This window comes from Xiphophorus hellerii, chromosome 24, assembly GCF_003331165.1.
Source record: "Xiphophorus hellerii strain 12219 chromosome 24, Xiphophorus_hellerii-4.1, whole genome shotgun sequence".
In the NCBI taxonomy this organism is placed as follows: Eukaryota; Metazoa; Chordata; class Actinopteri; order Cyprinodontiformes; family Poeciliidae; genus Xiphophorus; species Xiphophorus hellerii.
The window spans coordinates 2,016,718-2,158,711 of NC_045695.1; the positions used below are offsets into that span (position 1 = coordinate 2,016,718).

At 41.3% G+C, this 141,994-nt stretch overlaps 8 protein-coding genes, 1 long non-coding RNA gene and 1 pseudogene across 12 annotated transcripts in view; 5 read left to right on the plus strand and 5 right to left on the minus strand.

The window, feature by feature from the left end:
- Positions 1-13,748: 13,748 nt before the first annotated feature.
- LOC116716175 (thymosin beta-12) lies at positions 13,749-16,042 on the minus strand. Its single transcript, XM_032557060.1, has 3 exons — positions 15,911-16,042; positions 14,697-14,809; positions 13,749-14,613 (listed from the first exon to the last, which is right to left on the minus strand). The coding sequence occupies exons 2-3, from the start codon at positions 14,794-14,796 to the stop codon at positions 14,585-14,587; spliced, it is 129 nt and encodes a 42-aa protein (XP_032412951.1). The 5' UTR covers positions 14,797-14,809; positions 15,911-16,042; the 3' UTR covers positions 13,749-14,584.
- Positions 16,043-17,021: 979 nt separating this feature from the next.
- LOC116716174 (ribose-phosphate pyrophosphokinase 2) lies at positions 17,022-24,294 on the minus strand. Its single transcript, XM_032557058.1, has 7 exons — positions 23,976-24,294; positions 21,718-21,901; positions 21,431-21,529; positions 20,654-20,778; positions 20,366-20,539; positions 20,093-20,252; positions 17,022-17,978 (listed from the first exon to the last, which is right to left on the minus strand). The coding sequence occupies exons 1-7, from the start codon at positions 24,095-24,097 to the stop codon at positions 17,886-17,888; spliced, it is 957 nt and encodes a 318-aa protein (XP_032412949.1). The 5' UTR covers positions 24,098-24,294; the 3' UTR covers positions 17,022-17,885.
- On the minus strand, positions 17,022-89,523 carry LOC116716173 (histone deacetylase 4-like). Of its 3 annotated transcripts, none has more exons than XM_032557057.1 (27): positions 89,364-89,523; positions 84,682-85,045; positions 67,948-68,016; positions 59,325-59,653; positions 55,051-55,201; positions 52,926-53,049; positions 51,296-51,414; positions 43,938-44,066; positions 43,713-43,822; positions 41,985-42,119; positions 41,703-41,886; positions 39,056-39,276; positions 36,726-36,941; positions 35,731-35,926; positions 35,482-35,615; positions 35,304-35,406; positions 35,179-35,225; positions 34,994-35,101; positions 34,079-34,134; positions 33,779-33,866; positions 33,572-33,691; positions 33,129-33,226; positions 32,804-32,922; positions 32,209-32,298; positions 30,173-30,181; positions 18,059-18,063; positions 17,022-17,420 (listed from the first exon to the last, which is right to left on the minus strand). In XM_032557057.1, the coding sequence occupies exons 2-27, from the start codon at positions 84,701-84,703 to the stop codon at positions 17,367-17,369; spliced, it is 3,036 nt and encodes a 1,011-aa protein (XP_032412948.1). In that variant the 5' UTR covers positions 84,704-85,045; positions 89,364-89,523; the 3' UTR covers positions 17,022-17,366. The 3 variants fall into 3 exon arrangements, with proteins under 3 accessions (XP_032412948.1, XP_032412947.1, XP_032412946.1); XM_032557056.1 differs by lacking the exons at positions 17,022-17,420; positions 18,059-18,063 and adding exons at positions 30,833-30,977; positions 31,351-31,435 and having other exon boundaries at positions 28,019-30,486; positions 32,165-32,298; XM_032557055.1 differs by lacking the exons at positions 17,022-17,420; positions 18,059-18,063; positions 84,682-85,045; positions 89,364-89,523 and adding exons at positions 30,833-30,977; positions 31,351-31,435 and having other exon boundaries at positions 28,019-30,489; positions 32,165-32,298; positions 67,948-68,377.
- Positions 89,524-97,787: 8,264 nt separating this feature from the next.
- Positions 97,788-101,239, plus strand: aamp (angio-associated, migratory cell protein). The gene is made up of 11 exons (XM_032557187.1): positions 97,788-98,113; positions 98,276-98,419; positions 98,518-98,637; positions 98,798-98,937; positions 99,072-99,216; positions 99,498-99,581; positions 99,709-99,824; positions 99,910-100,004; positions 100,078-100,168; positions 100,245-100,399; positions 100,747-101,239. The coding sequence occupies exons 1-11, from the start codon at positions 98,023-98,025 to the stop codon at positions 100,820-100,822; spliced, it is 1,257 nt and encodes a 418-aa protein (XP_032413078.1). The 5' UTR covers positions 97,788-98,022; the 3' UTR covers positions 100,823-101,239.
- Positions 101,240-106,822: 5,583 nt separating this feature from the next.
- LOC116715763 (G-protein coupled bile acid receptor 1) lies at positions 106,823-111,663 on the plus strand. The gene is made up of 2 exons (XM_032556386.1): positions 106,823-106,974; positions 109,461-111,663. Exon 2 carries the CDS (start codon positions 109,488-109,490, stop codon positions 110,523-110,525), a length of 1,038 nt encoding a protein of 345 aa, XP_032412277.1. The 5' UTR covers positions 106,823-106,974; positions 109,461-109,487; the 3' UTR covers positions 110,526-111,663.
- Positions 111,664-114,775: 3,112 nt separating this feature from the next.
- On the minus strand, positions 114,776-119,334 carry LOC116716061 (keratin, type II cytoskeletal 8-like). The gene is made up of 9 exons (XM_032556818.1): positions 118,933-119,334; positions 117,557-117,765; positions 117,394-117,454; positions 117,174-117,269; positions 116,902-117,066; positions 116,701-116,826; positions 116,399-116,619; positions 116,276-116,298; positions 114,776-115,773 (listed from the first exon to the last, which is right to left on the minus strand). Exons 1-9 carry the CDS (start codon positions 119,089-119,091, stop codon positions 115,766-115,768), a joined length of 1,068 nt encoding a protein of 355 aa, XP_032412709.1. The 5' UTR covers positions 119,092-119,334; the 3' UTR covers positions 114,776-115,765.
- Positions 119,243-123,103, plus strand: LOC116716060 (keratin, type I cytoskeletal 18-like; annotated as a pseudogene).
- A 3,141-nt stretch (positions 123,104-126,244) lies between these two features.
- arpc2 (actin related protein 2/3 complex, subunit 2) lies at positions 126,245-133,785 on the minus strand. Its single transcript, XM_032556819.1, has 10 exons — positions 133,573-133,785; positions 132,036-132,070; positions 131,722-131,834; positions 129,970-130,015; positions 129,626-129,812; positions 129,344-129,437; positions 128,735-128,861; positions 128,160-128,260; positions 127,503-127,603; positions 126,245-126,740 (listed from the first exon to the last, which is right to left on the minus strand). Exons 1-10 carry the CDS (start codon positions 133,644-133,646, stop codon positions 126,719-126,721), a joined length of 900 nt encoding a protein of 299 aa, XP_032412710.1. The 5' UTR covers positions 133,647-133,785; the 3' UTR covers positions 126,245-126,718.
- A 195-nt stretch (positions 133,786-133,980) lies between these two features.
- Positions 133,981-138,514, plus strand: LOC116716063 (uncharacterized). Its single transcript, XR_004338378.1, has 2 exons — positions 133,981-135,895; positions 137,549-138,514. It is a non-coding gene; the product is annotated as an uncharacterized LOC116716063 (long non-coding RNA).
- An 803-nt stretch (positions 138,515-139,317) lies between these two features.
- LOC116715595 (C-X-C chemokine receptor type 1-like) overlaps positions 139,318-141,994 on the plus strand; it is a 3,295-nt gene continuing 618 nt past the window's right edge. The window contains exons 1-2 of one of the 2 annotated variants that reach the window (XM_032556063.1): positions 139,318-139,461; positions 140,970-141,994. The exon at positions 140,970-141,994 is cut by the window's right edge and continues 618 nt beyond it. In XM_032556063.1, coding sequence (XP_032411954.1) covers positions 140,972-141,994 — 1,023 coding nt within the window. In that variant the 5' untranslated portion in view covers positions 139,318-139,461; positions 140,970-140,971. Of the gene's footprint in view, positions 139,462-139,482; positions 139,817-140,969 lie in introns of those variants that run through there. The other variant, XM_032556062.1, reaches the window with a different exon arrangement.

Below are 141,994 nucleotides of genomic sequence, written 5' to 3' on the forward strand. Positions count from 1 at the left end.
ACTGGCAGAATTTCAACCATTTCTTATTTTGAGTCTGAACCGCATTTCTCCAGAACCGACCGCACAAAAGTCACAAACAAAAGTTTGTTGAACAAATGTAATTTCTCGATGGCTTCCTGTTCTTTCTGCTGTGACGTAGAAACCCGTTTCACCGGTAACAGTAACGCTCCGGCTCATTAAGTCTGATCTCTGTCCACTTGTTTTTGTCACTTTCCGAGGATTTAGTTGCAGCCCCATTAGCGTGCCGCATAATGACGGCGAAACAGCAAAGTGAGTCACTCCCAGAAAGCAACAAAAGACGGCGCAACGGTGAAAACACACGCTTTAGACTTTCTGCAGCATCAGGAATCCCATCTATCAGCTCAGGGTTTGTTTGTTTTTTAGCTCCTGGGACTGTGGATACTTTTGTGTTTCTTTCTTTTTTGTGAGGACTTGTTTTGGATAGGGAGGGCCTGTTTCTGGGAAATAACCTCACTCTGACCTCTGAGGGGATGGGGGAGGGGTCAACGAAGGCGGAGAAAGAAGAGGAGTCTTTCACATCCACTCGTCCCACTGAAATGTCTCCTCCTGTGTTTCTTATGTCGATCCATGCCTGCTTTGTTTGAAACTTCCCATCGACTCTTGGGATTGGAGGAAAAGCCCCGCTTACTAAAACGAAAACAAGGTCAAGATTGAGTGGGACTCACTCGGTTTGGCAGGAGCTTCGTGTCAAACACACACTCCTCCATGCTAAATCTTACTCGTTTGCTTCACTCCAACACAATTCTGAAGGAAATCGGCCGAATCCTGAAGGATCTTGCCTCCTTCTTAAAGAGAACCCACTGGAGAAGCAATCGTTTATAATTATGTTTCCAGCCTAGCTCTGTCCAGGCCTGGTCGCTACGCTAACAGTTGGACTCTGACGCCGGCTTTTCTGGGCCAATCCAAACATTTACATTCCGATGAGGGCTCTTTCAGAAGATCAGCCTTGTATCTGCTTCTTTATTGGAGTGTTTGACCCTCTTTGTTTTTATTACACACAGACCCACATATTAATAAACGCTAAATCTTTTCAGTATCTCACTGGTCTTTTTGCTCTCCTGCTGACATGTATTGCTTCATTAAATGTTGCTTGTAGCTAAGCACAGACTACGTTTGTCTTTTGCGTGGTTTTGGTTTCATAATTCGTACATTTAAAAAGTTAAATGCTCGGGTGTGAAACTCTCTTTTAAACATTGCAGGGGGGGGGGGGTGAGATATGGCAGTTCATGTTCAAACTTTGGTGAAGTTTAGTGGTGTTCAAGTTATTATCTAGCAGAATTATCTTCCAGATAGAAGCAAATATAATTAATCGACAGCTTTTACAATCTAAAAAGATCTGTCAAACTTTAAAACTCACTCCAGTCGAACAACAAGTTCCAAAATCAGAAAACCACCCGGGTTTGTCTGTCAGTTTGCCCAGTAACCAAGCTAGCTACTTAACTGTAAAAGCTAACAGCTAATAACATTTTGTACTTTAAACAATGCAGCATTATGTTCACTCCTGGAGGTTGTGTTTTGATGTGTGGGAAATTAATTAGATAACATCGTCAAAAGTTTTTAAAAAAGTAAAATAAAATAATAAAAAAACAAAAGTTAGGCCGCCATATTGGATTTTTAGTTTGGAGTTGGTAAGAAAACTTCAAGTCCAAGTCCTACTGTTTTGTTATGTAGTATTATGGTACTTATGGTACGTAAGAACAGTCATTCTGACCACCGCTCCTCTGACAGTTTGAGAAAACTGGATACATTTTAAGACAAATATTCAAAACACATATTAATCTTGGGTTTTGCAAAGAAACTCCTTGAAGTTTTCTAAAAGAAGAGACCGTGCCTTCCTGGATGACATTTATTCAAATATTACTGTGCGTCCAAAGCCTAAATTTAAATGGATAATTTTTAAAAATCCTCAAGGAATCAAAGCTTGTGTTGCTGCCCATAGATTCGTTTCTTAATTCAGCCGCCATTCGACACAAACGGCAACGCACAGCTGGGCTGAACGAGGCAGTTACAGCGCAGAACAAACGCTGTGATTGCGGTTGGTCGTGCCCGACTTGGCGGCGTGCCAACTCGTAAACGTGGGGAGATTTCTTTTAGAGGGCATTGGAGGGCAAGAGGGAACAATGGGGGCGTGGGTGCCGCCTGGAGCTGGGCCCACCGGCCAAAGCTGCCAGAGCCACTCGTGTGCCAGATCGGCAGACAAAGAGGGCAAGTCGGTACTCATCTGGGCAAGGGTCCAGTCCAACTTGAGACGGCAGAGGATTGTTGAGAGGGGTGGGAGAGAATGTAGGCACACGTCTGACCAGAGCTTTTATGCGAGAAGGGGGGGCCTCTGGGACCAAAAGACACAGCGGCCAGCTGGCTCTCTGGAGGGGCATCTGGCATTCTTTTCACAAATGCTCAGTGTTGCAAAGTGGGGAAGTAATGGTATTGCAGGACGTACAACTCAAGCCGCATCATAAAATCATGGATCCTCTTTACACTCTGTGATTGCTATCATGTGTAACTTCAGTCCCCCCTCACCTCCCCCTCGCACTTTGCTTATTTTCACAGGAAGTCGCAGCTACAACAAGCAGGCCTGCCGCCCTCAAACTTCCATAATTCATTAACCCGGAGCTCAGAACAAAGCGCTTTCACCTTTGATACTCACTTGGCAAAAGGGAGTGCAGCTGAGGCAAAGACTCGCACCCGAAAACAGGAAGAGCAATCACCTCCTTCGCTTCCTGGTGTGCTCACAGCAGCAGAAAACCTGCAAGCACAAACTCAGCTTCACTGCAACTTCATGATCCGTCTCAGACTGCACATTTGAGACTTTTCGGTATTTATACCCTTTAAACTTGGCCACAGTCGCTTCATTTAAATGTATTGAGATTGTATGAAAAAGGCCAACCCAAGACAAAACCAAGGGCAACCAATTGCCTTCAAAAGTCACACAGCTAGAGTGTGGAAGAAGATGAAAACTTTTAGGCCTCCATGTAAAATGCTGGATATGGCAGAAAAATCACACAATATTTCCACTATGAAACATGATGATGCAGTAAGAATCTAGTTCTATTGGAGAGACAACGGACAGAGCCAGCAGTTCTCCCTCTAGACGGACAAAAACAAGCAAAAGTAGCAAAGGAATGGTTAGTTCAAGGGTGTCCAATCTTAGTCTGAGTCTTTCTTCTTTGATTTTACTGGCGATTGGCAAACAGCTTTTGGTGCGCGTTACCGCCACCTTCTGAATTGGTCTGTGAACCAGAGTTGAAACCTTCTATTCTACTGTAAAGGTCTACTTATAATGTGATTTGACTTTAAACAACGTGGAGGACGATGATACTGCATGTGCTGACGTCACGGAAAAAAATTTATTCACGTGTGATTCTTACCTAATGGAAACACCGCAATTGCAAAGTTGTGTTTTTCCGACATTAGCGGAATATCGACAAGGTCTTGCGCACATTCGTAATGGAAACCAAGATCTTGTCCTGCACCTTTTAGATGCACCACAATTCAGAAACACCTGAATCTAACAAATTGCTGATCATCAATTGACCTCATCAGAACTTGATGACATGTAGGAGGTGAAAATTCAGCCATTTGGTTGAGGTGTGTGTTGGTAAAGGTATCTCTTGACAACTGGAGTTGGAAACCATTCGCTTAAATCAAACCTAGTCAATATCCAAACCTAAATCCAACCGAGGATCAGTGGCTAGTTCTCCATCCAAGATCATTGAGTATGAGCTAAAAAACCCAATAAAATACAATGAGGTTGAGGTGAAAACATAAAAAAGCATAAAATAGGTCTTGGGGTATGAATACTCGACCTGTTTGTTCGCTTGAAGAAAATCAGGTCTTCTTATCTTTATTGATTGGGTGTTGACCTCTGTTGCTCACACACTATCAGAGAGTCAGTCTGGGGTTATGTATGATTCAGTAGAAAGGACGACGTGTCTGCGGCAGTTATTTTTACAATGATCAAGGAGTAAACAGTTGGCCTGAGATGTGCAACACGCTCCGACAAACAGAAACTGAAGCTCAACCCATCACATCAGCTTCCCCTCTGACATTTATTTTCACCACAGGCCCCTAACGAGGGAGCATTAACGCTCTCTAGGCCGTAGCTCATAAAACCGAGACGTGTTTGTTGTTCAGTCTGAGCATCGTCCCTGCCATGTTTCATCGCTATTCAGACAGCTGGTTAGCACTTGTCAAATCACGTCGCAACTTCCCTCCGTTTGTTGCCATCTCCAAAAACCATTTTTAGTGCGACTTCTTATCGACGTCTAAAATAACTGGTGTTGTTTGTGGTTTGAAGCAGCCCGACTCGGATCGCTTGCCTCCAAAAACAGCGGCTACAGTATTAAGTGAGGGGAAGTGAAGTCCTTCTCCTTTTGAGGCGACCGAGAACACAAAAGGCCTTTTCATGAGCCACATGCGCGGCGCTGAAAGGCCTGCTGGGGCATTCAGGAGGCCGGAGAAGGCAGGCTCCAAACTTAGCCGCGGTCGGGGCTGATGGGAGTCAACTTTTAAACTCTAGATCAATTTTCTGAACCCATATATGGGTAATGAATCTCATGGTTATGTTGATTTCTGTTGGGAAGCGAAGCAAGGTCAAAGGTTGGCCGAAGAAAGTTTGAATAATTCAAAAGCTTTTAACTCAAGACCGCAATCTCTTTAGAGGTTCCTCAGGGCATGGAAATCACGTTTTCAACTTTTTCTCCAAAACAAAACAAAAAAGAAGACATATTTAATAGTTGTATAATCTGTGCTGAGCTCATTGAGACACAACAAAACTCCAAAAATGCCAGAGGAACTGGTGAGGGGAGGGTCCTGTTGTCTGGGTTGTCCTTGATGCTTAACCCAGAGTGAATCTGCTTTTACTTCACAAAACTTAAACTGTCTCATTCGCCGTCTGTAACTGTCAATGCAAAACTTTGCACCCCCTCAATCAGGCAACACACTGTCTAGGTCTAGGCAAAGGCTGTATTTAATTGCACACATTTTAGCATCGTGTTGTAATTAAAAAAAGCTTCACATACAGTACAGACCAAACGTTTGGACACACTTTCTCATTGAATTCAATGAGAAAGTGTGTCCAAACTTTTGGTCTGTACTGTATATAACATATGATGAGGTAAAACATTCCACCTACAAGTAAGAAAAAAAAGTCACATTATTAAAATCTTTTGGCTCCTGTAATAATGTGCATACGAGTCTTCAGGGGGAAAAGATCAGGTTTATATATGTGTGTGTGTGTGTGTGTTTTCCATATTTATGTAGTCACTGGCTGAAATTAGCTGTCATAAGAGAGTAGCATACACTAGCTAGCTACTTAGCAATAGATTCGGATTTATTAGTTTGTCAGATCTGTTCGTTTTTCCTTGTCTTTGTCTTTATCATTTATCTGAAAAAAAATTTTTTTTTAAGTTTGCTAGTAAATGTTAAGCTAATGCTAATGCTAAAGAACTAGAAAAAATGCTAACGATTACAAAAATTTATCCATCAAGTTTTTCGCCAACATATTTAGGCCCAAATAAATGCTTTGTTGACAATTTCTTACATTTTTGTATACGTTTTTGTTTTCATTACACATTACTTCATTATGATGAACGGATATGATTTGTTGGAGTCACAAATCCAGATTTTATTCTTTCAATTAAAGTCTATTTGTTGTTTTAAAATGGTTGGGAACAGTGTGGTCAAACAAATATGAGCTGCAGACTGATGAACAAGAGGATAACCTTTGTAAACAACTTCTTCATATTTTCATTGAACTTCGTAGAGAAACGGTCGCTAAAAGCGACATGAGGCGATGACAGAAGGAGAATTGCTGGTCGTTGCCCTGCTTTATGCCACATAGTTGCTGTTGACCCTGTCCAGCTACCTTTGGCTCCTGGGTGACTCATCGCCATAAAAACGACCAACCTTGCCAACAAACACAATGCCAAACAAATATGAGTCTGGAGGTTAGGTGGAGAGTGGCGGCTGTCGATCTTTGCACACAAACACATTTCAAAGATCTGTTCACATTTCCTTTAGCATTTAGCATGAATTACTAAAGCGTGCGGCGACAACAGCCTAAGAAGGTGTTGTGAAACGGCACTTTGAGAAACAATGTTTGAGTCATTTTCATATGATGTAACAAAAGGAGGAAGTTGAACCCAGAGTAACGCTAATCTCACAGTGTCAGACAGACAATAATTTGTGCTTTTTTTTGTTTGCAGTAATAAACGTTCCTTTAGGCCGTGAACAGAGAGGCGCTGTTAGAAACTAGCAGCAGGCGCTGGCAGTAAATTATCAGCGCAACTCCACCCTGATAACACAGACAGAAACTGGCAACTCTACTGAGAAACAGTTTTCATTCCTGGTTTAATGTGTAAGCAGCAGCAGCAGCAGCTTGAGTCAAGAGTCCTGCAGTTTCCTGTAATTACACCACAAGAATGTGCAGCTGAAATTACAAATAAATAAAGAAAAGATACAGGCTCCTTTCCGAATCCAAATCATCAATCAGCGTCTGTGAAACAGCAACACTGTGAGATGAAAATGTGTCCCGAGGTGTTTCACCTGCAAATTTCAAAAACCACCCGGAAGATCGGAGTTAATAATCACTGATTCTGCAATAATCCATCCATCCATTCATTCCTTTTAGTTCAGCAAACCGCAAAATCCACTAAACATGATCCATTTAAATCTAATTTTACCTCAGCCCAATATTTTTATAATCAGATTCTAATTCCTTAATAGTCCAACAACACATAAAATTATGTTCATTAATCAGACGTAGTTAATTCTAAAATCCCCACATTATCCATCACATTATGGCACACTATTCCAGTGTGAACATTCAAATGCTTCCTCAGACTTGCCAAGAAAATAAAAGTACTATTATATTATAACAAGACATTTCTTCCATGTTGTAAGTAAAATCATTTCCCATCATGTAGCTACTACGTTTTCATCAATATAAAGGAATTGTTGACCATCTTGCTACAAATTCATGGGTAAGTCAGTTTTGTCTTTTTTCAAGCGTACTGAGATATTAGCACAAGAAACGAGACCAAAAGTTCTCGGTGATATTTTGTGTTCTTGAAGTGACGTTGATACATATTCCAGACTGTAATTTCCATAACTGTAATTTACAGTTAATGGAAAGCCATAACTCTGTTTCTCAGAAGAAAAAAACCCCAAATAATGTTGCATAAGATCATTAAAACAAGGATTCTGCAACTTTGTTTTACACCAGTTTTTCCTTCCACTCAACTTTTCATAACAATGCTTCCATGCAGCACTATGAAAAGACAGTTTCTTTACATTTCTGTGGCTATCCCTTCTAACTTTAAGATGTAAAAGGTAATCCATAAAAAAAATGAGGGCTAAAAATATTGCCTTACATCAGACAACATCTGGGGACTTTGGAGGAAATCCTCTCTTCCTCTCCTCGCCTCCCTCTGGAAATCTCTCCATCTAAACGCCGCGTGGGTACCTGAATGTGTCTCCTGCTCCACGTCGCTGAGTAGGAAAGCCTGAATAAGGAGGTCACGGCATGGCAAAGCTTGTTATTACCGACAGGCAGTAATTAAGCAGCTCTCTCCCGGGATTACTCAGGTAATTAACGCTCATGATCAACATTCCTGCAGCCGGGGAGTCCAACTGCTTTGCCCGCCTGGACTTTCACAAAGCTCATGCGCGTTTCGTGCTGTTTGTGTTCATTTTTTGCTGGTAAGTGGCTTACAAACACAGGAAGAGAGCCAGGAAGATTCACGCTTGGCCTGTAATGCGCGTTAGCCTGCTAATGTGCAGATTTCTCCCAGTTTTGATCTGGACCCTGAACTTGTGAAAAGGAGACATTTGGCTGCAGAGTTGAAACACGTCTTGGGTTCTTAAAATGAGCAAAGCGCATTTAAAAAAAATGAATATAAATATGAATGTGATTATATAATCCCTGGTGGTCACAAGTTAACTGTAGCTCCATTTCCATTAGATGTATCTGTCGATATTTCACTAAGGTAAAATAAAAAATAAAAAAAATCACTATTGCGATGTTTCCATGAATAAGAAACGCGACTAAAATCACACGTGAATAAGTTTGTTCAGACGATAAGTCATTAAAAACATGCAGCGTCATCACTATTGGTTTGTGCTAGTGGCAACATCCGGTTGTTGATCACGTGACTCTTAATGCGGAAAAAAAAAAGTTTCCTTACAGTTTTGCAAAGGCCAACAAAACCACGTTTTTATAATCAGAAAACGCGATTTTATTATTATTTTTTTTCGAAATTGGCCTGTTTCCATCCAGCAAATTTATTTTCTAAATGTCAATTATATGGTCAACGGAAACACAGTTTGTGATTAAAAACAGCTTACAGACAGGTGGACCTGCCTGACGACATGAAGTAGGCGAAACGACCTCAAAGAGCAGCCTTTTGACATTTATCATTCTGGAAAGATTTACAATGTCATTCCTGAGGCTTTGGGGCTCCAGTGAAGCACGATGACGACCATTTCCCACACACAGAGTCAGAGTTAATGATTCAACCACTGCAAAAAGACGGGGCAAAAATGGCCTCCCAGGAGAGAGAGAGAGAGAGAGAGAGAAAGAGAGAGAGAGAGATGGCTGACCAAAAACGACACCAAAACACAGTTGAGTTAAAGCAATTCTGCAAAAAACAATGGGTCAAATTTTTCTAAAAGGATGTAAAAGACTAATTTAAATGAGACAAAAAAAACATCACAGCATTGAAAGTGCTGAAAGAAATTGTTCATCCAGACTATATATATATATATATATATATATATATATATAATTATTACTATTATTATTATTTTTTTTTTGCAGAAATGTCCTGTGTGCAGTGCGGTGAAGACAGAAAGCAAAAGTGTGAAGCATCTCCAGCAGAGGAGCAGCAGCGAGGCCCCGATCGGCGGCTGCTGTGGGGGAGGAGGAGGCGTGGAGACGCTCAGCTCCGGTCGCCAGCAGCTCCTGCCCGTCTGAACTCGGCGGGTCCAACCAGGTGACGCGCACTCGTGTGACTCCTCCCCCCTCGCCTTCACATCCCATGGCTCAGTCCAGCCGCAAAATAAATAAATAAATAAAACGTCTCCTTCTGCTCGTCGTCACTCCTGAGAGTTGATATTTTCCTCTCAACAAGTCAGAGTGAGTCAGGCTGACACATGATGAGCTCTGCTGTCTCTGCAGCTGCATCGATTCCTGCGTTGGGTAATGCATTTAGAAGCAAATGGGGCAGGGGGTGTTGTTCAGACATCATCGATCAGAGCTCCACCTGGGGCCAGACTGGCAGAGCATGGGGGGGGGGGGGGGGGGGGGCACACCTGCTTTGTTCTCACCCTGATAGCCAGGCTGCAGTTTAGCTACTTGGTGTTGAAGTTGGTCTGCTGAACTGTGCAGCAGGCTTTCAACTAAACCCACAAAGATCTGATGTAATTGCTATTTATGCAACTGCATGCATAGCATGCAGTTTAAATTGACAGAGAGAGAGAGGGGATTTCTCGCTGCTTCTCTGCTTCCTGTCTGCTTTCTCACAGACATGAAAAAAAAAAATAACAAAACGGCTTCTTTGAGTCTTTGAGTCGTTTTGTTTTTTCTCACCTTTATTTTATGTCAGAGCAATTTGTCTCTTTGCTCAGGAATGCGCTGGTTTAAAAAAAATATTGAAATAAATAAAAGAGCAGTTCCTGCTTTCCTGCAAAGTCCGGATGGGGAACGACAGGTTGCTGTAAACACCTTGCACAAAAAAAAGAAGAAAAAAGTGTGACGAAACGTCGAGCAGGCCTGTTTTTTTTTGTTGTTTTTTTTGTTGCAGGAAACATTTTGTAAACGGCTGATTTCAGAAATCCATAAATTCTCTCGGTGAAACCATTCTCTCATGCGGCAACCAGAAACTTTGGTGATTTTGGTCACAAAGTAGTTCCATAAAGTTAGAGTGGAAAGAAAAATGCATTCTACCCCTTGTACTCTGATACACCTGAATAAAATCCAATACAAACAAGTTTGAGTTCACCAAATTGATTAATCAGGTCAGGACAATTATCTGCAACTTGGCGTCGGCAGTATCATGCTGTGTTGTTGCATGAAACTACAACAACACAGGAAGAAAACCTAAAACCAGGGTGAAAATTCACCTTTCACCTAAACACACCACTAGAGCTACACCAGAATAGTACAAAACAACACATATTCAAGTGCCAGAATGGCCTAGTCAAAGTACAAACCTAGGTGAACTCAATAATGTGTGGTAAAAATTTCAAAATTGATGTTTACAGTCACTTTTCATCCAATATGATTGAGTTTGCTCATGGAGACATTCGCTAAAAAGCCGTAGCTAACTCGTTGACTGGGGTGGCTACAGCAAATGCATGCCACACTAATCAGATTGTATTGGTCTATCGTATGAAAATGGCAACAAACAAATTGAGGTTTTTGATTGACGTCGAAAAAAATATGCGTAACTCCAGGAATAGTGTTGCAAAGCACTGCTGGTCTAAATAAAACATTATTTTTGATCATAAAAACTGTGAATGGTTCGTTTTTCTAACGTTTTTTTTTTTTCCCCCCTCGAGCTCAATTAAAAGATTACATCCAACTCCGGTTTCAGTTTCAGTGGGAGTCCCCATCCGCTTCAAAAATCATATCGCATGACAGTCCGAAGTCTCGGGCTGAACCCGACATCACCATGTCTCTGAAAAAGAAGAGGAGGCAGCAGTGGGGGAGCAGCTGGTGACCTCTAACACAGCAGCCGGGCGAAGAACGGACAATCAGTCGCCTCTCTCTTTGTCACGCTAGATGTCCAAAGACAGCAGCAGACACAGAAAACCAAAAAAATAATACATAGACAACAGACAGAACAAGGAGATATGCTTCAGACAGGAAGCCGAAATATGGCACAAACATCCATTTCCTGTTTGGGTCTGTTTGCATGTCTCTGCGCCACACTGGCGGACAAAGACAGGCGAGGATATTATTAATGCCAATGGCCAGGTGTTAGCATGCAGTCAGACGCAGCTCCAGAATGGGCGGTTGCCATGGAAATCCACAGCAGACGCAGCGTTTTGTCTTTGTCAGAGAGGGATGGATAATGAAACTGAGTCCTGGAGGAAATGAGAGGAAGAGTCGGGGGGTTGTTTTTAGGGATGAAGGCCACTCCATGGAGCTATTTTTCACCATCTCAAGTTGGCCAAACTATTTTTTATATCATTAGCTTGGGAAAGCAAATGTCAATATGTCAAAATGACGAGGATTTTTGTGGTTTATTCCAGCTTCAATATCTTTTTTAATCCTGTCTTGTCATCTCGAAAAACAATTTATTTTTCAAGATTTACCTCTTTTAACCCCCTACAACTTAATAGCAGTATATAAAAGCACAGAAGATGCTTTTACACAAAGTTATCTCAAGATACAAAATTTGATGATTTCTCCAATTTTCAAGTGAAAGAACCTTTATTGAACGTAACTACTTAATCTCAAGATAAAGCACCTTATCTTAGAGAATTATTGGGTATTTTCACAAGATAGTATTTCGCTAATTTGGCCTAGCAACACTTGTTAGCACCGGTCACGTTTGGAAATTTATTTTTATTATATTATGTCGAGGAAAATCATTATTAAGCCTTTATTATGGTTTAAATATCTTAATTTCTCAATAGAACATTTATTTTTGTCTGTGGTAAACTTGCTGCTAGCTTAGCGGCAATTTAAAGTTGACTTTACAGGTCAAAGATCAACATATCAAGAAATCTCAAGAAAACGATTTGTTAATAAGATTAACAAATCATTAAAATATAGAGATATTTTAGACAGAAAAAGGCAGTCTTGCTTTAAAATGTATTTTCATGAAGTTATCTTGGAATAAAGCATAATTTATGCCAATATCATAAGAGAGATTATTTTAAAAAAATAACTATTCAGATTTCTAATCATCTTTTAATAATTGCCTGTTTTGGAGTTAACTGTCTCATCTCTGAGCTCTTATTTTGAAATATTTACTAGATTTAAGTGAAGAAGCATAACAACATAAATAGCTCCATCACCTCAGGATAAGGAGATAAATAATGTATTTTGAGATATTGACATGAAAATATATTTCTAAGCTTGTCCTTTCTAAGTGATTCAATCCAGCAGATGTTGGAATATTTTAGCATAACCAGCAACAACAACAACAACAACAAAAATGTCCCTTTTTTAGGATAAAATGTGGTCAAAGGAAAGTATTTTCAGTGTCCACTTCCTTCTTATAAGAGCTGAAAGACAAAGACGCTACATCCATTAGCTGCCTGGTAATGGAGCTGCATTAGTGGAAGACTTCCTGTCAGTGACCATTGATAAATCATGCTAGTAATAAAGAAATGCCTTCACTGGAGAAACAATGCTGGAGGGGCCAGATGGACAAAAGCATCTAAATATAGACAAAACATTCATAATCTCCTGGGTGTTAGAACCGCGCCAGAGGAACAGGTTTGATGCTCGCCGGGGAGACCGAGCATCCGACCGCCCAACCCCAGCAAGGCGGTGACTCAGCAGCAGCTGTTGCTATGGGTTACCAGGCAGGACAGGCGTGGGGATCGGCTCAGTGCTGACACATCCGACCCCCACCAAACACCACCTCCCTGCGCCGGCTCCACCCTATCAGCTGCTCCCCTTGAAATCCACTTTCTCTGGAAGGCTGAGGAGAGAGGACGTAATCCCATCTGGGAGCGTGGAGCGGTCTGCCTCGTCCCTTCGCCACTTCCCCACTGACCTGCACGGCTACGCCGCTCTTCCCTCCCCCAGTGAGATTAATGCCTCATTAGGAGCATCTGATTTAACAGTAATCCACTTACACCAAGATTCGTTGACTAGCTAGTTTTCCAAGTTCAAATGTAGTTGAAGGGATTGAAACTATTGTGTACATTTGCGAGATTTTGACTTCAATACCGACATATCATTGACAGTATTGGCAGTGTCATTACAAAAACAATTTGCTCCGCTGGAGCTCAGTCCTGTTAAAACACCCAGATGTACTAGTACCTCTTAAAGCAGTGATCTCAACCTGCAGTCCTCGGAGGCCAGAGTCCATAGTCTTACAAACTTGAATCAAATGGCTAAACTGCTTCACTGACATGCAGTCGAGCTCTACTAATGAGCTAATATTGGAGCCAGGTGTGCTGAAGCAGAGAAACATCTAACAGTTGCAGGACGTTGAGCTATGAGACCACCGTCTTAAAGAAATACCATGCTAATGTCATTAGACCTCATAGCAAGTGGCTAATTCAGGACGAAGGCAGAGTTAAGCCCCTGCAGGAGACACCCTGCATTCTGGGTCAGGCCAGGATATAACGACCAGGTCAACAGGTGTTCAATGCAGAGTTGTCTTAAGGCCGGGTTCCTGAGACCTACTCTACCTCCACGACACCAAAAGCAAATGAATTCTTGTTGCAAAGCCTCTACAAAACCAAGGCATTGCAGACATTTGGTACAAGTGTTGAAGGGATAACTCTGCAATTGCAAAAATGCTAGCCCTTGAGGATTGGACTTTGGCACCTTACGTTTAGCTTCATTAGCACTGGTATAGCATTTAGCCAACAAGATTGTTTGGGGCAGTGCATTTCCTTGATCCCAGGAAACAAGGCAGGCTTGGCAGATGTTTACTCAACCTAATCATTTAGAAGTAAATTTGAAAGTCATGCAAGCATTTTGACAATGCAGGGAGCAACCGAGAGTGTGTGATGTAGCCAGAATAAGCAGTCAAGAGTTCATTTTAGTAACAAATTCTTTTTATTACAACATTTCACGGTTTTCCATTTTCTGGCAATGGTTTGTGGCAGAGTAACATGACTGCTGGGAAATTTACAAAACTCCAAAAGAAGTTTGATTAACAGTTCAAAGCAAACACAGAACCAGTTACCCAAACAATTTCCTCAACAGAGACAACTCGGGGAGATTGCAACACAAGCGCTTCCCTGAATCGCTCAGAAAACAAAGAGGGCCCAAGTATGTTACAATCGGACCGCGAGATAGGTCCATTTGAGCTTCTCCTAGATCAAGATGAAATCCGTTATTTTAATCTGTGTATGTATACATACAAAAAAAAAAAAAAAAGTTGTGACAGTATCAATTTTTGGGCATTTACATTTTGGCCAGCGTACGAACAAAGTTGTGCATTTCCGAAAATTAGAAGACGAAAAAGAAAAAGAGCCCGACGCCTCGGCTTTGGCGCAAAAGCAGCCACACGGGATGCTGGGTGGTGGTGAAGGTGCGACGATGATGAGCTTCCTGGAGCGCAGACCACGCCCCACGGCCCCCCAACCTGCAGGTCAGCATTGGCAGTCTCGGTGGCGTTTGGACCAGATCAGAGCCCCCTCCTCCTCCTCCTCTGTTACAGGCCAACAGAACGGAGCACGAAGGTGGGAACTGGGTAGGGGGATGAGGCTGACAAAGGCATCATCCATCCACATGGCTGTGCAGCTTGGTTATAGTCGTCGATTCATAATTTCGGTTACAGAGTTATACAGCTAAAAGAAGTGACTGAAAACAAGGCAATGCAGGAGGAGAAGGGGGTGTACAGTGCATGACGGGAAGGGAGGGGCTTCATGATGCTTGCTTCTCCTGTTCAATGGCTGTCAAAGACAAAATAAAGAGATTTAGACAACTTTTCCTGGCAGTAAATCCTAGAAATCAAGGGTCCAAAGCTAGAGCTTACTCTCTTTCGTAGGCAGGGGGTTCTTCTCCTGCGTCTCTGTCTTCTTCAGCTTGGACTTGTCAAAGCTGGTCACCTCTGAGATGTCGGGCTTGTCACTCATTGTTGCAGTTAGTCTAAGAGAAGAGGAGCAAAAAAGAAAAAAAAATATGGAGAGTTAATTTACAGCATATGCAAGAAACCTGAAGGGGGCGTGGGGGGAAAGGAGCTTGTTGGATATTAATGACGTATTTTCAAAATCCGCCCAAGCATGCGGTCTTGTTTTTTTATCAGGAAGAGGGGGAGGGAAGAAAGGGCGTTGCCTGAAAAAAAAAAAATCTCAGCCAGCGAATATCACTTTCTCAGCTGCTCCTTGTAATGTCCACGGAAATTGACCGCCTCCTTTTGTTCGCCTGCGGCTCAGCAAAGCCCGATTTCATCGGCATGCATCCCCGCTGCCCTGCGCACACAGCTCGGGGATGTTGCACCCAAAGGGGGCTGGGGGGGCTGGGGATGGGGGGGTGCACAATGACACCGAAGCCAGTCTTAGTCTGGCATTTACATAACAATGGGAGTTCCTATGCTGCGTAGACTGGGAGGACTGACGGGGAGTAGAATGAAAAGCAGGGAATGCGTGCCTTTTATTTAGAGTCCAATTTAAATTCAGAAGCGGTTTAATTTGAGCGCGGATGGCAGCTGTGCAACATCCGCAAATTCACCAATCACGTACTTCTGGCGTCGGGGTCGCAGTCTGAGGGAACCACCGCCCAGATTTTCATTCAGCTTCCACTTAAATGAAACAAAAAAACCCCCAAATTTCGACTTCACTTTCTGTCTTGGTTTTAACAGAGAAAGCTGGAGGGATTTCTAAACAGGAAATAGTCCGCTGCACAAGATAAAAGCAGCGGGTTGATAACGGGACTGAGCGCGTGCAGCTCACGCGCACACAGAGCAACAACAAAGAAAAGCAGACAGTGCGCAAGACAAAGGACGAATTAAGCTTTGACGTTATATCATGCCAAATGATTTTTACCGAATTAAAATGTAAAAGTGAAGCCAATTAAATACGTTTCCTTCCTAATCCAGTTGTATACTGCCTAAAATTTTTTTTAAAAATCCTTCCTCTGCGTCTTCATCAAATTCCAACATTAATCCCACCGCTTGGTTCCCCATAAACGCTGCTGGAACCACATAGCGGGGACAAAGATGGGCGAAACAAGCCGAGAAGAGGCGCTTACCGATGTGCTGGCTCACTGATGAGACTTCTGTGCTCGGTGGGTTGCAGTAGTGCTGGCGTCTTTGCGCAAGCCTCTCATATACTCAGAAATATGCTAATGACGTCTGACATCACCAGCTTTCCTCCCCGCTATTCGCTCGCCGTCGCCCTCCGCTGGACGAAAGGGGTAGTACGCTCTCCAAAAAGGGAAGCAAAAGGGTAAAAGAATGAAAGTACGTGAATTTAATATTCAAAATGAGACAAGAGACACGCTCACTTTATGTCATCCGTTATACTGAGGTGACTTATTAGTGTCAAAATATAAGTGCTTAAAAATGTGACCTTCCTGATGTTTGGCTCACTTTCTGCTAAATTGTGAACACTAAGCGCCACCTGGTGGCGATGAGGCGTACATCTCCGCTACACACCCTAACAGTTGGGGTCGCAGAAGAATTAAGAAATCTTAAGCAAAACGTTTATCCCCAAAACAATTTATTTATATATTCACACAATTATATATGTATAAATGAAAACTTGGCATTGTTAGTAGCCCATACTCCTTTTTAAAGCAGTTTTAGTGCTTGATACCTCTAAACATCCCTCAGAGAAATACAGGCAGAACATGCATGTTCCTCATATATATATATATATATATATATATATATATATATATATATAAATAATTATTTTATGTGAGAATTATCAGATCAGTGTTAATAAGAAGTAGGTTTCAGATGTTCAAGAGGGATTTCAGTAAACTAGAAGGAACTTCAAGTGAAAATTAAGATAAATTCCAGGTGTGTATTTAATTGGTTTGTTAATCAAATATGGAAAAATATTTGCAGTTCCACTAATTTCTAATGTGAGCCGATATAAAGGTTAGGCAGCTTTTTTCAGTTTGATCATTTCCTGCAGCTTTTGACATTCTTGCAGACGCCAATCCATAATTGCAATCAGTTTTGCACCTTTATTACCTGCGTGCAACGCCACTTTAATGCAAATATGTATTTAAACTCCACTTCCACACAGGTGCAAACGAATTAGCCCAATTCATTTCATGTTTCGTAGACTTAAGGGAGGATTTACTTCTGCTGACTGCTCGTGTAAAAGAGGAAAATCAGACTCAGTCGGGATCAGTTTGCAATTTTCAGAACTTTATTATTAAAAGAAACAGCTTTTCCTGTGGTACATAAAAAATAAAATAAAATAAAAAAAATCAGCACATTTCTTTCTTTTAAAAATCACCTTTCAAGCCGCTTTCAGGCACACTGTGAAACCTGCCTTTACTCACCAGAAGTGACCCGTTACTGTGGCAGCGACGGCGATTTACAGCAAATAAGTCCCGGATTCTTAAACACTATTTAAAAGAAAAAACAAACAACAAAACAAAACAAAACAAAAAAAACAAAGCTTTGGGCTTCATCGCTTCTCATGACCTTTATTTGAGAGAGCAGGCGAAGCGCCTGCCGCACCTCGCGTTAGTTAGGAGAGCATTTTAATACAATCAGAAGGATTAGATCAGAGACGTCATGCTAACGTCATGACAGCAGCTTGCATTTGTTGTGGCTCGTAAAAAAGGATTAAAAAAAAAAACTGATGGCAGAATATGAATCCCTAATCAAGTCAGACTGTTAGCGAGTTAAAAAGGTTAGAAGGAGACGCTTTTAAATGTTTGCGTCGCATGCCAGTGAGGAATGCACGACTGAAACTGGATTCAACAAGAAATTTAAAAAAAGAAAGAAAAAAAAAGAAATAAGATGGACCACTTGGTTGAAGTGAAACTTAGAACTAACAGGGAAATCATAAATACAAACTTGGTCTTGTCTGCTGGGTGGAAATGTCACTGACGATGTGTGTGTGTGTGGGCGTGTGTGTGACCGTTTTGGGAGTCACACGAGCGAGGCCGTTCGGCCAGAAAGTGCCGGCCAGAGAGGCCTCGTGGGAGGAGAAACGCAGGAGGATGAGGAGGATGAGGAGGAGGGCGGGGTGGTTCTTCCTCACAGAGGCACGTGGCTGAAGAGATACGAAACCGATTCGCCGTTGTGGGTCCTCCTGATCGCCTCGGCCAGGATCATGGAGATGTCGATGACCTGGTGGGAAGCGCAGGAGAGCCAGCTCAGTTCTGCGTAACACTTTCTAAAAGCTTCACTTCCTCCTCTGATGCGTTCACTGGGGCTCCGAAAACTACAACGCTCTCAGTGACATTCAAGCACCGTTCAAGAATCCTCAAAGTAAGTATTCAAACGTTTCCAGCTCAACTTTGGAGATACAAACAACACAAATTAACTCGAGAAGACAGTTTGGATTCACCGTTACATGATGTAGTTTGTTACTGCTGTCTTCTACATCCCACAGTAGGGATGAAGTAAACTAAAATGTAACTAAATATGTTGTCTCTCTCAAAAAAGCAAACAGTAATTTGATTTTAAAGAAAATACAAAAAGTAAAAAAAAAAAAAACATTAAAATCACTAAAAAAATATTCTCACTATGTTTTCTGGCTTTTATCAAACAGACACAATTCTAACAAACCTAAAATGAGAAAGATTTAGTCTGATTTAACAGACAAAACTACGTGTCTTTATTAGGTGTATAAAAATATCTGGTTTCAGCAGGAAATTACTCTTTCCAAACTTCCACATGAACCCTGGTTTCAGATATTTGCAAAAAATTTTTAAAAAGACACTGGTTGGTACGGGTCAGACAACGACCGTTATTCACGGTGAAGCAAGTTCTGTAACGACATGGACTGAAACGCCGCTCAGAAAGGAAGAAGTCACGACTCCAAAAACTAAATTTGAACATTGCAGCCTGATTCCAGCTGGAAAATGGACGCAGAGACAATGGTCCGGTTGTCTGATGACAATAAAACTAAACTGTCTGGCCTCAATGAACATCGTTACATTTGGAGGAAAAAACCTGGGAAGTACAGATGTTAAGATTGGTCTTCTAAAGCAGGGGTGTCAAACTCAAATACACAGTGGGCCAAAATTTTAAATTGAACAAAGCCGCGGGCCAAGGTTGAACATTTTACAAATAAATATTGAACAAGCAAGGCTTATATAACTTAAAAGTGCAGGCGTGCATAATTGAGTTGCTAAAAATAATAATAAAACATATAAATGGCATATTAAATAAAATTTAAATAAAAATTGAATGCCTCCTTTCTGAGGTAAATGTCAAAATTTGCTTCGTACACAGGCTAATAAATTTGAAAATAAAATAACATAACAACTATGAATAAATCATTAAATAAACTATGAATAAACCATTCAGGCCTTGGAGTAACAAGAAAAGGTGCACTGATCTACTCTGATGCGGCCAAGCCAGATACCTGGCATCTTTTCTTGGATGCCGGTTCATCAATGTCGGGGCTCAGAGTTTGAGCTGAGGAAACCTTCATTATTGAACAAAGATGTTCGTCAGTCAGACGTCTCCTATGAGACGTTTTCGTCATTTTCACTGAGGAGAAAAGTTGCTCACATACATATGTAAACAGACATTCTGTCTCCCACCTGTCCAGAAAAGTTCTATTTTCTGTCTTTCTTTTCGCCATTTTTTGGTAGGGTAACACAGTGACAGCTGTAGTTTGAGGTCGCAGTGCGGTTTGGGGGAGAGGCACGGGGATGCGGGGTGCGCCGGGGCTTTCACCGAAGGAGTGCGCAAGAAGTCGGATCACCACCTTCCTAATACATCCATGTCCGCTGCCATAAGTGCTACTGACACAGAGGAGGAGGCGTGTCTGCCTCTGTCCTGATTGACGCGCCAAAAAAACAGCAGAGCATTATGGGATTTGTAGTATAAGCGGTGAATGGGGCGTCACAGTGTTGCCACCGTATAGTACCGGCGGGCCGGCTCTAATATTAATTTGAAATTGCTTCGCGGGCCAAATATAATTACACTGCGGGCCAAATTTGGCCCGTGGGCCAGAGTTTGACACCTATGTTCTAAAGGGAAAGAAGTCTCATCATACCTCCAATTTAGTTACAAAGTTGTTTAAGGACAAAAAGCAGCCAACTTTTGAGAGGTCATCATGAAGCAAGAAGGGAGACTACAAACGAGTCTATGAGGAAGATTGGTGGCAAAAGTTCATCAAACGCAGAAAACTTGTGAAATGAAATCCAAATCGTTTGACTCAAGTCGAGGGAATCAGTAGGTGACGTTCGGAAAAAGCAGAAGAAAAAAAAGAAAAGTAAAACGCCTACCTGTATCTTTGGGCACGCCTTCATCTTCTCCTCCTGTGGGATGGTGTTGGTCACCACCACGGCCTCGAACGGCGCGCTGTTGATGCGGGAGATGGCCGGGCCAGAGAAGATGCCGTGCGTGAGGATGGCGTAGACCTTGGTGGCGCCGGCGTCGATCAACCTGACGGACGACAAACCAACACGGCGCCTTTAAGAGAGACGTTCGGGGCAAGCGGCGAACGTCTCGAGGACCTGAACGGGAAGGGGGAGGGGGAGGGGGAAGGGGGGACCAACTTGTCGGCGGCGTGGCAAATGGTGCCACACGTGTCGGCCATGTCGTCCACCAGGATGGCCACGCGGTCCTTGACGTCCCCAACCAGAACCATGCGGTCCACTTCGTTGGCCTTCTTCCTCTCTTTGTGGATGAGGGCGAAGTCCACGTTGAGGCGGTCGGCGATGGACGTCACGCTGCGCGAAACGCAACCAGAACCGAACAGAGAGACCCCGAGGGTTTGTTAATCAGCTGTGCCGACACGGCGACGCCGCCCTTTGACCCTGACGTGTCTTATCAAATCTGCTCACCGCTTTGCTCCGCCGGCATCTGGAGACACGATGATGCAATTCTTCCACTCAGGAATGTTTTCTTTGATCCACTGCAGGACGGCGGGCTCTGCATACAGGTTGTCCACGGCGATGTCAAAGAATCCCTTCAGAACGCAAAAAACCCCCGAAGATTATTGTAGAATTTAAAAATCTAAACTCATTTTCTAAGATGAGTAAAAAAAATAAAATAAAAAGGTTTTTCAGTTTGGAGGGTCTAAACTAGTGTTCAGCTGAACAGAAGGCAAAATGACTCGCAGGGCTGAAAAGGTTGCTGACCTTTGACCCTAACCACTCTCTTTGCCACCCATTTATTTCAACAGGCACTATTACATCGTCACCTTTCTACAGATTCATTTTGTCACTCACTTATTTAGTATTTCTTCTATGTGTAATCTGAAATATTTTCTTTTAAGTAGAATATAAATGCAATGTATTTAACAAGTTATTGATTAAATTAAGGCCAGAATTGAGAACAAAGTCAACTTTTCTTTGTTTCTAGACCTTAAATTTTGAAGAAACCTGTGGAAAGAGTGAACACTTATAGAAAGTTAAAGAAGAAGAGGAAGAAGAGCTTTTTTCTTGTAAAAAAGAGGCTGAGCAAACTACTCCATGTGTGTTAATACGGATTTGAGTTCTGGAAGTCTTTTTAAACTGAGCTAAAATTTAAAAAGTCAAAATTTTGTTCACATTTGCTCGTGTATTTTTTAGCTCTTTACACATGTTCACATGTTCATCTGGCAGGTTGAGCTCACACACCTGGATCTGTGAGGCGTGGAGGTCCATGGTGATGATGTGGTCAGCGCCGGCCACCGACAGCATGTTGGCGACCAGCTTGGCCGATATGGGCGCTCGACTCTGAATCGAGACGGGAAAAAAAAAAAGAAAAGAAAAACCGACGATCAGGCTGTGCAGACGCTCTGGGTTTTTGAAGCGTGCCAGCACCTGCACAACGTGCTGCACAACTTTTTTTTCCCCTTTCTTTTGGGAGTCGCCACTTCGGCGCTGCGGGGGAATAACTCTCTCGGCTCTGCGGCTCGCCTGACCTTGTCCTTCTTGTCCTGCCGGGCGTACGGGAAGCAGGGGATGACGGCGGTGACGCGGGACGACGAGGCGATCTTGCAGGCGTTGATCATGATGAGAAGCTCCATCAGGTTGTCGTTGATTTCGCCGCAGCCGCTTTGGATGATGTACACGTCCTCGCCGCGCACGCTTTCCCCGATTTCCACGCTGTCAGGAAATAAAAAAATAAAAATAAAAAAAAAAGTAAAAAATTACACATTAGCAGCATTGCTGTTTTCCAGGCTGTTTGGGTTGCCGGCGGCGCACAACCGGTGATTAATGTTGAACAACATTAAACATCGGCTGCAACAAAAAGCAAACAGAAAAATAATGTGCAAAATCATTTCCAGGAACTCCCTCCGTTCCGCCGCTTCGCTCCTTGACCTTTGGGGTCATCTGGTCGGACCGGCGCTGCAGCAGAGCGGAGCTGTGAGAAGGTAACAGCGCAATCTTTGTGTTTTAAGAGCAGCAACAAATTTAAAGTTTTGCAACTGTTTCCTAAATGGATTTAAGCTCAGACTTTGACTAGGCCATTCTAACACGCTCAGACTCAAATCTCGTGCAGGTTTTCTTTCAGAATTCAGCTCCGCCTTGCCACGACAAAATCTCCCCATCTCCGCTTTAGAAAGGCATCGCCAACTTATTTTACTGTTTACCATGAGACAAAATGATCAACAAGTGACCCTGCGAACAAAAGAAAGCTACTCTAACTGCTTTGTTTGCCACAAGTCCATGCTGAAATGAACGCTGCCGTGGGGAAAAACACCGCCACGGTGGAGCGGCACGAGGCCCAAACAGGTCATCCTTCCCAGCAGCGCACACGACCCGAAAGAACCGGGTTAAAGCCCGAGCAGGAATCAGAAAGGTTGGAAATTAATGAGCACGGATTGTGTGCATGTGAATCTGACCACAGTGGAGTTAAGAGTAATTAACCTCCCTGACGCAGAGTGGCAATGCAGCAGGGAGCTGCTGGGAGTTCTGTGATCTGCTGCTAACCGTAACCCAATCACACCTGAGCGCCTGGAAAAATGACTGTAAATGAATGATTACTGCACGTTACTGGACAGATCCTGCCCCAGGTTTACGTGACAATTTCAGCGTCGGCTCCCGACGACTGAGGGGCAAATACAACTTAACAACTGTTAAAGATTTATTTGCTCCTAAATATATCACCTCTAAAAATGTAAAGTAGACAAATTTTTATAAATTATTTTTGCATATTATTTCATTATGAAATGATGAAACATAGAAAAGCTAAATAGCTTAACTTACTGAATGTATTTTAAATGTCTTTTTTTATTAAACTAAAATTATATAAATTTCCCTTTGGGATCAATAAAGCATTTGCATATTGTCTAGTGAATAAATTATTTACTAATTTAAATAATTTCAGATATTTATTCATCTGTTGTGTTAATTTTTTAATGTTTGCTTTGTGACAATTTTAATTGTTTTCATTTTGATTCATGACATTGAAGTAAATGATATTTAATTTTAAGGAATTACTTGGACATTTAAGGAATATTTAGTTGTGCATTTAACAAACTACTGAATAAATTGTTGAACTACTTTAAATAATAACATAAACCTGTTTTCATATGATAAATAAGGGCGTTTTCTATATTATTTCCGTATATTTTCTATGCTAACGACGTAAACGTGTATTGGGTTGTGTTATTTTTGTCTCCGAAATCTAAGGATAAAAAAGAACATTACAAAAACCCCGATATAAAGCAACAATTACATACATATGTATAACAGTACATGAAAAATACAGCAACAGAAATCAGTCAGGCTAAACAGAAGAACGCCACACGGTGTTGTGTCCAAATTAGTACACCCCAAAAATCGAGTACAGTGTCCCAAGTTGCAATGTTAGCTTCTTAGCTAACTGTGAGAACTTTAGCAAGACCGTGAAAAATGAGAGACAAAGTCTTGTCGCAGGCAGCAGTGAATACGCCCAACTATTATTCAGATTCTAAAGTCAGACTTTCTGCTTCGTTTGAACTGCAGGCAGGTCAAAAACATAACAAAACACTTAAATATGGGCTTTTGTCCGAGTATAGGGACACTAGCATTAGCTTGCTCTGTTTACATGAGGCTACATGTTAGCCTTGAAGCTAAGCTACACACACGTGATAACGGTGATGGAGCACCGTACGAGACCAACAGCTTGATTTTAACATGCAAAATGACTAAAACAAAGAGGGAAACACAGTGTTTGAATAAACCGCGGACCCACCACGTCTCCTGGTTACTAAACTTCTTGGTGATCACCTTCCCGAGCTCCAGTCCGAGCCGATCAGCCACTTTCTGGGACAGGTCATGATGGGAGCTCCCGCTGAAAAGCACGATGTTAGGCATGTCCTCAAAACTGAGGGATTCCGCTGCAGACGCGTTGAAAACAAAAAGGCGACGGAGATCGCGGAAGCAATGAGGGGTCTCTCCCCACAGGGTGATGAAGACGGGGGGAAGTAAAGAGTGCTAATGTTGCAGCTTGAGCATGGCACAGTCGCAGCGCTGAGGACAGACGGCAGAGAGGAAATATGAGGTCAGTATTTGCATGTAGAAATGAAGAGCCCGCTCCTCATTGGACAGTCACTGATACACGCAGTCATTATTTACTATACATGATATGGCAAGCTTTGTAACATATAATTAACCCACACCGCTGTCTGTAATTAATTTGACAGATAACATTAGCACGCTTAATCATTAACATTAGGTATTAACGAGATATATCGGGCTAAAAACATTACATTGCTGGCATGTGAACTGAAATAAATGTTGACCATATTGTATGGTAAGAAGTCTTATAATAATATAATTATAGGTAAACTCCCACTTTGTACTTACATGTTGCCATTTCGTCCTTTCAACTTCCATTTTGTACGAACCATTTCATCCCCGATTACTGTGAAATATTGTCCATCAGTTCAGTTTTCTTTTCACCAATTAAGTTTGTAATCATAAAAATGCAAAAATCTAATTCATAATTTAATTCAATATTACATCATTTTATAAATTCTTTGCATTACACCATTTCTTTTTTATAAGAAGGGAAGTAATTAACAGATTTGCCAACTTGCACCATGACGACAGGCATTTTAAAACAGTTGTACAATAAGACATAGATTTGTGCAGTTTGCCGTATCATAACAGTGAAGCAAAGAAAAGGTGAATTTGTTTAATTGTAAATTGCGGTTTGGCTTGGAAGATGAAATTTCACATTGAAAGAAATATCTATTAGAAAATACTTTGAAGCTAAAAATCCAAGTAGAAAAGTTGGAGATTTCTCTTTAGTACAGACCTCAAAATTTAACATGGCTGCCTAGTGTGTGCAATCAAGTGACAGCTGCAGTAATAGTAATAATTTGACCGATATTTTTCTGCACAGCAAAGTGAAGTCCTATCCCATTTATGGAATAGTACCCAAAAATATCTGAAATATTGATTTTTGATAACAATGTTATCTGTTAAATGATAAAGGAGCTTACTTAGTGATTGAAATTGATCTAAATGTTTTTACTGACAGGTTAGCACTCGTTTTGTTTGTTATATTTTGATGCTATAGCATTTTTATTAATCAGTTAATTCTATATCACTAAAATGCCTTTTTGTATGTATTTTTTATGATCACTTAAAAAAAATAATGACTGCTTCTTTTATCAGCTGAAACAACTTTTCAGAGCAGAGGCAACTTTTCCTGCAGAATTAGAGGAAAGTCACCAGACTGTGTTTTGTAATTAGATTTTCCACTCAAAGAGAAGTCATCTGAGAGTCTTTTTTTTAAGTTGTCATGTGCTGGGAAGCTTCTTTTCTTTGTCACATTATCAGATCAACAGAAAAATCAGAAGTAGAAGATATACTGGAGTTATCCCACGGCAGGGATCGATTGCCCGACAGCATTTTGTGCTGTTGTGAACTTTGAGCAAAACTGGGAACAAGATAATTCAAAGTGTATCTCTTTAAATCAATTCTGCTCAGACTTCTTGTTGTCAATGCGCTGCATTCATGAAATAGCAAAAAGAAAGTTACTCAATCAAAACATTTATCTGGTTTCATAAAGAAAGAAAACGAACACACAAAAAAAAAAAACACAGGAAACATTTGTAATTTTCAGAAATATATTCTATAGATGATGTCAGAGATGAAATGTCTAAAGCGTAGGTCCCAAAGAAAGAGAACATTTTTCATCAATAGAGACAAACAAACAAAAAATAACTTTTTTTTTCTCATCAATTTACATGTAAACCAAGATTTGCTCTTGAGCCACAGTGGTTTATATATATATATATATATGTCTCTATATATATAAATATATATAGAACTGGCCGAGGTGGGTGTGACAATCAAATGGTGATGCCCTTGGTTTTCCCAAACTGCCTTCCAGACAACATCCGTCATTTGCAAAAATAAAAACGAAAAATAAAAAACCCTTTGAAACGAGAGCGTTCTTTGGGAGTCTCTTCTTGGAGTTGTGAATGTTGCGGAGGTTTGGCAGAGCACGTCTCTCTAAAACGCAGTCCGTAAGTGCTGAATCGTGTGAAAAATATCAAATGCTTCTCAGCGTCAAAGTCTTTGTAAATCGTTCAGCCGGCGGAGGCTGGAGATAGGCCTCCCTCGCCCGGGAGGTTTCATCTTAAAAGTCCCTCCAGTGTTCTTCTGTTGTGCAAATACAATTTTCTTTCTTTTTTTTCTTTTCTTTTCATTACATAGACAAGCAGGCATGCTGACTCACAAACCATGCAAAGAGTTAAAGTTGGTGCGAGCAGACAGCAAAAAACGACGACGAAAAAATTGGGTTACTTAGGTTTCTACAAAAAAATAAAATAAAATAAAATAAAAATACTTAAGAGAAGTCAAATTAAACAGGTAACAAGTGGAATGTATTGTCAGGCTCGAAAAACATCAAATCAACTTCGAATCTTACAAGTTTATAAAATTATATCAGCTTAAACATGATGGGCGTCTTTAAATTACAGCTGAAACCGGATTTGTTTAAACTGTCTGAAAACCCATTTTTCCCTCATCGTTTGACATTAAATCAACCTAAACCTTTCTTGTTTTACGTCACATGGGAGTAGCATTTTTAAATAACAAGCTAAATGCCAGACATAATCAAATATTTTGTTTTATTTTCTCAAAATTGAGATGCTTGCACACGAGTCGGGTTCAAGCTTTGGATGCAATTGGAGGAAACACTTCAAAAATCCTTGAGTGACCTCAACAAGTCGACCAAATATCAGGATATGGACCTTACCAAGCTCCGCCCACAACTGACCCACGTGACCGCAAGTCTCACAAACAAAGCCTCGCGCCCGTCGTTTCTATGTAAACATGACTGGATTAGTGCATCATTTCTACCGGATTTTCACAATATATCAGCTACTACATGGACAGAGGAACTAACAAGTTCATGTCATCATCTGGGAGCAGGTTACTGGTTTCTCAGTCACAAGCTGGTTGCAAACCTGAGGCCAGCAGGGGTCAGTCAGTTATGGTTAATCTGAAATTTGGTTTGATGACGTCAATATGAGAAGCTACAGACTGATAGGAGGAACCAAAGAGCTCTGTAAAGGTAAAGGCAAATCTTCTGAAGTTGGGATATAATTAATTTAATTTCACATAATTACCACGGTAGAAGCCATTTATTTGTTAAAATTTTATGAAATGTATTTGTTCTATTTGATGTTTGTTGTGAATGACGTAAACTCACAAAGGAACGAGGTAATTAGTCCAACAAACTACAGCGGCTGTAATGAGCCACAGCAAAGGGAAACAAAGGTAAAATAACCTGAACAGGTGATCAACTCAACTCCGTGACCACGTAGAATGGGCATCAGCCAATGAAAAGTGGCCCCTTTGGTAAGGTCCATTTTTGTTCATTTCAGAATTCAGACTAATAAAGTCAGTGTTATTATTCAGGCATTTAGCAAATGTAAGTAATTTAAAACATAATAATTAGTCGGATTTAATGCCCAAAGGTGAGAAAAAAACGGCAACGTTTCCTTTTTTTTTATCCAGCGTACGTAAACGTCTGGTTAAAGCTGCAGCAAGTCGGTTTCTCCTTCTTTGCCGTTTTGTGCCGCGGGGAGCTACGTAAAAACGGCCTCGAAACGTCTGCGCAGACGGCGCGGTCACAGTCAAAAGGTGAACGTCGTCCGTGCGCGGGAGGAGGATGAACTGATGAGGCAACGAAGTGATGAAACGAGTCAAAAGTCAACTGCAATGCCGTGCCGTGATTCGCCGGAGGGCCGCTTGAAAAACAGTGCAGTCGATGACGAGTTAAATACGCTGTTTATACACCGTACTAAGATTTTTTTGCTCACAATATCATAGCTGTCATTAGGTAAGAGTACATTTATAAAGTTTCCATATACAAATCTCCTATAAACAGTACATGTTATAAATACATAGTTGATGAAAATGCTGAAAAAGGCTTCGGGAGCCGTAGAAAGAAAGAAAGAAAGAAAGGAAGTGTTGCTCCTCATTTTCCATAAATACAAGAAAGAATAAACAACAATAGCACTAAAAGTACATGAACGCAGAACTATATCAATCCAGAAAAAAAATGGATGAAAACAAAACACGACGAAACCTATGCATGAAAAAAAAACAAGACGTTAGAAAAATAATCTTGCAGGTTAAAAAAAAAAACGGACTCGCTGAACCGAACACGTTTCTGATATCATAAGATCGACCACATCGATGCGGAAACTCAAACACGTAGATACAAACCGACAATACTTGGATTACGATCAAAATATATTCAGTTAAATTTACACGACTGGTGTGAAGCTCACATTAAGGTAGTTGCCACCCTTTCGATCAGCACGCGTAAAGAAATGCTCACCTGATCCGAGGCGGATTAAATCAGTAAACGTTGGACCGGGTATTGGGAGCTTTGCCGCCCCCCTCTATGGTACCATGTTGGCCTGCCAGAGCTCCGAAAGGCACCGCTTTACATGATGCAATACTTTAAAAACAGACAAAAGACCATAAGGAACCAACAAGAGTGCTTTGATTTGCCAAATAACTTCTGGAAAAGCTTATTTCAGACTTATTTTGGGAGAATTTTTCATGTTAACTATTTTTTTGCTGTGTGGGCAGGTGCCCAGGGCGGCAAAAGAAGGGGAGTGGAGCACCAAATGTAAAAAAAAATAAAGCAAGAAATTAAAAAGTTTTGTATTGCTTTTGTTCATTGTTTCATGGTTACAAACATCAAAATTATCTTTAATTGTTGTAAGAATGCAACCAGATTTATGATGACATTCACTTAATCGGCAACTGATATCATTTGCCTGTGTGATTTAAGACTAATAAAATTTTTTTTTAAAACTCCAGATATTTTTTTTTTTCCCTAACTGGAATCATAATGCATACCATAGAGGGTTAAAGGGCCAATACGTGAAATGTTGTGTGTCGACTCGCCCTTTCCATGTAAGAGAACGGTAAAAATGCAAACTCATGCTTTGGCTTCTTTTTTTTTTTTCCTTGCTCGCCTTTCTCTTTTGGGCAACATTCGTTAAAATCTGCTTAAAATGCATGCTCTGCAAATTGTTCTGCAAAAAGCGTTGACTCTTAAAGGGAGGCTACATCAAAGGCTAAACTGCTGTGAGAGTTCGCGACCCGATTCCTTTTCTCAGTGTTTGCACCGTTGTCTAAAGAAGCTGGCAACTACCTTTTACAAAGCGGTTTCTTTCTCTCTCTCTCTCTCTTTAAACTTTTTTACAGAAAAATAGATCCATCAAAAAAGTAAAGTAACTCTTCAAGAGAGGCCGTCGGAGACATAAATGTCGTCTCCGTCACTTTCTAAGTAAACATGCTGAAAGATTGTTAGCTTTTTTTTTTTTTTCGTCATTCCTCCCTCCTTCCCCCGTCTGCTTTCTCGCACCAATTCCTCGGTGGGAGAAACGGTTAAACTTAAGGCAATCTTTTTCCTGAACAATCCTGAAAACAGGCGGACCCCCCACCCCCCTCTCCAAGGCACTCCTCTGACTCATCAACCTTCGACGGTGGGCTGCTCCAGCGAGGCGACCGTCTCAGCCGTCGAAATCTTTTGCGAAAGCCTTTCTCGAACGACGGCGAAACGGGAATCCACAGTGAGTGCGGCACTTTAAAAAAAAAAAAAAGTCCTCCCAGATGCCGCGGCGTTCCCCTTGTTTAGTGGGGAATGAAGTTAAGAGAAAAAACAAACACCCTCACTACCCCCACAACCCTCCCCACACCCCTCCCGAGCTGCTCCAGGACGTCCGCGAACGTCCGCTGTCCTTGCTTTCTCGACTGAATGCGGTCAGAGAGGGCAGCTGCGCAAAGCACCGGGTGTGACAGCACACCTTTCCTTTCTGCGACAAGATCCGATCTCGATCGGCTGCCGTGATCGCACAGTCGGCCGCTGTGGGCTGACGCCAAGGTGCGAAGACTGACAGAAAAAACAATGAGTGTCTCTAAACGAGTGCCGCTAAGCAACGCCGTTAAGTTTTGTTATTTTTTTTCCCCCATTTCAGTTCAGTCCTCTGTCTTCTGATTGGCTCCCTACGCTGAGGCTGAGCACGCCCCTCTCCCCCTCCCTCGTTTTAGACCGAGGGATCGCCAATCAAGGTGACTGACGTAGTGAGTGGGGTCGAGGGCGACTAAATGAAGGCGTCAGCCGAGGCTCTTCTCCGGAGAGGTCAATGGCAAAACTGCAACGCCCTGACGCCTGCCTCAGTTACAGCGGAGCCTCTTCCTCCATGGGCTCCTCCTCAGCCCTGCTGGGAGAGAAAAAAGTCAGAAACTACGCTCATATGCAGATGATCTCACGTTCTTCATCAAATTCATCCACTGACCAAGATACAGAGTTTAAATGTGTGTGAAGTCAGAAAATGTGCTTCTATGCAGATGATCTCATGCTCTTCATGAAATTCATACACTGGATAAGATGTAGAATTTAAACAAAGATGAGAAGGACAGTAACTTCAGAAGGCGCTGTATGTTTAGATAATAAGACACAAATTCCACAAATGTCCAACTAAAAGCTATAAAAATAGCATTTTGTGATTTTCAAAGCTTATATTAAAAGGAATTTGTCTCCTAAGCTCTCTCAGGAAGCTGCACCTTTGATCCATTGTGTTGGTGTTGGCTACAGACAGAGACGCCATGGCGCTAACGGCCTCGGCCTCCTCCGAGTCGCCGCGCTTGGCCTCCAGCAGAGAGAGTCCCAGCCGCGATGAGTAACGATGCACCGAGCGCCAGTACTTACCTGAGATGGAAGGGAAGGACAGGACAAAATAAGAAAAAGTGGGGAACGTGTCCCGCGCATGTCCACTCTGGTGTACAGCTTGGTGAAAGTCAATGTGAAAACCAAAGAATAGTGCAGTTCTAGCAAATATACAGTCATAACACAGTTAAAAATATGAAAACCTTTCCCACTCTATAACCTGAATCTTCAAAGTCTTACAAACCACTTCCATATCTGCACTTTCTAATTCTCCACTCAGAGTGAGAACTCTGTCCATCAGCAGCAGAGAATCTTGTGTGTAATCCTCCGTGTTTTGCAGCTAGAGAACATCTGTGTGTTTCCCGTGGCGGCGCTGTGTGTGTGTATGTGTTTACGTGACCGAGGCCGAACTCACTGTGAGTCTCTATGACTTTCTCCAGAGAGCGCACTGCGTTGGGGTTGGGCCTCTGCTCCAGGACGGCCTTTGGAAGCGGATCTAGCTGCACGTGACAAAAACACACGCAACATGAAAACAGAGCATGGAAACATGAGGATGGAGCGGGTTTCCACCAGGGGTCAGTCTGGACAGGAAAAGCACAAGGGAAAACCAGGCTTCGTCCATTCCCAGCAAATTCCCGCTGTTCTGTTTACTCCTGAAATGCTGCTCCAGAAATAAATCAACACTGCACGTTCAGTAAAATATGAGTATTAGCTTTCCAGCTAGGAAGAAATATTTTTTAACGCATTCAGAATAGCGCAAAGTGGTCGAATTTTTCTATACAGGATTTGATTTTAGTTGATAGTTTTTCTCACTTTCTTTTCTAAAAAGAGAAATTAGAAATGACAGAAAGTGTTTTTTGAGACAGAGTGTTAGTGCCAGGCTGTGTTTAGTTATGTCATAGTTTTATTAGAATAAAGACTCAATTTTACTAGTGCCTCTTAAAATTATAAGAAAGTTGCTTTGATTTGAAAAAACCTAGAATTGTTCATTTTTTGTAGTAGTTTGACCCTTATGTTTCATCATAGAGTCGACCTGAATTCAAAGTCCAAATAAATAGAAGAAATAAAATAAGACGGCGTCTCTGGAAAGCATTGGAGAAAAAAACAGATCCAGATTTTCCATAAATCAACTATTCAAAAACCAAGAATGTAGTTAATCAATAAAACTGATCTAATGTCCAGCCCCAGTTCAGAATCAAAACTAGATGCTAAATTTTGGAACTTCTTACCTCTTGTCCAAGCAGGGCGGCCACGCAGGCCTCAGAGGCGTCACAGATCGCGGTGAGGTCGTGACCTCCCTCCAACGCCAGGACCACCCGGCCTCCAGCGAGGGTCATCAGCTGTCTGGTCAGATACCCAAAACCTGAGCGGCAGAACCTTTAGTCAAATATGCGCATATTGAGGGTTTCTGCAGGGTTCATTAACTTAAGTTAAGACTTTTTAAGAACATAATGAATGGAATTTAAGACCTGCATCTCCATCGAAATGTAGAGACTTTGTCCATCCAACTGGCAATAAAATTATGCTTACCATGACAGACAAAAAAAGCCAGCTAGCTGTGTATGTTAGCAGTGAGTTAGCGTTAGCTTCAACTGTCTCGAGTCAGAAAAATACTACATAGAATAGTTCTGTCAAGACATTCTGACATTTAAGGCCAACTTACCTTTTTTAAAATATATTTTAGACATTTTTAAACTTTATATTTACATACATTATTTTAAGACTCATTGAGGGTTTCCACACACCCTGATATTTATCAGTCACATGCCAAAAAAAAGAAATATTGGATGCGGCTGCACATTATCCTACTGGTGGGTGCAGCTGGTGTTTGAGATTAAAAAAAAGGACTCAAACAATCTTTTGCTCACATTTGGAGGTCAGGGTGTAGCCGCCCAGTGGTGGGGGGTGTCCCTCCACGGCGTCGAAGCCAGAGGAGACCAGCACGATGTCTGGAGCGAACTCGTCGGCTATCGGCATCACCACAGACCTGGGAGAAGGGCGGGGTTGAGGGCGGATTATCAAGCTGCACAGCTCACTCTTCAAGGTCAATAATCGAAACAGAAGCAGTGAAGAGGTATTGATTGAGTATGTTTCAGTTTGAGAAAATTTTGCTTCAAACATCCTGGAACACAGTTTAATGATAACAAAAAGAACCCAAAGCATAAAAATGAGTCAGATCTTCCTAAATGTTACCTGAAGGCAGTCAGGTACTCTGAGTCTCCCATGGGGGGGTCCAGGCCTCCGGTGAAGGCCACGTTGACGTTAAACCCCACCCCTGGACCGCTCCCCACCTGAACAGAGGAACCAAACAAAAAACGGTGACAACCTCCATTATTTTAACGTCTGATAACCACCAAAAGTATGTATTTTTTCTTACGTATTAAAATAATAAATTAATCTTAAGTAATAAAATGGACAAGTTTTGTCTGCACTGCACTGCACTGACTAATTAAGAAATGGTTCAGAATAAAACATTTAAGACTTAGTGGGATAATGATTCAAAACATTTGCCCAAATGTTCTGCAATTATGTAAAATATCAAACTGAGAAAACAGGAGAAGTTTCTAGTGATAAAAGTTAAAATTATTAATAGTTTAAAAAAATTTTCAGTCACTAGAAGAGGTTGAAAAACTCACCTCATCGGGTGCTCCACTTCCTGGAAAAAAGTTGCCGTCGTCGTAGCGATGGATAGACATGTAGAGGACATTAGGGTCGTCGTAGAAGGCCTGCTGGGTGCCGTTGCCATGGTGAACATCCTGACGTTAGAGAGATAAAGTGAGCTTGTTCAGTACCAAACTAGGACCAGGCTAAAACAAAAAGATGCGGTAGCTAAGGAGACGGACCCAGTCCACGATGAGGATCTTACTGACGCTGAGTCTCTGCTGCAGCAGTTTGGCCGCGATGGCCACCGAGTTGAAGTAGCAGAAGCCCCTGAAACGGCAGCAGAGGCAGCAACCGTCACAAATCCACACGCAAACGCACTTCAATGCTCCATTTTCAGGTTTACATGGCAACGTTTCGCCTTTTACACTTTACGTGCATATAAACCCAGCGGTTAGTGTCACTGTTCTCCCTGCTGCTGTTTGTGTCTGCGATAAATGAGCGCCTCTGGGAGGGGCGTGCGGTGACGGATGTGGCCTTACATGGGGGTGCTTTCCTCGGCGTGGTGTCCAGGAGGGCGAACCACCGCAAAACCGTTCTGGGAAGAAAGACGAAGGTTTGTTAACCACAGCAGAACTGATTGACACAAATAGATAAAAACCTGCTGCTGATGAATTCACATCCCTCATTCAGTCAAGCTCCAGCCACAACATTCTGGATATTTTATAGAATAGAATAGAATTAGAATTCAACTTTATTGTCATTGCACAAGTACACAAGTACAAGCAATTATAGGCTTTTATGTGCTGGATCAAAGTTTTTGGAAAGTTTTTCATGATATATATATATATATTAAAATGACACTTTTTGAGGAACATGGAGAACGCTCAGTGTGTCGGAAGAAGTAACTGGATCCCTGTAGTGAAACATGGTGGTGGCAGTCTCATGCTGAGGGGGATGCCTTTTGTTTTTCTGTTGATGGAAAGTAACATGGATGTAAAGTAATTTAATCCATCTTTTCCCAAATTCCCCTCTCTTTTTTTTAGGGGGAATTCCATTTTTTTTCTTTTCTATCCTATTCATTATCCCCCCATTCCCCAAAAATCAGGTAATTATGGCATGAATGAAAAAATTTAATTCAACAAATCAATAACTAGAGGTAAGCATTTGTTGTTATTCTGAGTCACAAATGAAACAACAGAACATTGGTGCTAAAAGGAGTTAAAAAGGTTTCCCTCTCATTATTTTTTAAAGAATTTAAACATTATTTGCAAAACTTTCCTCACTTCTACTGATTTATTTAAAAGTTCAAGAGTTAACATTTTATCTTGTTTTATCTCACTATCAAGATTGTTCCATGAACCGACACCTTCAATTGAAATGCGTCTTTCCATCTTCGCTGTTCTGAATCTGAATTTATTGAAAATCATGCTGTGGGCCGGGTAAGAACCATTTACCTTTAGCTCTCCGGTTGCCACCTTGAAGACCAGCTCCACGACGGAGCCGACGGCGAGCCGAGCCGCGCTGGACGAGTGGACCTCGTTCCAGATGGTGTCGCTGTCCACCTGAAACACCAGCAAGCACGTCAGACACGCCTGTGGGGAGGGGGAACTTACGGGAGATGAATTCGGCTGTGACTGACCCCCACTCCTCCGCACGGCAGCCGAACGAACATGGGCGTTATGGAACCTGTTGATCGGGGAGGGAATGTGGGATTAGCAGAAAACGGCAGCATTTTCTGGTTTTAATGGACAGAGTGAAACTCACAGTCGAGTTTCTGCCGGAGTGGGTTGGTTCCGTACAGCAGGACGTGGGCTTCAGAGTGGACCGTCTGCAGCTCCTCCAGAGCGGCCTTCCTCCCACGGATACACTAAGCAAACACACGCGGTCAGACGGAGAGGCGATCGCGATCCGACCATCTACTGGAGTCGGGTTCCAGGCTCACCTCACACTGAGCTCGGAGTCCGGTCTCCTGCAGCCGGGACCAGATGCTCTGGATGCGCCCGGCATGCTCCGGGTGGCTGTTGGTGTTTCCACACATGCACTGGTGCTTCTGCATCAGGGAGTCGTACACCAGGCCTGAGGAGACGCAAAGCTCTGCAGTCTGAATGTTGAGCACTTTCAAAGACTTTCCAAATCAACTTGAAATTCAGGCATTTTCCAGGAATTCAAGGATTTGGTCAGATGTGCTGACCTGTGGTGAAGCGAGGCTTGACGGGAGGATCCTGCGTGGGGACGCTGATGGGGAAGGACGACGCCGAGGCCGGAGACGACTGCGCCCTGGACAGGGGTCTGTGTCCAGGGAAGGACATGGACATGCCGGCAGCCTCCATGGACGCCTGGTAGTTCCTCAGCTGGTGGATCCGCTGCTGCTCCAACAGCAGAGCCTGCTGCTCACCCGGCAACGCAGAAGACAAGCAGACGTTAACAAGTTTTAATGTACTTACGCACCCAATTCATCTAAACAAGTTTAACTTCTTAATGTTAATCACACCAACTATTTTGACCTAAACGCCTCTCTCCCACGGACTGTTACCTAGTTCACAGCAGAGTTACGCTGTCTTGTACTGCGGACGGCAATGAACAGTCACAAATTTGAGTGAAAAGATGAGTGAGGTTTTCAGACTGGGTTGCTTAGCGGCAAATTTCACTTTAAAAACACACCAAATTCAAATCCCGTCCTCAGTTCCTTTGCTGCATGTCTTTCCTCCCTTCTCTCTGCCCACTTCCTGTTAGATTACTGCTAAATAAAGTCCACTAGAACCAGAAACGTCTTAAAAAATACCTCAATGGACGCTTGGATAAAATCGAGGTCATATGCAGCCTACTTATTGCAATGATAAATTATCATTCTTTTGAAGCACAACCTGCTTATACTTAAAATGTCTACAATATGTTTGAAACAAACTTTTATTTTTAATCGTTCTGAATATGAAAACTTACAAGACAGAAATGCTTAGTTTGAGACAATAAAAGATTTTCTTAAACATTTCACATTTCAAGCTTACAAAGTTCACCGTAGTGATGAGAAGTGTGAATAATCTGATCAATTTTTAAAAATAATTTTACCGTACTACTGTAATTACAACAAACCGCCAACAGATGGCGGCCAAAACAAATGATTTATCTCTGATGTTTTGTCACGTGGAGGATCCAAAGCGATATTTTGGATGTAAATTCATGCTGTACCTGTCTGAAGAGCAGCTCCTGCTCCCGCTCGCGGTGCTGCTGCAGTGCCTCCTCCTGCAGCTCTTGCAGCTCCTGCGGGTCCGGCGGCTCCTGCTTGATGGTGACCCCCGGTGGCAAGGCCCCGGTGTCCTGGTGCTCCCTCAGCTCCTCCTCCGTCTCCTCCGGGTGGCTCTGGTGCTGCCGCCCCACGGGCGACTCGCCAGGCTTCCCCATCATCTACGGAAAACGCAAAACAACAATAAAAAAAAAAATCGGTTTCATAATCCAACAAATCCCATCCAGCGTGAATCGAATTGATGAATCGTTTCCTTTCTCTGAAGCATTCTGCGTTTAACGAGCTTAATTTGGATTACGCAGTCAGCTCCTCTGAAGCCTCTCTGTTTCTAATTGGATGTGAGTGGCCTTGCTGACAGGACACCGGGGCGACATGTCTCGCTGATGAGAGGCATTCCACACTTGGAGTCGCGCCGCTCGTCATCGACTCATCCCGCTCCCCACTCCACCCGCCCGCTGATTCATTTTCCACCGACACGGACCACTCAAAGCCCCGATGGCTCTCGCCCAGCCAGGATGTGGGGTGTTAATGATATGGACCCTTGCAAGGAAGACAAAGTGGGAAGTTTCAAGCGTGGCCTGCAGGTGTGTGTGTGTGTTCCCAGAGCTACAAAGCCCTCGGGTTCCTGGGTTTTATGCCAAGGGGACAGCATTGACGTCAGAGCATTCATTCGTCCTCTGGGCTTCTGCCTGAGTCTCCTTTGCGTCCAAACAGACATCGACGTGTCCCCGACGAGAACCCTTTGTTCCACTTACTCAGAACCGGTTCAAACCCAGGTCCAGTCCCCGTTCGGAACAACCGCTGCCAGCTGTAGACGTTTTCTTTAGTTTCCTGTCTTTTAAATCTGTGTAAATCTATCTTTTTTGACCATAGAGTTAGTACAGAATTCCTTAACGTTGTTTCAACACTCCTTGACGACGGGCTTTTCTGCTTTTATCTTTACAAATAAAAATGTGAAAAATGCAAACAATTACCCGCTGATGCTGTTTATGAAGGGACGTCTATAGCAGGGCTGTCGAACGCGCTTTCATTTCAGGCCAAATTAAGATCCTAAATGTTCTTAAAGGGCCGGTTGTCCCTTTAAGGAACTTTCCGACTTGTTGACATGTGAACATTTTCGCTCAGACGTTACGGGTGTTCCCAGTTTTCTCTTTCCATAAGCATCCGCTTCACTCTGTTTCTACATGGGTAATGCAAGCCTGCTGTTCTTCACAGACCCCGTTATGAACTGTGATCACAGATCAGAAGAAATATTGCTCCAGACGGAAACGGTGCTCTGTGATGTTCAACGAGGAATGGCTTCAGTCTGGGCGCGCGACCAAAGCAGAGTTATGGAAGGATGATTTTTTATTATTATTATTATTATTTAAGTTTCTTGTAAATCTACTATGCAACAAAGGTATGTTTGGCAACAAAAGTTGATACTTGATATCCTGGATTTGTTTGCCTGTTATAGGTCAAAACAACAATAAAAACAGCAACAAAAAAAAAAGAATTAAAAGTACATCTGGTTTCAACTAAATAGAGAGATCTTAAAATAACTAGATCGATGCATATTTCATCTGGACTAAATGAAGGCAAATCCATATTTCCTTAACAACAGAGAAATGTTGAGGTACAAATAATCGGTGTGCTGGCGGCTTTTCCAGAGGTGCTTGTGTGGAAAGCCGCCGCTGGAGAGCCGGGAAGCATCTGCGAGGGAGGGAGAAGGAGCGGGGGAGGCGGAGGAGAGGAAATCCCTCGTTTCATCCGCACACCTCTCCTGGTCTCCACCGGCGAATCCTCAGCTCCGATAGGTAAGAGCCGTCAGGAGCGACCGACTGCTCACTTCCTCCCTGCCCATATGAGGCGCGGGCTTCCGCTCCGTTGCCATGGCAGCCAACAGTTAGCTCGAACCAACCACAGTCACAGAAACGTGAATGTGAGCGTTTGCAGATATAAACTGACACACACACACACACGGGTTTTGCTATACGTGTCGGCCCATACCTGCTTCCACCTACTCACAAACAGAAATACTACAGAGAAGGAGAAGAGGAGGACGCCGCATTGGTTGAGCTGCTGGCTGCTGCCTACGCAAAACTACAACACCCGGGCCCTCCGGAGCTGATAATTATCTGTTTATTTCGCTGCAGTGTCACGTCCAGGGGCTGCCACCGGACTCGCTTCCACCCATTCACTGAATATTTAAAACCCCGCTTTGAGGTCTTTTTTTAAAATACGTTCAAGATCGGCAGACGAAGCGGAGGGCCGATGAGGGGGGGAGGAGTGGTACCTTGTTGAGGTGGAGCTGCTGCTGCTGGAACTGCTGCTTGTGCTTCTCCAGGAACTGCTGGTGCTGCTGCTGCACCACTAGCTGCTGCAGGGCCAGGGCCTGAGCGTGGGCCTGGGCGGCGCTCCCCTGGGGCAGCGGCGCCGACTGTGTCCGCCCCAGGGGCCGGTGCTGCCGCTGCAGCTTGGCCATGGAGGCCGATGACATGGACATGCCGCTTACGCCTGGGGATGGATACATACACACACACAAACACGGTGGGATTTAGGGATTAGATGAACAGCACAATCTGATCTGAACTTCCTGGTGAGAAATGTTAAACTAGTAACACTGAAAGACTTTTATTGACGAAAAACGGATCGGATCTGTTCAGGAAAACAGTCTGGACGACAAAATCTGGGATTATGTCAGGATTCGTGAAGGGAAAAGTTAAATGTTTATACAGACTCGACTTCTGTTTGTAGTTTAAATATATAAAATACTTAAGGTAGGATGGAAGGAGGGAAAGAAAGATGGGAGCAACAACAATGAAGAGGAGTAGGAAGGAGGGAAGAAGGAAAGAGAATATAGAAATAATGATGGAAGGAAAGAAGAAAAGGAAGGAAGAAAGAAAGGAAGGACAACATTTTGGCTCTGGAAAATGGGTTAAAGTCTGTTTTTAGTTTTTCTAGATGAGGAAAATGCTTACATTACATTTTACTGTAACAGATGTGGAAAACGGTTTCCGGCTTTCCTGAGAGATAAATATTCAAATCAACCTGAACGCATCATTCTGTGGAGAAACACAATCATGGCAGCATCATGCTGTGGGGATCAGAGTTGACACATAAAACCAGAGACTGATTAATCATTTCATTTCGAGGCATCAGAGTAAACGTGTCTGAACCCCCGTACTCTTTGGTTCTCCTTGCACTGATTCCATCAACATAGATGATCTGCCGCCGCCGAACCGGAGGCGAGTGAGCAGATGCACGCGTGAACCCGAACCAGCAGAGCCATCTGTGCCGCCATACTGCAGCGGCTCCTCCAACGCGATCATCCGAGCCCAACGCCATCTCTAGGCGCGGGGGGGGAAGCTCTAAACCTTAATGGGGGCCGCTAAATGATGCGAGAAGTTTGACTACTGTGCAGATTTGTCCACCGCTGCATCACCAGGACGCAGAAACCCCGCCAACGCGCAGCTGCCGGAGAAGGGAGGAAAACAAGAAACGACAACGGTTTTCTGTCCTCCGATCTGTAATTTCTCACATCAGTGGTCTTCAACGTTTTTTGTTTTTTCTTTTTGCTTTTTTGTTAAAGAGCAGAAAACAGTCCTGCGTGCGTCTGCGTGTGCGTCACAGCTCTTTCAACACTAATGCCTGCCTGAAAATAGAAGCCATGTTTTTTTGTCTGTGAATGAGCTGATGGGAAAGGGTACACAATGCTCCCATGTCACACTCTCATAGCATACGCTGACATATGAAAGGAGCTCATTAGTTTGAGCAAATGAATGGACGTCTGTCAGCGAGAGGGGGTTACATCCCCTCTGAGTGCAAGAACGCCTCACTTTTTATTTTTAAATTTATTTTTTAATGGCTCGCTGCTTTCCTTCATGTTTTATTCAGTTAATGGCAATTTTTCCAGACTTAAATTGAGACATTTCCTCTAAATTCAAACATCCGGGATATTTGAATGCACACATTTACCAACAAGCCATGAAACAAGATGATGTTGCAGCTGACTTCCTGTTCTGCAGTGTGCTCGTTTCATGAAGAAATCAAATTGTGACTTTGAACACGAAAAACACAGAATGTAGTTTAGATAGAAACACATGTAAAAAGCACCTAAATTTTGATTTAAACCAGGTTTCCTGCATATTTCCAGACATTTCCGTTCATCTTACATAATACATAATAAGGAAGTTCACAATGGACTTGTGACAAATATTATTAGGGTGATTTGAAGGATGACAGACTTGAAGGATGCAAGGAAGGAAGAGGACGGATGGAACAAGATAAGGATGAACAGGGAAGAAAATTGGGAAAAAAAGGGGCGAGGACACAAGGAAGTCAGAACAGAGGTAAGGAAAGACTGAGCAAGGAAGTACAGAAGGAAGGCAGGAATAAAGACAGGACAAAAAGCAAAGGTAGTGAAACAGAAAGATGGACAGACACAACAAAGGAAGAAACGAAGGACTAAGGACAAATGTTCTTCCTCACAAGGACAAAGTGAGGAAGAACAAAATGAAGTAGGAAAGAAAGAACACTAAAAAACAAGAAGAGAGATAGGGTAAGATGGAATAAATGACAGAAGGAAGAAAGGAAACACAAATGAAAGGGTGGAAGGAGAAGTAAGAAACTAAGTAAGGAAGGACAAAATTAAAAAATGGAAGAAAAGGAAAAAGGATACAAGGAAAGTAAGAGAGCAAGGGTAGAGATAGAGAAAGATGATTGGATACAATTAAGGAAGAAAAACAGAAAGGAACGGAAGGAACGAACCAACTTTTAAACAACAGGAGAGATAATAAAGTCTGGAAATCCAAATATTTTTCCAAGTCCAGAGCTGGAAAGTTGTAAAATCAGATTCCTGAAAGCCTGCTTTAATGTGTTTCCCAAGTCTGGAAGACCTGCAAAACGTTCCATGTTTTCCAGGCTTTTTGACTCGGCCTCACCTGTCACCAGGGGGCTCTGAGCGGGACTCTGCTCCATCAGAACCATGTGTTGCAGCAGGGGGCTGTGAGCGCCATGGCCGCCGGACCCGCTATCTGCAAGGTAGGGGCTCAAATGGCCGCCGGACAGAAAGGGGGGGCTGAGGGAGAGGGCTGGTTGCAGGCCTGCATCCTGAGCGGAAGTCACCTGGAGGAGAGGGGGAGAAAAAAAAAAACAGATGCTAAACTGCAAAATAAACACGTTCATGGATGCAGAGTCAGATGGCTGTCTGATTTCCTCCTTACGTTGGAGGCGGCGGTGGCGGTGGCAGTGGCCGGCAGCCCCAGGGTGATGTTGGGGAGGGACGGTGAGGTGTAGAGAGACAGCTGGTTGATGGAGCCCTGATCGCCGCCGCCGCACAGCCGCTGGGCCAGAGACGCCTGGAAAACACATTTACCCAATCTGCATCACGGATATGGAGAAACATCCGGCGCACAACAGAAAACAGACACCATGATTCTGAATTACTACAAGGTCATTTTATTGATTAGCTGAAGCTTCCTTGGTGGCAGCCATCTTCTTTGACAAGCGTGTTTTACACCATCAGTTTATTTGCACCTGGAATTCAGGTCGACTCTACGACAGAATGTTAGAGCCAGGCTAAAAATATTTTTCTACTCCAAAATTAAAGTCATACAATAGAGTTCAAATATCACCAGAATATTCTTACAGTGCTGAAAAACTCAGTCAAACAAGAATAAAGTCATAATATTGGGAGAATAAATCAGTAATTTAAAAAAAAAAAAAAACTTTGAAAATCTTGTAAAGTTATACTTTGGCATCAGTTTTACAAATAAGGAAATTATATTTTAATACTCTTAAAGGTTTATCATGTAATTTTACAAAATACATATATTTTTTTACATATTTTACAAAGCTGTCACAATGTCGTGACAGTTTGATATGAAACAGATAATCTGTGAAAAGATCGATCTCCTCCACCTGCTCTCTACTATCGCCATCTGACGAACTGCACCGCTTCCAACCAAAAACAACCAATCAGAGCCAGGAGGAGGGTCATAGAGCTGTCAATTATCCTTGTGTACTTGCTGCTAAATGTGCTAATGGCGGAGAAACAACTTACCGTTGCAGGAAAACTGTTTATCTGCTGTCAGCGATGGCCATGCTAACAAACCTGAGTATTTATAAGCAAGACAGAAATGGGCATGAACATAAAGAGGAGTGATTGACAGCGCTAAGACCCGCCTCTTGGCTCTGATTGGATGTTTCTAGTAAGTACTGGGAGAAGGCAGAGAAGCTTGATTTTTTACAGATTATTTGTCTCAAATCAGACAGACAAATTATCTCGAATTGAAACATATCATAGTTTCAACAAATATGTTAAAATATATTTATTATTAAAGTTACATACTGGAACTTTAACTCTTAATTTTAAGATGTTCTTCTTATTGTGCTAATTTTACAGCTTTATTCTCGTACTTGAACAAAAATTCTCCTAGCCTGGTCCTGATACTCCGTCGTACAACTCACAGAAGAGGGATGATTGAAATAAAAGCCACTTTTAACAATATCTTCAGTCATTTCTCATTTCTATTTTTTTCTCCTTTTTTGTAGAAGAAGAAGAAGAAATAAAAATCAACTATTGTCGGATCCAGTATGGAAAAAAAAAATAAAAATCATAGTTTTTATTTGTAAGCCGTGTCGCTCAGGCCTAGCGGACGTCCGCACATGGAGGAACGACATTTGCTCCCTCCTGGCGTTCTAACGTTGTCACAGCCACCAGCCTCCTCCACACTGCCTGAGTGGCCCTAATGGCTTCCACAAATAGCATCCTGCCAGCTCCTCGACGCTGTCTCCCCGTCTGGAGCCCTGTCACCTCGCTCACAGCCTTTATGCAACAGCCTGAAATGTTTGATGAGCTAGAAACCAGAGACACAGATCTAATCCTACAGCTACAATTTTTTTTCTTCTTGTTTTATACGCTACAAATAAAGACGATGGGTGTGATGTACCTCCATGTTGTTGGAGATGGACACAGTGATGCCGTTCTCGTTGGGGATGTTGTTGGAGCTGTTGTTCGGGGAGCTGGGGCCGGAGCCGGGGGCGCTGCTGCATGCCGAGTCTGACACAGGAGGAGGAAAAAAAGAAGAAGAATCAGCAGGAGTTTGGAAAAAAAAAAAAAAACGGTTTGAGACAGCGGGATCCTCGCCACCACCTCCTCCTCCTCCGCCTCTCACCCGCCATGTCGAGGGAGCGCTTCTTGGCCGTAGTGATGGGACTGTCTCTGCGGCGGAGCAGCGGGCTGCTGCGGCGCTCGCTCACTTTCTGCTTCAGCCGGGAGCGCAGCTTCAGGTTGGGCTCCGAGGCTGCAGGGACAAGGAGGGACCAACATCTGTCACGTAGCGTTTTTAACACAAAATAATCTGCTGGTTTCATTTAGAAAAACCCGAAATGATGTATTTTCCCCCTTTATGTGCATGACTGGAGTCAGAGTAGAAAGAAAGTACACCCTCTTTCAATTCCGGAATATAATAAAATTGATTAATTAATTATTTTTTAATCAGATTATGATCATTTTAAGAGAGAAAAACTAAACTACACCATAAAAACACCTGTCTTGTAATTTCTACACTTGAGGTTACATTAAAATAATCCCAGAACTCAGTGAAGACCGGTTAACTGCATTTGTCTCAACTGCAACTGAAAACGAGAATGGAAAATGGAATTAATTAGAAATGAATCCAAACTTTTCATGCCTCAACAGAGCTTCGAACAAAGCACTAAGCTTGAGAAAAGGTCGCATTTTTACACAACAATCTCACAATCTTCCAGTTTGGGCTCCACACACGTTTCTGTTATGGAGCACCTTCCACAAAGCTGCCCTGTTATTAAAACCTCTTTGCAAGACAAACTGTTACACGCCGCGTTCATTTAGCCTACAACTCATCCCTCCCAATTAGATGCTTCTGAACAAGCCAAATTCATATTTTCCCAAAGATGAGCTAAAAAGCAATTAGCTCCAATTTGGAAGCCGTGTCTGACTTGCCTACATGGCATTTTAGTCTTTTGTCTAGCCTGTCACAGACTTGTGAATGGAGACAGGGAGAAGGGAACGGCATGTCACCTTGGCCAGGCCTCCGGCCACTAATGCTCTGTTTACTTTATCCAGACGCTCATCAGCTTGGAATCTTTTCATTATTCATTATCTAATTTTTGGGTATCAAACCCAAAACTCACAGGATGGCAAGACTGGATCCATCTGCCACTGAGACCTCGCAGGAGCAGAAAACTCCAGGAAGCTTGGTGTTCTGTGCAGGGGAGATCTCCTTTGAAGCAAACACTTGCAGATTTGGTCCCGTTTCCAGTGTCAGGTAAAAATAAGTGTGATGAAAGGAGAGAAGTGTGAAATATGAAGTGCGAAGGGAGAGAAGGATGGAAAACTCCTTCCAGTTGGAGTCAAACCAATTAATGTAGACAGAAGTCTGCTTTGGAAGCCAATTTACTACGACTCTAGTAAAGGGTTGCAGATCACATCAATCAGACTTTTGAACATTTCAAGACTCAACATCTAAATTTCATCCAGAAAGACCCAATGAAGGGAACTTCATGCTGCCAGGCAACAGCGAAACCAACTGCGACGCCTTGCGGTTCACACCGATCTTTGAAATCAAGTGCAGGATAGGGAATGTTTCTTTGTTTGTGACGTGGCATATGCTCTTCAATATGAAAAAGACAATAAACATACCATGATGGTGTTTATTGTCTGGGAATGTCTGCAGAAGGTCAGCTACTCAAACAACCTCTCCAACCAGAAGGATTAGCAAGGAAGAAATTAACTCTCTAAGAGCGCATTCACACCAGGCCTGTTTAGTTCGCTTTAATCCAACCGTACTTCGTTTGTCTAGAAGGTTTGGTTTGTTTGGAGAGATGTGAATCCGCAATTCAAAAAAGCAAACTCTGGTCTGCCTAACCACCTAGGTTTCTGTTTGAATTCATATATGAATGCCAAGCAGTCCGAGGACCGTTTCAAAAGCAGGAAGTGAACTATAGCCCAGAGCATTCTGCAATAAAAACAAATGGCGTGTTTTCTTTAGCCAAAGACAGAAGCGAAATCTTACAATCACTAAAATCCCACATTATTCCCTTTTTATTTACATTTTCGTGAATAAGGAAGTGTGGCTCATGTCTTCTTCAGAGGTTTTTGTGTCGTTTCCTTCAGTGGTTCTTGGTGCAGCGCCGCCACAGGAGAGGAGGTGAACAGGTTGTTTGATCCGGTGCAGTGAAAATGTAACAAATGTTATAATAGTATAATAGTATGGTCTCCAATCGAACCACCCCAAGGCTCACTTTTGGGAAGTAGAAGTCAACAAGTCTTCCCAATTAGTTGCTAGTTGTAGTTTTTTCTGTAATATTATCACAAATATAAACATGTGGAGTTTGCTGAACTCTGCCAGGACTCTAAACTGGAATCTTGCAGTTTGGTCAGAGGAAGCTGAGATTGAGTTTTTCCCAGGCAGTTCAATGAATATACAGAGAAGCACTACAACCCAACTGTTACATAGGGGGGGAGGATGTGTGATGCTGTGGGCTGGCTTCTTCTCCAAGGACTGAACTCTTACATACCAAACTAGGTTCATCTATAAGTATGGATTGAAATTGTTCGTGGATAGTCAATGATGCCTTTCTGTTCAGTGATAATTAGGTCTAGAACTGCTTCATGTTAAAGCTTTGCTGATTTGAACATACAAAGATAGGTTAAAGGCTTTCAGGGGAAAGATGTGCAACTAGATCCAAACCCTAGCACACACTTTAGCAGACGTAATTTCTCCCTGAATTTGATCCCAAGACAGCGTCCATTAGCATGCGAAAGGAAAAACAAAGCCCCGGGACTGACAGGAATAATAATTAGCACCCGGTGAAACAGAAGCGTTTGGTTTCTGTTTTCCGGCGGAGTGAAAACACATTTGAGAAAGAGAATGATCCGGTGTGACAGGAGCCCAAATGATCACAGCAAAGATGTACTCAAAGCCAAGTGGAATTGATCCAGAAAATGTCAATACTCGTGAAAAGAGGTTTTCTCCGTTATCTGAGAAGACTGGAGAGAAGACGACACAATGGGATGTTTATGAAAATGCAACTCCTGCCAAACAATGTGCTGCTTTTTGGAGACAGTAGCAATGTCAGTTTAATTAAAGCTTATAGTTAGAGAGCCCTTGGTTAGTCTGAGCTATCTGCTTTGGACTAATAGACCATTTTCTCCCCTCATATCATCCTGCTATTCGCCATTTTTGCACTACTTGGAATTACAGCTTATCACTTTGTTTTTTGCTTTAGATAGAAAGTATGGCAAGAACAGCAAATTTGGATGAAGCTACTGCTGCTATTAACAATGCATACTTTAAGTTTTTCTTTGAAAAGAAAGCACTGCTAACGTAAGTGATTCTGTTGATGGACTTACTGCTGACTAAACTGTGTATCCTCGTTGTATTAGAAAGTACACCACGCTCTGTGCTTCTGTCTTTATCCGTCTGCATTTGAACTTATGGTGTTTTATTTCACTCTTGATTTTAACTTAGCATAAAAAGTATGGTTGTTCTAGTGGCTGTTCTCATACTGTTGGGAGGAGTTCTTCCTCTCTACTGTCGCCACGTGTTTGCTCAAAATCGGGGACTGCTTCAAAGTTAACAACTGAGTTGATTATTTTGTGAGTTACTTTACATTACTTTGAACTATTTGTTGTGAATGGCCCTTTGTAACTAAACTGAACTGAACTGTGTTTAGCTGAGGGATTATTTTAAAAAAATAATTATTTGAAATGTATAGTACCTTTAGGCGCAGCTAAAATTTGCAAATACTTGAAACACCTCCTAAAAAAGGCTTATAACTGACTAATTTAATCATTCAAACACCAAATATACCTTCATATGCATTAATACAGACGGTGGAAAGCGTCTTAGCTAACATCTCCAGTGTTCCTTATCTCCACCACTCTTAAGGGAACAAACACCAGCCTATCCAGTAGCATTGCATCTAGTTTCCGATGATGCATTTTATTTTGAATTTTTGACATGTGCGATTTGAAAGAATATCAGCTAAAAAACCAAATTTGCAAATACTGAACCGGAAATAGGTCCGCTATATGTTCACGATAATTCTCATTAGAAGCGTGTAGCTACATCATATCACTCCACAGACGGCCTATTGTTGCCGTCCTGTCAAAATGGGCCGTAGAGCGTAGTCAGTAAGCTCCACGTTGTGCACAATCGGAGCGCAGCATTTTGCTTTGCATTTTTGCATTGTGCAGCCCCAGGCTCCCTATGTGCCATTGTATCCATGTGGAAGACGGGCTGCCCCAGTTCGGGGTAAAATCCACGCTTGCTCTGCCAGGAGCAGTACGCTTAGCTGTGCCTCTATCAAAGGGCGCTGTGAGTCTGAGGGCCTCACGCTTTTCCACCTCGTCTACGTCTCTCTGAGGCATCACTGTGTGTGAGGGCGCGGGCCACACAGGGCATTATTCATGTGATGCTCTCTCTCGTTCCTCGCTGTGTGATATGTAGGGGAGGTTAATGGGTTTGGGCCTCTATCTGGACGACGGAGGTTTTTAAGGAGCCCCCCTCTTGTCACGCGAACACTTTTCCCGTCTGAAGAAACTTTAGAAGCCGCGATATCGGCCATAAAGCATCCACAACCTCTCCTGTCCTGCAGACATGTTCTAGCGACGCGCCACTGGACGACGTTCCTTTTCTGTTTTTATTTTCGACCACCGCTGGAAGTCCTGGCTTCCAGGCTTTGACTTTTACAACCTGGCGCTGATATAAAAGGGCCTCTAAACTATCCCGAGCTGGGATTACCATAAGCAAACTCCACAAAACACGTCATCGCTGCGGGCAAACATCAGGGTGGCACAGGTTCTCCTTGCTCCCGGCAGCCGAGCACAATCTCTGGCATTATAAAAGCGGAGCGATGACGCTCCGGGACCGTCTTCTCGCTTCTTTTCCCCCTGTAAAGCAGGTTCATTTTATGAGATCATTGTGCCACATGATTTATTTTAAATCCAGCTTGCCATCTCTTGTTTTCGGTGCTATAATCTTCCATTTCAAAGTCGCTGGAAGGAGATCTCCATCCTACCTGCCCCAGAAAATTCTCAGTGTTCTTCACCCTACTTTCCCTCCTTTTTTTTTTTTTAACTCTCACATTATTCCCCTCACCCTCCCTGTCTTCTTGCTCTCCCAGGTTGGAATGTGGCTGTGTGGGCCAGTGTCAACTGCGGTCTGTCCGCAGTCGCAGCCAGCGGCTCAAAGCCTCGGAGTAAACAGGGCCCGGCTGCAGCCGCCTGCCGCTGTGCTAAGTGAATAATTGCACTGTAAGATGACCGCCGCTTCGCAGCTACACCGCCACAGCGCGCCGTTCACACGTCGAGTACCCGCACACAAAGCTACGCTTATAAACACAGGGAGGGAGGGATGGGGTGAACAAAAACAGACGGAAAACAGCTGGTTTTACTCTGCGCCTCAAAAAGATGTAAGGCTGTGAGCCACAAGCAAATCTTTTTTTCCAGTGGGGCATTAAGGAGTATTTTAGCCGCTTTACAGAGATCTGACAAGATCTGGGCAGGATCGAAAAGAAAACATGCGGCTCAGTGCGACGCTACTGCTACACCATGAGTGGGCAAAGCTCAGCAGTGGTTTTATTCTTAAAATTGTATGTACAAGAAAAGATGAATTACGGTGCATTTTCACCTGTTTTTCCTCGCAGCGTCCCACTTCCACCTGTTTCTGGTTCTTTAACGACCTACAGTAGCTAATGGAAGATTAGGAAAAAGACGCCACAGCTTAGCTAACGTATCATGCATGTGGTGCAGATTTCTTTTTTTTTTTACCCCTCCAGGGGGTCTTTTGTGGGCTCTAGAGTCCCTTATATGAAAGTAGGCTGACGGGGAAGGGGGAAGGAGAGGGGGGAAGACATGCGGCAAATATCGCCGGGTCCGGGAATCGAACCTGCGAAGGCTGCGTCGAACTCAAGGCCTCCAAACATGGGTCGCGCCACCCCCCACGCCACCACGGCACGCCCAGTGGTGCAGAAATTTGCAGCTAGTTTTAAGGAAGGTTTCTGTATTCAAAAGTCAACTTCAGCTGCGGTGAGGAAGTTCATTGGAAGTTTTTGTTGAGTTTGGAAAAAACAAAATTTGATTTCAGTTGCAGAGATCAGAGTCTTACCGACTGAGAGCGATTTTTGTTTATTCCCGAGATTTTAATTGGCCTATTTCATCTTTTCACCGAAAGCCTATGACACGTACAAAACTCATCTCAGCAAACATATTAAAGCGTAAAGCATTCACTTTCACAGAATAAAAAACAAAGCACATCACAACTGTTTGATGCATTCTTTACAGAGAGTAAAAAGGTGGGAATTTTGAGTTTTGGTGCATTTAATGAACCTAACACATCAGCTGTTTATAGTCATTTTTTTGAGTCAAGTAAAAACTGGAAAATGTGATTATTGGTGGATTGGTTGTTATTAGAGATTCACATTATATCGATATTTACATTGGTATCAGTCGATGTTTGTCATTTTTAAAGATATTAGTATTGGTCCTAACCCTACACAACATGTAGATGTTGTGTCAATATCGGTCAAGATTGATATCAGCCTAAATTTTCGTATCGGTGAATCAATAATTGTAATATTTTATGTTTCTATACTTGGTTATCTTAAAAAGAAAGCATAATGATGCAGCAATCAGCCAGTAATCAAAATAACATGATTTTCAATTGATTGGCTCAACCATCAGTAGGTCAAATATGGAAAAAAAGCATAAATGCAGGAAGAGTAAACACCTACATTTTTATTAAAACAAAATTAACTAAGATTATTTTATAAACCTAATATTGAAAAGAAAAACCAGAATCGACCAAAATCTGAAATAGCACGAATGATAAGAAATCAGTATCAGCCACAAGAAGCCCGATTGGCGTATGCTTAATGAAGATCGGTCAAAGAGAAATAAAAGTAAGAAGCTCTAAAGAGAATTTGAGTTTATTCTCAGATGTCTGTTATTAGTAAAAAGTTGAAAGTATTTCATAAACCAAAGACCCAAACACAGAGCCCTGTGGAACCTCAGATCATAACCATTACACTGTAAGAGATCAGTGTCCCACAAAAACTTTTCATCATGTTCATTAAGTTCGTTTTGCTAAAATATTAGAACTGTTATCCGTTTATGCATCAAACTCCAGACTGACAAACATTTTCCAAAAACTCTGAAAGAATTCTGGAAGGACATCTTTAAAATAAATCAGGTAAGAAAATCATGATTCTCTTCCCACTTAACTTTCTCTCTCTGTTGTGCTCCACTACCACCTACACTAACTCTTTAACACTCTCATGTGGGGGATGCTGGGAGACCCTGACAGCCTAATGTGGATCTGATTAATGGAGCAGACCTGTGATGCTGTCTAAAATACGCCAGACATGAGTCTGCACTGCAGCTAGCGGCCATAGCGCTTCTGTGTGAGCATGCATGCAGCAGATATGCCGGTCTGCTCCAGTGAAACTAGGGAGTTGGCAAAACAAACAAACAAACAAAAAAACGCACCGGTCTTTCGCAGTGGGAAGTCGTCCCGAGGGTTGTAGACGCCCAGCACCGGGTGATTGTAGGTGGACACTGCGGTTTGTGGAGGCGAGCTCTGGTCCAGAGAGCTATGTTGGGTTTTTCTGCAATAAAAAAACCCAAACAGAAATCATCAACAGTGTGCGTGTTGAAAAGAAACCATCTCGTCCTCGTGGACCTAAACGATTAAGGCGTCATGCAAATCGCTTGGCAAGGATGCAGACATGTGTCGCCATCTGCTTGCTTCCTACAGTACAAAGTGTCATTTGCAGGAAAAACTTAAGCCGCGTTTGGATCTGGCCCAAATGCATGTTCCTGACAAGAGGGTACGCAGTTGTCTCTTCCAGAACTCAGTGGGAGGCTGAGTCCAGAGTGAAGGAGTTTATATTTAAGTTAGGAGCAGAGGCAGAAACACATAGACACTGTATTACGTAACAGTATTACGTGACATTACTTATTCTCTCTACTGTATTTGTAATTTATGAATTTAGTTGTGCCATTTCACAAAAAAAAACTATATAGATGTAGAGGTAAATAATTTTGGAAAATGTAAAATTCAAACCTTACAGCTGGCAGAAGTTGAAGGAAGACAAGTCATAAACCAGAGGGCCCAAAACAGAGCCATGTGGATCCTCAGATCACAACAACATCCCAAAAAACATTACATTAACTGTTAAACCTTTAAAAACATTTATTGAATTTGTATTTCACACTCACATTAATATGTTTCCAGCATGAGATTACGATGCTGAAAAAAAAAGTTAATTCAAGGCTTTTTGCCCTCATTTTATTTCCTTCAAAACTGCTATTTACTAAGCCGGTAAAAGCAATATTCCAAATTTTATTTGCCGAGTTTTTTATTGAGTAACAAGTATAGGGTATTTTTTTGTCCTTTTGCTTCTCAACTGTGGATAAAAATCAGAATTTTTTTTTGCATGTCGTGTCAAAAATCTCATTTTTCTCATGACATTTCTCGGCTATATTTATTCCTCTGAGACGTCAGAGAAGTGGGAAGATGTCGCGAGGACCACGCAGGCGGTTCTGAATCGTCTTCGTTTAATTTCAAATGTGATATTTTCTCACTTCAACCACGAATGCGTTCTCAACTGACACAAGCACAAAAAGGTTCAAGACTGCAGACCAAAAAAAAAAAAAAAAACGGTAACAAGAGGGAGATGAATAATCTCACCTTTCACCTGTGGTTTTACTTTGTGAAACAAGCAGAAAAGCTAAGCCTGCACTGATATTATTCACAGCCATATCTTTCGATCTACTGATGTATGCTTCTACATAATGAACACTTCAGTCGACGCGACGTTGCTGTGTTTATGCTCACTCCGACTTGCGGCAAAAAAATCGGAAATAGCAAGTGTGCACACCTGCAAAACGGATCGAGGAATGCTACAATTAACTTCAAGGACTTTCAGCCGTCGTCAGGATCCAATATTCTCCCCTCACTTTAACGTCTGCGCATGTTTGTTTTCTGTCTCTAATCACTCAGTGAGACCCAAACAGAGCAGGTAGGAGGACAGGAAGCATGTGTCATTACTTAGCTGTCAGTCCACTGTTTTCTGCTGTTTCCAATCAGGTGATGGTTAAGGAAAAGCCGTCTTACCGGTACCAGTAGGGGGCGTCGTTGGGGAGGCCACCCTGGTTGAGGCTCCGCTGGGCCAGCGCCTTCTTCTTGTTCAGGACGAACTCCTGCAGACGCATCTTCACCTCGGTGCTGGCCACAGCACCTGATGTACACGGGTAAACACAAGATGCAATGAATTTCTTGTATTTAAAATTCATCAATACTTGAGATCCCTCCTAAAAACATTAGTAACTCTTTATTATAATATTTCAAACACCAAATACATCTTAGCAAGAGTCTTATCAGTAACTGTCATCTAGTCTTCCTTATCCACTCTATGGCGTTCAGCCAATCAACGCCAAGTATTATAAATGGAACTCTTGGATTGGCTGCATCTCAAACGTTAGCAAATAGCGTGAAAGTAGCATTCCGGCTAGGTATTTCGGCTTTTTATCAATTGTGTTTTGTTCCCCTAAATTTAATGAAGAAAACACAATCTTATTTATTTGGTAAAATATTATTTTATTGATTTAAAATCAGTTGATTTATCTATTTGTGAAATGCTGCAGACATGATGTGGATTTAGGATTAAAAACAGATAATCATCAGCGTAGAAAGCAATAACTCAGAGGCCTTCAAAACGGGAAATTTAATAATTGTCACATAAGAAATTAAACAAAAATGATGGAAAACTCATTGGAGAGATTTGAAGACACCATCGCCACACATCACACTCATACAGACACACACGGGAGAAAACACTGCAACCCTCTGACTCCCTGCTTGCCCGATCCCTGAACATTTTCCATAGAGTGTGAGAAGGCGCTCTCTCAAGGACGCCTGTCCATTTGCTTTCAATGAACTTGTTGAGAGAGACGTCCAGAGGTAATAGCTCGGCCCGGCCCGCGCCAAGGCCACCGGGCTATTACCGCTCGTTCACCGCTACAGAACGCGCCGCCTCTCCGAGTGAAATGGAAACGCATGTGAGGCAAACACAACAGTTATTTCAACCTTGGAGCAGCTTGAATGAGGAGCTCTTACTGAGACTGGCTGCCTGAAGCCTGTCTGACATGGAGAACTATTTGCGGAGCTATTTAGGTGTGGAAGTGTCTAGTTTTGCTTATTTTAGTGCTAAAAGACAGAATCTGTAACGAGAGGTGTCAAATCTTTTAATGAAGTTTCTCCTGCTGCTTCTAATCTCACCTCACTTATGGTGCTTTTGCGATAATTTCGCTAATTGAAGAACCACAACCTGAAGTTGTACTCATCACCTCTGAGACAGAAGCACCATTTAGTTACAGCTGCAAGTCTGTGGAGTAAATCTGAACCAGATTAGCAGATCTAGAAACTAAAACCTTTGCCTGTTTTTCTTTGCAAAATAGCACGAGGTCAGTCAGATCGGACGGAGAGCATCCGTGAACATCAGTTTCCAAGTCTGGACACAGATTCTCAATTGCATGCAGATTTGGGCTTTGACTAGGCCACTCTAACACCTGAAATTGCTTTGTGTGTTGAAACATTTTGCCATGCGAGCCAAAAACATGCACACACAATTTTTGAAATATTAATACACACAAAATACATTTTTATTGTAATTCAAGCTCACTTTTTGAAGAATAAACCTAACATGAAATATTTCAACAAGACAAAATTAATTGCACACAATCTTAAAAGCGTGGCACGAATTTATATTTTTCTCTCCTGAGTCGATGCTGTGTTGCTGTGCTGAGTATTGCCACAAATTTGCAGTAAGATGTAGATTTCGACTTTAACTACGCCATTAAACGCATAATACATTTACTCTTGGGTCACAAAAATGTAATTTGAATAATTTTAAGAACATAAAACTAATTTCAATGTGGCTATTTGTACATTTTTATTTTATATAGTATCCAGATTTTTTCACGTGAATTGATCTGCAATCATCATAGATCTGAAACATTTAAAACAAAATGGTTTTTTTGCAGGTGTTTATTGTTTTCTAAAACTTCAATTGCAGTCCTTCTGCGTCCACAATGAAATACAGAAAATATCGAGATCTAATGCGACAAAAAGTGAAAAAGCTCAAGGGTTGTGCATATTTTTTGGCACGAAAATTTGCGTAAACGTCAGGCGTCGTGGTTTCACACGCAGATGGGAAACACCCGGTGTCGGAACAACTTACTCTCCTGGCCCCGCTCCTTGTTCTTCAGCAGCTGCAGCTTCTGCTCCCTCTGCTGCTTCTCCAGCTCCTGCTCCAGCCGGTGGTTCTCCATCTTCCTCTGGTGCTCCAGCAGCTCCTGCTGGTGCTTCAGGGCCAGCAGCTCCTGTTGCTGCTGCACAAAGAAACATCAGAAATATTGTGAGTTAAAAAGAAAACAAAAATGGAGAAGTGTTTCTCGGCTTCGTAAGACCTTTTCGTAACAGCCTCGCATGAGCTCTCTTCAGAACAGATTCAATTCGCTCTGCCTTTCTCACTTTAAAAAAAGTATTTTCATTCAACTTCTGCTCTCTCTGAAGTAAATAACTCTGACAGCTGTTCAAAGCCATAAAATTAAACCTCTGCAATTCCTCTAAAAACCTCAGGCCAAAAGCTTTAGCCTTTAAACAAATATAAGCAATTTAACTGGGAACCAGGCTTTAGCAAAACACATAATCCAATCTGCTTACTTCCTCATCGCGCTGTTTTTTCTTTTTTATTTAAAAGGCTCCAAGAGTAAATTTCTTTATTTTTCCGCTAAGAACCAATCTGTGGCCTGACAGCTTGTCCTGCAACCAAAAGGTCAGGAATAAAATCAGCTCCAAAGCTACAATGTGCCCACAATCGCCTCCTCTTCATCACGCTGAAGGGTCCTTAAAAAAATTAGACCCTCGCTGTGAGTCACTGTGCATAAAAGCAGCCAATTAAAAAGCATTGAAATTAGCTTCTGCAATAAACAATATGCAGCTATTAGAGACTCGAATGTTCCCTGATAGCAGAACAAGACAACCTGAGGAAGCACAAAAAGTCTTTTTCAAATAATGCTTTAGATTATTGAAGATAAAAAAGGTATTTTGTTCCTGGTTCCTGTTTTTGTTCTGCTCTGGCTCCCTGCGTTCCCTGTGATTTTTGCAAGTTTTCAGTTTTGTCATAAACATTCAACATGATCCATGCTCCCCTGTCCAGGGTGTGTCCCGCCTCTAGACCATTGACAGCTGGAGATAGGCACCAGCACCCCTCAGAACCCCAATGGGATAAGGGTGTAAGAAAATGGATGGATGGATGATCCATGCTCCCAGCTCCTGCCTGCTGCACCTCTGAGTGTGCAGATGATTCTCTGTGAAGAGCTGAGGAACAGGCAGTCCCTCCAAGCTTGTTTAGTGACCGATATTTAATCGGTTCACAAAAATGGAACGTAATCAGCTGGGTTCCAAACACTGTAACTGGGCATTCTGCGGCAGGGACGTGAAACTGTGTTTACGGTGAGGCCAAATCAAAGCCCTGAAACAAGGCTGTGAATAAATTAGTGGCTTGGGGCCGAGAGGTGGAAGAGCTCTCTGGAGCGCAGCCAGCCATCGCTTTTGACTTCAAACCGAGGTTGGGGAAGAGAGAAGAGGGGTTTTAGTGGGCGGGACCTCCTCGCCCACATGCACACAGGACACTTACACACCCAAAACCCCTTGTGGCTCGGCCGACCAGAGCCATGCACATCCTTCCCTCCTGAGAAACAGCTTGTACAGAAGATTTCTCTGCCGTCCGCAAACGTAGATGAGCGAGTGCACGCAAACGTTTTGATGAAATTTAAGAGGATGTGTATGTTTTCGAGTTTTCTAAGGCAATTCTGTGTGTGTTTTGTGTTTGTGTACGTGTGTGTGTGTATGCCCGGTGAATAGAGGTGATTGAGGCTGGGGGCTCCGCGGTGAAACCGTGCGTCACGAACATCTGAGCTGTCCCGCCGCTTCAACCGCAAGCCAAGAGGACCCTTTAGATGGCAGCGCCCATTAACCAAAGCATCACGAAAACCGAGGCAGGACTCTGTGCTTGGCAGGTCTTAACAGGGACGGGCTGTGTGCGGAATTTTAAGCAAGAGCGGCAAGAAGTACAGGAGAAAGGAGAGCAGGATGCGGTTTTAAGGGAGAAGATTAAACAAACGGAGTTGATTTGTCTTTAGCGTCTAATTTTGTTGCTTGGCAAAATCTCCAAACTGTGACACGGTTTTCATTTTCACTTAGCGTCAACAATTTAGCAGCTTTTAGTTAAGAGGCATAATTTGAGTGCATTTCTTCAGTTTGCGGGGGGAAAAAACAGAAGCAATAAACAAAAATGCACTGGTCAAAATGGGAAAGACAAGAGAAGACGCCACTTGGATATTTACTAGCAGCATTTATGAGGAATCCATAACTATTTTCTTGCTGTGTAAGTATGATGTGACCATGGTCCCAACTATTCAAAATGAGCTTATTTTCATGATGAGCACTACTGCTAGCCCAGGGTCTGTTTTGGTCATTTTGGTTTATTTAATCGCAACTTTCTAGATTTCCTCAGTGACATGATTACTCCGTCCAGTCTTTATACCGTTTGATTTTTTGTTAATACATTCTGTCTGCCCTGTCTGGTCGAATAAAGGTTACACAAAACATAAATAATTAAGAAATTTATGAGTAAGGAAACAGCAACAAAAACCCGCCCCCATCTTTAGTCATAGCCAAGATAAAATTAAACAGGAAGTGTTATGAACAGGTTAAATGAGGATGAGTTTATTCCCTCGAATGTACAGTAACAATTATTATAAGTGACATAAAATATTTTTAGAGTAAGGAACTGAAGGAATAATCTCAGGTTCAGGTTATGCCACTGCACATTATTTAAAGTTTTTTCTTAAATTAAGAGATGGCGGTAAATATAGAGGGTGTTGTAGCTATTAGCGGTCCTACCCGGGATACACAGAGCATTAAATGGTCACACCCAATAACAAAGAGGGAACCTGTCACCTTTTTAATAAAATATTTCTGCAAATAACTGCCTTGCAAGGGGACGCACAAAGGTAATATTTCTCATAACTATGTCCGAAAGAAATATTCTGTTGCTTTAATGCACCTTTTTGGTTTCATGGTTATTGCCGGTGCTTATGCATTTCTTTCTGCCACACTTTTTCTTTCCACTAAACTTTCCATTTCTTTAGCAGTGACATTTAGTACCCTGCCGTCCTGGTGGAGGGTGCAAATGTCAAAATTGTAAAAATGAGCAAAAAAATATATTCTTAACATATCAGTTTCACATGAATTTAGTTATTTGAATTTTTCATTTGTTGAGATGCAATCAATGCAACACTGCTGCTTTTATTAATTAATTTTGGGTTGTTTTTACTTATTACATTTTTTAAGCATGGCATTTAAAAAAAAGGATGGTTAAAAATGTAAAAACATTATGAAGAAGCAACACAGATTACACAGATTTAGCAATAAAACAGAAGTACAATGTTAAAAAAAAGCAAACAGAAATTGCCAAAAAAAGGAAAAGGATTTAAGGAAGTGTGAAAAGAGAACATGGGAGGAATAAGTGAAAGAGAGTAAATACAGGAGGAGGAAAGGAAGACGTTAATGGAAAGAAGAAGTTAATGACAGGAAGGAAGAGGCAAAAAAAAACAAGAGATCAGTGATGAATAAGATGATGGAGGAAGAAATCTTTTTTTTTTTTACAAAAAATCTGAAAGATTCACCACTTTTTTTAATTTAAAAAAGTCATAAAAGCATGAACGGAAAAAAATGTCAAAGGCAGCTAAAATAAAGAAGCAATATAAAGTCAAGCTAAAGATTTATCTTCACTCCAAACAAACCGAGTCAAATCTATTTTAAGAAAAACAAATACTGCAGAATCCCGCCGTATTAAAACTTTCTCTATTTCCTCGCTCCTCATCAACATGCGACGCCACAAAGTGATGCATGCTTATGTGAAAACGAATGAAATTTGGTAAGTTAGAAGAGCTGAAAGACAGTAGAATCCACTCCGCTCTAATTAAATTCAACTCCAGCTTTTTAATCATTTAAAGGAAAGCTTCACACGTCCATTTTTCACACTCTTCCTGCAGCCAGACACATCTTTATATTGCCCTCATCCATCCAAGGAGTTAAAGAAAATGAAGCTAAAGTGCCTTTCTGTTTCTGCTCTCACTCGCCGCTCGAACCGAAGCCCTTTAAAGCTGATGAGGCTGCTCTTAGCTGCTGAGTTCAGTCTGCCGACTCCTGAGGCTGAATAAATTAAGAGCCGTCTTCGTTTGGTTTAGGGGAGATTTAAATAGCGACGATGTACAACCTGCTGGTTTTATGTGGAATAATTGGACTAATTTAAAACTCCATAGGTTCTTATTTTTGCGTCTTTTCAATGAATTTCTGAGAAACGGGTGAGCGAGGTGTGTAGAAAGAGGGGGAAATCCTCTTTTAATGCTGCTCCATAAATAATGCTAATTGTAAATGATGTACCTTAATGTGCTCCTGGAGCTGGGCCTCATGCTGGCGGGACAGCTGCTCGTGCTGCCGCTGGAACTCGGCGATCAGGATCTGCCTCTGGATCTGCTGCTTCTGCTTCAGGGCCAGCAGCTCCTGCTGCAGCTGCTGCTCGCGCACCGAGGCCGCCACCACACCGCCGCCACCGCCACCGCCACCCGATCCTCCCAGGGAGCTGGGGGAGAGCTGGCCTGGCGGGGAGAGCGACGACACCTGCTGCTGCTGCTGGTGGTGGTGATCAACGCGCAGGTCCATGGGGATGGCAGCAGGGGGCAGACGCAGGGGCAGCGCAGAGTTAATGTCCACTGAAGAGGAGAGAAGAAGAAGAACGATCAGACAGGTGGAGAGATGGAAGGAGATAAAATGGATGGATGATGGATGGATGGATGAGTGAATGGATGGATGAATAAATTATAAAACGGTTCGACTGATGGATGAACTTATGAATGAATGATAAAACAGATGAATGGGTGGATAATGAAAGGTTGTTGTGATGATGTAAAGCCTTTCCCATTTCCTGCCTACTTCGTGTTGCCAGGTAGCTCCTACTTCAGCAATATCTTACTCCTTATCAAAACTGGGTGTGTGAGTGAAATTTAACTTATCTCTTCACAAACTGTGTCTAATCACAGGTAATTCCTGGTATAAGAAGGAAAATGACTGTTACCTTAAGGGCAAGGCTGGTTTGAATAATCCTTTTTTCTCTTAATAAACAAAATCAGAATTTGAACACTCCTTTTCCACGAGAGGAAAATTTAAAGCCCTGCATTAAAACCCTTATTACTGAAGATTTTATTGATACATCTCACACAAAAGAAATGAGCTCCTCCAGGAGTGTTTTATATCAGCGAGGCCGAGTTTCCTAAATAGGATGCACTCATAACGTCATGTCAACAACAGAAGCACATTCTGACGCCAAAGCAAGACAAGCGGAACAGGATGAATAACCAAAACACGACACAAGGTTAAAAGACACGCTATAGCAAACATGTTCCTCTTCTTCTGCACGTCGCCGTGTGTTTTCATACTTAGCACGACTGCAAGGTTATGAAGCTGAGGGCGGATTAATCAAAGCACTTCAAGAGCACTGTTTAATTAGTCTACCTCTTAGGAAAATGCCCAGAATAGAATTTTTTAAACTTTGAGATTTTCATTAATTAACACAAAAAAAGTCTCCTGTGTTTTTCATGCTCCTTCACTTTTACGGGAGGAATATACGTTAGATTAAAAAAAATATTAAAATACCAGACTTGGCTATTTTAAGCAGCACATTGGATGGACAGCTTGTAAAACAAGAAAGCAATAAACAGATAACGGAGCTGTAAATCAGACCGTCGGAGTAAAGCTCTTGGATTTAGTTGCCATTTCTGAGAAAAAAGTTTATCTTTAATGAGCATCACAAATGAACTCCATGCTTGTTCCACGTGGTGAAGTAACATCAGTTCCAAGAGAACTATCTTTAAACTTGGTAAAGTCCTGATAAGATCTATTGGGAAGAAAAAGTGCCGTGCTGCTCCTCCACACGGCGCTCGCCGACCCATCCGACAAAGCCTGCATTGACACCCCCCGCCTCCCGACTCCCATGCCCCAAAACCCCTGGCTCGGGCACAGGAAGCCCACCAATCCGCCGGCTTCCTACCAATAAGTCTGGACAAATAGGAGCCGATTGGTCTGATTATTTGCCTACAATGTTTGCGGAGAGCCGGGGATACTTCACGTTAATGAATCGGCAAACAAAACATCAGCGGTGAGATGAACTGACCAACACTTTGAGTCACTTTCTGCTTCTGGACGTTTCTTGTTTGATGCATTTCCCCCCCTTCTGAACATCACCAAACTGTAACTGCATATCCAAGCAGCTTTGCTACTGCTAAGGCCATATGGCGCCTGTACGCTGAAATGCTCGACTCTCACTGTGTGCAGCAGGTGAAATGCCCCCCCTGTGCGGTTATTGCAGGAGAACAACACAACAACATGCAACAGGGTCCTAAAGGACTGCAGTCATGTGGGGGGAGATTACAACACGTCTCATAGGCTGCTGCTGGGACTAATTGAAAGGGAGCCTGCAAGACGCGGCCCTATGATCTGGCACGGGATGAGAAGATGAGAGAAAGGAGAGCTTTATAAGAAATGAGGAGTTGTGTGAAACTGTGAATCAGTAGATTTTTCTTTTTTTAAACCCTCTGACTCATTCAGTCTGAGGTAGCTTTACCTGAATCTGCATGAGTCACTCTGTAGGTTAAGGTTGGAAACCAATGGCCGATCAAAAATCAATTTAAAAAAAAAAAAAGGTCTGAAACTATCAATTTTAGTTGACTTCTATAAAGAAACCTTAAAATAAAAACAGCTTTGAAGAGATGAACCAAGTGGAATGTTTTGGTCGATTTTTGAGCATATTGTTATTTCTTTCTTCTGGATGTGAGCACAAATTAATTCTTTAAAATCGGAGTAGAAGCAACGTCACACTGTGTGCGAGACATATCTGTTCCTGTAAAGAAGGGATTTACTACCATAAAGAAAATGCAATGACTTGGAGTTCAAATTTTAAACCGTCTGTAGAAGCTTTGTGTCGGAAAAGAATTACGTTAGCGATGTTAGCTTTACTAAAAACAGTCTTCATATGCATTTCCAACAGAATGTAGCTTGAAGGTTTGCAAAAGTTTCCAACATTTCCAAATCCAGCATGTTTCACAGCAGAGAAGTTGAATGTCTAAAAGGATTGAAGCACAGTTGCTGAAGTACTGCTCTCTCTCGCTTTCTCACAGCCTAAGTAAACCTCAGACATGTCTTAACAGTTTGCTTTTACATAGCTTCACAAAGTAGTAACACATTAGTGCTTCCCTTTCCTTACCTTCCACACTGCAGAGCAGCGTTCTCAGTGCAACTTGGTAGAGTTTAAATATGATTTGCTCAAGATTAGGAAAAAGATCTGTTTTCTTTTTTTTTTTCACTTTTAGGGTCAAAAGATGCCAATTTTGGTAAAAGTTTGACCTGCTACCAACAATTATGTTTGAATTATCTTTAAGTTCTACAACTTTAGAAATGAGAACTCCATTTAAAATAATAATGTCTTGCTCTCTCTTGCTTTCTTGCAGCCTGAATTAACATAAAACATGTCTCGACATATTTATTTTTAAAACACAGCTAACAATGACTTTTCTTCACTTCTTTGCACCATGGTAGGAGTGTTTCAAATATCTGTTTCCTTTCCAACAGGCCAGTTACTGGTTAGAGCTGATCAAGCTTAAAGTTGTCCGATTTCAGTAGGCAGCAATTTTCGTGTTGCCTCTCCATTAAAGTCTAATATAGCTCTACCTGATTCTGCATGAGTCACTCTGCAGATTAAGGTTGCAAATCAATGCCTCATCTGAAGCCCTTTAGGGACAAACAGGTAGAAAAGCAAAGCAATCGGAAATATTGGTTTTGGGGACGACAGGAAAGCAGAAACGATTAAGGATGGGTTAGACCTGCACTTGTCAGAGCTGCGCTGCAGCCTTCTCGGTTAATGTGAATCCATAACTCACTTTGCCCCCCTCCCCCTCAAAAAACCCCACCGGCACAAAATGTTCAGGGGTGGAGGGGGAGGTGTTTCTGAAACGATGCACTCATCGATGGCGACGCATGCGGATCCGTAAACACACCTCGCTCAACGTCTCCGCCACCCTGGCGGTGCTAATTGCTCACCAGATGAAAAGCAGGAGCTACAGAAAGAAGTCAGTGGTGTCGTTACCCATCTTTGTCCTCTCCTCCTCACTAAGGCACCCTCCTCCTCCTCCTCTTCTGCTCTTCTTCCTTCAGTGTGTTACGGGGGAATGACAGCAGCGTTCGTCTGACTTGTCCTCATGCTCTCTGTCTCCGTCGTCCCCTGCTCCGGTCTTAACCTGATGGGTGTCTCCCTCCCCTCCCGTCTCTCTCCTCCCCTCGTCCCCGGCTTGCCCAGTGGTGACATCACAGGGCAGTCTCAGGCATGCAGCCTGTTTATTCTGCAGCTTTTCCAGGAACCAGCGGCTCTCTCTCTTTCTCTCTTACACACACAAACACACACACACGCAGCACTCCCTCTCTTCACCCTTTCTACTCTTTTTGGCTCGCTCAACCCACTCTCCCTGCTCCTAAGGCCGAGGAAATCCCTTTTTAGCCTCCCCACCTAACCCCCCCACTTCTCCCACTCACTTCACGCAGTTCCCATCCCAAACTCAAAATCACAACAACCGCCTCTCCCTTTTTTTTTGTTTTTTCTCCTCTTCGCTTTATATTCCCGGCACAGAGTTTGCCTGCATTCCCCCCCAAACAGATAAACAAGCAGAATGGATTCAAGGTGAAACAGAGCAGGGGAGTTTTCCCACTCCATTCTGTTCGTAGCGACATGCTTTTGTCAATCTGAGGTTTAAAAGCACCTCCGACAGAAAGTTTTGAACCTTCTGGTGTGACGCATTTGGAAGAAGTTGTCAGTCTTCATAATAAACTGTGCAAAAAAAAAAAGAAAAAAGATCCCGCTTCTGATCTCTCTTGATTGTTCATCCGGGGCTCGGTCAGCCTACTGTTTAAAGAAAGCACAAACAGTATTAGGCTTAGCGACTCGCTGAGCAAACTGTGGGCCCGAAAGCGTGGCCAGAAAAGCACGATCAATCTCTCCCCTTCCCGCTGCGGCGGAGCTGCGAATGTAAACTAACTTTCTCTGAGTCCTTTTTACAAGTAAACTAAGCCAGAATCGTTGCGGAGACAATGCCAGGTTGAAAATAACGCTTTGAAGGGACGGTTGTGGATTTGTTTCACTTTAAAACTGTCAGTGCTGCCTCCAAAGTAACCTTTACAGCACAAAACGGCACAGCATCTTTTGCATTTGTGTTGCAAAACGTCTCTCCAGGGTGGAATCGGTTGTGTTTTTCCACGCAGGAGGTTAAATTTATATTATTTTACAACCTGGCAAAGATCATTCTTATTACCATACAATAATGTCTGCTGTCCTTTCTTTATTTTTATTTTTTTTTACCACAACAGTAAAACCACACGCCAACAGATGACCAAACCGAATCAAACGGCGGAAATCTTAAGATTTTTCCTGATCGACGGTCAACAAGCCCACGCCTTTAAACGACAACAACAAAACAGGACCCCAAACTCCACTGGCGCATGGCCAGTGGAGTTTGGGCTCTAATAGCCAAAAGAGAAGCTCCTGGGAATGACCTGGCTGCTGCTCGGAAAAGACCCGCTTTGATATGGGCCCTGTCGTCGCGCACTGACGTCAAGTGTGTTCCTCCGTTTACTGATGCGAGGGGGATAAAGGATAATGTGAGGGGCCTTCGCTGCCAAACAAAAACAAAGACGGTGTCTCGGGGGAGAGCCGCGTGGGCTTCCAGGGAGTCTTGCGCAACGAAGCCGGTGTACCTGTTTGAAAGCAGCTGGGTTCGGTTTCAGTTTGTGGGATCTAAATAAAGGCTCCCCCTTTGATCTGCAGCCTGATTTAGCTCAGACTTGTCAGCAGAAAGAACACGTTTCAGTTTGAATGGGAGCTACCTGCCGCGTAACTAAGACATTCTTTCTCGTTTTCATATTGGGCCACAACAAGACCATGAGTGTTCTTAAAGGGCCGGTTGTGCCGGAATGTATTGATAAAACCCGTTTCAGATTGTTAAAGGAATGGCATCACGTAAAATCAACATTTTTTCAGCTTAACCTCCTGTTATAATGTTAGTCCCTCATCAAAAACAGACCTGGAGTGTTCCTTTGATTCTTTAATCCTTTTATCTCCATGGCAACCATTCAGCTGTGCAAAACACCTGGCCTTTAAAGCACAGCTTCCCTTCAGATCTGCAGTTTTCAAGCTTCTGAACTTCACTCAGCTTCTTCAGACTAGCCAGCAGCAATTAGCAAACACCTGGTGGAACTGAACAATAGCTGATCTCATTATAGGAGCTACTGCTCGGTGCAAAGCTGGTAAAAGACGTTGTTGAATAGTCATGTTGTGATAACTTCCTGAAGGTGGAGCTTTTGAAAGAACTTTTTAAAGAGACAGAAGCCCAATTTCAAGGTGTTAAAATACAAAATCAAATTTATTTTACGTGATATTTGATATAGATAGCGTTTCTATAACTGGATGCAACTTTATTGTGCTATGAAATGATACTACATGCCGGCACAATATAATAGCACCCTTCCAAAATATTAATAAATAGCTGTGCCTGTGATCAACAAGTACTTATTAAAGTGGCATAATATTGAACATCTTTTCAGTCCCTCGAGGATCTTTTGATTGTTGTTTTTTTGTTTTTTGCAATAAATATCACCGATTTGTGGTTCTAATTTAGAAATATTTGCAAGAAATTTTGACATATATGCACTAATGTTTGACGGTTAATATGACTTTTTGTTACTCGCCATACCAATCACCAACTAGGCCTGTCAAAATAAGCAATAAATCAATTGATCACATGATAAATTAAAACGAGCTCAATGATTTCCATTTGCATGATGTATGCTTTTCTTTTCTCTCTCTCTTTCCACAAAAACTGGATGACAAATGTCTTCCGTCTGCTGCTTTGGTGTCAGCTAGCCCCTTTTTATCTGTTGTTTCTGTTGTTTCATTTATTTATTTTTGAATATTTAAAATGTCTTAGAGTACCAGTGTTAAATGTTTATTAGAATTTACAGTTTATTGATACTTGAGAATGAGTTCTTGCATTATTATGGCATTACCATTGTAGTACTTGAAAATTGTTTCAAAAAGACGATATTATCGTTTATCGCAAATAACTGCTTGGACAATTTATTGTCCAGCAAAATTTGCTATCGTGACAGGCCTAGCTCGCATCTCTTCAACCAAATGTGGAAACAACAAACTCAATTATGCATTAGTGCAAAAAAAAAGAGTTAATTTTGGAGATCACGGAAACATAAAAATTTGAGAGTGTGCAGATAAAAATGACTTTGATTGGATTGATAAAATATTACCTTGAAGGTTCTGCTTATGCGTCTCTTTGGAGTCTATAGGGCCACATTAAAGGCTATGGCAGTCCAGATTTGGCCCCTGAGCCTTGAGTTTGACACACATGATTAAAAGCATCAAAACTAAGAACTTCCACCATGACAGGAGGCGTTTCTAACCAACTGGCTGGCACGAGAAAGCAATCTCCGACTCGTCACCGCCTTAACGATGTCAGGCAACGTCTCTGCAGCGGCGCTCTGTAGCAAGAAGGAAGGAGGCGGGAATGGGAGCGGGACCTGGAGGCGGCGGTCCCTCCCGGCCTCTGCAGCAGGGCTCTAATGGAGCGTGTCACAGCTCGCTGCCCGGGCTGACGCAGGAGGAGGAGGAGGTAGAGGGCGCCACCTGAACGCAGAGCGGTAAACCTGCTCTCCCTAAAGCCAGCAGCACTGGAGACGCATTTATCGCATGGGAGCTTCCTGTAAGTCAGGGCTCTGGCAGACGGTCACGAGCTCCAGCTGCCGCATATCCGACGTGGAGGAAGCTCTTAAAACAATCTGTGCTGCTTTGTGTGAACCCAAACTCAGGTGTTTACTTTGACTCGTGTAACTCCCAGCAGGTGCAGCAACCACAGCTTTGCATTCCAGAAACAGAGCGCTGTCGGTTCGGACACCAGCATTACCGGACGAGTGCAACCACAAACGCATCAGCACTTTTTTATAACTTTAATGTTGTTGTTTTTTTCTTTACAAACAATTTATTGCTCCAAAGTGTCATGGCAAGGGAGACTATCCTTTTCTGAACTTTTTCAGCCAAAGTATAAATGCAAAGGTTCAGTTTTAACTTATGACTTTTTAAAGTGGATGGATGGTTGGATAAAAAGATGGAAACATTTTTCCATCTTCTCTTCTCTATTCCTTCCCAAACCAGGAAAACTCTTCACCCTACATTTTCCCGCCTGTGTGAGATTAAAAAAAAAACAAAAAAAAAAACGCTCTCAGGTCACAACACGGAAACCTCGGCAGCTCCGTATCCAAGACAACAGCTTTCCAGAATATCTGATGAAGACGTTCCGGTGGATTTCAATATTTCATCACCCTAGCCGGAGGCGTGTAGAAAACAAGCCGGTCTACTGCTGATCCGAGAGCCCGGATTTATGAATCGGACTCTCCTCTGGCTGAAAAAAACAAAAATGTGCCCAGCAGCTTCATCTTCCTTGCGCCAGTTTCTCCTAAAGATTCCTGCTCATTTCTCAACTATCACTACAAAACACCCATTTATTCTCAGGAATACATGGGAATTCATCATAAGAGACCCCTTTTCTTTTTTTTCTTATTTTACACTAAAAGGCGACGGCGGCTGCAAGAAAAAGTCGCCTCCGTTTGTTTTGAGACCCAAACTAAGTCAGGAACTTGCAGCAAAACACACCAGCGACCTGCACAATAGCTTGTTTTGCTGTGTATGTTGGCAGTTTTTGGCGCTCCGGATTTTCATTCAGCAAAATGGCACAGAGAGATAACTGACTGCATAAATAAAACACACGAGGAGTCTGTTGGAGGAGTTACAGCGTCGGAAAATGGGAGATGTTTTTTTTTTTTTGCACATTAATAGTGGAATCACATCCAAACACACACACACACATACACACACAGAGAGAGGGATTAGGGATCGTCCAACCTGTTGGGATGTGGTTGAGCGCCGACGTCTTGAGGACCTCGAGCGACTGCTCCTTCCCCAGGATTCCCTCTGTGGGAGAAAGAGAACATTCTGCTTCAAATATGGTCCGCAGCATCGAGACGAGGGGGGGCTGGTTGCCGGCGACGAAGCGACTGCTTTAAAAAAAAAAAAAAAACAGAGAAAGTAAGGGGGGGCTTCAGGTCATCCGAACGGCTGGGAGCACGTGCCGTGGCGCCGACGCTGCTGCTGCAGCCTGATCCATGAGCGGCGAGGAAGAAATAGGAAGAGGAAGGTGGAGGAGGGAGGGGTGGATGCTTTGGAACGGAGCAGAGCGCTCAGATAAGCTTCGATTCTGAGGGATGCTGAGCGCGCTCATCAGCGCTCGTGTGTCGGTTTGGTGTGTGTTTGATAGCGCCTGTGCTCGGCATAGCAAATGTGGCTAACGGCGGCGGCGGCAGAGGAGAGAGGGATGTAGAGGAGCGGGGAGGGGAGGAGGGAGGTAAAAATAGCTCACCCTTTTGTGTATAACAGCACATGCAGAGCACGCATGGCGCACACACATACAGACACAAAAGGGGTGTGTGTGTGTGTGTGTGTGAATGCATGCATGCATGTCCGTGTGTGTAGGCTGTAATTATAGTGGCAACATGAAAAGGCTTTTGTAGCTGCTGAGTCCTGGGAAGACATGGCTATAAAAAGCAGAGCGACACGGAGGATGAGGAGGAGAAGGAGGATGCATCAGGGATAGAGGGGAGGAAGAGGAAAGAGGAGGGGTGGAGACCGAGGGGGGGGGGGAATGGAGCAAAAAAAAAAAATCACAATGAAAATGAATATTTTTAGTAACCATAAGCACCTGTTTCATATATATTCAGATCACAGACGTCTGAGGGGCGCAAACGTACAACTACTCCTTTTGGATTGGAGGTAAATATAAAAAAAAAAAGAAAAAAAAAAGTGAAACCCCCTCTGGAGGATTAAAAGAGCGGAAAACAGGCGGCCAGCCTCTCCGTCTATTTCTGGAACTCTCTCTGGAATAGCCTCGCACATACACAGGCTTAATTAGCTGCGAAGCTGGAGCATGCGTTTTCGCTGCGGATTGTGCAGCACCTCGCATGAGCGTTTTTGGCCTACTTGAAGCAACCCCACACCCACCCCCAAATCCTGCAAACACAGTGCATCCAGAATGCACAGGTGAACCCTTCGGTCCCAGTGTGGGCAGCTGTGTTTTTTTTAAATTTATTTATTTATTTTATTTGTTGAATTTTCTTTTGCAAAGGAAATGAGGTGCATCTGCGTGCGATGACACCTGTGGCTTTGGAGTAAATCCACCCTGCTTTTTATGCACAACTTGGTCGGTTGCGTCTTGCGCTTAGGTAGAGGATGGATGCGTTTGCATGCGGCTGCCTGGAGGAAGCGGATTGGCTTTCGGTGCAAACCGCGGAGTCGCAGATAAGAGCTATTTGCCCACGGATGGGAGGATCCGTTTCACATTCTGCCAGGTTGCAGCCTCAGGCTTCAATGGGTTTGATTGGACAGATTATGTGATAGAACAGAAAAATCTTAAGTACTTTTAGTCTAGTTTCTACTGCAAATCTCTCAGTCCACTTGAAATAAAGCAAAAAGGGCTTGTAGGTATATTTTCAGGAAGATATATTGATTTAAATCCTTAGTAAGGATGAAAAAAGAACTGGTGAAATAATATGGCAGTGAGACTAGTGGTTTTTCATCAATACTAAGGAGTTATTAACTTAAAAACCAAAAAGTTATTTGCAAGTTGGTTTTGTCTTATTTTAAGTCTACTAACATATTTGCAGGAGAAACTAGGCAAAAATACTTTTATCATAAGCAATTTTGTGTTTTTGCAGTTTGTATTCGTCCCAAAAAGGTTTTCTCATCTACAAATGGAGGTTTTTGCCCATTCTTCTTTGCAAAACCGCTCTGATTGGATGGAAAGCGTGTGAGAACATTACATTTATGTCTGACCTTTGACTGGGCCGCATAAGCAAAAGAATACGCTTTGCTCTAACCAGTGATGGCATAGTTACTTTGAAAAAGTAACTTTAATCGGATTACTGATTACTCCTTGAAAACGTAACTCAGTTAGATTACTGACTACTTGATTTGGGAAGTAACTAAGTTACATTAAAAGTAACTTTTTTAGTTACTTTCAGCAGCTGCTAACAACAACGCTGTGAAAATTACATTGATCTTTGCCGATACATTATTGGAAGCTATTTTATAATGGTAACATCAACAATGTGTCTCCACTGATAAGGTTGAACTGAAGGGGAGATTTTTTAATGGTTACAGTACAAAAAGAAAACATTAGTAATTTGTGCATGTTTTTGTGTTTTCCACTATTGTCTGGAAAACTCTAAGAAGGATTTTAAACCCCCCAGCCTCCAGGTTGTGCGTTACGGCCCTGCGTTTGGTGTCAGAGCTCAGAGCTCCTCCTGCGGCTAAACAATTCAGATGGCTGCTGCACAGATTTGTGACACTTATCTTAATATTAATAATTATAATGGCGTTTAGTTGCACAACTTTACGGACTCGTTCATTCGTGGCTGTTTTCACGTTTATTGCGCTGTTCATATTAGTCTCCATGTTTCCAATGTTCTGGATAGCTCGACGTAATTGACAGGTAATATATTAACTTGACATTAACAAAGACACAGCGGGACGGATCATCCGGGAAATGATGGACAGGGAGAGCCTGACTAAAACCAGTTGGAGGTCAGACACATTCTGGGGTTTCTGTCTGCTTATTTCCAAGCCCAAATGAGCAACTTCACGTTCAAAAACGAGCCCAAAAAGCTCAACCCGCGACTCATTAAATTTGCGAGCAATTTCAAGAAAAATAAAAATCCCACAGCCGCTTATAATAATCAGACTTGGCGACAGAAACTCAAAATAGTTCCTGTTTTTCTACCAACAAAATGTGCATCTCCCTCTTCCCTCCATTGTTTACGTTTCTGTTGCTGCTGATGCTGTCGCATAGAAACGGCGATCACTCGACAAGACGCATAGAGGAAATAAAATTAAATTCCAAAAGAAAATAGTAACGCACAGTAACGCAAAATGATTTTGATAAGTAACTGTAGTCTGACTACTGGATATGAAATAGCAACGAGTTAGATTACTCGTTACTGGAAAAAGTGGTCCGACGTCAGTAACGTGTTACTTAGTAACATCCCTGGCTCTAAACCAAAAAACCGTTTTGTGGATGTTTAGAGTTGTTCCCTTCACAACAGCCAAATAGAAGGCAATCTAATTCCGGACGTGGTAAATACAGATGAAAACAAAGGCTGAAAATTGCATCACATCACACCGCCACTCTTGGCATGACTACACATCCAAACAAACTTCCCTACTGTAGGTGCAGTCAACGCTCCATGGAAGGCAGCTGCTGCCAGTTGTGCGTTGTTTTTGTTAGTTTTCTTCGCATTGTGATTTTGTGACAATACTGTCGGCTCCCATCATGGCTGAATAAACTTTGAAATTGATCCATAATCGACTCCATCGTTGCTATGTGACGACGTTCTTCTTCTACGCATTCGGGTCACTGCGGGACTCGTTTAATTAGCATGAACGATCATGCAAAAAATAAATAAATAAAAAAATCGGAATTGAGCAACAAGACTTGGTAGTATAGTCGATTAATGTAGCTCCATCCATCTTATTATCAAGTGTTAACAGTTTTTCTGTCCCCAGCTAAAGAAATCATCTCCCACAGCATGACTCTGCCACCGCCATGGTTCAAGGTTAGCTTCCTGGCCACTCCCTCCTCGAAGGCCAGATTTGAAGCGTCCATGACAACGAGTCGTGCTCCTCAGGTTTCATGGTGATCTCTAACAGACCTGAAACAAAGCTGGATTATTTGGCTGCTTTTTATTGAGTATTGGAATAAAGAGCTGTGAACACAAAACACTTTTTATAAAACTGTCGCTCCACTTTGCACTACTTTGTATCGCTCTGCTTGCTATACAAAATCCCAGGGAAGTCCGTTGGCGTTCGCGGCCGCAGCGAAGCAAAACGTGGGGCAACTCTACGCCCCACTTTTTGGGGCAAAACTGTGAATAGTTTCGCAGCAGACTGAAAACGAAGCCGGAAACGGTACAAACAAGAGAAGACTAAACCTACAACAACAAGCCCCATCAATCTTAAATGCAGCCTAGTTCCCCGGCAGCTCCCCTCCTCCTCTCTTATCTTTCTCCCACTCCTTCTCTCGTTCCTCCTATCTTCTGCTCCCAGTGGGGTAGCATCGGGAAGACGGGAAGCTAAAAATAGCCTTCGCTACCCTCGGGCGGAGAGTCAGTCATCCCAACCTAATGCAGCTACTTCCCCCCCCCCACTCCGTCAAAAACATGCTTTCTTATGATGAGCAGGGAGAACAAGAGGGTTGTGTTGGGGGACTTGACCCGGTCTCTGCTCGGCCTTGTTGAAAGAGGCCTTTGTTACGCAGCAGGAATGAGAATGAGACGTCTGTCCACGGCAGCGCGGCGTTTACAAAGAGGGATGGGGGACGGAGAAAGGGAGGAAGGAAGGATGCTCCGGCCTCATTACATTCAGCGCACTTCCGTTCTGGCTGCTTCGTCCAGGGTGACTCCAGCGAGCAAGGTGAACCAGACAGGAACAATACGATTAATCAAACACGCCTCTCCTTGAAGAGCCCTTTTCCTCCGGGGGCGAAAATTCGCTTCCCGAGGGCACCGCCTGACGTCATGGCGACTGATAAAGGAGAATGGGTGACCCCTGTATGAGCCTCCGCCGGTTTGCATTTGGAAGGAAGCAACGGTCTGACCCTGGTTTCATACTGGGGAGAAAGAAAAACAACAAAAAAACACCAGTGATGCAATTTGCCGTTTCCCTGTGCCTCTCTGTGAAAGCCTGCGTTTGATATAAAGACAAAAAGTAAAAAAGAAAAAAAGTAACTGGAAATCGGTAATTACACTGCAAATATCTGCTGCGCGTCCGCTGCAGAGGAGAAGTTCAAGCAAAACTAGTAGAGACGGAAGCGTGCGGCTCAGATTTATGAATCTAATATGGCTGTGACATTTCAATAGGGGGGGTTTGTGTGAAATTTATAAGCGCATTCATAATTTAAGCTGGCGAGAGTGCGGCGCTTTCATTTAAAAAGCTGGAATTTACGAGCTCAAGTGGGACTGGGCGAAAAAAAAACTGTAGTTCTCCTTCGTTTAATGTCTCCAACATAATTTTTTATTTGCTCATTGGAAGCCAAACATTTGCGCTGAAGTCTCCAAAATGCACCCAAACAATTTAATCTTTAAATCTTTAAAGGGTTTTATGTAAGATTTGAATACTTTACTTATTCCCAAGCAGATGAGGTAAAACTCAACGCAGTTAGAAATAAGTCGGACGCCATTTCCAGCCTTTAAAAGAAAAACTATCAACTATGAGGTTACAAATGTTGAAATAAATGGATGTATTTTCCGTATATTTTTCTTATTGGCATAAAAACCATGGAGAATTCCAGTTTGATTTATCCCAGCTAATTGGTAACAGTGCCAATTATTCCAAAAAAGCCTTAAATTGGCATGAAAATTACTCATATTTCCCCTTTTAAGATATTCCACAGTCACAACTACTGCCTCAGTGTCTTATGTGATTTAAATTAATATATTTTGCTTGGCATTTCTGCCAATTATTCTCATAAATGCCAGCAAATGAGAACGACAACCAACACATCCAACTGGCAGATTTCCCATCTGATATCTGCAATTATGTGCCGACCTTCTACTTAATGAAAGGATATTTTAACTGGTAAACTTTGTCAGTATGTTTTATATACTTAAAGAAAGGCAAAAACATTCAAGGAAATAAGATTTGGTTTGTTTGAATTGATCAGAACAGAACATCTTAACAGTTTTCTTTAAATGTTGTGAAATATGCACAAAATTGAAATTTTAAAAGATCTAAGGTATTACTTCAGATTTTTACTTTAATCTCGTATACTTAAAACTTAGCAAAACGCAAAGGTGGAACTGATTGCCTTACTGTGTCGCTCCAGATGTTTTGGCTATTTTTAAGCAGCTGTTTGTTTAGTTGCAGAGCTGATGAAGTCGCTAAAAACCCAATTTTACTAATGTAAAAGCTTTTCTTTTGTTTAAATCTTTTAATCAAATGATTGGAAGCAGATAAAAAAAAGCTCTTTCTAGTCTTATTCTGAAAAATCTCTTACTTCTTCCACTTCTTAAAAATGGCCTTCTATTTAATAAAAGAAAGAAAAAAAACGTGTTTTCAAAGCAACAGCTTTTTTTAAATTCATCATCTCGTTTTTGTCTGCAGAGCGCCTCGTATAAATAGCTCATATTTGCTCAGTTGATTTCCTAATGAGCATCCGAGATAATACCACAAACGGTTGCTAGGAGACCTGTGATGCAACTGTAAAAAAACTCGCTAGCTGTGCCTATTGCCTTACAACAACAAACGCCCACGCTATCGCAGTTGCTCATAGTGGCCTTGTACCTACTATCCACTCAGAGTAACAGGTGCAACATTTAATATCTGTCTCAACTTTCGCTTTTTTTCTCTCTCTCTCTCCTCCCGCCGCCCCCGTTTTCTACTAAAGATCATCTTTAATCTGCTTGCGTAACTTCAGCATCTCCCTGCTGGACGGGGCAGACATTCATACTTTGCGTACATCGCTGCATGAAGCACCATGTCAAAAGGCACGGGGATAGGGTTCCGGGGAAGCGGTGTAAACCATAATTGCCGCCGACAGATCGCTGGCAGAACACAGTGTATCCCGTTTCTCGGCTGGGTCGAGACAAAAGACACGGGGACAAAGGACGCGTCCCGCTGCTTTCATTAGCTCATGTTCACTCTCTGCTGTCTTTGTCCCAACACCAATTAAAAACAAGGCTTTTCTAATGATTTGGGGTTGAAATGCCATGATTAGGTGTTTGTTTTTGGGAGACGGGGGGGAGGGGGGAGGTTGGGTGAGGCCGTGCCTTGCTTGCACAAGGACAAAGGGGGGCTTGTGCACGCCGTTTGGACAAGAGACCCCCTGGGGTTGTCCTCTGATGGACGGTTGATCGTGTTCAGCCAAGTCGGTGGCACATAGGAGGACGGAGCGGACGAACTGTCTGGCTGGCTGGAAACTCCTCTCTCTGGGAGAGAGAGGGGGGGGGGGGGGGGGGGTGCGGCATTGTGGGAACACGCTGCAGAGTATTTTGCAACCATTTTTTTTTTTTGTAATTTGGCTTTTAGAGAGAGAAACAACATGTCTCCACAAGTGAAAAAGCTGAGAAACGTGACAGTCAGGGTTGAAATTACCCACCGCGAGGCGTGTGCACCTACCACGGCGGCTGCCACACACTGAAACAAAATTTAAAAAAAGAGGGAAAAAAAGGCCAGAGTTTGTGTCATGCATGCCCTCGTCCTTCATTTTTAGCAGCAAGCCGCTCGATGATGAAGGGGAGAATCAACATGATGGGGGGAGGAGGAGAGGGAAGAGAACCAAAAATAATGATTGTTTGTGCACCACATGCGCACGTGCTCATATCTGGTGTGCGTGCTGCTAAAAATAGACTCAGGGATAAGCCGGGCCCTTTTTATTGCAGTGAAAGCGTTTAACCCGTTCGGCCCCGGATTCCGCCGGCCTGATGTGTGATCGCACGCAGCTGCAGGAGGGGATGAAGAGCGGGGGGGTTGGATCAGTGAAAGGTGCCAAAGTGGAAAAAAGGGATGAGAGAACCGTTGTTTTAAAGGAAAAAAGAAACACACAAAAATTCCGTCTTACTTTCCATTTCCCGAAACGTTGCCCAAAACGAAGTGCTTTATTGTGGTTATCCTAGACACGATGGCTTTTGTTACACAACATTACACACCAGAACTTACAAGATATTCTTATTGTTGGAGTTAAACAGAGCTCTGAGAGATGTGTCATTTTATTTTAGTGTATTATTGTAAAGGGGGTTTTACTCATAATAACGCACTACCCTGTGTTGGTCTATCTCATAAAATCCTATCAAAACACATGGGTGTTTGTGTTTGTAGTGTGAAAAAATGTGATATAGTGGGTGTGAATACTTTTGCGAGGCGCCGTCGTCGTGGAAAAGCTCTCATCCTCCAGCCTCAGACCGCTCTCTAAATCTCCACGCCGCTACCTAATAGTATCTGGCAGGTGTAATAAAAAGCAAATCCATAACATAGATGTATAGCCATCTGGAGATCTGTGTGCATACTGTATTGCGATGTTTGTCAAAGATGTGGGTAAGATCCAAAAACAGTACAAAAGACAGATAGAAAGGGGGGGAAAGAGAGAGAGAGAGAAAAATGTGGCATCAAATTATTCTGGAGAGATTAGCGGGCGAAGCAGCTGGCTGCCAAAACCGACAATCTAATACTTTTCAAATAAAAATGAAAGCTAATAAATCTTTCTGTCCCCCCGCCGCAGTGAGACGTCATCATCCAAGATTGCCAGGCTGCGGCGTTTCGGTTTGGGAGTTTTACTGGCGCGTGCCCTGATAAACCTACAAGATTAACATTTGGTCATGACAGCAATTACCTGGAAATTATTAAGACACGCCTCATCTTTCTTTAAGAAGTGTTTAAAGGGAGACCCGTAAGGTGAATGGCGGCACTTCCCTCGGGTTGGCGCTTTCTCACCGGGAGGGAAAAATTGCCACGCAAGGGTGAGAGCGTGTGTTAGTGTCACCGGTTGGCCTGGAAGACGGTTTACGTCAGCAGCGGTCCCTCTGCATTTCTGAGAAAACTCCCCACTGACCAAATGGTAAGAGTTGGCAAACAGTTGCACACACACCAGGAAGCTGCTTAATTATCTTATCGCAATTAGCCGACGAGACGAACTTTACAGCCGCTGAAAGCTTGTTTCACTCCTTCAGTCCGTTTCCTTGGTTTCCCTCCTCCTCCCAACAGTCGCCAATTACTACACCTCTTCTACCTTTTGTGATTTCTATTCTCGGCATAAATGGCAGAAATACTCGCCGACTTTGCTCTCGGTCAGACGCATGGGCTGCAGGTTGTCCCTGGTCTTGCCACAGCAGGTTTTGGTCTCTGTGTTGTCAGGCCTGGATTTCTGTTATTTTTAACAGCCTGCCTCCAGGCGTGTTTGCTTTGGTTCAAATTAAATGTAAGTTTATTCATTACGCCGCCTCCCTGCCTCCTGCCTGTCAGCCAGCGCTTGGCTCCACATCCACGTCACACCAGTGAAATTTGAGCATGTGAGAAATCATTTAAAAACAAACAAACTATATTTCCTTACTCATAAGGAGCAAACAAACATATAAAACAAAGGTTTTAAGTGTAAATTTTACAGTTAAAGTGCAAATTTGATGGATTAAGAAGACTGAAAATGTTGCTGTAAATCAAACTTTCTTCAGCCAAGTACTTAATTAGGCTTGTTTACTGATCTGCAGCAGACTATTTATTTTACCAATGAGTGTGGTAAGGTAGAGGGTGTTGCCAACATTGGTTTCAAAACAGCGGGTCATAAAAAAAGAGGGGGTGTGGGGGGCGAGTATTTTATTGCCCTTATAGAAGGAAAATAATCCTACACAGTTCACTGACAGCTTGAGATTTGAAGAGAAAGTTCTCAGTCGCTGCCATGTCAACGGAAGGACTTTAAAGTGTAGGAGCAGTAAAAATAATAAATAAATAAAAAAAAAATTGGCTGGTGCCTCCAAACCGCTTTTGTCATCTTTTATTTGAGATAATTACTTGGGATTTAATGTAAAACAACCAATATATAAGATTATTTGCAAAGAACACTTATAGTTGCAACATACTGTAAGTAACTGATGTACAAATGTTGGTACCATGAGTACTGGTGGACGTAGCGTGGCTGTGAAGCCTTTGCGGTGATCTGAGGTCCTGAAATTATAGATTTCATCAATCTAGGAGTTCAAAAGTTCAAATCATCCAGACGGCAGAGAGAGAAAGGTTTGAGATTATGTTGTTTTTTGGGGTTTTTTTTACTGCTTTGATCAGAGATGGGCAGAGTACCCCAACATTGTACTCAGATAAGAGCAGAAATACTTTGTAATAAAATTACTCAAGTAAAAGTAAAGAGTACAGCGTGGTAAAAAATACTCCTAAAATTACATTTTTTCAACAAAAAGTTACTCAAGTAACTGTGTAAATGTAACTAATTACTTCCCAGCTCTTGCTTTAATCCTACTCAACATTCAAACTACTGTGCTAACAATTACGAGACTTTAACCCTGACTGTTGCATTGCAAATGAAAACATTGTCTTAGCAAAGCTGGTTTGGTGGAGTTAAAACTAGAGAAATGCATCAAAGTAGGAAAGAATCCTTTACACCAGAGTCCGAAGGTATTGCCTGTGCTATAAATTACAAGCAGCAGCTTTGCTAAGCCATAAATATGTAGTTGCTTAAAATGTCTAAACCCAAGAGAGAACAATTTAATCTTGGTTGGCACTAAATCATCTGGTGCTCCTTGTTAATGTTTATTTTAGACGATTGTATATTCCTGGCTAATTTGTGTTGTTGCTATATAAACCTGGAAACTGGTACTTGTAACCTAGATACAGCTGAGCCTTCGAGGAAAGGAGCACTGTGTCAAGTTCGCCAGTTCAGAGCCGTAAACGGCGCTCACGCCCACGCAGGCCCGAGCACAATAAAGCGGTAAAAAAAATCTAATCTGAACGTTTATGTCCCGCTGCAGCTTGATAATGTTCGAGGAATGCATTAATCTTTGATTTTCTTTCCCCCCACACATGCAAAGATTTAAAGTTCAACCCTTCCATTCACAAATACAGACCATGGGAGCTACTTAGCAGCTACTCATAGGCCTCACACTGAGTGTGACTCATACGCAGGCCCGGCTTGTACTCCAGCGGTACACCATGCAGCCTTTCCTGGAAAGCTAGCTCACTTCTGACTAAAGCAAATCACTGGCAGCTAATGGTATCACCTTCCCTTTTTAGTGGAGCTGCTCTGACACCTGAGGGCTGCTCTCTTTGAATCCTGATTTTCATGTTAGCTCGCTTTTGCATGCATTGTTTTCACAATCAAAATGTGTGGTGGAGCTGCTTTGGGTTTTTTGGGGGGGGGGGTTCCTAATACCCCACCTGGCAGAATCTCCCTTTCGTCTGTGCTGCAGAAATTTACATCTACTATTTGTGGTGTGTTCTGCATAGCAAACAAAGACTCCTTCCTTGTAGAGACCGGGCCAAAAACAGCATCTGCCAACAGGAACTGATAAGTCTGGGAATGAGAGGGAACACCTACAGATGTAACTAGAGTTCAGTCGATTCTAAGTAAAGGACAATGAACAGCAAAAGAAACAGTTAAAAGTGTAACTGAGTCATAATCCAGTCAATCATTAACAAACAACTCACACACACTCACTTCTTCAACTGTAAATGTAAGCTCCTTTTTGAAGAAGAAATCCAGTTCAACCTCACTCAGCAGTATTGAGTCAGCTGGGAGGAGACAATCATTATCCACAGTGAAATAAGGCTTGAACAGTCATGGAAGGCCGATCAGTGAAGAAGAAGCCACTGCTCCAAAAGACACATCAAACACCAGATTACAGCTTTCTAGTGAACTCAGGGACAGAGGCTTTTCTGTTTGGAGATGTTCTGTGGTCTGATGATGCTAAAACAGTGTTTGACTGTAGAAGCTTGCAAGCCTGATGATGTCATCCCTATAAGTGGCACCATTATTTTGTACACTTTTTAAAAACCTTTTAAGGCTATTATGAACGAAATTTAAGACCTGTATAATGACAAAAACCTTTGCTAGGGTGGAAGACATTTATCTTTTACCCTAGCAAACTAGCTAGCAAGAGTATATTAGCAGCTAGTTACCGGTAACCACCACCGCCTGGAGTCACAGAACAAAGTGAATTTAAGATCCATGGTTAACGTTGAGCTAAATTAATGTTTGAAAATGTATTTAAAACGTTTTAATGATGAATGGACACTGTCTTGTGGGAATGTTCCACTGCAGAAGGAACTGATGCTCTTCAAAAATATAGATGGCGTCACAAAGAATAAAAATATTGAAGTAAAAATCTCTCCGGCAATTAGTTGCTAAATTCTTTTATATATACAGTGTTTGTCAACATCTGGTTACTACTATCATCAAAATAAATGTACAAGCATTTTTTGGGGACCATTTTTATTCTGCCACAGGTTTGTGCTCCAAATATAGCCTTTAGCTACTGCAATTCATCTTCAGCATGATATTTACCCAAACACTGATGTATGTTTAGCATGTAAAACAAATGTTGTAGAGTAATATAAACAAAATCTGTCTGTATACAGAGAAATCACTGCTGGGTAAACACTGTAGGCCAACTAAAAGGTCTTATCGGCCTGACCCCTTTTGTTCCCAGAAACGGTAACGTGACAAAGCGCTTTGCATTTCCCTTTTCTGGGAAAAAGATTTATGGTAAATGATCTTTAATCTAAATATCCCAATGCTTTTGTAATAAAGAAAATGAATAAGTCCTGGATAAAAAAAAAAAGAAAAAAAAAGTGAGCTGCAGTAAGCTCATTTACAGATTACAGAAACGGCACATAAGCAGGCAGGCATGCTCAGAAACATCCAGCAGAAATGCAGCTAAAGGAGGGGAGGGATCAACACACACGCACACACACACACACACATACATGCAAACTCAAAGGGATTTAGGACGAGTTGTCAGTGTTCCTACAGATTTTCTATGTAGAAATTCCAGACTTTTCCACACTCAACTTTCTAGAGTTTTGGGTTAGGGGGTTAGTTTTTGTGACAGAAAGAAGGAAAGGTAAAAGGATGGAATGATGGAAGAACAAAAACAGAAAGTAGGAAGAAAAGACAAGAGCAGGCAGTAGTACACATAATTTTCTCATTCTTTTCTTTTCCCCATCCTTCTCCAGATCTGGAAGATCTTGAAATCAAAGTCCAGGTTTTTCCAGACTTCTCCCATGAATCCCCGTTTCTGTGGATGAACGTGACCACAAAGCTGATGTGTAAACACAGCGAACTGCTTACCCTGCGCTCCCTTCTGTCTCACAACATCCCCACCGCCGAAAAAGTAAGATATGGAAGACGCCTGACAAATGCCTGGAGGTCACACTTTTGCACATTTTTCTGTCTTTGGATGTCTCCTGGCTGCCTCCTTCTGTCTCCCAGTGTGTGCACCAACATCCAACAAGTGCGTCTCCGAGCTGTCACTCAAAACGAGACAAGCAACACCTCAGATCGACGCCCACGCCTCGGCAGCTCTCCGAGGACCCAGATCGTCTCCTCCAGAGGCTTTTCGAATGTGGCTCAGAGAAATATGAATCACCCTCTGCCACCCCCCCGGCCGCCGACGAAAGGATCGTTTTTGTTTTAGTCGGAGGTGAGCGAGCAAAGGGTTGGCAGGTGGATCCTGGATGCCGGGAAGCAAAACTGTGGAAATAAGGCGTCGCAGAAGGGCAGCGTGGGAAATTAGAAAAGAGCTAAACGTTGTGTTTTGACAGCGAGCGGGGTCGGTTTCGCTTTTCCGTCGGCCGCCGCGGCTCCGAGGCCGAGCGGAGAGCGAAGCTTCCTGACCCGTCTTCAAGGCAGGAAGCCGATTTAATTTCACTCTTTGTGTTCTTTTTACAGACTTCGCATAAAGGGGAGCTGTTATTTCAGAGCATTTTGGACAAAAAAGCGAGAGCTGCAAGGGAACACGACTGAGGCGGTTTATTTTAAAAAGACAAGGTTTTTCTTACAGTTTTGTTGTTTTTTTTGTTACTTGGGGTCTAATGTTACCTGTATTATTAGAAATGTGGGAACGTGACGCCTACAAACTAGTAATTTTGACAAAACTTTCGGGCTTTGAAGGTCTTCCCGAGCATGACTTTAATCAGAAATGCAAAGGCAGATTAAGGTAAAACTGAGATAGTCTATCTAGAATAAGCTAATTATGATAAAAACATCTTTATCCTTTGTTAAATCAGGAAATTATTCATGCAGCATATTTTTAGGGAAGATTAATTACAGCCAGACTGATAGAACTTGTCTGACAGCATGTGAACAGGAACACATCACGCCCCGACCTAAAGAAATTTAGGAACAGATGAACAGTCTAAAATTCTGATGATTCGACGTAAATTTTACAGAAACCGTTTAAAGGAGAATCATGTGACAACGTGTTTTATTCTGTGATTTTTTAACATTTTAAATGGAACCATTTAGGGTTCAAAACGATTCATCGGATTAATCACGATTATTCAATTATTTAAATAATCATCAACTAAATTAGCAATTAGTAGTTGATAAATCGAGAATTGGAGTGTAGAGATTCATAAGAAGAACATTTGCTGAAAGACTCACACTGAGAGCTGTAGTTAAACCTACTGTATGGTCAAATTTACACATTTTGCACTAAAGATGAAAAATATGTTTGTTTGTAAATATGTCCTATCCAGAATTCAAGTGGCATAACAAAGTAATGATTAGTTTTATTTTTTAAAAAGGAATTATTTGTTTATTTGCATCTTTTAATGTATTTCTAATACTGCATAAAAAAGGGTTAACACAAATTTTTTTTATCTGATTAATCAATTAATCGTCAGGATAACTGATTACTGGAATAATTGTCAGATGCAGCCCTAGCAGCATTTTAAAAAATAACTATGATTTTTCTATTAGAGCACATAAATATGTGTCAAAACCAAACAGTTTAGTACACCTGTGCTGACGTGGATCCGGATAATCGTCCACATCCTGCACATATTAAACCTCGCTGGCAAACTGGCCAGTCTACAGGGAAAACATTTCACTCTCCAAGCTAACTGAACTGGTCCCAGTCGGTTCCTGCACACTTAAACAGAGCTACAATGAGAGGAACTGATGCAACACTACTGTAATCGTGGACCGGCGCAGCGTTTCTGAGACGTGTCGCAGGAATTTTAAACATCAGCATCCTGATACTTTCTCTGCTGCTGAATGCACATTTACTTATTGCCATTCCTCAGCTGTAAACTGTAACATGTATTAGCAATAAATGCCTAAAAATATTGGCTATTATTTGAAAATATGATCATAATTTGCAATACAGCGTCAAGTATTTCATCATCTCCGGTTGTTCGTGTTTCACCTTAAGAATATATTAGTTGATTGCAGGTGAAGTTGTCGAGGTGAGTTTTCTGCCTCCGCGGTGAGTTCAGGAGACGTTGGAACGCCGAGGGCGCTCACATCCCTCCAGGGAGGCCTGACGGTTGCCTCGGCTGTGCTATTTAAACTGCACACACTCCCAGGTGTGCAAAGTCGACAAGCTGGACACCATCAGGTAGCGCGGCGACAGGGGCAGCTAGCGAAAGTCTCTCCGTCTGCCAGCGGGTCACGGGATCGTTTATCAGCTCACTAAAACGCGAGCCAAAGCTGCTGAACGGGAGCTTCATTAGCCTGCCAGGGAGTAAAAGAAGAGCCTCGCCTAATGAGACGATGCTGTGGACCTTCTATCACACTCCGGAGCTCATTCATATTGAATTGAGCTTATTAGCTGCCATAAGACCAGATTAAAATGTTTTATTGCATTTTAGTGAGTGGCGATCCGTCTCTGTGCGTAAGCAAAACGTGGCGGGGAGCCAAGCGCTTGTTACTTGACGTGCAATGGTTAACATTTCATCAGGGGGCTCGGAGGACCCCCATCAAATGTTAACCCACCTGAGAAGCGAGAGGCTTTAATTAACTCTATTTTAATATATAAAATCCCCTGCAAAAGTATCCCTACCTGGGTAGGGATACTTTTGCAGGGGATTTTATATATATTTTATATATTAAGAGTGAAACATGGTGGTGGCAGTATCATGCCGTGGGGATGATTTTCATCATGGGGGTCAGAAAATGTGATCAGAACTGATGGGAAGGTAAGTGTAGATACATTTGAGGCAAAATACTGGTTACTAAAGGCAACACTGGACATTGGGAGAATAAAAAATAATAATTTCAAATAAGAATCAAGATACTCATTTGCTGTGATTCAGAATCGATATTAAATTTCTAACTATACGGGATGTCGCCGTGCAGTTGGTATGGGAACGTACGCAAACACGGAAGACACCAAAACACAGATGACAGTACAAAAATGAAAGCAAAAGAGACACAAACAAACCTGTTGTCATTGAAGATAAAAATACGAACTTGTTTTGGTTTTCACCAAATGCTCGGTTTGTAAAATGAAAATTGAGCACTCCCGTAAATGTTTCACTGAGACAGCCTCAACAAGAGACTAAGAGAAAGGTTGCCAAAACAACCAAAACGGCACGAACATGATGCAACTTGGAACAATTCCATTTAAGCACGGATTAATGTTTTAAAGGACAGTTCAATGTCTCCGTTTGTCATTGTCTTCCAAAGCAGATTGGAGTAGAAAACACTTTACTTCATTTTGTTTACCATTTGATGGCACTAAATGCAGCCAGAGCTACTATAGAAGGGCTTACATCAACAAGCAATCGTGTACCAGATTGGCCTAGTCAAAGCCCAGACCGAGATCTAAGTGAGAATCTAGTGAAAGACTTTAAAAATTGTGTTCACAGATGCTCTCCATCCAGTCTGGTTGCGCTTGAACTGTTTTCGGAAGAAGAATGGGCAAATATTTCCGTTCATACATATTTAATCTAATAAAAAGTATATTTAAATTTGTGATGAGATGGGGTTTTTTTACATTTTATGTTAAAAACAACATGGCTAACAATAAAAAAAACTTTAAAAAATGTCGTAAAAAAAAAAAACATCATCAAAGAACTGAAAAGTCTTACCTTGGTGACTGTTTGATGTCATCTCTATCAGGTTGGTGTCCACACAGTTCAGCAAATCGAGCAGCCGGCTCGTTGTGTTTATGCGTGAGTGTTTGTGTGCTGCAGAACAGAAGTGATGGGGTGGCCGTGTGTGTGCGTATTATTCACTGCAAGTATTATTCACAGGGAGGCCGTTATCCTGCCAAAACTAAGGGCGTCTGGGAGCATCCGCTTAAATGTGAGCTCGGGCTGATCCAACACTCCGGACGCTCGAACAGGAAACTGGAAGCAGGCGTCCAGCAGCAGCAGCAGCCAATCTCCATTAGCCTAATGATGTGGCTACTGCACTAAAAGAGGCAGCGCGCTGTCTAGCATCAGCATCAACCTAGGAGATGGGACAGAAAGGACAGCGTCGTTACTGCTTCTATAAAAACAGTCGGAGCTTTCCTACTGTAAACAAAAGGAATCGGCGTCCAACGTTCTCCGTTTTCAGTCGGGTTCTTTTCGTAAAATCTGCGTCAAACACGAAGCTGCTGCTGATTTAGAGAAGAGTTAAAGGAGGGGAAGAGTTTAGTTATGTTTATTGATTGAAAAATGTTTCCTAAAACTTTCAGAGCAAACGGGCAAGAAATTGTGAAAGGGAGAAAAGGGCATAATGTGTCACTTTTCTACGGATCGAATTGAACCTTTACTTCTCCACATGAGTTTTAAAAAAGTAGAAAATGTGGCTCTGTGTCAGTTTGCCCCTTAAATTTGTACTTCGCAACCACGTAACACTGAGTTTGTTTGTTTCTCTTGGTGAAGAATTATGGAGATATACAGTATATTTTTTTGTTTTGAAATCCATCCACTGTCAGGTTGATGGGACTGTATGCTTACATTTTTAAGGGATAAAGTTTTATGCTACGCCTTCTGTCCGCCGATTTGGGTTCTGATCCTCATTTTTACCAGTTCGCGCTAATGAATCGGCGCAGGAGACTACAAGTAGATTATTTAAAGTTGGGAAAAGCAATGGTGACCAAGTGAGGAAAAAGGTCACCAAGGGTGGGGAGATTCTTGCTGTTTTATTCAAGGTAGGAAGAAGAATAAGAACAAAGTTCCTTCCCACCACAACATTTCATACTTCATAAAAAGTCCTTATAAGACACCATAATGATGTATTTGTAAGTAACAGTTGATGAGAAAAAGTTCCTTATAAATATGTTCGAGGAAGTGTTTTGTTTTTTTTGGCTCTAGTGGTCCTCATCTGATAGTTAATTGACAGGAAAGTGGGTAATGAGAGAAGGGGAAGACATGCGGCAAAGGTTGCCAGGCTGGGAATCGAACCTGCGACAGCCGCGTCGAGGACTAAGGCCTCCATATGTGGGCCGTGCTAAACCCCCGCACCACCACAGCAAACCCTGGGGAAGTGTTTTTTAGGTGAAATAGATGAAGTTCACCAGAAGTTTTTGGGTCCAAAATGACCCAAATTGCAACTATTATCCACAAAATGTGACTTTTTATTTTGGAAAGGGTTTTGCTTTCCAAAATAAAACAAATACTTGTACTTTAATGTTCTTTGGGAGGTAATGGGGGAACCTGAATGCCTTGAGCCCAAAGCTTAAGTGTCAGATGTAATCAGTGGTTAACCCTGAAGCACCACAGATAGAAGGGGTAGAACTGCCCTGGGGGGAGGTTGGTGTGGAGGTGGGAGAGGGGAGGGGGGTAGCGTGGATGTTTACTCCCTGGCAGAGGGTCTCCGAGGCTGTTCGAAGCAGGACATGCACGTATGTGTGTGTGTGTGGGTGCATTAAAGGCTGGGGGTTGGTCTCAAGACGAGAGGGGCCAGACAGTACAGCCGCAGGACAAATTGTCCCCCCGCCCCTCCTAAAAAAAAAAAAGTCGGTCACTGCACAGTGCACGCACACTTTGTGATGAAGGGGCAGAGCTGGGAAGGGGAGGGTCTCGGATCCTGAATGTGTGTCGCCGGGTTTTAGGGAGAAGCTGGGTGCAACACCATTCTCCCAGGGTATCTCATCTGTCTAGGGAGGGGGGGCATTAACGCGAACGTCCGAGACCATTGTCCCCCAAGACACGTTGGCTTGATGCAGGGTGACAGAACTGGGGAGACATGCCCCGCAGCCCAAAGTGTGGCAATGACGGAAAAGCACTCACAGAGAGCAACGCAAAGGTGGAAAATTATCTAAATATTACAGAAAAACTGTATTTCTCCATGAAAAACATGAATATAGAATAAAACTTCAAACAATAACGATTATAAGTGTGACAATGGTTGGCTTATGAGACCTGTACCTGTGCAGCCATGTCAAATCCAATAAAAGAACTTCCTTTTTTTTAAACAAACAAACCCTCATTTAGTTATATTTTAATCACATTTTGGTGAATAACAGGCACAGAGATGCAAATCATTTCACATTTTGCTCTAAGTTTTAACTTTTTTTTATTAAAAAAACTAACTGTATCAGACCTTTATCAGATGATATTTTGCTTTTCAAAAGAAGAGAAAAGTCAATCCTAAAAAGTTCTGATGTTTTATATTGACAGAAAAAGTCCAGACGTCCTTGCAACACGCAACAAATTACAGAAACTTTACTTTAAATGATCTGCTGTCAAGGTTTATGTGAAGAGGTATGGTCAGAACGAGAGGTTTATTTGTTCTGATAGTAACTGATAGTTCTGATAGTCACAAGAAGCTAAAATATCTCAAATTAATTAAAGTAATTGTTTAAAACGTTCTATATTACTGTAGTCAGAACACTTTCAAAATGTGTATACACAAGTTACAATTCAATATAGGTTATTGGACATAAAAGTGATATTAATATCCGATATTGTTCCAAATCGGTGCATGTACTGTTAATATGAGATCTGGTGTTTTTCTTTTATTCTTTTTTTTTTTTTAATGTGGAAATAATTGGTCGTGAAATCTTGTGCAATTAGACCTTACCATCAGAAATATTACCAGTTATGATAAAGCCAAGGTAACGCTACCTGCCTCCTGCTAGTAGAGATTATTTATTTGAGTCATAAATCATGCCCTGAGAGTAAACTGTGACGAACCAACAAACATTTCTGTAAACCTTTTGTAAGACTGGTACGACCCAGTAAGTAGACCACACCATTTCTTGCACAACTTTTTCGTTCATGAAATAAATTAAACAATGAAGCTACGTGGATGTAGCTTCACTACAAAATAGGAAAGGAGAAGAAAGCAGCAGTACCATAATAAAAATACTCCAGGCTCTGAAGTTTTTTTTCAATACATTGTACCTCCATTCCTACACAAACGCTGCTATTTTGTAGATACAAACAAAGAATCTTTCATTTCATCCTACATCATGCATTACACACCTGCAGCCTTGATGTCAATTATGTGGATAAACATTCATAAAAATGAGAAATAGAACACATTCATTTGTTTTACACATTTGCACTGACTGACAAAGCTAAGGATTACAAATAATTTGAAGAATAAACAAAGAGTGAATTTTAAAAAAATATTTGCAAAGTAGCTTTTCTTGCAGTAAGAACATGTTAGGACTTATTTTATGAATAGTATGAAACAACCAAGTGCTGAATAAATTCAGTATTTTCAATCTATATTACTGGTTTTTAATATTTTTATAGTAACTTCTATAGGTTACCACGTGAACCAACTTACAACTTTTTTCGCGATAAAATCGAAAAAAATCGATTTTATCGATACCACTGGTCATATCGTGAGTGCGAAATGACGGTATGACCAGGAGGTAGCAAAAGCCAGAACCAATGTATGTCAGAACTAAACTGCTTAATCAGAAAGAAAGAAAAAATATCTCCTTTTTAAAATCTATTAAACTTCAACTGTTAATTTATGGGTTCAAAACAAATAAATGTATGTTATATATCAGCTTTAAACGTCAAAATTTGGAACCGGAATAAGCCACACAAGAAAATGCATCGGTGGACCGATAGTAGATGACACAGCTTTCTGTAACCCCATCCCTAAAAACAGGGGGCTCACACTCACTCAGCCTGTTTCCAGTACAAAACACAACTCTCTGACATACAAGGACAAAAAGTCCACTTCCTCTGCACAACATTTGCAGAAACACGAGCAAAGCAGCGCTTTTAAACCCACCACAATCTACAACTCAGATGTTGCTTTAACAGCTTTAACAGTCCGTACGCCCCCATTCACAAAAAAGAAAAAAAGATTGACGCATGCAGAGAATTACCACCGCCCATCCCGAACCATTCACACACAAATACCCGGGCCTGGACCTCAGTTTTACACCTTTTCCATGCCAGCAGCCCGGCCAGAATGGCTCCGGAGAAGTGTTTTCACTCTGTATTTTACGCTAAACCCCACGGCTCGTTCCTGCTCTATAAATAGCTCAGCAACAATCGGCATAATAAACATCGCCCCTCACTTCCCGCCCGCAACAGCGCAACAAACCGTAGCCGGACAGAAAAAAAAGACGGCTTAATTCCCCGAAAAGAGGTGAAATAACTCCTACCGCCTTGAAACACGACTCAGACCCACGGACGGCCGTTGAAATGCAGCCGTGGAAAACGAAAGCGAAGCGGAGCGGTGTGGAAACTTGAGCCGGACATTGTTTTGATGAATCCCTGTGTGTGGATCGCATCCCTGGCGGAGAACCAACATGAAAGCGGCGCTGCTCGGCCACACGTTCATCCACACGGCGCACAAACCGGCTCACCTAACACTGGCCAGGCGGAGGGCCAGGCGTCCCGACGTGTCTCCCGCTCGGTTGGCCTTTTATTTCTCTCCCATGTTAGAGACTCCGACGGGGGGGCGCGGACGGGGAAAGAAAATTCATCTCCTGACAGATTCCGCCATACTGGATTTTTGTTACAGCCCCAGCGTCACATGGAGCGCCCCTGCATCTACCAGAGGCGGGGTCAGCCGGATGAAAACGGGCCCATCTGCCGCTGTCCAGCGCTCGGTCCTGTTTGGAGATTATCACTATGCTTTTAATTAAAAAAAGAAAAGAAAAAAATACTTTGTATAGCAATGTGTGTTTTACAATATCATGGAGTCGGTACAAACTTTATTTGGCCAAATATTCCTCAAATAAATCCAAACATTGTCAGAAAGTTGCTTTAGTTTAAGTCAATAACACACGCAGTCATATATTTCTAGCGTTTATTTCTATTAATTGTGATGATTGTGGCATAAATGTTCTCGGAAATTAAAAATTTCACTGATATTTTGACCTTTTATCTTAAATGCTGAGCTCCATGTCTGCCAGCAGCATGAGTAATGATGTCGTTGATGGTTGGTTTGGGCTCCTTTTGCCTTGTGTCGTTGTAGCTTTTCCTTCCTTTTGCGTTATGTCGTAGCTTTTCCTTCTTTTTAAACAGTTTTTCCTTCCACTTAACTTCCCATTAATATCACTCAATAAAGCCCTCTACAGCTTCTTTAGCGGTAACTCTGTGTGGTTCACCTTTCTGGTGAAGGTTGTTAATGACAACAACTGTTAAGTGAGCAGTTTTTCCTATAATTATTATGATAATTTAACATCTCTGAGGGGTTTTTAAAAAGAATTTTTATGTTATATTCTACATATTTACCTGTAAGCCACAATAATTGTGTGTGTAGTGAGTTATGCATACTTATCATTTAACTAATATTTTTGAAAAATGTGTACCCTGTCCTCATGATTTACTGTTAGTATCTATCTAAACCCTATTTAATCTTAAATATGATAAAAATGTCAAGGTATTAAAGTATTTACAAGAAAACAGTTTAAAGCCTTTTTGATGTTAGAGTAAGTGCCAAACAGACGGGAGTTGTAGGGTTTTTTTCTAGCTGTTTTAGCATGAAGTAATTCACAGCTGCATTACTGACAAAGGGCCAGCTGTTTGGAAACATTTTGTTGTGAAAAACATAGAAAGTTATGGCGCAGAAACTGAAGGAACTCAACCCATTACGCCGTTTCAAAAACTACAAGCTGTCCTACACGCAGTTACGACATTTGATCAATTTTTGTTTCTAATCTTTTAACACTCAAGGCTAGCGGACCGTGGGAATCTCACCGTGGATAAAGGCAAAAGCTAGAACATAAGCAGAAAGTGTCTTTCTTTTAAATTCAAAGGAATCTAACATTGTCATTGTTTGTGAAACACACTATCATTCAGGTATTCAGGGAATCTAAGAAATGCCTGCTCACTGGAGCGAAACTGTGTGCTATCTGCGTCACTTTTTTTTTTTTTTAGCAAAAAAGTGGACCTGCCATGGGTGGAGGGTGGAGGGGAAACCCCTGAAATCTTGTGAGAAACCATTTTCTTTTGCTACATTTGCAGATGCATATTAAAGCTCCACCATAAAAGCGGTAGTTTAGACAGGCCTAAGGACTCAATTAAATGCTCTTGGTGCTCTCCAAACAACATAATATTTCTCCCTCCTGCATTTCAACCTCTCCCTCTGACGCTCAACGTCTTCCATAACCTTCGCCAGCAAAATGAAACAAACATTTTTATCCAATTCCTGCTCATTGCAACACGAAAAGCCTTTCCCACCACCAGCACTAATCCAATTAGCCTTTATTTCCATTACTTTCTATTTGATTTTGCATCTCGGCAGCCACCCACAGGCGAGTCTGAAACACCGCGGCCCGTTTCCGCTGACTCGATTACCGTAATATGCTAAGCAGCTTCCGTATGGGCTGCATCTGTGCGTGGAGACAGTGTTATTATTCAGAAAGCGCAGGTAGACCCCGCGCCGCTCTGTGGGAGTTCAGTCTGCTCTCTCGCCCCTCGGGGCTCCTTCCACGGCTCACTGAAGCTCACAGAGAAACGACACAAAGGAGCTGAAAGAGGCAGAACTTCCAACTTCACAATGTCTTGTGTTGACGCGTCACATTAAATCCCAATAAAATGTACTCGAGACAGACCAGGTAGAAAATCATGCTAGATATTTTGGCACCATTCCAGACATTACTAGACAGCACTATTTCAGTATTTAAACTCCCCGTTCCTTTTTTTTTTTTTTAGTAAAGCAAAAATCTTAAGATCCTGCTGGCTTTGCTGAAGGAAAAACTCACCAACCTACAAAAACAACCCCACCTCCACTGGCATGCACCCTACCCATCATCTGGTACCGCAGCCTCTTCCTCTTTGATGGCTCAACCTCTCCTCCTCCTTGTAAAGGCTGTCTTGTGTGGCTTCAAAACGATGTCTGGTCTCAATAATGGCGGCTCACGGTGTCGTCTTTAGCCGCTTCAGCTCAGATCCAACTCTTCTGGACCTGTCTGCTGTCGCTGGTTCTAAGTATAAATAACGAAACGTTTCACTTGAGCAACTCATCAAGATTTGAAAAGGGCAAAAGGTGTTTTGACTTTTCTCGAAGCTTTATCTGCAAAATATCACTGCTGCAACTACCAAATAACAGATCTGTGCATATACTGTAGCTGTTTTTGGTTTGAAGATTTGCCAATAATTGGTTCATTTGGGATAAGCAACAACGGCCTGTTTAAACCTTCTTTCCTTTCACCACATCTGATAAGCTCCCATGACAAGTAAACTAGTTTCTTATGTTTGTCTGATTGATTAGGCTCAGTACATAATATATTTATCACTTTAAAATATTCAGCTGTTAGCCTATTTTTAGCTGTCAGAAGAGCCTTCTTCAATGGATCCAAACAAACGAAGTCAATCCAAAGTAGCAGAACTAAACTCCGCCACACTCGTAAACTTTAGATTTGTTTTATATGTAGCTGAACTACTGATTTTTAACTATCAAATAGCAAGCCAAATACACACTTTCACAAAAGTGACTAGAGATTTTCACCATACGACAGATTTTCCCAAAAACTACTGACTTTCACAAAGCTAAGAACCGATTTTCAAAAAACTTACTACAGATTTTCACAAAGCTAACTAGAATTTTACTTAGCGAGCCACAAATATATTACCAAGTACAGATTTGATTTAAATAAATTTATTTATTTATAAAACAGCTGACTGTTTTAAAATAGATTTATAGCTAAATATATTTAGCTATAAATAAATATATTATAGCTAAATATATTTATTTAGCTATAAATATATTGTTCTTTGGAAACAATTATACTTTACATACAGAATATATTTTGTATTTGATGCAAGATGTGTAGATTTTTATTTTGTCAACTCAAATTTTTAACAAGCTTTGATTTTGTTACTTAAATAAACGTGCTACTTTTCACTAAGCTTACTATTACAGCTTAAAACAAAAACTACTATTATACTAATAGACGACCTAAAAACGTAAACATGGATTCCAGATGGTCATTGTTTTAGTCAATCACTATTCCTATTCCGCCTCTTTTAGAAACTTTCCTCAGAGACCAGAGATCAGTGTTGGGGATGGAATCCGATGTTCCTCTTAATCAGCAGGTGCAGATCCCTAATTTCTTGATCCTCACCTTCCCTCTTTGTTCCCATCGGAACTAGTCATCTCTGTCACGAGTCGCTCTTTTGTTCGTTCCAACCTGACCCTGACTTTGCACTGCTCTGCTGCAGCTGGCTTTTTTTTTTTTTTTTTAATCGAGGTTGCTCCTCCTTCGGAGTTAAGGGGAAGGAAGCCTGTTGGGACGGTCATATCCATGGAAACAGAAGATTATACTGTAATTTGTGGATGAGCTGCAGAAGCTTCGGTTACATAAGACGACAGGTCTTGGGAGGCATTGCTGATGTTGTCAGTAAGCTCTTTGGGGCTACAAACTACGACAAGTAAAACCGAAGGCCTTCCTCGGGTTTTTTTTTTTTTTTTTTTTACAAGTTTTCCAATTGGAGGGAATAATTTAGAGGTAAATATGTGAATTCTCCAGAATGCAAACAAACAAAAACAGTACAACCATTAAATGTTCTTTTAAAATGCTCCATTAACAGGAGCATTAAGGTTAACGCTGGTGTCTCATCATTTCCATGTGGCTTGATTGTCAAACAGGGTTTATAGCAGCTGTCCGGGAGCACAAATTGCTGTGGGACATCTGCATCCGTATTGTTTGCGTATTGACTTTTGCTGACGTAGACGCGCGCATTAAACACTCAGACGTGTGCATTTGTGCGGCGATCTGAAGCGAGTTCATTGAGAGCAATGATGTCAAAGCAGGGATTAGATTGGTTTATGTTGCCCCAGAGCTGCGCATTTGCGACTAGCACGCTCCAAACTGCCAAACCGATGATTATGTCGGTTGAACTGTATTTTTACATCCAGGAGGGTATTTGGTACCTACTTTCTGTTTTTGTGGGGGATTATATTCAGTGTGATTCACTTAAAAAGGCATCTGTACCGCAAAAAAAAAAAAAAAAAAAACTGGCCTAAAAAAGACATCCTGAGTAATGACGTTCCAAAAATACACTGTGTTTCAGGCCGGTGGCTGGGGTGGGGGTGGGGGGGAGCAGCAAACCGGCCGGAAAGTTAACAGACGAGCGTTTAGTGCCTGCAAAAAAAAAAGAAAAAGAAAAAGAAAAAGAGCTCTACTGTGATACCACAGAAGACACATCACACACAGGCTGTGGACCAGACCACTTGCAATACACACAAAACTGCCTGTTAGTGGTTTTAGAAGGGAAGCAGTCGTCTCACCCAACACAGACCCACATGAGTCAGATGCAGCGTGCAGACAACACTTGCAGACCTCAAGAGTCATAAAGATCCTTTGCCTTTTGCCCACGAGGATGAAAACACTTGCGACTCTCAACAGTTATAGATTGTCCAAAGCCCATTTCTGCCTTTTGGGTATAGCTCATGTGACATGTTTGAGAGAGGGAGGAAGAAGCAGTAGTGGAGTCTTGTTAAATAAAAATAATAATAATAATAATAAGCATCAGCATCCAGGCTTCTTCAAGTCGTGCCAGTTGGTCTAAAACTTTCCATCAAAGCCAATGCTGAGCTGCACAGAGTAATTACCGGAGCCATCTCCCAGGACGTTTTTATTCATACTGCTTGTGAGTGCATAAAGGTGAGGGTACGGCACTCACAGCAGATTAATATGGCTCCAGTAGCTGGTCGGGAACAGAGCGTGTTGTTTCCACTGCCTGTGAAGAAACAGCACTGCGGAGACTACGGCTATTTGAGACATAAACCAGCTCACCTGCGCGATAAACTGAGAAATCTTATGACCGGTCACTCCTGGTTTCTGAAGCCCACCTAGTGCGTTGTTCCAGAAGCGGCGCGTTAGAGACTTAAAGTGTCTCTGACCCATGAGTGTATAACCTCTGAGTGACGTCGGCTTTACATTTAAGGTGAAATCTTTGCATACTTTGTGATCATTGACACGAATGGAAAAAATTTCTCCAAAAAAATGTCTCACTTTTGAGATTTTTCTTTATCTTCTTCATCCTACTGAAAAGAGTAAGGTCTTTTTTTTTTTTACACAGTTTTAACTTCAAATTAGAATTTGGAGAGATGAAAGTGAGAAAAAAATAGTTTTAAAGCCTTATGCCTTCCCAACTGACGGGCATTCAAAGCTAATTAAGCTAAAAAATAATGCAACAATTACAGGGAGTGATAATAAAACTAAGTGAAGTACGTAATCATTTCATCTCATTTTAAAGATGAGCAAACAAGACTGAAACCATCGCCTGCTGATTCCCCATATGACTCATAGCATCTAAAAACAAAAGCAAACAATGCTGATTCAGAAGCAAAGCAAATATTAAAACATGATATGAAACCAACTCTAAAAATACCCTGGAGCTAAAATAGGGGGAGGGAATACATACTTAAGTAAATCGATGAAGAAAAGGAAACCAGCTTTAAAACTAAAAATCAAACTCAGACAGCAAGACGGCCCCAGCTACAGCATTTCCATCAGCTTCTACCAATTTCTGTCTGCTGCATAAACTACTGTAAATAGAAATTAATGGACTTCCTGTCGTCAGGCTCTGTAGGTGTAAACGCTACTGACCTGACCCCATGATCTCCTAACTCTTGTGACTTTTTTTCTGTTGAAAATTAAAGAAAAAAAGAAGCTTGCGGCCACAGTTATGTGGCGTTGATGCATACCAGCAGAAAAAGGCCAGCAGCTTACATGTCTTAAAAATGCAAAGTCTTTATTATAACATACTGGGTTTTTTAGGCTTCTTTGACAGTTCTGGAAACTGAGTCACATGATTTATTGGTTTAGATAGCGACTCCTGACCAGGATATGTCTACTGTCTATAACTCAGAGGAGATACACTTTGTGTATTCCAACAAGATTCACTGCAAGTCTTTTAAAGCCAATGTCTGAGTTTTAATAGTCTCATAATAGCCCCCGTGCCGCTCCACAGGATCATTCAAAATGAAAGTAGACACCAGTAGTAATGCTTTCACATGAAAATAGGCTCATTTGAATAAAAGTAAAACGATTTGCGAATAACCACATTATTAGCAACAACATGAAGTAGGCTAATAAAAAAACACAACAATGGTTTAGTTTTTCCACATAGGGTCAAATTGGTTTGTATAGTTTTTAACCGTCTTAAAAAGTGAAACGTTAATTTAAAAGCTGCTTTTCTTATTTACTCAGGTTCGCTTTGTCTGATGGTGAATTAACTTAATCTAAAACATTTAAATGTGGCAACAAAAGACAAAGTCTGTTGAGGTGGAAAGTACCGTAAAGAACTGAACCTACCAAGCAAGTGAAAGCAGCTAACGGTGTTTAATTTTCCAGTGCAGACTCGTCCAATGTTAGTCATAAATGGCTGCAGAGTTTATAAATCTGTTACTGGCTGCAGATTTCAAATGTCTAAATAACCTACACACTGATATTTCCACATCTCTCCCATCATGAGATGCTTGTATTTTTCCACGGAAGACTAGAAATGGAGGAGCCTGTAAAACATTTTTTGCATCCAGCATGTGACTTCTGCCAGGGGCGTTCAAGTCCGACCAAAAAGACCTGAAGTAGACAAACTGCGTTAAGTGTTCATAAAATATCCCTGGCATGGGGATGTTTGAAGGAGGGATTAACGCAGGGAGAACCAGCTTTTTTTAAAATGGAGAGCAGCCTTTGCCGCTAATGATGTTTTCCCTGTGGTTTTACAGCCTATGTCTACACGTCAGGAGTGTACAGTCAGACATCTGGGAAGAAAAGTTTTCAGACTGTTCCCAAGGCACACAGGAATCAGAAATCCTGTTTTTTTTTCTTTTTTCTTTACAGAGCTTGGCAGGGAACGGTTAGAGGATTGGCAAAAGGACAAGAGAGAGAGAATGGATCCGTGATTAAACCACTCTGTTATGTTATAGTCTTAATTGTCATTAATGTGTGATGAAATTCTCCAGCGTCTTAAAAACAAACAACACTTCAAAAGTGTTCGAAATTCCTCAGCGACTTTTTAATACCGCGCAGGTAAATTACGGTTTTGATAACACCCCATTATCCCTCCTCGGTCTCTCAGGAGAAGGACTCTGAATGTTAATCAGAAAGAAAATCATTCCAAGCTGCTGTTTGTTCAAGAGGGAGCAGAGAGCTGCTAGAGAGGAGAAGGATGCTAATCAGACACTGAGTACACCAGATAAGCACAATGAGCAATGGGCCCAAATCTTGTCTATAAACTAATAAAATACTTAAAATGAAAGATAATAAAATAAATAAAGAAATGAATGAATAAATAAACACATTATAAGAACATCATGACTTTTAGCACATTATGCAATTAAATCATAAAGTGTACAAACATAAAAAATGAGAATTCGCATATCTATAATTACAATTAAATAAAAAATACATGCAACTACTTATATAGCATAGTAATATTACATTTAAAGAAAGTAACAATTATTTTAAAGAGTTAAATTATTATGAAATAGTCGATGTAATTATTAAAATTCTCATTTACATATAAAAATATATAATGAATATATTTTTTATTTAACAGTAATAATATAGTCATTGCAAGATTTTTTCCCCCCCTTTCTCTTGGATGCTGAGTCATTAGTTTGCCAACAGCACCCCCTGGTGGATATTGCGTGACTCGGTTCTACGTTGTGTAAATCCCAGAAAAAAACTCCGCCCACTCTGTCCAGACAACCAGTCCCAACCTTCCCTCTAACCATTTCAGCCAATGATAGCCCGGGTTATAAGTAGGCGTCATTCGGCATTTAGAACGTAATTGGTTGCTTGTGTGACTGGAGGCCGACGGAGTGCGTCGTCATTATTATGCGGCAGTTCCTCAGTCTTCAGGCAGCAACATGTGAAGAAATCATGCACAGACAGTTTTTCTGACAATTTACACTTGCTCGGCTAAGTTCTTATATCACATAAAGCGACGTTTATGAGTAAAAGAGCGGCTTTTAGATTCGTTTGGATTCTGTAAGTAACTAAAAGTTAACTTACTTGGTGTATTAGCGCTGGTGTTTTTGCCTGCTTTTAGCCTGTTAGCGTCATGGACAACACAGAGGAGAATGCCATTGAGCTCCATGGAGATGAGGAAATAATTGAAGTAATCGATCTCAACGACACAGAGCCTGGGCCAGGTACTGAGGGAGTCCCTGCTTACCTTTCAGCGGTGGTACTGAGTCCCAACTTCTGTGTGTTTGGGTCTATGCAACTATACAGGACTACAGAAGTTATTTAGAGGCAAGTTTTTCTTGTAATTTGATGGTTTCAGTATTTATAGATAAGCTTTATTTTCGTAGATGATTTGGCTGACGACTTGGGAGATGTTGACTTTGGGGATCCTGGAAACCCGGAGGACGATAATGAAGGCTGGGAGACGGAGGATGAGATGGAAGCAGAGGCGGAGCAAGATGACAGCGAGCTCACCTTCTCCAAGCACACAGGTAGACCCATCCTGCAGGTTTGTGCTGCATCTACTTGACATCCTACGGCTGTTCAAGGCTCAAACTTTGTCCTGCTGCCCTCCTCTCCCCGTGCCCAGGCTCTGTGTTCTGTGTGAGTTTGGATCCAGCCACAAACAGCCTAGCCGTGACGGGTGGAGAGGATGATAAGGCTTACGTCTGGAGAGTGAGCGACGGAGAAGTCGTGATGGAGTGCACAGGTGAATACTCCTGCTCAAATCTACCTATCCATGTTTGATACTTATCTATTCATGCATCTGCTTATCATTATGTTTTTTATTTATTTATTTATTTATCCATCCATCCATCCAGTTTTTCTTTCTAATATGTGTCTTGTTTTTTGTTATTCTTACCCTGCAGGCCACAAAGACTCGGTCACGTGTGCCATGTTCAGCCATGACTCGTCTCTGGTGGCTTCAGGGGATATGAGCGGTCTAATCAAAGTCTGGAAAGTGGAAGCAAAAGAGGAGATCTGGTCATTCGAAGTGGGAGATCTGGAGGTAAAATGCAGAGAGTCAGTTTATCTCTTGTTTTAAGCTAGTTTTTTTCCCCTTAGAGAAATATCAAGAATACAGGATTACATCAATAGATCAACGTGTTTCTGTATTAAGTTGTTGCTTCACCTCTTCCTCAGTGGTTGGAGTGGCATCCCTGCGCTCCTGTGCTGCTGGCGGGGACAAACGATGGCAACGTGTGGATGTGGAAGATCCCTGCAGGAGACTGTAAAACCTTCGAGAGTCCTGCGTGTCAGGCAACCAGTGGCAAAGTCCTCCCTGACGGTGAGAAAACACCAAAACAAAGAACGCCTCACAATATTTCAGTAAGGTTGTAACAAGTGTTTAGTGGTGAATATGACAGTCAGGGCTTGATTTTAGACGATTTATAGTTGCATAGACTGAATAAAAAGCAGACCTATCCTAAATCTTAAAACATTATAAGTGTTCACTAAATTAAGTGTTTCTCCAGATAAAACCATGAAGAAAAAACTAATTTACCTTCTTAAGTTTGATGCTGTCAAGTCTTTGGGGAAACACTGTGACGCTGCCACACCTTCCTCCAGGTAAACGAGCCGTGGTGGGTTATGAGGATGGAACTGTAAGGGTGTGGGACCTAAAGCATGGAAATGCCATTCATGTCATCAAAGGTAGGACACAAAGATTGATTACTCAGCGTACATAGCACTTTATGTGTTCAGCCCAAATTATCACAGTACATATGTCACCAAGTCAGGAGAACATTTCAATCAGAGATTAAAGTGCATCCTTATGCAGGTCAAGATGGACACCAGGGGGCGCTGACCTGCCTTGCTTGCAACAAGGATGGCTCTCTCATGCTGACGGGTTCAGTGGACGGCTGTGCCAAGCTTGTTAACACCACCACAGGCAAGGTGGGTGCAGCCGTGAGCTGGTATAGCCAACATGAAACGGGAGACATCCTCCCAGCAGCTGGTCTCAGTAAAAGCGTGTTTACAGGTAGTTGGCGTGTTCTCTGTGGAGGGAGGTAAGGCAAAAGGATCGAAAGATGAGGAAGAGTCCAACTCTGTCGAGTCTGTGGGATTCTGCAATATGTAAGTTTAAAAATCAGATTACAAAATGTGACACGTTAGCTTCAGCGTCTTACATCTGTGGGGATGTTTGCAGCCTACCTCTCATAGCTGTGGCGTACCTGGATGGGACTCTGGCCATTTATGACCTTTCTACACAGGTGTTGAGGCACAGATGCCAGCATGAGGTGAGTGTGCTTTTGTTTTACTTTAGTTCACTACGTTGAAAATCTCCTCGCTGCCACCTTTTTCTGCCTCTTCCAGGCTGGGATTGTTCACCTGCAGTGGGAAGAGTCTTCGTCTGTGGTGTCCACCTGCAGTTTGGACGGAGCGCTGCGTTTATGGGACGCCCGTTCTGGCAACTTGTTATCCGAGTACCGCGGCCACACCGCGGAGATCCTCAACTTCACCGTCAACAGGTACGACTGCTTTGAAAAGGCCTTTGTTTTGCTTCGGAGACACTTTGTGGTCAGGGTAGAAAACAAAGATTCAGCCAGAAGCCTGAAAGATTCACTTCATTTCTAATTGGTGAATCCAGTTATTTGTTTTTGCAAGGATAAAAGAAAAAGTGTCAAATGACCTTGTTTGGCAGCAAGAGTTCATAGCCTACCATGACAGCTTCAATTCTAATTGATTATCAAACACATTGCTTTATTCATGCATGTTAAGGTACATTTGTTGTAACACATTGTTTTTGAACTTCTTTGACTATTAAAGCAGAATAAATGCGACTCCCTCACCTGACGGTATCCTTGTGTCTCCTCAGGGAAGCGTCTCTTGCTGTAACGGCCTCAGGAGACAACCAGGCCAAAGTGTTCTGCCTCCAGAGACCCGATCGATAAAACAAAAGCTAGAGAAAAAGGAAAGAGGAACTGCGTCACAGCAAATGGACAATTACGGCTCAAACTTTCTGTTTTCTTTTACCGGAGAATAGATTTTCTTATCCTTTCGGTATTTTAAAGTATCCTCATGTGTTTTCTTGACAGAAACCTTTAAAACAGAAATGTTCCTGATTTCTTCTTATTTTTCAGTTTGTCAGACTAAACAAATCCTCCTACTTGTTTAGTTGAAATGGTCTTATTCATGAATCAGCACGTGAAAGGACAGTCAATTTTTTCCCTGTTATTGTGGTGCATCATTTCCTAAATGTAAGGATGTGTGTGGTCTTCCAACTAAATACACCAACTTATTCATGTAAACTCAATTGTAAATACAGACAATAAAACAATATGCTCTCCTCTGGGCAATTTAAACTTTTATTTTCATTCAGGGACTGCTTTGTATCTTACGTTCATTCTCCCATCTATTTTTGTGTGTTTATGAGATAAAGATGTTTCCTAAAGCAGCTCAAACCAAGCCGGAGGGCAAAGTTGTTGTATTACAGTTCATGGCAACATGGTTAACTGGCGAAAAAAATACTGCACTCAGTTAAATCTGTGACTGTAAGTGCTTCTTCAGCCTTCAGTTTCTGCTGAAATATGTTATTAGATAAACATAAAAGCAGAAGTTGAGCCGATCTGGAGATGACAACCTCCTAAGGGAGGGAGATTTTTTTTTAAATCTCTATCGACATTAGATGTGATTAAAGCAAGACTGAATCAGACAATGAGTTTGAAAAAGCTCACATAATGCATTTAGCTCTTTATAATTCAATAGAAACGCAGCACCATGTGCTTTCAGTACTCAGGACATCAGGTTAGGAGGTTTCTAATGTCATTCTATAAATCCCACTTCTGTCTCCTTTGGCAAGTAAACTTAACTTTTAGATTGAACTGATCTGAAAAACTCGGACGGCTCTCAGTAACTGAGACCACATTGAGACCAGCAATGGGCCTGTCAAGTATCTTATCTGCAAAAAGCAGGAGCAGCTAAGTGATTATTATTTTCTTTCGGTGTTATATATTTGAAGATATAAAAACCCACAATTCAGTTTCCCTTACTATTTGTCTGTTAGAAATAACCAATAAAAAGGATTTTTAACAACAACAAAAAATGTTATGCTATGACCAGGTAATCATGTCAAAAAATGGAGAGCTGTGTCCAACCAAATCAATGAAAAGTTGGGTGAGAGAAAAAGAACAAGAGAACTGTGGGATAAGAAGCATTGGCACGATTTTGAAGCTAAGCCTATGAAGATGTTGGGACATTCACAATGGGTTGGTGGTCAGTGACATGGTCCGTCTCATTCTGGTATTGAAAGTTTCCTATCTTACAAGGTTTTTGTTTCATTTGTAAAAATGAAACAAGGCCTGTCGATCCTCTCAACAGACTCAGTTGTTTCTTGTATGAAAATCAGTTTTATTGCTGTTGTAATATTCTAACTTGTAGTAACTGAAGTACTGTGTGGCACTTATTGGAGAACTTCATAAAAAAAAACATCAATCATCTGGACTCGTGTTTAGGTAGTGTTCAACATTTGAGGCTTTAAGCAGCATGGGGTTTCTTTCCATCCTTACATAATTAAGATCCGTTGGGGAATCTTTGTTTGTATAAACATAATATTCCCGGAAGAAGGCTTCTTTGAGTGAGACCTAGGCTGAGAAAAAAAGGATGTTGTTCATGATGACGCAGTAACAACCTTAAACTGCGTCCAGAAAATACTGTTTGTTTTGTTTCCTGCCAAAAAGGATGATATACACTCACCAACTTCTTTATTAGGTTCTACTGTTGAATTGATTACCAAGCAGTGAATTAGTCAGCTACACATAAGTTAGAGCATTTAGACACTAGTAGGGACCAAAATTGTGATATTTGTTGCATTTCCAGCTGAATTTCACACTGCACTGTGTCAAGCAATCCAAACCCTTTGACGAGACTGTTCCCCTCCTCACCTGTGGTGGCACTGCACTAAGAAACACTCAAAGAAACAACACAAAAGCTTCTAAAGAAGACACCGAGAGCAACAAAGAACATGAACCATTTCTCCTGCTAGCACTAGACTTGCACATTTGTTTTGGTTCTATTTACCCAAAATGCCCTGTATAGTCTGCTTCCTATTTTTGGAGCGCTCTCCAGTTCGGTAGGCATTCACATATGCATTCGAGCTGCACAAGAGTTCACCTCAATCAAACCAAGACCGAGATTTGCAGGCAGAAGAGAGTTCTCTTTTTGATTGCACATTCACACCTCCCCAAACAAACAGGACTTTTTAGGCAAACAAACTAGAGTTGGATTAAAGTCGACCAAATGGGGATGGAGTCAGTTTATCACTGATACACATTGGTGCACGCTTTACTCCAGAAAGCCTCCTAGATGTTGTTTACCAAACCTGAGATGCCTAGTGTCAGCCTTATTTCTGTCCTCATGCTCTTCCCTTCCGCTTGTCTGTTCAGTTAAAGAGGAAACCGTCAGTGATTATCCTGTGCACAAGTGCTTTTTCCTTGTGCCATTGTACAAAGCCAAAAGTGCAAAGGTAACTGACCCAGAAAGGCTGTACAGCTTCCCCTTTTCGAGGCATACATCTGCTAGCATAAACAAGATGTGTGTTTTACATGAATAAATGCATGTGTTTGCGCTACACTCAGCAGAGTCGCAACAGGACACCGGGGGGAAAAATGATACCTGTCAGATGAAGTTTACGCTCACAGTAGGGTATTTCCCTCCACTGTCACAACACAGCATTTGGACATTAGTTTTCACTTGCTGTCTTGTCTCGTCTCTGTTTACGTTGTCAGAGAGCAAGATGCATTTATTGATTAAATGAGCATTTGTTTAGAAAAGCACTTCTCCAATAACATTTCATAAGGCTGCAGTATTCGGAGAAAAAACTGAGCAAAATCTCATGGGTCTGGTGTCTCTTTCCATGGGAAAAAGTGGATTTTCTGTCTCCTGAACAATTTCTGGGAGGATTTTCTTATATTGTAAATATGTATCCTGCAGAAATAATAACTTTTTTTTGATTTCTAACTGAAGCTACCATATTTTAAATGGACTATTTTAAAGATGTCATCCCCTACAACAAGATTCTCAGAGATTAAAGAAAAAGTAAATCTCATTTTACTAATACTCCTAACTTTGGTTATGGGTTTTGTTTTTAATACAAAACTTAAAAAAACTTAAATCTTTTTAATGTCAATTTTACTCTGATGGAATTTCTTTCTAAGTAATTTGGATTGACAGAATGTTCAACTTTGACCTTAAATCTAACCAAACTGCATATTATATATAACGTAACAATTTTTACTTTGTGTGGACTGTTAAAATATTGATTGTATAAGCTTAAATGAATATGTTAAAAGATGTCTAAGGATGGGAAAGAGGAGGCAACCCAGGGGTGGAAATGAAGTTTTTTCTCCACCAGCCACTGTGGCTGTTAGAGAAATTTTTTTACTGGCCACTCAGACATACAATGTATTCTTAACTCTATGAAAACCGATTTACTGACAATAAGTCTGCCATACATATGTACTTATACAGACTAATTTAACATAACAAAGCATGGACACGTTAACAGAGGTGTAAAGCAATAAGTTCACTTGAAGTAATTACTAACAGCAAACTTTAACTACACAACCCTAAAGTTCTTGCAATCATTTCCTATGTTGAACGTTTTCACATTTTGGCTACAACTCCCCCAGATAGTATTAAGTTAAGATGTGTCTAGTGATTTTTTAAACATTTTTAAATGGTTTCAATAGCTGTTCTCTAACTGTTATATTTGCTTTCCCTTACTCATTACGTTTTCTATTAAAATTCACAATTCTATGTCCGTTAATAAAATCAACCAATGGGCTGTCGCAGTTGATAAAAATTATATTTCATCTACCTTTTTGTGTGATTATGACAGCCCCATATACACTATGTGCATTAGTCTGAATCCCAGATGATCAGTCTTCCCCTGGATAGAAGTTCAAACTGAGTGGAGCTTTCTTTTTTTTCTGTTCAAATTGTCAACCCGCCACAGTGGTGGGTGCGTTGCTCCAATTTACACGCCACTTCACACTTGTACAAAGCATTTGGCCAGTGGCGAGTGCTAATTTCCACCCCTGCGGCAACCAATGCTCCAAATCCAATTGTCAACATCAGCCACTCGTGATAGATTGGTTCGTTATTTGCTTATTTGTTTATTTTATCACAAAAAAACCTTATTCAAAAAATATTCAGTAGAAGCAGCTTACATGTTTTTCTAACCATGCCCATAAAATCACAGTCTGAATAGAAAACGTTGTTCCCAAAAAAAACGTTCCCACTTTGGTTACAAATGTTCACATTTAACTATATTCTGAAGTTCATTTTTCTGTAAATATATTTTCTCCAGCGATGGCTATAGTTTTAAGTCACTTTCAGTGTAAAAAAAAAAATTCTCATTATCTTCTAAATTTAATTATCTTCCATGGAAACCAAGCTTAACTAACCTTATTCCGTTACATTTTTCTGCTGTACACAGAAATAAACCAGAATATGGATTTGATTAATTATCGCACAGCCTGGAGTTCTGGGAAATGCTTTGTCTCTTCCTGTTTTTCTTTTATGTCCAGCTTGTCCTCTCTGTGTTGTGTCTTTTTTCCAAATGCTCCAAGTCTTGGGAACATTTCTGTTTAAAAGCATTATCTGACCGCAGCTTATTCATCTCTTCCAGGACTACGTCTGCCCCAAACTATCAGGGTAAGGAGAGGCCCCTGTGTTTGGCTAGCAAAACAGCTCTCCACTGCTCTTCTATCCAACTTCTTGTTTAAATATCAGACATCTGTGACAGCTGTTATGAATTCAGGTGTATACACGTATGTATGTATTTATAAGCATTGTTCACCCTGAGGGCAAATAGGAAAATCAAGTAGATGCTAGCTTGCCTTCTTTTGAATCTTTCAAAAGAAGGCTTTCCCAGTCCCAGCAGACTTTTTTTTAAAGATACAGTATTTATTTGGAAAATCTCACTTGCTTTTGAACAATAAACTGCTTGAAAAACATGATTTTCTGCTTGGCAATGACTTCCATGTTAGCTTGCTGAGCTAGCTTGCTCAGTTAGCTGTAGCAAGCTTCTTAGACTTGTAGAAACTTGTTTTTTACATTTGGGTATTTTAGTTAAACAATTTATATCTACTCTCTTAAAGTTCACCGTTATGTTTTCCTACATTGTGTGGATGTTGCAACATTTTATTGAGAAAAGTGAAGTTCAGCAAAAAGTTAAGAACTTGTCCATTAAGCGAGATGCAAACCAAAAATCACTATCAAAGTATTCCAGTATGTCTATGTATAATTATGTACAGCACGCAGCTCAGATGTATCACTGCTAAAAAACAATAAATAATAAATTTCATGATTCCATTCCTAGTCGTCCAGATCCTGTAGCACCAAAGCAGCCACAGATCATCACTACAAATTTTTTCTTTCTTACTTTCTGGAATTAGTTTTGCAACAGATGTAACAAGAAACATGCCTTCCATAATGTTTAGTTTCAGTCTTGTCAGTACACAGAATATTTCTCAAAAGTCTTGGTGCTCACCAAGATGGGCTTTTTTGAGGGAAAATTTGAGATGCTGTGTTGGTCAGCAGTGGTTTTGGCTTTGGAGCTCTCTGCCCTGTCTCTTTATTATTTTTCGAATCAAATCGAATCATCAAATGAAACCCAAAGAGGCTGTTAATAACAGCTAATTCATTATCTAACAATGAGCAAAATTGTATTTTCACATAGAACCAGAAGATTCCTTAATAATACATGAGAAAAAGTACAAAATCTGAGTTAGTTGGATAACTGAGGGTTAGAGGGCACTCCTCTTACTGCAAGCAAACGCCATTTAGTACAAGACAGCCACAGGATGACCACTACCTCCTCCTCCTTCTGAGCACACTTCCTCTTTAAAGTAACTGTGAGAAAGAGAGTTGGCTGCTCGTTCTGCCTCTGTCTAAGCTTGCACTGTGGGTTGTTAAAGCTGCTGGGGTCGGCTGCTCTGTGACTCTCTTTAGCGCTGCTGGCTGTGGATATGATATGCAGCAGAAAAGGAAGCTGAGATTTCATCTCACAAATGATAAATGACTGGACAATTCATCACACAAGGTAACAAAAGTTTAGAATTCCTTCTGGTTTTTGATTCAAAAAGCTTACACAGGCTTCTGATGATCATTTCATAAAAAGGCAGCTTTTCTACAGCATGTTACATATTATGAGGTGAAAGATTACTTTAATTCAGAATGTTATTTAACTGACTTACGATGCTTTATATCAGAGGAAGTATCCAGCTTAAAATAGTCAATAATCTGCTGCATCCCTGACTATAAAGACCTTCTAGAAAGCATAAAACTGCTCTTAACTTGTAAAGGCTAAAAACCAATTTGCATTGTGTGTTCATCTTTTAAAGAGCTTTTAAAAACACCATTTGCTCAAACTGTAGCAGGACTTTGATACCATAAAACTCCCCCTCGTTCTGCTTGAAAATGCACTTTTTACACGCAAACCCTGGAAATGTACAGGCTTGTTTATTTTCACTATCAAAATTATAGATGTTGTCGATATTCTGTATATTACTGCTTGCTAGTGTTTGATATAACATTATGTACCATAAGCACAAATATTATCGGGCTAAGTAAAGTTGAAGTGGTTCTAACACTAAAACTGATAGTTGTTGTTTAAGAAGACTAAATGCTGGATCGAAAGATGCAAAAAATTAGTTAGTGCAGCTTCTGTTGTTTTGTTTTTGTTGTTGTTTTTTACCCATACACATCTTTATATTTACAGGATGTTTGTTCACATTTAAAGCTTGAAAGAACTTGGACATTATTTACCGTGATCTCATTTATTTATTTATTTTTAATCATAAAAAACCTACATAAACAGTGGTAGTTTTGATACCGCAGAGGCAGCTCTCCATTCAGGGAGCCATTTATAAAGGGGCTGCATAAAAACTCAGGAAAACAAATAAAACACCGACTGGAATCATTTGGAGAAGCTGAGTATTTACCAACTAGAAAACGTTTTGTGAACAATTCTGTCATGGAAATAAGCATAACAAAAACGTAGCTCTGAGAAACTATTCAGAGAAAAATTTTAAAAAGTAAAATGAATCTCTGGGTAGAGGTCCAAGAAACGTGAAGTCACACTAATAATTAAATGTTTTGTATGTAAATGAGTTTTAAAATAAATTTAAAAATATATCTAATGTTATTGCAGAAATGTGTTTGTTTTTGGCAGGTAGAGGCTGTAGGTCTTTCTAAGAACGGGAGGCAATCATGCAAAGACAGCCACTGCACATAAACAATATAACCACTAAAAAAAATTTTTTTTCCAGGATCTGTATCATATACTTTGATTTATCAAATTTTCTCATTATAAATTGTTGCATGACATTAGCCTTGTGCTCCTAACACACGCCCTCATCTGATCTCCGCTCACCTCTTTACAAAAGAGACAACAAATAGGGTCAGTACTGTCATAGTTGAGGCGACCTATGACCCCTGTTGCGTGTGACTTTTTATCGGTTTAATCTGCAGCTACAGCAGCTCTTTTATAGAAAGGCACCACAGAGAACATGTGGTGAATATAAATAAGAAAATTCATAAATACTCAGCTGAAGTGGACTCTTGAGCTGCACAGTGATCTGCACAAAGAACTATTTTAAGTGGCCCTATTTTAAGAATATTAACGACTAGTTCACTTTAAAGAGAAAGCACACTTTTAAGCTCTTTCAGCTCACTTTAAGGTGCAGCAGACAGAAACAGGTCTCTGTGTTATTGTTATTTCCTGCACACCCCAACGTGGATAAAATCCCCCAATACCATGTGGGAGAATATCTTATGGGTCTGATGGAACCAAACTCGGATGAATTTCTTTGGCCACAAAATCCAAAAAGGTGACACACAAAACTCTGCAGATCGCCAAGAGAACATCACCCACAGGGAAACATGCTGGCTGCACTAACCCGGAGTTTGAAATTAAAGTTTTGGAATGACTGAGGACAAGACGTGACAATCTCAGAGACCTGGAGAACTATTGCTAGGTAAAGTGGGCGAATACCAAAGATGACTGATTCCTGAAAATTAATCAAAGTAGTATTAGTTTTAGTTTAGTTTTACAGGATAAATATCAGATTATTCTTTGGATTTGAACAGATTCATCAGGGTCTCTAATATATCAGAACAACCTGGCATTTTTAGGAGTGTAATGTTGGACATTTACACTCCTAAAATGTCCAACATTTTAGGAGTTTAAATCTAAATGATTTGATATCAGTCCATGCACACCTTTTGAGGCACATTACTGAGCACGTGTGCATCATCATTACTGATTCGACCTCTTTCTGTTTGGTTTTATTTTTGCAATAAATTCCTCCAGCTCGCTTCCTCTGCTGCATCCTCTGTTGTGTCTTATTACATACGTTCGGTTGTTCCTCTTACCCTAAAACTGTCAACTTACTTCTTGCAGAAATAGCTGACAAGGTCATACAATGCATTTGAATGTTTGTGCAAACATCCGACCTCAGACAAGTATAGCCATAAACCTTCTGGGTCCCCCACTGCTTAGTTTTTACACTTTGTTTTTGTTTCTAGGGTAGCTGTTTACTGGAGTGTGTGCAAATGGAAGGAGGACTGCTGACTTCACCAGTGATGGCCCACGCTCTGATCTCAATGGAGAACCTCGTCTACATCATCACCGTGCCACTGTCGACCTCTATCATCCTGGCCAACCTGGTCATCATCCTGGGCATCTCATGCAACCGCCAGCTCCACAACACGCCCAACTACTTCTTCCTCAGCCTGCTGGTGGCCGATATGTGCACAGGCGTGGCGCTGCCCTTCATCCCGTTGATGGGTCTGAACCGGGAGCTGAGTTTCAGCTCCTGCCTGGTGGCTCACATCTTCCCAAATTTCCTCTTCTTGGCGTTTTTGTCCAACCTGGTGATGGTCCACTACGAGCGATACATATGCATCGTCGACCCTCTGCACTACAACACCTTGTGGATGCATCGGCATTTCTCCTTAGCGCTGCTTATAGTGTGGGCACCGCCGCTTTTGTTTGCGTCGCTGCCCGCTTTCGGGTGGAGTAACTGGTCCGGACCAGACTGGAACGACTGCTGTGAAAACGCCGCAAAGTTTCCGCCTCTTTCTAACTGTACGGTAAATCTGACATTGTGCTGCTCCTACAGGCGGGTGTTCCCCAACGCCTTCATCTACTTAGAGGTGTATGGCCTTGTTTTACCGGCCATTCTTATCATCGCTGGCATGACCGGACGTGTACTGTGGATCACAAGAGGCCAGATGAAGGACATCTGCCGCCTCCATAGAGCAGTGGAGCGAGGAAACCAGGCGTCAGACCAGGAACAGAGGCTGAATTTGCGGTATACCCGCTGCTTAGTGGCGGTGTCCCTGACCTTTCTGGCCTGCTGGGTTCCCTACCTTATTTACATGCATGTCTGTATAGCATTCCTCATCATTGACACCAAGCAGAACTCCATCACTCACATCGTGTTGTCCTGCATCGGCATCGGAAGCATGGCCGTGGTGCCGATGGTCCTCGGTTTGGCCAACAAGCAGTACACGGAGCCAGCGTTCAAGCTTCTCCAGAAACTCAGAGACAGGTGGAGGGCACGGGGTTCAGACGAGACTGCAATCTGAAATAATGCTGTGTATTAATATTTATCAAGTTTTTCTGCAAGAATCGATATCAGAAAGAGTTTGCGGCAGCTTATTTTACAGTGAGTTGAATTACGGTACCATTAAGGTAATATTTCATAGCAAATGCATCATAAAGTCTTTCTAAATGTCAAATAGTGAAATTATTATCTCGAGTAGTTCCCTTACCTGCAGTAGAAAAATGTCACATGGTCATATGTTAGAAAAATAGTCGTTGTCAGAGCAGAGGGAGGCTAACCACTGCCGTTTTTATTCTCGCTCGAACTAAATTAAACTTAACTTGAACTACAAAGCTAGTATAAGAGTTCAAAGAAAAAGCTTTTCAAGTTGTGCACACACTAAAACACTAAAATAGTGCAAAATGTGTTTATTTGATAAAATTAACCAAAATTTTACACAAAGAAAAACATAACATCTTTAGTACAAGAAAACATACACAGGTTACTGAACAGAAAGTTGTATGTTTTTGGAAAATGGAGAAAAAAAACCCTATATTTTATTTGTGACATAATAAAGAACCTGCATGAAAACACTGAAATTCCATTTTAGTACTGGCTTTATTTTTATTAGCATTGTTCAGAGCCACGTTTGGCTAAATTGCTAAAAATCTGCTAAAATGGACAGAGTGGTGAAAGGCTAGCCTTCCACCACTCCTTCTGGATGAATGCCGCTCTGAGCAAGTGCCTCTTTCTGCCACCCAGAGAACAACCAAATATGTGCTCACACACCCCACAAAGCCCAGTAAAAATGATATATCACTAGAAAATATTGATATGTTATTTACTGATTTAGAAAGACGGACATGTGAATAGTTTTCAACTACATTATTAGGAAATCTAGAAATGTTCTCTTTTTTTTCCACATAAATATTTCTCAAACCATCAACAGTGTCTTTAAAAAACTGTATAATTCAGTCCAATCGATTTGAATTTGCATGTATTCATTTAATTTTTATTTATTTAGTTATCTTATTTTTTTAATCTATAAATGTAAAATAAAAATAGCTAGAAATCAATTTTAAAATGTAATATGCTATTTTTGCTTCTGACATTTCTCGTCATTTGTTGAAGCTCTGACTCCATTAAAACACTAAAATAGTGCAAAATAAACCACAAAAAAATAAACTACAAGTAATACAGACTATGGCATCAGCCACCCATTGTGAGCATTGACCGTTCTTACAGTATTCACGCCACAGAGGGGCGCCAAATCCCATTCACTACGCATGTAAATATTATATTGATTTTTTTCCTCCTCTAGTAGAAAATCTGTTTTAAAAACACAACTGAATGTATTTACTTTTCCAAGAGCTAAGCTAGATATAATCTGTCTACTAAAGGTAAGGGAATCGCTATTGTTAATAACTTTCAGAAATTTATAAAGGTCTTCAACTATGACTTACCATATGCCTGCAGTGACCTACAACATGGTTATGAGAGTAGCTCCAGTTCATTCTGGATTACTTCATTTTGTTTTGTTTCAATTATTTATTCCTCACTAAATAAATAAATAACCTTTTATTAGCATCCAACTTGGATAATTGTTTCCTTTCTAGTTGAACAGAAGTTACCAGGGCCCCCTGACCCCACCTTTTAGATGCACTCGTGATTTGAGATGAAGATAAGATTCCCTTTCACAATATAGAGCAGTAAAAGCAGAAAATGCCCTGTAGGACTGTCCATTTCCTATTACCGTTCACTATAATCTCAGAGAAAAAGGGATTCAGATGTCTTTTAAAGTCTTCAAGTTGCCTCCGGGTGGTGATGGTAAAGCAAAGATAACTTGGAAGACGAAAAAGAAGAAAAGCACCGGGTCATCTAAGGCAGAGCAACAGAGGGGTCTTACAAATACTTTTCCTTTTGCATCATAGAAATCTTCATGTCGTTTTATCAGATGTTTCTTCATTTAGCCTAAAATATTTGTGCGTCACCTTAAAATTATGCAAGAAATATCCTTATCGCAGGAATCAAGTTCATTTAAATTTTACTTGAAAGCATTTCTGCACATTTTTCGTGTCATAATTAATAATAAACAAGGACAAATTAACAGCAAGGAGAAACTTCCAATAGGAAAAAACTTAAAATTGGGCAAAACAAATGTGCATCGCCCGGCGACATCACTGTCCAAACAGAGGTTAGTGTTAAAGAAATGCTTATTTTCACCATCTAAATCTTTATTTTAGAAGGACTATTTCCTCTGTCTTAATTTTGAATACACTGCTGAGTTGTGTAAAAGAAAGAGCGCCACCTATTGGATCCAAACGTGTTCTGCCAATTTTTTAAAATTTCTCATCAAACAGTCACGAATGAAAAGCAATCAAGTGGATTTTTGTTTAAAAATACACGACGTAAAGTTAAAACATGCTTCTTCTTGTTTTTTGGTCCAAATAAACTAACTTTAGTTTGATTTTCTTTTCATTTCTATAATTTGAAACACATAAAATGACCAGACAAGAAGAAACAGAAAAAACCTCCTGCTTTCACCTTAATATGAAGAATTTTTTTTTCTGTTTTTACAATTGAAATTAATTTGACTGTTATTTACAATTTTATTTTATTTTATTTTAAAACAAAAAAAATGTTATAGCACAAGAACCTTACGTTGTGCAAGACAAATATGCTCCACCTGGCGACAGCGTAATATCAAACTTTCTTCTGTATATTTTCTCAGTACTGTTGTGTCGTAATCTAAATCTTGAACTTTAACGTCAAAAAACATTTCCTCCTACTTCCATCAGCAGTGTTTATCTGTATTCTGGTATGCAGGCTGTGGAGGAAAGATGGACGCAAGGGCAGCCGCGAATAAATCTCCACGACAAGAGGGGATTTGGCCAGGCAATAAGAGCATGCACGACAAGAAGCTATGAGTTTCCAGGTTACAGTTACAGGGATAAAATGTTACAAGTTGACTGAATCAACTTGTAACATTTATAGTTCTCACAATTTAATTCTGATGCATAGACATCCTCAGAATTAAAGCTGTCTGAACATTTATTAGCACCTCTACTGATGATATTTAAAAATATATCAGAATAAATTCACAATCTATTCAGTGAAAATAATGCAGAACAAAAACTATGTTAATATCCAACCTTGAGTTTGAATTAACTACTTCAGTGAAGAAACAATTTCACCTTAGCGAATAATATTTTTTTGTCTCAACTCTTCAAAATGAAAAATAGAGAAAATCAAACAATATAACTCCCTTTACAGTTTAAGATGATATTCAATGGGGTAAAAGATATATCAATAAATAATTGTCAACTTTATCTTCTCCAAATATAAAAAAATAAATAAATAAAGTGAAACTTTGCTCGAAACATGGGCAGAACACCTACAGATCAAATAAATAAATATGTTGAGCTCACCTCTCTTGTCTTCCTGTATTGCTGTCCGTCAGCTGCTCTCGTGCCACAGGTTCCCGTTCCCGCTAGCTGCCACAACTTAGCTAGGAACTGTGTGGTTACCAGCCGCGGCCCTTAATGAGAGAGTTAAGCGAAAAAACTTTCCACAGAAGTGTGGGAAAACAACAAAACAGTTAGAGCAGCCAACGTCGGAAGTCAGTCTTTCCAATTTCACTCAAAATAATTGCTTTTTTTTTCCTTCGTTTAATTTTGTCGCCGCGCGCCTTCATCGTTTCTTAAATGATTTGTTTTCTTAATTTTGATTGGCTAATGAGACGAAGTGGTGCGTTTAAGGACAGAATGTGCCCCTGGACTTTTTTAATTAATTTATCGTGCGTGTTCTCTCTCGTTTTTAATCTAAAATTCTAAACAATATGCTGTGCCTCCATTTTTGATAACTTTGAACAATCAAGTGACTAAAGTACATGGTTAAAGTACTAAAATGAAATCGGGGTAGCAATAATGGTAGCATAATCCTTTTTTAATAATCCAGAATTTGTATTTTCTGCATATGCTTGGACGAAAACATGCAGTTGGAAGCAGACTAAGAGGAAAACAAGTCTTTAATCACATTAAAAAGCAACTAAGACGTCAACTTTTGGAGAAATAAGAAGCCCAGCAGTCCAGGGATGCTTTTATTACTCAGCTACATCATATGTTCAGGTTATTCCTTTGGACTATCTTGTATGTTTCAGGAAGACAGAGGAGAACCGGGAGACGAGGAGGGGGCAATTGGATGAGATTCCTGGGCTAAATGGTGCAGTGTCTCTTTAAGTGATGAGTGTGTTCCATACGTGTGTGCATGAGGGAAAGAAAGAAAGCAGAGTCAGCATTTGTAGAGGTTAATTTATTAGCACAAAACCCTGAAATCCGATTACTTTAGATTCATTTGAAAGATTTGAGACTCATGAGCACAAGAGCCAACAGAGGAGTTCAAACTTGCACCATTGCAATGCTGCAGGACAATGTACCCAAAACACAGCAATATATGTATGTATATATACATTGTTGAACTTTTAAGTACCAGTCTGAGAACCTTTCCTTATTGTTTTTATCTGCATTTCCTGACTCATACTGGCAAGATGGGAATCAAGCAAACGGAAATACTCCCGCATGCTCGGACCCATAAATCTATTTATCCTGAAATAAAAACAAACCTTCACGCTAGAAGTTTTTTTTTTTTTTTGCGTCACAAAAACTAAACCTCAGCGCTTGGGTCATCACTGTCTGAAGGAAATAACACAGGAGAAGATGAAAGGAAACACTGAAGCCCCAAAGGCATTGCACATCCCAACAAAAGATAAGAAAAAAAAACCTTTCCAAAACACACAACTTGACGTAAACCAGTTCAAGCACAGATTCAACCTGCCACAGAGCTGCAGTCGGACGTTCACTGCCAGAAAACGTGCAAGAGAGATTACTACTTTTAATTTGATCAGGAGGTTTCAATGGTTGATTATAGCTTCATTTTTTTAAATAATTTGTTCACATTTTGCGGATTTGGCTGCAAGAAGTCCCAGAAAAATCAGTCAGTGTACTGGGTGCTTATGGAGATAAGCTTTCCACATTCCACCTCCACCCGGATCAGTACGCGCTTGGCAGATGGGGCGGATGTGGGGGGGTTCTGTGTACTCGCGGGGTCTGGGGTCTCATCCGGTTTTGGGACGATGCTGGACTCGACTGTTGGAGGTTTCCCTCGCCGGTGTCGTTGGTCTCGCAGGTGACTTCTCTCGGGCAGGTGTTTTTCCTCTTGCGGGTGTTTCCTCTCTGGCGGGTGAACGTCTGCGTGCAAGTAAGGACTTGGATTGGTTGTTTGCATTTAGTAATCTGAGCGGAAGAGAGGTTTGAGTTTAGTGAAGCACAAAACAACAGTGAAGTTTGAGATCTGCAGAAATTAGTTACATGCATGCTGTTGTCATATTTGAAAATTGTAGCATCAGTCATTAAGATTTGATCTAAATTTAAAGGTTTTCCCTTAGGAGAAGGAAGGGTTGTCTCTTCACAAAGGACAAATTGACTTAAAAGTTTTAATTATAAAATAATTTCAATTTATGTGCTTACTATTTATATGTTTCTTATACAACTGGTGCATTTTCAAGAAAAGGTGCATTAGGGTGTTAAGACTGTGTTAGAAGGAAGTATAGCATCTAAAAATCAGAGAAATTTCTAACAATTATTTTATTGGTCACTAAAACATTCCAATTCTGCATATTTTTCATCAATTAGTTTGTGATTACAACATGCAGCAAGACAACTCTGAAATGCCACGATTTAGATTTTTCTCTAAAGATAATTTTTTGTGTCAGAATGGTAATAAAATGGCTCTCACCTGCACGTTGAAAGTTGTCCATTCTTTATGGAGATAAAGGAGAGAAGAAGACGTTAGTCAAAGTGTTCGCACACGTTCATCTTATTCACACAACCTCACTTTGTGGCGTCCGCCGACCCTTACCTCTGCTCCTCGCCCTCCAGCAGCCTGCGGTAGGTGGCGATCTCGATGTCAAGGGCCAGTTTGAGGTTCAGCAGGTTCTGGTATTCGCGGATCTGATTGGCCAACTCCTGCTTGTTTGCCTTCAAGGCCTCCTCTAGCTTCTTAATGGTATCTCTGGCCTTCGCCATGTTCTCGTCGCCATCTGTTCGTGCTGCGTCAATTTCTTTACTCAAGGACTCTTCCTTAATGGGGCAACACAACAAAGGATATCAGCAGGACGGTCGGAGTGTGTGTAAAGGGGTTACTGTCTGTCAGATTCCTACCTTTCTTTTCTGACCGTCTAATTCAGCTTTCAGCCTCTGGATTCGGCGCAAGAGGTCAGAGATATCCCTCTTTTGGTCACGGACTTCCTGCTCCTTCTGCTCTGCACTTTGGACCAAGGACTCAATCTGAAAGTTGGGAAAGGATTGTAACATTTACTTGCACTGTAAACCAGGACTGGATCTGCTTTATTTTATCCTCACCTTTCTCTGGTTCCATTGCTCCGCCTCATCCCTGGCACGAGCGGCATATGCAGCATACTGCGCCTCTGCATTCTTGACGTAGTCCTCCATGTCCAGAGACCGTTTGGCGGACTTGGGAAGGGTGACCGTTTCATTCTTAATCATCGACTGCAGCTCCTTGATCTCCTGCAAGGCGTTGAGAAGGTAAAAACAGTTGGTTTCATGACAAGTTTTCAACCTTTTTAAATGTATCTAATGTTCAGTGAGTAAGTAAGTAAATAGTTTTTCGTTACCTCATCAAAGCCATCCCTGAGGAACTCCAGTTTTCTGGTCAGGTCATCCAGATCCAGAACCTTGTTTACCAAATCCATATGTCCTTCATCTACTTTCTGTTGCACACATATAATTTAAATTGTAAGAGGGAAAGAATTCATGTAAAGATGGAAAATTTCATAACAATGAAACTTGTTTAGTGGTTTTCATTCCTCCAAAAGCAGAAAATTGTGGTATTACCTTTTTGGCAACAACAAATTCAGTCTCCAGATCAGTTCTCTTGTTCATTGCATCCTCATAGCTGCAAGCAAGAGAGGATAAAAGGTAAAGAAATAACATTGCAGGAACACAGGTACGTTGGAGTCATCCACAACTTCCTGGATGCCATCTGTGAGCTGCTTACATCTTCTTGGCATCTTCCACATCCTTCACGATGTCTTTGAGCTCAACCTTCAGATTTTCCTGGTCGTGCTTCAAGTTGTCGATCTTCTCCAGCAGATTGTTCTCTGCCTGCCTCACGATGGCATCCACGTTCCCGCTGTAGTCCTCCTGTCCCTTCAGGATATCCAGCTTCTTCTGCAGTTTCATTTTCTCATCCTCCAGTTCCTTCACCTAAAAAAGGGAAGAACAAGGGATGTTCACTGGATATAAATAAGGAAAAGTCACTGGTAGTGCTTAAGGCAAATCGTAACTTTACATTTGTTGCACTTTCAGTGTCTGCGAAGTGTCCGATATCTCATTTTTGGGTGGGAAACAGAGCCTTAAAGATTTGTGAGGAATGTCATAGCACACTATTGCTAATTTTAAGGTTCGTCTGTCTGGTTTCTTTCAATTTTCTCCTCATTTTTTCAGTTTTACATGAAATTGGGCCCATTCCACCAATTAACCACTAGATGGCGATCTTGTTAGCCATACACAATAGGAAACCTGGCAGAGTGAGTCACTTTTCATGGCCTCAGGTACTAGTTTCACTCTGTCATTATGTTTGAACTGTTAAATGTTGATGTTATTATGTTATTATTAGGTCTCATTATGTTTTTTTGTTTGTTTTTTTACATGAATGCTTAAAACTTTAAAGGAAGCTTAATTAAAATAATAATTAGGCAAATCTTTTTAAAGCCCTATATATATATATCACATTCCGTTGAGACTCGTTTCATAGATTAGAAGTACTTTTTCAAAATGACCTTTAAACTATTAAACATGATTTTCATTCGGCCGACATTACTGTAATGTTTTCGTTTTCTGATTTTCCCCCACACTCTAATCTTGGAGAACCGTCAAAATTAACAAACACGAATGCTTAAAAACGTCAGTCTGAGTGTAATTAATCTATTTAAATAAACGAATAATACAAGCTGTGTGAAAAATTAAGAGACCCCTGCGCTGAACCCATTAAAACCTCATGATTATCTCACCAAATATTGATTTCTGAACTCTTTGAGTTTAAACATTAGTATTGTTTGTCAATGAATATTAACTTGTTTTCTTTGCATTAGTTTAAGTCTGAAAGCACTGCATCTTTTTCGTTATTTTGACCATCTCTTGTTTTCTGCAAATAAATAGGCTACTACATTTTTGCTTGGAATTTCGGAGACATGTCAGTAGTTCATAGAATAAAATAGTAATGTTCATTTTACTTGTATACCTAAAAAAGTAAGATCAGAGAAACTGATCATTTTAAGTGGTCTCTTAATTTTTCCCCCCCAGCGCTGTATTTAGTAAATATCTCAGCCTATAAATTAAAATAAAAAATATATTTTTTTAAATCGTACAGACCTTGTTGATCAACTGGACGAACTTGTCGTTGAGGTCGACCAAGTTTTTCTTCTCCCCGGTTTTCAGCTTTGAGTCGAGCTTTCCGGTGGCCTCGCTCTTTTTGGGCCCCTTCCCGCTGTGGTCTACGCTCATGCTGCTGTCAGCTTTTGTTTTTAACATGGTGCTGAACCTTGGAGACTGACTGAAAAGATGAACTGAGATCCCACCTCATGTCACCTTTATAAAGGCGCATGGACCTCCGTACCTCCCCAAAATCTTTGCTAGTGTCCAATCAAAACAGAACAGGTGCCGAATTACCAGAGAAGTCAACATGAAATACTTGAATTTCAGCCCTGAACCTGTTTGTCCAAGAGTGAGGATTGGATCCATGAGGCAGAGTCCTTAAAGTGGGCGGATAAGAAGGCAGAGAGGAGCTATAAAACTCACCCCCCATCTTTTCTATCCAGGTGTAGTCTTACCCATCAGCGTTCAGTCACGTCTCTGTCATCCATCATCAGCAAACATGCCTCGCAACAGCAGCGCCAGCGTGTTCGGAGGAGCCGGGGGGAGGGGCGTCAGGGCGTCAGTGTCCAGCCTTGAGGGACTCCGCAAAGTCCTGCGCAACGAGGCCGAGACAGACTCCGCTCCGCTCACTCCCACCGCCGCTCCGGTCACCGCTTCCCAGCCCAATGGCAGTCCCGCCCCCACCTCGCTCCCAGAGGACAACAAGCAGGAGCTGCAGACCCTGAACAGCCGCCTGAAGAACTACCTGGACAGGGTGCAGCAGCTGAAGGAGGACAACGGCAAGCTGAAGGAGGAGATTGATGACATTCTGGCCAAGAGGAAGGCTCCTGAGAGCAGAGACTGGGATGAAATCCAGAAACCACAGGATGCTCTCGACAAGAAGGTGGGTTAAGGCATACATTAAATATTCTTCTCCGTCTTCTTCTTCTTCTTCTTCTTCTTCTTCTTCTTCTTCTTCTTCTTCTCATTCTTATTATATGTTTAGATCAAGGAGCTCACCATGGAAAACGCCAAGCTGTTGCTCCAGATTGACAACTCCAAGCTGGCCCTGGAGGACTTCAACAACAAGTGAGCTGAAACTCTTGTCTTATGATTGTTGCCCAGTCAGAATTTACATCCCACCCATATTGGAAGGAAAATAGATTTGTGCATTTATTTCAACTCATCTTTGCAGCATTGCATGGGGACTTATGGGTCCCTTATCCATCATCAAGTGATGGGGAAAAAAGCACCATGGGAAAAAAAAAAATAATCATGAAATATTTTTGAGTATTTACAAGGGAAGCTCATTTTGTTTCCAAGTAAGACCTTGAAAGTCCTCTAAGCCTTACGACTTCTTGGCCAGGGGCAAAGGGTGAAAAGTTTCTAGTGGCTCGTTTGACGTGTTGCACTGGTGGTGATCTTCACTAACAGGTTGAACGATGAGTCCAAGATGAAGAAGGAGTTAGAAAAAGACATAGACACCCTGAAAAGGGACATTGAGGATACCAAGCAGACCCGAGATCAGCTGCAGAATGAGCTGGAATTGGTCAAGGATGAGGTGGAACGCCTTGAGGCTGACCACAAGAAGGTAAGGCTCAGTTTGCTCGGATCTGCAGTGTTATTTTTGTTACTTGTTTAACTCTTAGCACACGGTTGTTGTAGGAGGTTGCTGAGCTTTGTGAGAAGATCAAGACCTCAGAGGTGAAGGTGGAGATCGACTCCCAGAACTCCAACCTGGCCGACATTATCAAAAACATACGGGAACATTACCAAAAGCTGGCTGACAGAAACATGAAGGAGACAGAGGATTGGTACAAGGACAAGGTCAGAAACTGGAAACTGGGCTGCTGATTTCCTCCCTCACTAGTCTGATTGTCTCACCATGTTTGTTCCTCCCATTCTAGTTTGACAACATCCAGGTGAAGGAGGCCCAGAACAACAAGGATTTGGAGTCCGGAAAGACAGAGTACAACCTTCTTCTGAAGGAGAAGAAAAGCCTGGAAATGCAGATTCAGGCTAGCCACACCACGGTTTGTAAAAACTCTCACACATGGCCATATTTTAAAAAAAAAAAGAAACCTTCATCAGATATGCAGTGAACCTGATCTTTATTGTACATCCCAAAAACAGTTGCTCTGAGTTGGTCTTTTATCATGTCGCTGCCAGCAAGGTTGGCCTTCACAGGCATTCCTGACAAGCCTGCCATTAAGCTAAAGGTGCTGGTTATCATCAGAAAAAACAACTGCATGTGTTCCTGCAAACCAACACACACAGGCTGTCTGGTTCTTCAGGCCTTTCACAATGGTTCCTAATAAATTTGGCCAAAAATAAGAAGATATGAGAAGCATGGTTTTGCAAAAATGCTAGCTTTAGTCGTTTTTATGCACTATCTGCAAAAGTAATTCCTTCTGAAGAATCTAAATCCTGTACAGTAGCTCTAACAAATCCTACCTTTCTGCTTACAGATCCAGGCTTTGAAGGACAATCTGAACAAAGTCATGGCAGAGAACAACAACCGACTGGTCCCCCTCAACAACGTCATAGTCAGCCTGCAGGCTGAGCTGAAGGATGTGAGGGCTCAGGTGGAGCAGAAGGTGGAGAGCTACAAAAAGCTGCTGTGCCTCAAAATGAAGCTGGAGAAAGAAATCCAAGACTACGACAAGCTGATGCGCATAATAGCTGATAAGGAGAGGTGAGGATGCTCATGCGCACCTTTTCTGCTTACCTTTAGCGTTTCCTTCTTCTTGTCGCTTTTAGTTGGTTTTAATGGATAAAAACTCCCATGCAACCAGAATAAAGGGTAAGCCAGTTAAATATAATACTTGGTGCATTATTTATCCTCTTCTTCCCCGACAGCATGGAGTTAAGTTTAAAGGAGGCATTACAACAAGGTAAGTTCTGGATTCGCTTCCTAAGAAAGTGCTAAAAACCCAAACAAGAAGGCAGATCTCCCAATCAACCATTAACCCTCTCACCAAAGCAGACATGAGTCAACAACTCACCAGACGGATGCTTTCGGTTCACTCTTACAATCTGATTGGCCGTCTTCCAACAGGAAAAAGCAAACAAACGCAAAAATGTGACCCTTGTTCTTCCACACGACAAGTGTAAGCAGTTTGGTTGATGCTGTGGAGAGATTGATGAACAGCAGACATGCTCTTATGTTCAAATGTAAGACGACAGGCGTAACTCGAAATGGCAGCAAAGCAATTAAAAAACAAATGCTATATTTATGGCTATAAAAGAAAAATATTCACACTTTTCACATCCGTTGTGTCTTGGGGCAAGTTGCCTGACAGTCTCTCCACTGTTTGACGCCACAGTTTACACCGGTTAGGAAGGAAGTGCTCAGTTAAACATGAATGCCTCACACCATGTTTTGTTTAACAAAAAGTTTAAGAAGTGCATTTAAAGGCTTTCAGAAGAGAACGGCGTCTTCGATGCCATTAAGGGCACTTCCACTGTTTTTAACTGTTAATACTACTAACTGCAGCAGATCGTCATCATCTTCTAAATGCGTAACCACAACCTGATTCTACTAAAAAAAACCAAAACAACAAAAAAACACTAGAAAAATGAAAAAGTGTCACCGCATTAAAACCCAAATCAAGCTCACGACAAACTAGCTTCTGATTCAGCTTTTTAGTTTTTGCAGAATTCGGATGAAGGGCAAAAGGAAGACCTGCACACGGTGTAAAATATGTCCTGTTTCTGTTCACAGAACCCCCAACTCCTAACAATCAGGATGACGAAGGGATGGATGAGGTCCTAGTGGATGACGGCCGCGTCCCCATGACCTAATCCCAAGCGTCCAACACTCAATTGGCGCCTGTGGATTCCGGTGACCTCGACAAGGAACCTGAGAAACCCAGCAGCCAGAAAAAAATCCAAAAAGAAGCAAAAAAAAGCCCAAGATAAATTCAACCTCCTCTTCTTCATCGTCCTCTTCTTCCTCTTCCTCCTCCTCATCTCCCTCCTCTGAGTCTGACAACGAAGAAAAAAATGACATACCTGAAGTTCTTGTGGAAGATTGTTGTTTTAAAAACTGTGCTCTGATCCGTTTTGTTTCTGTCACTCAGTAAAAGAAAAATGATTGGTGCTGTCAAAGTTGCATAATACGTGTGGGGGTTCTTCAAATGTGTCTTGTGTGGTGTGAGCAAAAATAAAGATGTTTTCAATGCAGAAACAGACTCTTGATTTGTGATGTCAACAATTCTTACAAGTGACCTTATAATGAGAAAGAGGAAAAGTAGTTGACATTTTCCTTATATTATCCAAATAATGTACCCTTTATGACTATCCAACTCCTTAAAAAGGCCTTCATATGCCAAGGAAGCAAAGAGTTATCCAAATAAATATGAGACATAAGCAAAGTTACATATTGTTAATTTGTGAGCAATCAAAAGTATTCACCTTTTAAGATTTTAATTTGTCACTCCTGTTTAAAATGATTAAAGCGAATCTCAGTACCAGGAGAAGACAACCTGAGTAAATACAAAAAGTAGTTTTTAAATAGTTTTGATAATTAAGCTTTCCAAATATAACCCTTCACCTCTTAAATCTCCAAACAATTGGGATTAATTTCAATTTTCAGACAGCTGAATTCAATTTCACAAGCCACACATGGTCCAGAATATTTCCAGACCAACGGATTGATAACATGAAGACGGGTAAAGATCTCAAATAGCAACACATTATCCCCAATCTGAAAATCTGACAACAAATAATAATTTAAAAAATCAAGGTCAAAATTATCAGTCTGAAAAGGCATTTCTAAGGCTTTGGTATGTCAGTGAATCTCCGTGAGAAATGAAGAAAACATAGAACAGAGGTGAACCAAAATCACTCCAAGAAAGTATCGATAACTCATCCAGGAGGTCGCAAAAGGAATCATTTGTCTTGAGTTGTTGCGTCCCATTTGAAGTCGGGAATGGGAGATTGCGACTGGAAAGTCGGAAAAATCAACTGTCAGACTTTTCAGAGGGCACCAGCGTGGGAGAAGCGCCGACTACACCCAGTTACGACTTACAAGGCAGAATTCGTATGTCAATATGGCCGATCTTCACGTCAACAGTAGTGAGCTGTGGTGGAAACGTGTTTTTAACAAGACACACTTGTAAGAGTGCGTCAAAATCCTGAAGGAGAACGTCTGAGCATTGGCAAGCTTGAGTTCTACAGCAGGACTCTGATCCACAGCAACCATCAGCAAGTCAAATTCTGGAGTTAATAACAGCAGATTGAAATTGCTCTGCGGTTATGTAAGAAACATTTCCAGTTAAAGCAAATGCTTGACAGCAGCTGTTGTTGCCAAGTGTGACTCATTCCTGGCTCTTTATTCTTAGTAAATGAAGATTGCTTGTTGTATTTACTCAGAAAACTTTTGTTCTGCTGTTAAAATTCCTTTGACAAATCTTAGTGTGAAATCTGCCAAAGAAGAAGAAATTTTACACAAAGCTGTTTATCACAAAATCTGCAATGTAAAGAAAGTATTTCTCTTATCAGGAGAATATCAAAAAAAGTAAAGTTTTCCTTCAGATGTTGGACATGAAGCAGCACTTGGGATTTCTCCATTAGCCCGCAACCGGTCTCGTTGGTAGCCAGATACGCTGGCCATTGGGTGACGCTAGCCTCCTTTACTTTCATTCCCGCATTGGATTTAAAAACGAAGACGCATACAAAGGACCTACAACTGAAGCTTGACTTAAAAATAACATGTCTGAACAAAAACAGCGTGAAAATGCGACATTCTTGATTGTTTGTGTTTCCCGTGTTTACACGCACTTGGAATGAAGTTTTTTCACATTCTGGGTGTCTGAGATTCGACGGTCTGAACGTCTACCAGATCGTTGGAGATCTTTCACAACGCAGAGGGCTTTCCTCAAGCATCTGTCCTCAAATGGCTTCCAAAGAACAAAAAGAGATCTTATCTTATAGACTTTCATAGTCAAAAACATTTAAAAAAAACCAAACATTTTCAGCGATAAGGTTACAGACCATCTTCAATTGTATGGTTTGAAGCTCCACAATACAAGATTGTGATTGGTAAGAGGTGACATTTTGTGGCTTTTATGTCGATTAGTGGCAAAACCCTGGCCAAGAGCTCAACATATGTCATGAATTACTATTAACAGCTCTCATCATAAATGTATTTATCATAACACTCTGAGGAGCTAAGTTAGATGTCTTTTGGTTGAGGCATGACATATTTGGATGATTGTTCCTTCTGGTTTGGGATATTGTGCAACTGGAAAGATTTTTAACCCTTAAATTTTTTTTTATTTTTGGGCAGTTATTATGGTTTGGTAACCATATGAAGGTATTATTAGCATCTCGGAAAGCTAAAATAATACATGAACTACGACGCCAAGTCCCAGAGGGGTAAATGAAATATCTTTAAACTGAATTGAAATAGCAAAGGAGCGAGAACACATCCCTGAGGCGCTCCTCTGCTTAGTTCAATGATTGGCACTGGAGTGCAAGTTGTAGTGTAACATTGTGTTGACAGTTATGGAGAATTTTATTGTCAGAAATCCACTGTAGCTATTTTTTATCAATGTGATTAGATTGTGCGCAGAACTTGCGCGATTGTCATTTGCGGATTAGTGGACAAGAGAAGCAAACTGTATGTGGTGGTTAGCCACCGTTTTGTTTTTCAGCCGATAATTATTCTCAACTTTGTCGTCGATTTAATCACATAAAATCCCAAGTAAAAAAACAAAACAAAACATGGGTGTGTGATGAAAGAAAACAGAAAACATTTTAGTTTAAAAGGCCTTATGACTCATAACATCAGGTTCTGTCACTTTAAGTGCGTGGACTCCGGTCAGCACCTTACCGCTCCTGTTTGTTTGCCTTTTCCGCCACGCAGATCAAGGAAAATTCCTCTACTAACGAACACAAAACGATAGTGATAAAATATTTGCGGCTCACTTCAATTAATCTGCTCTTGTTTTTGTGATTGACAGGTTTAATTGTGATTACCTTCCTCCTCGTGCCTGCGCCCGGAGCGCTGGTCTTTGGAAGTTCATTTACCACAAAAACACGACAGACGGTATTCCAACACAAAAGAAAGCTGAAATCTGCAAAAACAAAAAATAAAATAAAAAATACAGATGATTAAAGACTCATATTTCCTCATTGAAATATATGAGGAAAATGTCAGGGTAGAGAAAGAGGAGAAATGCGAACAAAAATGCAAAGATGGTGCAGCTCAAGATTGGAAAACGTTTTATGAAAAATTTAGATTCAGACCTGATACTGCAGGAAAAAAACAAGTTAGAAGATATTCTCACAGGACAAAGTAAAAAAAAATTATTCTTTTTTTTTTAAGTGTTTTATTTTTCAAATGTTGATGGTACAGATGACATGAAAGCAGAGAGGAAGTTTCAATCATCCAACATGTGGATAATGCATGGTGAAGAGAGGAGGGGGGGCAAGCAAGAGTACCAAATGGAGTAAAATATCGTATCAAAAGTTTCATTCATTTTGTTCATATATATATATTTATATAGGACTAATAATTCTCTTTAACAATGAAAAGCAAGGAATGCCCGTTTTTTTTTTTTCCATTTATCTTTATCTTTCCTTGTGTAGAGCCGACTTTATTACTCATCTGAAAACAAGAAGAAATCTTAAAAAAAAAAACTTAAAGAAAAGCTGGATGTTTTTTTGTTTTGGGTGGGAGGTGAGGCGAAGGGTGGGGGGACGTCCTGAAATCCTGTCCAATGTAGCGTTGAAGTCAGATTTGTGGCGCGGCTGAGCGTGTCCACCGGGGTTCGGCTCTCTCCAGCGACGTCTGGCCTCAGCGGGAGAAAGTCTTCCCACTAGAAAAAAATAAAAAATAAATAAAATAAATCATAATAATAACATCAGGTGAGCCAAAAAGCAGCTGCAATTTTTTTTTAGTACTTTTTCTCTGACATTTTCTCGATCGGGCGGAAGGATTTTATTAAGCTTACACATCCTTGATTGAGTCAGGACATACCAAGAAGTCGAGTCTTAACTTCTGATGCAGACAAACTTGAAAACTGTCCCTAAAAATGAAACTATTCTCTACAGAAGCTACAATGAAACCAGTTTGTTGTTCAGTAGTTTGTCACTAAAAGTTGCGGAAACGCTTTCTCCCTCCCGCCCCAAAAACTCTCATCAAAGAAAACAATTAAAACTGATAGTGACAGGAATTTCTCGGTATGCTTTAATTCTCTGCGAGCTTCCAATTAAATCAGTGACTGACGGTTTCATTTTCATTAATTGCATCTGAAAATCGCCGCACGGAATTCATGTGGAGTGCTTTCCTTGTCCTCCTTCAAAGGAGTTTATTGTTGCTGTAATCCCAGCAGACTCTGAAGCAAAACGTGGCAACAAAGATGAAAGAAAACATGGCGATCGTGTATTGAGAATAAATCTCGAAACCTCCCTGTAGATCTCACCCAAAAGAGAATAAAAATAAAAAAACAGTTGAAAAGGATTCCTACAGCTTGAGTCGTAACGCCAAAAACAACATATTTCAAATCACAGATTCACGTTTTCTTTCCCTTATCTCGTTCTTCTCTGCGCGACGGGGAACGTGAATGAAAGCTACTCACGAAATGGTCTTCATCTCCTTCTTCTCGGCGTCGGGTCGAGCGCGGTTCAGCACCTTGAGGAAGTCCGACGTCTTGGCTCTCATCCGTGTGTGAATGTAGGCCTAGAAGAAGAATAAAAAAGCAAAAAGTATGAAGATCTAGATTAGCCGTCGCGGGATTCTAAGATAACAGGATGCTTTTAGCTTGTTTCTATTGACGGTGATGAATTTCAGCAGAATGCCTTATTGTCATGCAACAAATGCTGTATTAATGCTCCTTGAGCAACGCATACCGTGAAGATGGAACAAGAGATTGGACGTTTTAAGAGCGTACCAACCCACGGCGGCCAATAAGTCTACCTTTGTTGACTCACTGCTTGAGGTAAGGGCACTTAACAACCACTTCCGTTGTCTGTTTGTGATCAGGATGTTTCCATAGAAGCTTTGAATGACATTCTCTTAAAAAAACAAGTTGGAATTACAACGTTTAAGCATAAATCAAACCCAAAACATAAACCTGTTCTGACAGGACCCTAATCTACACTTCCAGCTAAGCTTTTCATTTAACGGAAAGGCTTTGTGAGCAGTTTGTCATCTACTGCAAACCCTGATTCCAGTTAGGTATTTATTTATTTAGATAAAAATAGTGCAGGTTTGTGAGATTTATGAGCGGAGTCACCTTGGAGCACTTTATGTGGTAGTGCAGGTAGTCCCTGAAGGTGTGGATGAGGTTGATGGTGTTGTCTCTGGCATTGGCATTGGTGTGACGAGGAAACAGGACTGCAGGGACGCAAGCACAAAACACACTCAGAAGACAAATATCGATAAGGGCTGAAACGATTAATGACGATAAATCGATAATTGTCAAGTACAGACTATACAGACTTAAAAAAAAGGCCATTTGCTGAAAAGACACCATATTCATAGCAGTATTTAAGCTGAAACTTTATAAAGTGCATATACATGTTCCATTTGTTTCACCTAAAACTCAACTGGCAGTTTTTGCTTCACCTGGTTCAGATTGGTCATGTTGTTGCGTTTTAGCCAATAAAATGTTTGTCTTCTCATTTAAAAAGTAAGTTGATTTGTTTATTTGCAACTTTTAATGCATTTCTAATATTGTAAAAAGAAAAAAAAAGAAAGGATTAAGTAGTTAAAGGAAGAAAATTGTGGAACATGCCAATTTTTTTCATCCGATTAATAGATTAATCGTCAGAATAATTGATTATGACAAGTTGGAGCCCTAGTACGGACCGAAGGTGATGTATCCGATGTTGTCCCCGACGGCAGCGTCTGTGTCCTTGAGCTCCAGAGGCGGCTCCCTGTGGCTGAAGAGCACCTGGGGGGCCGTGTGGCTGGCTCTCCGACCCTCTTTAAACTCCTGCACGCAGAAACACATGTTGCTATGGATACCGAGGAAATTTTATGTCACGTTGCAACTTTGAAAGGCTCAAAAACCGGTTCAATTAAACTAACAGCATTGGTTGAGAGATATCATCCAAGTATCTTTCAAAGATTAGTTGTGAATATTGATGCTGTGGGCAGGAATGATCTCCAGTAGCAGTCAGTCTTGCAACAAAACGGCAGAGGCCTCTGAGTGAAGTCTGTGGCAGTGTGTCATGACACGCAAACAGTTCAATATCCAGCCAGTAGAGGCAGTATTTAACAGCAACATGTCCTGGATGACAACATTAGTTACTAGCCAGAACTGCTAATCCGCTTCGTTTTCTATTCTTTGGTTATGTCTGAAACTGAAGGGCCTACTTAAAGGTTAGGGTTTGTGGCAAACTGTTTTTGCATATAGGGCCTGGTTTTTAATAATTTTATAAAAAGGGCACGTTTGCGACCTGCCGCCTCGCTCACCTGCATGAAGACTTTCCCGATGATGACGTCGTCGTCGTCTTTGAACACGGTGCTGAACACGACAGTCACTCTGTCTTTCTTGGCCTCCAGGTACCTGAAGGTCCAAACACATTTAGTTTGATCTAAAAGTCAAAACGTGTCCATTTCAGCAGAGAACTGCAGCTCTGAATCAGCTTGCAGAGAGACACATCAGCTGAATAAAAAGGAACCTATCTATTTGGAGCAAACCTCTTCCTGTCTGACCTCATCAGACAAATTAAACAAAATACTTGATGCTCTTACATGGACTCGTCGTCTCTGTAGTGGACCACAGCCCTCTTCTCGCCCTCTTTGCCTTCTTCCTGGAACTTGAAGTACTTCTCGAACACCGAAGCGAAGCAGTTCCTCTTCAGCATCCCCGCCTGGTGAACGACCTCGTCTTTATTGGCCGGCAGGGCCTCAAGGTCGTAGAGCAGGGACACGTTGTAGCCTTGAAGGAAGGCACACAAAACGAACACATAATGGGATCTCCAAACTTCTCATTTCACAGATTTGGAACGAAAGAGTGTGAACGAAACATGAAAAACATTCGACACTGCAGATAAAAAAAAAAAAAAGAAGGGATTTAAGCAACTTTGAGAACTTACCAGCCTCTGGTGAAACCAGGAAATTCTCATACACCCTCTTGAGTAACTGTAAATAAATAAAAGAATGATGTTTTGTTTTTTTTGAAGTATCTCAAAAACAAAAAGACACAGAAGGAGCAAAACAACAAACAGCCTGGAGTCAATACAAAAAGTAACTTAATTCAAGTGTTTGTTCATTGGGATGATTACAGTTCACGGGCAATAAAACTTCCTTAGGAGTGCTGATTTTTAGTGGAAGGAAAAAAATAATAAGAGTCGCCTTGAGGATGCATCTGTATCAATAACTGCAATGGGTGAGGGTGAAACTTACGCAATACAGACTTAAGTTTTATCACAATATTTTATGATACTATTGTGAAAACGATAAAAGTGATAAAAAACTATTTATTACTTCTTTTTTGGTAACCGTGTGGCTGCGACTGTGTGTCACAGCAATTACAGCCCTGTGAAAAAACATTCCCATCCGTAACACTCTTCTGATCTAAACCATTAAACTTTCCATCGGAACTGCATTTAATCATATTTTCAAGTTTATTGATATTTATTGACGCCTTCTTTAAAAAAATCCCGACTACGGAGAGTTTCAGGGGTTTTTACATTAACTGGAATTTATGACGACAATAAATCAAAATTGTCATCATAAGAAATGTATAGCGATAAATGATAAACGATAACACTTCTGCTTAAAAGTAGCTTCATTATTTGAACGTTGTTATTAAGGTTGGAGCCGAACAACAGCCACGCTGTGATTTTCACAACGCCCAACACTTCTCTGATTTTCAGCAGCTTGTCAGAGGAAGGAGCTGACTTGAATAGCAACAGCAGAGAATGAGCGCCTGAACGCACCGTCTGTACTATAAAGGAGTCAAACTGGACTGGGGCTGGAGAGGAATGAACATCTAAAGGTAAAGGAAGCGGGGGAAGTCCTCTCTAATGAGAGCCTGTCTGTTTGGTATGAGCTGATGTGAACAGTATAAGTGCATACATCAGAGTGAGGTATGGCAGCAATGCAGCTTTAAAAACTACGTTTGCACGTTCCTCTTTTCTTTTCAGCTCGCCGCCAATTCAAGGAAGAGGAATCTTTCACATCAAAAGCAGGAAAGAATGTGAGAAAACCAAAAGGCTTCTTCCTCAATCGTTTCCAAGAAAATTCTCAGTATGAAAGCATCTTGAATGTGGCCTCCTTTAAACGTCCCACTAAGAAGGGGCGAAAAAGAGGGGTTCCAAAAAGCAGCCTAGCTGTGAGCGCACGCTGTCTGCAGCTCACAGTCAGTACTTCCTCACCCGGGGGTGAGTCACTAGAGCTCACTTCCTGTTTCTGCCTGGAACCACAGCAGCTGCTTTCTTCCTTACATGGCAACAGAGTGTTTGTAACTGAAGGTGCGATCAGAGCGGCAGATGACGGATCCGCTTCTTAATTCTTCCCAGTCTGCGGCCGCCGCTCCGACCCCGGACACTTTGGGTCTGGACTTCCTGCTGCTGACACACCTGTGCTGAACTAGATTTATGTGCCTGCTGATATGCTATCAGTGCAAACAGCAGAACACAATGTCAACACTTGTTGCAGTTTGGTGGTCGATTTTCAGACCAGAGGAACAATGAGTTGCACTTTTGAGTCTTTTAAGCGCAAGCTGAAAACAAGACCGATCCGTTTTTGGCACCTTAAAGCCGACTTTCAGACACTTGTGAAAGAGAAGCTACGCAAAGCTATTCCTCCAGACTGATTTTTGATGGCTGATTATTGGGGTTTACCTCGTCAGCACCATGCTCCTGCAGCTCCTTGTAGAACTTCAGGGAGATGCTGACCATCACTTTGGTCTTGTCCCCGTTGGGGTTGGAGATGTGGTACAAGACGCCATCGAAATCTGAAGCAGCGGGAGGGAGAAAACATTCATGTCTAAAGATGATAAATTAGCTATTTTCTGCTATTTAATGTATTTAATGTTTGACAGTTACTGGCAGAGTTGCACAAATATTGATCAGTAAGATTTTTCTTCCTCTCCAAAATGAAAGCGTTCAGGGCGCTAAAAGGCTTTAAAACTTGAATAAGGTCGGAGGTTTCTCACCAGCGAACGTCACATCGACGGCCTCGGGTTTGGTTCTGTCGGGACAAAACGCTGACTGTTAGCATATAAGGCATAAAACGTGATATTATGGAGACGTATGGCGTATTAAACGAGAAATAAACAAAAAAAATCTAGAAGAGGAGCAGCCGAAGAGTTGCCGTCTCATCTCTGAGAATACAGACTTGGGCTACGCAGTGCTTCTCAATTCCAGTCCTCAGGCCCCCCTGCTCTGCATGTTTTAGGTGTGCCTCTATACCAGAACAGCTGATTCAAATGACTGCGTGACCATCAAGTACTGCAGAAGCCTGTTAATCACCCATTATTCAAATCCAGGCGTGTGGCAGAAGGGAAACACCTAAAACATGCAGGCAGGGGGGGCGTGAGGACTGGAATTGAGAAACACTGGGCTACTGTGAGTTTCAGTACGTTACATTCAATTCCTAAAAGTGATTTTACACAGAGGCTATCTGACTTCAACAGCTTTGTAAAGGAAAAAATAAAGCACTAAATAACAGCTACCGATGATGTAATTTGACTGAAAAGCGAACAGTTGTGAAATATGCACTTTCCTATGACAAAATATTGAATAATTTACAATTTAAAACTGGCAAGTCAAAGACTGAAAATTCAGATTTTCTTTCTTCACTTATTCATTAAATGAATCAAAAACTAGAGAACCACTTCCACCAGTATTGATCCAAGCATGTAAATTTATCTCATTTTTTTTGCTTTTTTGTTATAGTTTATTGTTCCTTTATTCTATGTTGGAATCAAAAGAACGCAATTAAATATGTAATTAATTTTATTATTCAATCCAGTTAGTTATAGTTGAGCTAGCTCCATGAAGGTGGAAGCTGCAGGGACCTGCTGATGTAGTTTAGCTGCTGCGGAGTGACTTGACTCGGCTTGACTACAGGAATGCGGAAGCTGGGAAGAGGAGCGATGGTTCACTGACATGTAGCCACATAATGGATGCGTAGAGCCCTGTAAAAGCTCTTAATAAGGCCGTTTATGTTGCGTAAACCACAGTTTTGTGCTCAACACGCTGCTAACGAATAACACTGGGACGACTTAAGAGTGTTAGGTTGACAGAGTTTAGCCAAACACAGTTGTGGGGGTACATGTAACCCCTCTTTTGAGTTGCTTCAAAAAGCCAAACATAAACCGAAATTTTCTGCTTTGGTTTCTGTATTTATTACATATTCGTAAAATTACCCCCAAACTTTTATTTGTTCATTTTTTGTGTGTTTTCTTCCGTATTGTAATGTCTGGTCGGTGGGTTAATCTGATCAGGATTGCCATTTTTGACATAACACGGCCAGTGCAGACACACCCCAGCTTCGGGCACAGCAGCCAGCTAGACAGTTTAAGCTCCTTCAGCACATTTATAGACAATTAGTGCTGAAACATGCAATTTTGTGAGCTTTTATCGGCGGTAGTTTCTTGTTTTTATTTGTTTGCTTGGTTTTTTAAGCTGCGGTCCTCTTCAGGGAAACGCTGAAGGGGGAAGCTAGCTGCCATTAGCAGTTTTTCTCACCCGTTGGATGCGCCGTCGAACTTCAACGTCAGCGTCTCTTCTATGATGCGGTTATTAATTTCTAAGAGGATCATCGCAGCGGATGCCGGTGCTATTTGGTAGGATTAAACCGCTTTGTGTCAAATATTAGGTGAAAATGTTTTCCTCCCTTGACAGACCAGACCGCTTCCGTCGAAGCTCCCTCCGCCTGTAGCTTCCGCGTACTTCACACGCAGGACCCCGGCTGATTTGGGTGGCTTCAAATGCTGCCTGTCTTTAATTCGCCAATTCAATTCAGTCCAAAAATATTTTATTTATCCTGAAGAAAATTTCAATTCAGTTTATTTATATAATATTTATATAATTCATAGCATTCACTTTTACAGCAGGCCTTCATACTGAACATGTATGTAGCGACAGAGGGGAGGAAACCCCCTGATCCAACATGCTTACGACATAAAAATACTGCTGTAATTCATAAACTCACAAAATACATTTTTTTTCTATAGATTTGTGTGATTTTCTATTTTTGAAATGCTGTGGCTATTTCTTACACTGTAGCTTACACTGTGCCTGTATATGTGGCATTAAATAAAGGCACATGTTAATAACACAATTACAATGTAATCAAAAAGCTAATGTAATAAAAAAAAAAACTGTGTTTAATTGAGCAAGAAAATATGTCTTATGTACTACCCAGAGTCATTAAACAGATATATTTTTATTTTTCAAGCATTTATTTGTCAGGCTGATTGCAGCAGTCAGGATAAGCTCCAGAAAACAATAAAATATTCATTTTAGAGATTGTTCATCCTCGTTTGTGCTACCCAGGATTAGTAAAATCAACGTTAAAGTTGTAACTGTGACAGATGTCAAATGAATTATCACAGGGACTTCTTCTTTCAGGCACGGAGAGAGAAAATGAAAGCTCCTGTCAGTGAAGCAAATAGTCGACCTTTGATCCTCCATGATGGCGACTTGGACATGTGCCATGGGGCCCTTGATTTAAAGGGCCCTTTGTGAAGGAGAAATAAATAAATAAATAATAAAAGAGCTAAATACTTATTCAATCAGATTTAATAAACAATAACAATGTTGGGCTGAATTTTAGAATAGTTACTGTATGTTTGGCGTTTATCTTTGGCAACTAATTATGTGTCAGCTTGTGATGAAATAAAGCACACTGTATTGATTGTGCCAAATGCCAAATATGGGATGAAGACCAAATTAACCCCTGGCACAGATTCAATTGTTGTTATTCTGAACTAGACTCTGTTATTCCCCGTCAACAAAAAGTCAAATCTGAAGACCGCCCATTAGCAGCCAAACAAAGGAGGTGCAAATGCTGAAAAAAGCGACTATATGATTTTTTTTCTTTTTTATTTTTTGAAAAGTTGGTGATGAGATAATAATAGTCAAGCTGGAGATACAAAAGAGATGTTTTGGTGCCATTAGTCAGTCAGACGGATTAATATTACCACTGAAACGGAGCGAAAGAAGAAGATTAAACACCATATAAAGGAAGTATCTTTCTGTTTTTCTGTATTAATATTTATTTATTTTATGCTGTTAACCTTCTTCCTATTGTCTTGCATGATATAATATTACTTTTCTACTTTTTATTTTTACTCTTACATTTATTTAATCACCCTAACTTGTGTGGGGCTTAAATTTGCGATGCCTTTCTTGATTACCAGGCATTTGTTTGCAGTCATTAAAACCTCAGTTATCGTCCAACCTGGACTGGATTTGCTAAATTCTGAGAAATTATAGGATTTGTAAATGCAAAGCTCGACCAAAGCGCCACCTTTATTTAGAAAAATACAACTATTTAAGATTTTCTACATTTTGTCTTGCAGTTTGATCAAACTTAGTGGTTATCTGCACTCTGCTGCCACTCGCAGTCCTATTTGTATTAGAATGTGCTGCCAAAAAGGCCTCTGTTATTACACTTGCTGATGGAAAAATATGTGTGAAAAAAGATCAAACACTAATTGAAAATATCTTAACCTCTATATGGACTTTATAAAATATCAAGTCAGAAAGCCAAAGCAGACACAAACCTGAATATTCCCTTTTGTTTTCCATCAGTGAGATCAGTTTTATCAAACATTCCCTGGTATCAGTCACTGTTTTGTTTTTGTTTTTTCTTGTCTTATCTGTTTTGGGGTCTTGTCCAATGATTCACATTCTTCGTCATTCCGCTTTTGTTTTGCCAAGTCGAAGCATTTTCCTTTTTAAAGGCTCATCTCAGATGTTTTCATTTCATTTCCAGGGAAGCTGGTCAAACGAAAACAAGACGCATCAGGGTTGCTTTGTTTTGAGATTTCAGGTAAGACTACAGGTAAGCAAAAGATATGTGTATTTTATTCTTCTTTTTTTTTCACAAAATTACCCCAGAGTAGGTTGGGAATTTAATTTATTTATAGATACTTGGTCTTCAGGTGGCTGAATAGTTTTTCTTTTTTAGGTAATAAAGTTTTACTTTTTTGACATTCAACCTCTCTAACATGTTTGATTCTTCCAGGTAAGAAAATAAAGATAGTAAATGATTGCTTTTAATGGATCATCGGAGACAATATTAGTAGCTATTAGTCGTGACAATAAAATAATTTAAAAACTTCAACAGTGACAATTCATGAAGTCCAGCCTGAAAGTCAAGCTTTAGAGATTTAAATATACATGAAAATTCAAGATTTTTTTTCTAAATGTCTAAAATATAGGTAATTTTAAATAAATACAGTTTATTAACTACCAAATGAATGTATTAGATATATAATTATATGTAGAAGAGTATTAAGTTTGCTTGAAACTACGAAACACCCATATAATTTAAAATCATTTGAATTTGATTTATTTTCTCTTTGAGTCACTGCAGGTCATACAGGGATAAGAATAAATTAAAGTACAGTTTAAAATGGGTTTTTTCTTTGCCATGTTTAATGGGAAATTAAAGATCAAACAAAGTCCTGGAGGAAAAACTTTATATTTTATGTCTCATACTTCATTCAAAACTGTATTTGTTGCAGTATTTTTTTTTCAAAATACAGATTTCTACCATTTAAAAATGTTTTCATCTACTGACAAGATGTATTTTCTAACCATAAAAATGATGTTTATCCTACTATAAGAATTCTGCAAGTGCTCGAACTTTATTTGTCATAGTAATAGCTTGTTTCTCTGGGAAAAAAACAAAACAAAACTCCTAGTCCTCACAGAAGAATTGATCCGGTTCTTCTTGTGTACAAAATATTTAAAAGATTAGATAGGCACCATGTGAGTTTATTATTCATTTGGATGTAACAATATACCAATGCAGTGTTTTGGCAGAAGAGCTGGCTTGGTGACAGATGTGCACTAAGTGCACTAAGTCTTTCTATTCATCAGAGCGCTTCTAGTTTCACTTTAAGAGAAATATGTACTAAAATCTGGCTTTTCTCAGAGCTTAAAGAGGGCATTTATTAAAAATGTATATATGTTTAATCGTACGATGTTTATTTAGTTGATTCCAGTAAAGGCGAACTGTCGGACATCTGTCTTAACACACGCACACACACCCCCACACACACACAAAAAGTCTGTTTACTCGTGTCTCATGAGGAGTTCAGCTGCTTCTTTCAACTTTTTTCCTTCAGCGACTATTTTAGATTAGATAACAACCTGTTCAGTGTCTGTTTTGGATTGTAAATAGAAACCTTTCAGCAGTACAAACAAAACACCAGATATTAAAGCTTCCTGATTTAGAACCGAAACCGTATGTGCAGGTGTGCCAACAGAACATTTGAACGAATGAGGAAAACAACAAAACAAAAAACAACTCACTCAACAGAACCCTCCTCCTTTTTATTAAGAGGAAAGAAATCTATGTGTGAATTTCTAAGGTATCAATAATGAGTCAGCTGTTGAAGCGATTATATTTGCATCAGTTGGTAAAACCAAAACGAATGCTGCTAATTGTTGATCTTCTTTCTTAATCCTACATGTTTTCGGCCTGCAGAAGAAAACTGGAGCATCAGTTCTCATAGCAACCAGGGAGAAAACCCTGTGCAGACATGAGCCGTCCAGTTACACGGAGTCCTCTGGGTTCTGGCAGCAACGGGACTGACTGTTGTGTACAGAAGGAGAGCCCGAAACCTCCAGATGATAATGAGAGAAAACCTAACGCGGAGGAGTACTGAGAGCTCTCAGAGTAACTGGACTGATCCAAGAAAATCTTACGATACTTGGAGAACTTACTCAGCATCTGCTTGGAACAGTGAGACATCCTGGAAAACCAAAACCTATAGAATGTAGTTAGCCATCTACAATTTGTGTAACGTGAATTTAAAGGACTTATCTTTAAAAATGACTAAATAAAAGTATTTATTTAAAGACCTAAACAGTTTCTGTTAAGCTTTTTTCTTTTTTGCCTTCTTTGCATTACAAAGAACAGCAAAACAGAAAGGAGGGAAAGCTAAAAATAAAAGCACTTAATTAAAAGTGCAAAATGAAACTGCACATTTCAGGCATGAACGAAGAGAGTGTTTTTCACGCGAATGAAACCCTTAACTTGACTGGAATGTCTTCTACTTTCAGTTGTATGTTTACCAGAAGAGCACAAGGATGACATCTGAGCCTGCAATGCCGTCTTCAAGCTGCCAAGATGAGTATCTGCTGAGTGTTCCTCTGAAGCACATCAAACAAAAATCCGGGCACCAATCAAGTTTTTCCAGAGAGGTTGCTCTAGTTCCCCCAGGAAGGCGAACGTCCAGTTTTGCGGACTTTCAAGCGAGAATTAATCCGAACGTGTGTGACAGCTGCCAGCCTGTCGGTACAACAAATATCTCAGGTTTTTCCTGATGAATGGGATCCTAAACAGATCTGGAATTCAGTGTGTTTTAAATATATTCTCATTAAATGCTTCCGTATATGTATGAAGATGATGATGAAAGAAAATGAATAAAATGTGTGGTTTTAGAAGAAATATCTGGAATACATGTCAGATTCTTTCAAACTCTCCCAAGGTCTTAAAAAACCCATGTGTATTTTACTCTGTGCTTTGTCTGATGGTGTCACGGTGACCCCGTGTGCGCTTCTACAAAGTCATTTTTGTTGTGCGGTTTCGGGAACTGACGGTCTGACTGGACATCCTCCAGCTTCCCTGCTCTCCGACCGTGACATCTGCCGCTCTCCCCCTGAGCACCGCGCCAAGAGCACCGAATTGGTTTGTTGTTGAGATTTATTATGTTGTTGTTATTTCTTTGTTACCAACACCTGTTCAGCTGGTGAGAGCAATAAGAGACACCTCTGACTTAAAAAAAGAATAAACTAAAAACTGGCATTTCTCGTTGGGGAACCGTCGTGCTTGAGGGCATTTACAATTGTAAAAGCCTGCATGTTGTTGTTAAGCGGGGCAAATAAGAAAGATGAGTCAAAGATGGAGTAAAAATTTAATGTGTGTGTTTTGATTCTTTAGAAGAACAATATAGTGGTAGAAGGCAGGGAAGGAAGGGTTCTGTCAGCGAGACAGTCTGCCACCTGTCATTACTGACTATTTTACAAGCTTCTCTTCATGCTTTGTGATGTTTGTCTCAACATGAAGCTGCCCACCTGAACCTGTCTGCTTCAGAAAAATACAGAGTTGTCAGATTGTTGCTTAAAACCAGTCCTTTACTCAATCAAGGAGGAGAACATTTTACAAACCGATTTCCAAAAAGTGGAAAGTGGATTTTGTGAAACACCTTACAACACGAAGCTGGTTACCCAACGAAATCCTGCAACACACACCCTCCTCTTGTGTGAAGTAAGAAACATGAACCTCCGACCAAATAAATGGTCAACTATCAATAAGTGTATCCTGATTTTGCATCCGGTGAATCATCAGAAAGTGGAGACGGGCTCAGGGAGGCTTTTCATTTCTACAAAGTACGGGTTGGGTTTTTTTATTTTGTTGTTGTATTTTTTAGAAAATGTGACATATTCTACAATTTTATGGTTCGATGGATCCAAACTCCAAAACATGGAGAAACATAGTGGAAGTTAATGATGTGGACCTGATTAAAAATACTTATTTATTCTTAACTTTAAACAGATTATCTCAGAGGAACATGTCGTAGTAGTGAAAAAGTGTTGAGGCAGTCGTGTTCAGGAACACACGTAAAAAAGGGAAACAGGACATTAGGTCAAACCGCAGTGGAAAAAACAAGCAGGACATAACGTATCATTAAAGAAATTACCACACTGGTGCAGAGTCATTTGGATGCTGAGGTTTCCTATCAAGACAGAGGTGAGTCCCTGATACAGTAAATCTTCTAAAAAGTTAACAGATCTGGCTAAATTAGTGACATTTGATACAGTTTGAAATCAAACAATTGTCATAGGAATAATAAAAAAAAGGTTTAAGGAGAAAGCTGAAATTAAGTAGTTTCACTTGATGAGTTTAATGTTTTAAATACTTTGTTCAGTATTTGCCTTTGCATTTGTCTTACCAACAAAGAAGCTGATTGTTATTTTCGCATTAAATGCAGGTTGGAGGCAGTGCGCCTCCAAAGATCTTCCTGTCTGAAACGTCCATGAGAATTGAAGATGGAATTTATTTTCTGGCAGAATTACAATTAGAAATAAGTGTAAACATCAATAAAATGACATCCACTTAAACTTCAATGATATTTTGGTTACTTTTATATCGCACAGTTGCTATAGGAATATTTTATTTGTGTGCGTGTTTCAAGCAGGAGCATCATTGGTGATGCAGCCAAGCCTCCAACCTCCTTGTTCTGTCTAAATTCTTGCATATATGTTTATGGTTCAGTATTTGACGATTTTTCAGTTGAACATAACTAGAAATTACTTACAAAAAATTGCATATTCACAGATTCTTTCAAACATCACGACTAAGATATATAAGAAAGAAGATCCAGTTTGGGAAACTGAAATATAAAGACACAATTCTACCGGATACACTATTGACTGGTGTTTGCAAAACAGCCAATCCCGGTGTGTCATACATTTTCCTCGTTGCTGATTGGTTTAACCCCCAAGAAAGTAGATAAGGAAGAGTAGATGTTAACTTCTACTCCAGTGCAAAGACTAAGCTTCGTGTATTAGTGTATATTAAGGTACATTTGAATTATTAAGATGGGTGGTTATAATGGTTTTAGAGGGGGTCTCAAGTATTTGTCAATTCTAGCAATGCATGGGTGGCTGTGGATCCCCACAAACACCAGGGATCCACTACATTTGATTCGGAGGAAATTATTATTTCCACCAAGAGGATATTATGTAGTTCTAATAAATTTAAAGAACTTTTTTTTTAAATCCCATGCCGTCCTTTTAACATTTCCTTTAAAATGTTGAAGCTCTGAAACCAAATTGAAGAACTTCCCCAAACTGTTTTCTTCAGTTTAAATGAAAGATTTCACTCTGTTTCTTTCCCATAGCCATGTCCCTCACCTACGTCTTCACTGACGACTACTTTGACCAAAATGAAACTGAACCGTTCGACGTGAACCTAAACACAATATCATGTAATCCAAAACCTCTGGATCCTACGGCAGGGGCGATCTCGTCTCTGATCCTCGTGGCCAACTTTTTACTGGCGATCCCGGGTAACTTGCTGGTAGGATGGGTGATCAGCTCCAGCAGACAGGTTTTGACTTCATCAGACGTCTACTTGTTCCACCTGACAGTAGCAGACGGACTCATGGCCCTGACGCTCCCATTTTTCGCAGTAGCGCTGGTTTGGGGATGGCTCTTTGGCGACTTCATGTGCAAGTTCCTCAACCTGGTCATAGAAGCAAACTTCTACACCAGCATAATCTTCCTGGCTTGCATCAGTGTCGATCGGTACCTTGTGATTGTGCATGCCAATGAGACACACGGGACTAAACAGAGGAAGTGCAGCAGGATCCTGTGTGCGGCGGTCTGGGCCCTCGGTTGGGGCCTCGCTTTGCCTGCCCTTTTCAACGACGCCTTCAAGCTTGACGAAAACTCCGAGAGGCTCATTTGCACAGAACGATTCGACATTGGCAGCATCACCAGTTGGAGGATCGCCACTCGTGGGTTTCGCCACATTTTTGGCTTTCTGATCCCGCTGGCCGTCATGGTGGCCTGCTACGGCGTAACCGTCGCCAGGCTGTTGAACACTCGCGGTTTCCAGAAGCACCGGGCCATGAGGGTGATCATAGCCGTGGTGGTCGCGTTCCTGCTGTGCTGGGCGCCGTACCATATAACCATGATGATCGACACGCTGGTCAGAACCAACCTGATCCCGTTCGACTGCAGCTTCAGGAGGTCGGTGACCTTAGCCCTGGATATAACCAACACCCTGGCTCTTCTGCACAGCTCCATAAACCCGTTCCTGTACGCCTTTGTGGGAGAGAAGTTCAGGAAGAAAATGATGTACCTCATGCAGAAGAAATTCAGACAGGAGAGGATGTCAGGGTCAAAGGCCAGCCGGTCAACC

Bases quoted from the DNA above. Each gene is read 5' to 3' on its own strand.
- LOC116715763 (XM_032556386.1), top strand. From the start codon at position 109,488: ATGGAAGGAGGACTGCTGACTTCACCAGTGATGGCCCACGCTCTGATC.
- LOC116716061 (XM_032556818.1), bottom strand. From the start codon at position 119,091: ATGTTAAAAACAAAAGCTGACAGCAGCATGAGCGTAGACCACAGCGGG. The intron at 116,827-116,901 runs GTGAGGATAAAA...CCCAACTTTCAG, and splicing joins AGCAATGGAACCAGAGAAAG to ATTGAGTCCTTGGTCCAAAG. The intron at 116,620-116,700 runs GTAGGAATCTGA...TGCCCCATTAAG, and splicing joins TAGACGGTCAGAAAAGAAAG to GAAGAGTCCTTGAGTAAAGA.
- aamp (XM_032557187.1), top strand. From the start codon at position 98,023: ATGGACAACACAGAGGAGAATGCCATTGAGCTCCATGGAGATGAGGAA. The intron at 99,217-99,497 runs GTGAGAAAACAC...ACCTTCCTCCAG, and splicing joins TGGCAAAGTCCTCCCTGACG to GTAAACGAGCCGTGGTGGGT. The intron at 100,005-100,077 runs GTAAGTTTAAAA...GGATGTTTGCAG, and splicing joins TCTGTGGGATTCTGCAATAT to CCTACCTCTCATAGCTGTGG.
- arpc2 (XM_032556819.1), bottom strand. From the start codon at position 133,646: ATGATCCTCTTAGAAATTAATAACCGCATCATAGAAGAGACGCTGACG. The intron at 132,071-133,572 runs GTGAGAAAAACT...TTGTCCCGACAG, and splicing joins TTCGACGGCGCATCCAACGG to AACCAAACCCGAGGCCGTCG. The intron at 131,835-132,035 runs GTGAGAAACCTC...CCGCTGCTTCAG, and splicing joins CGTCGATGTGACGTTCGCTG to ATTTCGATGGCGTCTTGTAC.
- LOC116716175 (XM_032557060.1), bottom strand. From the start codon at position 14,796: ATGAGTGACAAGCCCGACATCTCAGAGGTGACCAGCTTTGACAAGTCC. The intron at 14,614-14,696 runs GTAAGCTCTAGC...TGTCTTTGACAG, and splicing joins CCCCCTGCCTACGAAAGAGA to CCATTGAACAGGAGAAGCAA.
- LOC116716174 (XM_032557058.1), bottom strand. From the start codon at position 24,097: ATGCCTAACATCGTGCTTTTCAGCGGGAGCTCCCATCATGACCTGTCC. The intron at 21,902-23,975 runs GTGGGTCCGCGG...ATTTCCTGACAG, and splicing joins TTTAGTAACCAGGAGACGTG to CGTGGAAATCGGGGAAAGCG. The intron at 20,540-20,653 runs GTGAGCAGATTT...CGTTTCGCGCAG, and splicing joins GATGCCGGCGGAGCAAAGCG to CGTGACGTCCATCGCCGACC.
- LOC116716173 (XM_032557055.1), bottom strand. From the start codon at position 68,062: ATGCTGCGGACCATATTTGAAGCAGAATGTTCTCTTTCTCCCACAGAG. The intron at 32,923-33,128 runs GTAACATTTAGG...CCCTTCTCCCAG, and splicing joins GAGTACCTGACTGCCTTCAG to GTCTGTGGTGATGCCGATAG. The intron at 32,299-32,803 runs GTGAGCAAAAGA...TCTGCCGCTCAG, and splicing joins CTACACCCTGACCTCCAAAT to GTTTTGGGTATCTGACCAGA.